Source organism: Anopheles ziemanni, chromosome 3, assembly GCF_943734765.1.
Source record: "Anopheles ziemanni chromosome 3, idAnoZiCoDA_A2_x.2, whole genome shotgun sequence".
Classification (NCBI taxonomy): domain Eukaryota; kingdom Metazoa; phylum Arthropoda; class Insecta; order Diptera; family Culicidae; genus Anopheles; species Anopheles ziemanni.
In genome coordinates this window covers 66,653,833-66,798,011 of record NC_080706.1, presented here as the reverse complement: position 1 = coordinate 66,798,011, position 144,179 = coordinate 66,653,833, and the positions used below count along the sequence as shown (strand labels likewise).

The following is a 144,179-nucleotide window of genomic DNA, read 5'->3' as shown; positions in this document are numbered from 1 at the left end:
ACATCGGACGATGTGCAATTTTGAAGGCGAGCGAAATGAAAATAGCCAACATCAACAGATGGTCCATTAAATTATGGCCAAGAATAGGGACCGCCACCAACCGGACCGATACCTCGCCAGCCAGCGCGTAAACAGAGGGTCGAGCGAGTGGAAGGATTTGATTAATTTGGCTCGCTGATTGAACGCTTTGTGGCCTCAGAGATGGGAAATGCACGTCGGCGTCTTGGAACGTCTGCGTTTTGATTGGCAGCGATGCCAATGCGTCGTACAGAAGAGGTTATAATTAGCATCGCTAATTAATCAGCCAACGGCAGCATAGTTATTTGCTTAAGAAATTTCATAGTCTCGCGATGCCGTGAACGTTGATTGGTTGGCATTCGACTCGTATTTCCTCTGTCGGTACGTATTTGCCTACCGCATTTGGGGTTCGCGAATCGAAAATCGAGCTTTAGCTATTGTTTGGTCAATTTGATCTTGAACTTGGAAAATTGAACCGACAAAGTCAGTCAAATTGAAAGTATACGAAGTCAAATGATTTATCTGAGAGATCATCTGGTGATTTTGTAACGCGTTCTACAGTTGAAAAATTTTCTATTTTAAAAAGGACTGTAATTCGTCGCGATATGGTACGTGTTTTCACCTTAAACATATATGTTGAGACTGTTGAACGTGGCGTTAAATGTCAGCTGATGTCTCTATATACTTTTTCCTTATTTTAATGTATTATTGGATAAAATGTTTCCAATTTTCCAATCGCAGTTTTCTCATTACCAAATCGAACGGCAAAGTATAAAATGTAGTTTAAATCTCTATTCAAGGAATACAATTTTCGATGTCATTTCGAAACAAATATGAATAAAAATGTTCAAAACACTCTGAAGCTGAATTATTTTAATTACTAAGAGTACACCAGCAAAACAAAACGACAAAAGAAAAGAGAACAAGTACAACAAAAGAAATAGGTTTAAAATACAGCAAACGATAATTTAACCCTTTCAGGACCAAGAACTATTCAAGGCTAAAATTGGAAATACAATACAATATTTTGGCTATTTGGGGTGTAAAACAAGAGAATATCACCAGAAAAACCTAGCAGACTGAGTAGTTTTTTTTATACATGATTTTTTAATTCCATCGGAAATGTTTTTCCCTAAAATCATAAAAGTAAAAAAATGACGCGAATAGTGATGTTATCGGAATGTTTTTTATTTGCCTTCCAATACAAACAACATATTAAAAATTCTTAAAAAAAGATCTTAGCCATTTCTATAAAAACATAATAAATTCATCAAGTTTAATAAACTTTCCAAAATACTAAATTGTTGTTGTTGAAAGACAATTGCCGCCTTTGACATAATGTTTTCTTTGATGTTTCGTTTCAAAATTGTCGTTTTGATGATAGTTGCAAAATTGGAAAAATATTTCCCTTGGTTGTGAAAGGGTTAAGTGAAGAACAACGATGATAAAATTCGAAGAAAACAGGTGTCATAGCTAATAGTTATGACATTAAAAATATTGTTGGTCCCTTTTGGATTATAAAATGGAAACTCTAAAATAGTTAATCGTCATTTTTAAAACATTAAAACTTCATGTTATGTATCTGGGCCGTGGTTTTGGGCTTTTCATGTCTAGTCCCTTCCAGAAAACTTTTCCTGTTCAACTAGATTATCAAAAGTAACTCTGCAGGAAGATTTGAAAGCTTTCCGCCCAAATATTTTTAAAACACTAAAATGTCAATTACAATAACTTGCGGGCTAATTAACTTCGGATGTACCATATTGTGTTTGTTTTAGTCTCGTTTGAAGTGAGCACCACAGGTGTTTTAAACTGAATATGTCTCAAAGGATTCATTTTCCACTCCAAAAACCATTAAAAAATGTATCAGTATCGTAACCTTATCCTGCTTAACAAGATTTAAACCCATTTCTCCGAATTACCGTGGTTAGCTTGATTATATTGCTCCAATATCGAACGTTCGAAAGATAACCTCGTGCTCGCTTAAGAATGTTCCACGGTTTCGCCGTAATGGGTTCTAATTAGTGATATGGGTTGGAGTTTTCTTGTGGAAACGATACCCTACGGTAGCTGGAACGATAAAATTTTATCCCCCGAAATGTTTCCTCAAATTGATTTCAGCGCAAGGATAATTTTCTGCTTCTAAGTGGCGCCATCACCGAAGTGAACAATTTTGCAGACGATAATCTTAATTACCTTGCGAACCGATCGATATGTCGGTGCAATTCTTGTGTGTGTGAGGGTGTTTCAATTGAAATTTTGAGAATTCCTACTCCGAGTCACCCTGCTCCACCCGACACATGACCGGCACGTCGGCCAGCCGGGTCGGGTTGTGGCGTGGGTTTCTCCGAACGAACTCCCGCACCAGCGCCTTCCGGTACCGGCGCCACTCGTGCGCACGGACGAACGTTTCGAACAGCTGCTCCCGGGTCGGTACGGTCATTTCGAGCTGCATCCGAATGCGTTGCCAGGTGTTGCCTACATTCTGACGCTTTTCCAGCAGCCAGTCGCGCGGAATCTCCAAACAGTGGAGGCGGGTTCGCGCGACGACCATCCGATGCAGCATGGTTTCGCCGAGGCCGAAAGCCGCCCCGCAGCCGAACGACCCGACGTCCATGAAGCGATGTTGGACCCCGGAATGCTGTGGAAACGGTGTCGAAACAAAATTCGAACAAATTCTCGGTTATTTCTCGGCGGTTTTTATAAAGTTCTCACCACAACGTGTTCGTTCGCGTCATTCGTGGGTATTGGAAGCAGCTGGAATTTCCCGTTCACCTTTGACACCGTCAGACACTGCAGTATCATGCACCGACCGCTCAGGACGAAGTGTGCGAACTGGCGACCATCACCACCGTCATCCACCGGGAGCTTCTGCTGGGGCTCATACTGGACGATCCGACTTAGAATGCAACATTCCCTCTCCTGCAACGAAAGGCAAACCTGAACACCTTGTTGTACAACCCGAAGCATCCCCTTCCTACCTGATCGGGAGACCAATGTTTGAAGTAATCAAACCGTTCAAGAGCTCGCTGAATCTGAGCCCAACGGTCCAACAGCGTCCTCTTCAGAATGCGATCGAAGTCCGCCCGTGCCACACAAAGCAGCTCACAATCGGCTGAAGGTTGACGAACGGTGGCAAACCGAGTGTGAGTGTGTCGGAAATTACCGCGACGAGATTGGCATATATTTTAGCAAAATGCAAATACTGCTTACTTACTCGCTGTTGTGCAGGTCGCGGTCCGGAGTCCGCCGTTTAGCAGCGCTATTTCTCCAAACATTTGTCCTCGAACGCGCGTTCCACAAGGTACGTCGGTGTGGATTTTGTCGATCTAGAATAGTTAGCAGAATCGAAGCGTCTTCAGATGGGCAGCAAAGGAACGTCTTTTGGTTTGACGAAAATCCTCGAAAGATAAACACTCACACTGTTCCACTGCAAGCGGCTCACGGTGACTTCACCGTTCGAGATGAAGTAGACCGCATGAGGTTCGTGGCCTTCTCTCAAGATGACTCTTCCCGGTTCGTAGTATTGAAACGTCGCACAGCCGGCCAAGGCGTCGAGCTGCTCGTCCGTGAACTCCTGCATGCATTCTATCTTCCGGAAGACAACGCCAAGTACACGCCGCCCATCGTCCGTGCGCTCCTCCGGCGAGCTGTTGAGGATTTTCTTTTCCTAATGGATATGCAAGAGTGAGTCCGGTGGGGAATTTCATCTCTTCGTATAGAAAATATTCCCATTTCACGCACGATTATAGTGAGGGTCCCTTTGTGCGTCAGTCGACGGTCGATGACGGCCACGTTACGGTGTACGTTGTTGCCAATTTCCTGGTCCTCGATTTCGGCTATCCAGTACCGGTTGCAGATCACGACGTGGATCAGCCGCTTGAAACGAAACCGGGCCAACCGGCGTCGCTTCAGCTTCTCTTCCTGGAAGAAAATGGGAAAAAGAGTTGAACCGGGGCGTCGAGAAAGAACACTATCCGTTTCACCTACGTCAGCCTTTTTTCTCGTCGCCATCAGGTGCGCTTCAAACCGGACGGAATTGGTTGGGAATGTTTCGAGATCAAAAATGACTGCTTGCTTTGATTGGAACTGGGAAAGAAACGATTCAAGGTGAAACTGCCAAGGAAAGCGTTCCTACGGGAGAAGTAGGCCTAGTTTCAAGAGGATTTTTATCAAGATCGATTAAAAGGTAGGTCATATTGAAGCTTTTTTCTGCCCTGCTATTGTTGTGACAGTTGGTTGAAGAAGTATTTACAAACAAACTTACAGTATGAGGAACATCTTCGCAAAAATCTCTAAAAAACAAAATAAATAATAGGAAATTCTGGTCTCGTGGACAAAAACTGATCTTCTATGTAAAGTCATGGGATATGGATCATTTTTGTCACCATGATTGACGAATTTAAGTGTGTTGCTCTGCATCATGCGTAGCCTTCCTCCAGAACATATTCCGAAAGTCCCAATTGCTTGCTTTGGAGATGAAACATACCAAATTTGCAGTTTTTCCTCACTTTCTTGGCTACTCGTGAGAGGTAAACTAAATTTCAACCAACTGTCAAAAATTCTCCCTCGGTTTTTCTCTCGTTACATGGTGTGCTGCGACCTCTTTCCATTGATCTTGATTTTTAGAATATGTGGTTCAAAAAAAAAACGGCTCTCATACGATGTGATGTAAAATTAACTTTATATCTTAGTGTCAGGCTTTTTTAAAACGCACTGTTTTGTTACTCTTTTCCTTGCTATTCGTATAGCAATAATTTAATTTTTCAATCACTTTTATACTTTCCCCAGGTGCAGCATATTGCAACGTCCAAACGGGAAGTGATGGAACACACTTTTCACATCGCCCCAAAGTACACATACTAAGAATTCAAGGAAAAATCCCTCGTTTCTCTGACACATCGCTCTTTCTTCGCAACGCATCAAGGAAGCTTTTTATTCCTTTTCTCGAATTTCATCTTCCTCGATCCTAAGACGATGGACTCATGACATCCCATTTGCATGATCCTCCGCATGATATCAACGAACACGGGACATGTGGAGATTTTCCCGACATACCTTTGACAAAAGTGAAAAAAAAAATTGGAAACTTTTTCCATACCCCATTCCGCCCCAAAACCCTCAATCTCAACCTTGTCTAGCCCAAAACCCTCGGACAAAAGGGGATGTACCCGGCGAGAAGAAAGCGTACGACACAATGATGTGATATAGTAGCATTTGTAAATATTTGTCATAATCGTAGATAGAGCTTTCCTTTGGTTTTTTTCTCCCAGCGCGCGTTCACAGTGGTTGGCGTTCCAAGCTGGAGGATGAGTTTTGGAATTCCTCTTGGTTGTTTTTTTTTTCTTATACTGCACCCTAGTTAAACAAGAAGCTCCCAGAGATCATAGTCCCATCCTGGCCACAAGGATGCGGATTCCTTTTTGTCCCCTCAATGCAGTTTAGAGGATACTTTCTCGCATAATGATATTTGATTCACTGCGGAGCAGCTAGACGAAAGTCACACACTCTACCGGAGCAGTCAACATTTGGCGCGCGTGTGTGTGTGTATATGGACGTGCGGGAAAAGTTAGTGTAGAAAGTGACATATGATCTTAATTGAATTTTCTCTAACGAACGGAGTTTCCGTCGGGAAATCCGAGTGCAGCTGTTTGTTTGCGACAATGGCGATGCCTCCGCTTCTTGCGAGAAGATGCAAAGAGCGGGGGGGTTCAAGGGTCTTTCGACACCGGATTGTTGTGTGGAAAAAGTGGTTGCATTTTGATTTATTTGCGTCACTCCTGGAAATGTTTAGGAAAAGTTTGGCAGAGCAGTTTTTTTTTGTTATGCCTGAGCGGCGGAAAAATCTCGGAGCATCCTCAAAGCGAATTACGTTTCCACTAATTGAATAGGAAATGCAAATGCGGTCCTTATATACTCATACATTAAATTATTGTCACAGTTTTTGTTTAAACCTAGTTGATTGTTTTCCATTTTTTAAATTAATAACAGTAGTTAAAGCCGTTTAAAATTCACAAAATCAATATTCATCTCTGATGAGATTCAACCAATTCGTCGAAATTTGCATTTTGTTGAAATTTACGTTCAGTTCAACACGCTTGAGTTGAGCTGTACAGAAGTCAGTTCTATAATTTGTATTTAATTAGAATTTCAAACATAATTTGAAATCAATTTTGCATATTTAGAGAGCTTTAGATAAAAAAATTGCGAATGTTTGGAAAGATAACGATACTGCGTTGTTTTACGCAAATAAAAATATGTTTGTTTTTTCATCATTCACACAATGTTCGCAAAGGTGACTTATAATATTTATTCGATATTTATAATTAGTCAAACGCAAACACAATCAAGTAGTGTTATCTTTATAGTTTCATATTTTCTTCACTTACTTAAATCTGTATATTATTTAAAATAGTATAATTTTGGAAGTAATCTTTCCTTGACCATCCGTCATTGCCAAAAAATAAAGATTAGGCAAACTAACAACTTTCCACTGGGATTTTTCTCCTTCTATGGGAGTTAACAAACTGAAGGCCACTTTAAGAAATGACCCATCCAAGTGATGAAGGTCAAATCCCGGGGTCGGGGGTTTTGAGACAGTTGTCATTTTCGTTCTTTCTTTAATGGTTGAGTTATTGTTTTGTCTTTGGAGAAAGGAATCCTCTTGACGAAGGGGAAAAACCTAATCCATCGACCCAACAGTCAACCCTAGCGATTTGCTTACGTGTGGGAATTATCGTTAATGCCTTCCTTTTTTTTGCAAATTTGACCCCGACGGCATCTAGGAAGATAGAAACAGCCAGCATAAGAAACCAAAAGTAATATACCTCGATTTAACCTTTGTACTGAACGTTTCGGCAGTAATTGAAGGATTAATGTTTTCCAACTTTTTTTTTCCAGTGTCATTTTGTGCGGGGTGTATTTTCAGCGAGTTTTGTTACCCTTTTTCCGTCTCACATCCGAATGGACATTTTATTTCACTCCGCTGCGGTAGTGAAAAGACGTAAAATATTAAACATTGACCATTAACCTTGAACGGACTGCCAACGGTGGCGGAGGCGGCTTACGCCTTTCGGCCACACAGTTGTTTTTTTTATTTCCTTTTCGTAACCAATACCTTCGGGGAGGTTGGTTTGACGCTGCCTTCCATTTTATGGCGAGTTGATCTTTAAGGGTCCAAATGGCTTCTGTACTTACTGAATCCCATGACACCCTGCCTTTCGGGCGGGTTTTCTTTTCCAAGAAAAACAGACCAACCGAAAAAGAGAAGGGTTAAAGGACAGTAAAAGATGGATTTGAATATGACTTCCTGATGGAGGCACTCTTGACAGTTTGGAGTTGAGGAACGGCCGAATACCCGTACTCGGAATAAACAGACGAAAAGCTCTTGAAAGCTCGTCACAGACAGGACGTAAAAATAAAATAATGACACTTCAAATAATGTGCACAAAATGAATGATGACGATTTAACAATTGGTCTTTAAGTTATCTCTCAACGCAATAAAACGGTTTGAGGTTAAAGTTTTTATTTTGTTTTAATATCGGTTGTAAAAATAGTGCAATAGTGTCGATCATTGTGAAATAAATTTAGTTTCTCATTTTAAATGTTTTCTATACATTCACTTTTAATGTTTCTTTTGTTTTTAATACTGGCCAGAATGGCTTAAAATTGAAACATTTTTTTTTTCAATAATTTCTCAGTATTATGCTCTCCCATATACAATATTAATTCTTATTTGTTAAACAAAACATTTCATTTGCGTATATTGTCGGCAAGAATAAAAAAACAAATCGTAAACAGAATTATTCCGCTACTGAATAATGTATGAGTGTTCAATTTGCTGTTAGGAAGTGATTTATTGCAACCCAACAGGCTCAACTCGGCGAGCCTGAACTGATGTGGGAAATTACCCACAACAATGAAAACAATTCATTCGATGTAGTTCCACTCCAGAACTACAAGTTGTTTGCTGCAAAAGCAACAAAGTGTTTGGTCACGGTAAAAGCGTTGGCCAAAGTGATGTTTTATGACCTCATTTGTTACGAATCGCGAGCAGGTTGAAGTTGAATAAAAGCACAAAATGCGATGTAGTTGTACAGCGCTTTCGTAACGGCATGGTATTCCATCACATTCGCGGCGATTCGATTCCATTGCACCACGATAACGAGCACGTGCTGTAAATAGAGAAACATCCCGGCAATGTTGCTTTTCAATCTGGCAAACTTTCCGCTCTGTAAGGCCATGCGGAAGACTGTGGGCAAGATTTACTATCCAAAGGTTAGTTTACTATCCATATAATTATCACCTCCCTCGCTACTGATGTCTCGAAGGAAGAAAAATTCAAACGTTGCTTTGTAAAAGACGATGGTGGTCTAGAGAAAGATTGATTTATTGCTCGATCTCGGTGCCGATGCACGATGCAAAGAAGGAAGCAGCAAAATCTGAAGATGATTTATAGTGCGAAACCCGTGACGTATTGCGAAACTATAGAAAAACGACAGCGTAGAGTAGTGAAACCAAGCTGAAAAGTGCTGTTTGTTTATAACAATGTGTTAAAAAGTGAACATGAAACAAGCTGGAAGCGTTTTAAGGATATCGATTGATGTAAAACAAAATCACTTTACCATCACTGTGCTGTTCAGCTGGATTCTGTAAGTCTCCCTCAAATTGAATCTGTCATCAGTGTTCAGTTTCTCTTGGCCAATTATTAAGTATGAATTTCTACCCAAAATTTTTCTCTTTTATTATTTATGCAACGGTAGATATATCTAAAATAGCAAGTGAATACGATAAAAACGAAATCAATGAAATTAAAAAACACTCTAAAACATTCGTTTCAAACAAAAGCTCGGGATTTTCCGACTAAAACGAAGGTTTAATTGGTTTTAATTAAATTTACTTGTTCCTGTTCTTTTACTGATACTTAAAAAACTAACTAACTTAAGACAAAACCACAACTAGATGACTTAGGAATACCTAGGATTCATCCCTTCCAAAAACACATTGTTGTTAGCGTGACACATACCATATAGTATTCAATTTCGTTGAATTAATAATTGATGAACACTGTAATTTTTATGTATGTTGTTAATTTTTTATATATTTTATCATTCTATTTTTTTTCTTTCGAAATGTTTTAAGTACTGAGCGTTATTTGAAGGTATTATTATGAAATATTAAATTTAGGAGAAAATAGTTTAGCATAAATGGAGACGCATGGTGCGTTGTAGCATTCCATAAATGGAGGCGCCTGGTTTGTGGTGGTTAATGCATTCGACCAAAAAGAAAGAAGATGAGACATAAATATGAATCTCTATCAGTTATAGTTGAACATTACCAGCATTATAGTTGAACTTCTGCAAATCTGCAAGAATTGCAAAACGGAACAATCTATAGCATATTCCTGTACATAAATAAACCCGTTCAATATCAAAACAAAGTTACTAAAATTGCTTTTATTTGCTTGGTTTGAGTTTTCGTTTTCTGAAATGAAAAATATTATGGAAAGACAAAAGGATTCAAAATCACAAAGTTTACGGCGTGAAACAAGCAGAAGTGAAATAACGAGAGTGACGTTTTTAAAGCTACCAGACTGACACAAAATGTAAGAAAGAAATCAATGGTTCTTCAAACCGACGATCATACACGCGTGATCAACCAATACCAGTGTGCTCGACACTTTTATGATATGCTTCCGGCTCACGGTCGGAAAAGCATAGCCTACTCTTGCCGACGCCCCTAACAACCATTAGACACCGGTCTAAGTACCCCGGCTAACAAACAACCGGGAAAACCCGCACCCAACTGCTACCTACGCGATAAATCACGTGCGCAAAATTGGGAAGCGATTTGTGTTATTTGCATTTGAATTTACATTTCACTTTCCAGACGGTTTCATTTCCTTTCGCATGATTCGAGGGGTTTCCCCGGCCGTTCTGGTTTCATTCTGCTCAAATAATTCTCTCTTTCTTTCTCTCTCCCTCCACACTGCTTCTTTCCCTTGGTCAACTGAAGCAATTGGAGGGCTACATTACATTACCAGCTTCACCGTTTGGCTTTCTCCCAATGTGTTTGCAGACATGTTTGAAAAGTGTGTGCACGTGATATTTTTTTATCACAGCAATGTTTGTTTTTGCGCTTGGCGCGAAAGAGCTTTATTTTTATTGCCGATTTTTATTTATGCATATCGCTTTCCAATCGGCTTTCAATCAGGGAGAGCAACGGCGTTTGAAAGAGAAGCATAAAATGGAAGAGAAAGAAGAACCCGTGCCAAAGCATTGCTTTCGGGTTCCTATCAAGAATTCAATCGCTGCTAGCAACAGTATGAATGCAGATTTGTGTCCCTTGTTTGCTTCCGTATCGTACCCGGGCTCCGGTGCGATAAGGAAAGTGACTGTTCCGGTTTGGGTCGTAAATCATACAAAACTGGTTTTAGGCAGTGGGCAAACGAGCAGTGTAATAACCATGGGGACGAGGAGAAGGAAAAAGTGAACAAGTTTTACTGTTTTATTGGTTTGGTTAAGCATGACACATTGCTTTAAAATGGTGTGCAATAAAATAATGATTTAGAACTCACCTAATATTTTTCTACGCACAGTTATTCTGGATATTCTAAATGGTGCAGTTTACTTCAACTCTGTAACACTCGGTGTCAGCTTTGTGAAAGCCATTATGTTTCTTTTTGTTATGCATATCACAATTTTATAAAACCTCTGCATAATTTTTTAAAGAAATATACGCATTCATTGACTCACTGTTCTAAAGAAGTTAAATATAAAATAAGTTCAAAAGAATGTGTAAAGACTTAAATTATGGATAAAATTCAGTAATGTAAATTTCACATTTTAATAATGTTTCCATCCGCACATTTACTACACAACCATTTAAAATCGTTGTAATTTTCGTATTTACTCTAACATATGTTACGGTATAAAACATGATTGATTTCGTTTTAAAACCAGTCTTTTCTCGTGCTATTTTCTCTAGACGTTTCGTCAGAATTTTGTAATCTAAGTTACATCAAATGCCTTTAACTCACAACCTAACCAAATATATTTGAAAACTTTTTAAAACGGGATTTTAAATTAAGAAACTCTAGCTTTTATTTTTCTCCGGCATCAAAGCTCTTAGTACGAAAAAGTTACAAATTGGAAGAACCAAGCACGTATTTGTGGATTAGTAAATGCCATTAGGTGCTCTTACAAAAAAGTATAAGAAACTCCCAAGGTTAGTTATTCATTTCATGATACCTCTGTGGGCCATTGAGTAACTGCTAGGAAAAACGAACACGTGTGTAGCATAAACCAACTATCCCCATAAGTAAACGATGACCATCAGCAGCGCAGGGCTTAAAAACCGCTGGCACAAACCAGTACGCGGATGTAATGTCGCAAAGGTATAAGAAGCAATTGTCATTGGCTTCTCGGCAGCGAGGCCACCGAATGCAATAAAAGGGAAATTTAATTCAATTTATAAACGAGCCAAGTCGAGAATGAAATAAAATCTGAAATAAAAAAACTTAAATGAAAAGAACCAAGCAGATGACAAAACCAACGAGTGTATAAAACAATCCGTGAGGAAAAACCGAACCGGCAGAGACCGCAAAACACAAGCACCGGGTACATGGTCCGAACATTGCCACGTGAATTACACCGCATCTTGACGCAGAGAAACGCCGAACGGTTGGTGGACAAAGCGTTTCGGTTTTCCACGGCACCATAAAAACTCATACGCGGCCAGGCGGATATCGTAGCGATTCGAAACCGTCCACCGTCCGAAGTAACAACAATGCCGTGGGTTGGAAAACCATTGGCATCGGTTGCAATTGCCGGAATAGAAAAATGTACCAGGAAGGTGGAGGTAGATGAAAAATAAAATTGTACAATACAGACAATTTACGCTCCATCGGTGCAACAACGGAGACCGCTTGCCAAAGCGTGGCGGAGAACACAATAGAAGAATCGCACAATTTATTCAATCATATTACTCGCTGAACCGGAAGCATGTCGATCAGCGGAACCATTCTGCTCGCAAGGATGGACGGCACTGAACTGGAAAGAAGTCGACGCTACCCTTGCGGACTAGAAAGCGTGAAAAGTCAAAGATGGAAAAGCACACCCAATATCAGCGAGAAGCGAAATGAAATAATTTCACTGTAAGATGTGTAAGTTTACATCGCCAATGAAATGTATAACATAAAAATAAAAATGGTTACAGTACATGAATGGTCTTTCCGGGACATTTATGGCAATATCCGGAGCCAACAAATGCAAATGAAGGTAATGTAATTGAGCATCTGTGTGCTTATTAATCAATTAACTTTTCCCCGTTCGTTCAAACACACCGCTTTTGTGAACCTTGTGAAGAAAATCGAAAACGTTGGCGTACACTGCTTCCCGGCTAGCCTGTAAAAAAGTAAAGACTAAAAAAACAGAGAACGTATTATATTCCGTTATTTGTTCGCCGTGTAGACATTTCTCCTGAACAAACCATAACACAATCAGGCGCAGACTGATCATCGTTCCGAAAATATGGTTGATGGAAGTGAAAACACATGGAAAAAAGTGGTTCACTTGGATAAATAGATTTCATTCCACACAGCGGATCTACCCGGCCACTCGATTTTGGCTCATTTATGCGTGATTGCAAGCGAAAGTGCCAACATTTTTTTCTCATTGCGTTTTTCCATGTACATATTTCAACGAAACATAGGAGCGTTTGAGCAGCTTGCATCGGTAAGTGGTACATGAAATACTATTTTCAAACGAAACACAAATTGAAGTACGTTTAGAAAAATATTTGGTCTTTGTTTAAATCAATAGATCATCATTTTTAATGGTGAGTGATGGTGTTCATTAGAAAAAAGGACTCATGTTAAAATTTGCCTTCGTTTTTCCCTTTCTGAAGCCCTTATTACAAATGTTATTGCTTTAAAAAAATAGTTAACGCACTGCTGCGGGTGTTTGAGTTTTAAAAAAACTTAAACTTTATTTCCTACAACATATGTGCGGGTTAATACCCAACTATCGTGTTCGGATGCTGGATACCAACTGATGATCGGTTCGCGATCTGGATCGTTGGTTCACGGTCTTCTGATTCTAGGTGGTCCGCGTCGCTGCGGGAATCTGCAACTCAGCATAATGCGGGCGGTCCGCGTTGCTATGGGAAGCTGCAACTCAGCATAATGTTGTGGTCCGGGGGCCGCGTCGCGATGATCGAATGTTGACTCACAATGTATGCTCTGGCGATGTCCACAATGTATGCGATGGCGTTGTCCACAATGTATACGCTGGCGTTGTCTTGACTCCTCCCTTCTTAAATGACTTTGTCCTCAAAGTCTTGTTGCTGCGTGGAATGATGTTGGTCTGCTTACGAATGTTTCTCCGCGTTGCGGTTCTTGGTTTATGTTTACTTTTACCATTCTCCTTCTATTGAAAAATAAGCAGATTACGGTTGCGCATATGAATAGTAACATGAAAGTTCCTCCGAATGCATGAATTTTCCATTTGATGGAGTTGTTTTGTAGATTTATACTTTGTAGCGTTTCTCGATGTTGCAACGTAAGATTGTTTAGATATTCTATCGGTGGTCTGTCTTCAATTTCGCTTATGTTGACTTTTATTCCCGCTGTCGAGTAGTATGGTTTACCGGGAATGATGGCTTCGTTGTTTGAATAAATTTCTCCGTTGATGATTATGTTGCAATTTTCAAATTGTATCAAGTATGACCCGTTCAATACTTGGTTTGCATTACTGCAATTTGACGATATTTCTGCGATTGCATCATTAATGAGAATATTGGCGTCATTAATGCGTTTCACCAATCCTTTCGAGTAAATTTTTTCGTATTGACATTCAGCGTCTTCTCGTTTCACGAGTTTTTCTATGCATTTGGTGGGTTGTTGCAGATTTACTTGTTGGCATATGTAGAAATCTTCCTGCTCTTGGCATCTTTCCGTAATTTCGAATACATGCGTTCGATTTCGTATTATGAAATTTTGTTTTACGATAATCCGTCTCTCGTGCTGGATTATGGAGTCAATGTATTCGTATTCGTACATTTGTGTGGTTACTTTGGGGAACTTTAGTATGTAGATAATATGCGTTTGGTTTACAGCAACTTGCGCAGTTGATTGCCCTAGCAATTCCTCTGGAGTACGGTAAGTAATGTTGTTACTCTCTAGGAATTGGGCTATAGAGTTTAGATCATCTAGGGATAGTAGCTTGCTGCTTGGAATCCCGTGTTTCGCGAGTATGATGGCATCTTCAATTACTTCTAATTTTTCTTGTAGCATGTTCATGTTTGATAACAGGATCAGTTGACGAATCTCTGTCTGGTGCGTTTCGTATCGTTGATTTTCAATGTTGATAACCGTGTTGGCGACTTCTGTTACTTGTTGGAGTCGTTCATTTAAACCTTGGTTGATAACTACTTGTTTGTTGTTTTCAGCAATTAGGGAGTTTATCGTTGAGTTAATAATATGTAGGTCGTCGGCGTCTGGATTTCCTGCGATCCATTTCCAAACCTTTCCGATCGTGTCCCATCGTTTTTCTCTGTTTGTAAACGGTCTAATCTTTCTAAAGGTTTCCTGTAGCGTTCTAGCTTTTATATTAATCAAACTTTCAATTGATGCCGTATAGATTCCATTTGGAATTTCTTCTAACGTTTTTTCTACTGCTTCTTCTATGTTTGATAAATCGATTGGATGTATCGTCCTTACATCTTCTTCTTCTTGTTGGCGTAACGACCTCTTGGTCATGCCTGCCCGTTAAGGGCTTACGAGACTTGTTTCCCTGTTGTACGTGGATAGTCAGTCCTCTCGTACAGGGGAGGGTCCGGTCTCGGTTGGGATTCGAACCCACGCCGTCGAAGTGGTGAGCCCCGGCGCTCATGGGCCGATTTTCTAACCGGCGCTACCGCTCGGCTGTCGCGGACCCCCCGTCCTTACATATCCGATTTGAATTTTAGCTTTACTTATTGGTATTATAGCTAAGGGATTATTACTTAGATCATATATGCTTATATCTGCTACAATAAGCTTGATCAACAGGGTTGTAATCACTCTGTAACGATAGTTAAAAGAATTTCAAAGAGTGTATTAATATTTCTTCCTTATTTCCTTAGATTCATTTTATGAATTTTTCGATTATTTGAATCGATTATATAAGTTGGATAATTCTCCTTTACTTTTATTATGTTGAAACGACTTTCGCGTTTATTATTTGTTTTCTTCCTTTCATATACATATTCGCTTTCTTCATAGTCTTTATATTTTTCATCTTTGATTTTTTCATCATTCTTTTTGAATATTTCGAGTATTCTTTCATTTGTAGCTTCTCTTATTCTTGCTCTTTCTTGTGGATCATCTGATCGTTCTCCTACGTACACATTTCTTGGTGTATCCTTTATAAATGAGTGAATAGTATGATTATATTTATAAACGGCTTGTTGCACTAATGTTATGATACTCATTTCTGGATTGAGTTTTTTCGTACATCTTGCTATTTCTCTGATAGTCGAATGGCATCTCTCTACTTGACCATTCGTTTCTGAACGATTAACTGGAGTTTTGAAGATTTTGACTCCTAGATTTAGTATTGATTGTTCGATTACATTCGATACAAAAGTACATTCGTTGTCTATAACAATTTGGGCTGGCAAGTCCCAGTCATATAAAAGTTGTAGTAATACTTCCTTTATGTCAGCGATTGATTTCGATTTTATCGGTCGAATTTTAACGTACTTTGAAAATTTATCGATTGACGTGATAAATAAAAAGTTTGCGTTGTATGCAAATATATCAATATGAATTAACTCTCCTGGATATGTCGGTATTGGTGTTTTTACTGGTATAAATACTTGTGGTTTTCTATCGTATTTTTCGGTTTTGCATATCTCACAATTTTTAACAATATTTTGAATACTTTTTCTCATTCCGGGGAAGTAGAATTTTTTTATGAATTGCAATGAATTTTCCTTAGCGTTTCTGTGTGCAAAATTATGGATATTTTTAATCTCTTCGATTTGTTTTTCTACGTCGCAAAGATCTTCAACTTGTATTTGAGAAAATCTAGCTTTAACTGTTTTTGGATTGTAAAGGTTTTTATAAACTTCTTGGATAATTCCCATTGTTTGTTCATCTGTATGAATTCCATTAATTACGTTTGGATTAATAACTTTTTTGAATTTATCTTTGATAAAATCAGTAGTAAAATTTGGTTCGATGAAAATATGCCTTTTAAATTTCGGGAAAGGGCTTATTAGTTCGGAAGAGGAATTAGTTCCGATTTTAAATATTAGTTGGTTGCGGAAAACATTAATAGGTGCTTCTGTTGAAGGGATATATGAATTATCGTCTTCATCAGCTGAGTGCTGGGTTGGTGTTAGTGAGTTAATTTGTATTCTGGAAAGGGCGTCGGCTACGACGTTCGATCTTCCTGGTTTGTAGCATAACTGGTAATCATGTTCCTCTATGAATGATTTCCATCTTTTCAGCTTTGCGTTGTTGTTCTGCGGTGATAAAGCAAATGTTAGTGGTTGATGATCAGTATGGATATTAATTTTTGCTCCGTATATGAAATTTCTCAGTGTATGTAGTGCCCACACGATGGCAAGCATCTCCTTTTCGTTTGTTGCATAATTTTCCTCAGTTTGGGAAAGAGTTCGGGAAATGAAGGTTATTGGTCTATCTCCGTCGTGGCATTTTTGTGAAAGCACAGCTCCTAGTGCTTTATCTGATGCATCTGTTGTCAGTTCAAATGGCTTCTGGAAATCTGGAAAAACTAAAACATCATTAGAAGATATTATGTCTTTCAAGGTTTGGAATGCGTTCTTTGCATTTTGATCAAATTTAATTGGAACATTTTTTGATTCGTTTTTTGAAATTTGGCGATGGCCATCCTCCCCTCTTAGGAGTTTTGTGATGGGTTTTGCTAAGTGTGCATAGTTTTTAATAAACCTGCGGTAATAACCTGACAGTCCTAAAAATCTTCTCAGTTCTTTAAGGTTCTGTGGTTCTGGGAATTTTTTTATGGCTTCAACTTTTTTTATGTTTGGCTTAAGTCCTTCACTTGAGACAATGAATCCGAGGAATTCTACTTCTGTTTTTAAGAATTCGGATTTGTCTGGCTGTATTTTGAAATTTGCGGCTCGCAATGTGTCTAAGACAATTTTCAAGTTTTGCAGATGTTCTTCAACTGTTTCACTAAATATGATAATGTCATCGATGTAAACGTGACATATTTTTCCTATATGTTCTCTCCAAGTGTCGTCCATGACGCGTTGGAATATGGAAGGTGCATTTTTTAATCCAAAGGGCATGCGTACGAATTCATATTTTCCATTGTTTATCGAAAATGCAGTTTTTTCGATGTCGTTCTCCGACATGGGTACTTGATGAAATCCTGATGCTAAATCAAGGGTAGTGAAAAATTTATTTGAGCCTAAATTGGCTAGAACAGTAGATGGATCCGGAATAGGATATTTATCACTTATTGTTTGAGTATTTAATTTTCTGTAGTCTATGACAAGTCTATATTTTTTTTCATTGGCAGCGTCCAGTTTTTTTGGAACAATCCACACTGGTGCATTGTATGGGGATTTTGAAGGTCTAATAATTCCATCATTTAGTAGTTTTTCAATTTGCCTGTTAACTTCACCTTTAAGTGCTTGGGGATAAGGATAAGTTTTACTGTAGATTGGCGATTCATTTTTTGTCCTTATGGTAGCTTTTACTTGTGAGGTAAAAGGTAATTTAGAATCAGGTGGTTGGAAAAGATCCTGATATTCCTGTAATAGGTTATGTAGCTGTATTTTTTCGTTTTGGTTGAGATGACTATCGCGGATGTTTATTTTATTTACTTCCTGTAGTTCATATTGTTGTAGGGGTATTACATTTGTACCGTCAATGATTAATTCATCATTGGCTGTGTCAATAACTGCTTTGATTTCTTTCAGTGAATCGTGCCCTATTATGGCATCGAATGATTTCAAGTTTTCAAGATGATAAAATTTTAACATTTTATCTGAAAATGGTTGGAATAAACGGGCTTGTGAATAAGCTTCGATTTTTATGTCTCCTGCTACAGAAGATACATAAAATGGTTTATCAATTTTATGGGAAATTTTAGCATGTTTCGGGTGGATATAGTTCTTATTAGAACCGGTATCAATGAGCATTTTTAATGGCTCCGAGGCGTTACCATAAAAAAGAAAGTAAGGCAACGCCGAGTTTAGTCTAAAAAATTAAGTTCTGCGACTTCGACAGTGTCACTGAAGTTGCATCCTTCTTGTTTTTCAATGGTTCGGAGGTATCTCTCGAACGATTGTAATGTGTTGTTATCTATTGTGTTGTTCGCGGGGTTACCGTTTTCGAATTGTTGTGGCGGATTGGCATCCGTTATGTGGTTCACCGTATTTGAGTGTCCTGGCTGTGTTTGGATATTATTGACCCTGGGACGTTTTGGGGGTCGAACATTGTTTGAGTTAGGGCGGTTTCCATAGTTCACTTGTTGTGTTCTGATGGAATGGTCAACTTCCATAGGCTCTGGTGGCGGTTGACGTTGAAAATTGTTAAATGGTTTTTGTTGGTAGTGTTGGTTGTTCTTTTGGGCGAAATTATTAAAATTTCTGTTTCCCGTGAACGGTTTGGGATGGTAAGGCCTTGGTGGCGGAGGTGGATTTGTATATCTTATGGGCGTTGGTGGCGGTAAGGGAATCATATTCCTTGGTGCCGTTGGTGGGATATATGGCCTTGGTTTGGTTAGCATTTTTCTACACTCAATATTTTGAAATGAAATGCAGTAGCTGTACGCTCCTGCAAGGGATGTCGGTTCATAATTTCTAATGAATTTATAAACGTCTCCATCTAGTCCTCTCATGAAAGCATCGATTGCTTTTTTGTTGTACATTTCGATTAGAGCTCTTGAGGCTTCGGGGTGTGTGAATCTTTCGTCAGTGTTTATTTGATTTGCTATAAGCGAGAGCAATCTATTTACTTCGTCGTAGTATACTTCCAATGAGCGGCTCTTCTGCTGCACGCTCATAAGTTGGAAGTCTAATGTTTCCAAATCTCTCTTTTCACCGTAATACGTGACCAATGTTTTTTTGATCAGGTTCCAATTTATGCCTACATTTGAAGCAACGAGTGAATCGTTCGCTTCACCGCGGATTTTTCTGCGAATGAATTTGCAGATCATATGGTATTTGTTTTGGCGTTCAAGTGTGTCTGTACTTTTAGTTTGGTACAGTTTTACCAAGCTATCTACGTCATTCAACCAGCTATTCAGTTCGCTGGGATCCCCAGTGAAATTTGGTAGATCCTTTACCAAATCAGGGATTTTTTCAAAACTTTCGGGATTTACACTTGTTCCATCTGGCTTTGTAAAGTAAAGCGGTGGATCGGAATAATCGATCTGAGCGGGGGCGACATTGCACGCTTCGAGTGCGGCAATGCGGTTAATAATTTGGTCAAGGTCTGGTCTCGACATTTTGAAGGAAAAAGATTGTAATGAATTTATAAGATCCTCCAGGATTTTTTGTTTGTTTTAACACGTTTTTCACTTCACTAGGTAATTTTACTTAATATTTGTTAATCGCGTTTTTGTAATCACTTGATTTTTGTTTCACAATTTTGTGTTTGTTTCACAATTTTTACTTACTGTTTTTTTTTGTTACTTACAGTACCATACGCATCCTGTATCGGGCGATGGTTTTATGATTTATGATGCTCCTCTGACGGGCGTTGTGTTTTACTGCTCCTCTAGCGGGCGTAGTTTAGTTTCTGGAAAACCGGCTGTGAATGACTTCCTTCTCGGTGTAATGGATGGCTCCTTTTTGTCCTGTGTGAGCTGCTAACTGCACAGGTGACTCGGGATCCTTTTTACACGGCTGCACTCGGCGATCAGGAAAGTCTTTTTAAGTTTGGGATTCGGTGGTAACTATCACTCTAGCGTGGTTACTTTCACTTTCACTTGTACTTAATTTCACATAGCGCGGTCCCTATTCGGGCGCCAGTTAACGCACTGCTGCGGGTGTTTGAGTTTTAAAAAAACTTAAACTTTATTTCCTACAACATATGTGCGGGTTAATACCCAACTATCGTGTTCGGATGCTGGATACCAACTGATGATCGGTTCGCGATCTGGATCGTTGGTTCACGGTCTTCTGATTCTAGGTGGTCCGCGTCGCTGCGGGAATCTGCAACTCAGCATAATGCGGGCGGTCCGCGTTGCTATGGGAAGCTGCAACTCAGCATAATGTTGTGGTCCGGGGGCCGCGTCGCGATGATCGAATGTTGACTCACAATGTATGCTCTGGCGATGTCCACAATGTATGCGATGGCGTTGTCCACAATGTATACGCTGGCGTTGTCTTGACTAAATAATATGTAATGTGTATTATAATGTGTTGACACCAAATTTTATTTACAAGATTCTTACATCATTACCAAACATCATGGCTATTTCCAATGCATTGAATATTATAAGTTACAGCGTTGCATTAATATTTTCACTTGGTTCACTTGGATCGACTTCAACCATTTTTTTGCTCTCCCTTGGAAAGAGTATATTACCCTACCTTCCCCTAAGTTGAAATATTTCACGCTTTTCTTGTTTATTCGGTAAACATGAAAGACGGATTTCACAAGATAAAATGAGGTAAAAACCCATTCCATTCGAAATGAGCAATTTTTCTCGTTTACATACATTTATGCTTCCATAAATTCTTCCACGAGGGAGTAAAAATTGGCGTTCGAAGCGTGGGAATTCAGGTGGGGGAAGCTTGAATCCATTCAGATTAAATCATAAACAGACAGAGCGCGAGACTAAATGGTACCAGGTTTTGCTGGTTTGAACAACCCTTTATTAGATTCTTTTTATTCATTTTTTAATTTCTTCATGCTGTGGAAGGCTCTGAAATACTTTGACGCCATTTTTCGCCTGCATGACCAGCGTGGAAGGCGTCGGCTGAGAAGAGATGCAGCGTTAAAACATTTCGCAACGTGCGGTCCATTTGAAGTGATCTACACGTCGTCGGTTTATGATTTACGATAGCGATAACACGGAGGCACACGGAGGGTTTCTACGAACCCCGACGTTTTGTGACGGAACGCATCGTGGCATGGAAAAGAGAAACAAACGTTCTTTTCACTGCAAAAGAACCCAACATTTCGCTTCGGCACGTCGTGAGCGGACAGTAAAAGGAGCATTTTTCAGTAACTGCACACGCCTTTTGCCTAGTCGTTTTATTCGCCGTACTTAACTTTAAGCTTCGGCGCACATGTGTCCGGAGGTTGGTAGGAAGATTATGATCATAAAGATGAAAAGTTTTCTTCAACATTGGGAGAAGAACCTACGAACGTGTTGAAATAATATATCTTTCATACTTTTTCACGAATGAATTTATCTCTTAGTTGATGAAAAGACAACTTTCCAGTAAGTATGCACGAAACAAAAGCTTCTCGGGGTGCTTCTTTCTTATATGCCACCGGTGATACTAGAAAACGCTGAAAACTTCAAATATACGAGAACTGAAAATGTATTATAATGTGTTTAAAAATTATAATCTAATTAGTTTTAGATGACAACAACTCTTACACAGCGCATACTGTTTTGGTTTCAAGTAACAAAATGTATTGATAATCTGCAATACATTTTTGTAGATCAATTTTGATAAAATCTTAGTTTTATAACAATACAAAAAACAGTTAGAAAAGCGTATCATTAAAATGATCAATACGTTATTTCTTCTAATAAATGATATTTAACACGCTCTAAATTTAAAATCAATTTCAAATTCAACAAAACTTTTTTTAATATTTAGATAATTTCAAAAATTTTGCTCATCAGCAAAGAACATAACCCTTCAAAATATATTTAAACTCTTAACCAGATCGCAAAACAAACTTATGTGTGTTTCGAAAACAGAATTAAAGCATAGTAATTATTTGTGGATGAATGTTCTATTACAAGAATTGATTGGAAAGAAATAAACAAGGGAATGATAAACGAAGACAATTGAAAACATTTAATAGGTTTAAAAAGATACATTTCGGATGATTTACTCGAAATGTATCTCGTAATAAATGATAAGTTTTTTATTTTGTAACAACAAATGCATCACACAAAAAGCTTCTCAATTTACCCAGAAAAACAATCATCACCAAAGGGAAAATAGGAGTCAAATTTCGTTTCCATAATTTTCCACCATTGGAAAATAATGCCAGGTTTATTATTATCATATTCTCTCTTGACAGACTGATGTTCTTTTAATGGACGCCTATTCATTCGCAACTGTTCCAAACAACGATGAAATTTACCGGATCACTTTGGAGTTGCAAAATGAAAGGAGCTCATAGGAGTCGACAACTGCCGGTTGGTGAACAAAAAGTTAAGCTGTCCTTTGATTTGAGTCATATTTCATAAGAAGTCCCATTGGGTTTTGTACGAGGTTGGGTTAATTCCATTCAAGAGCCACCTGAAGTTTTCTCCGAAAACCTTTAAGCTTCTACACGTGCTTGTTCTTCAGATCATATTGCCTATTTCGTGAGTGAAATGAAACTGTTAAAGTGCTAATGTTTTGTTGATACAGTGGATGGAGGATCTTAAAAACAAAACACATCAACTAATTGAACAAAGCCCATGTAAATTTGTACAATGCTCAATACATGTTTTAATAAGTAAAGTTCCTCCAAGTGGAATTTCCTCCGCTAGGTCCCCTTCTGTTAATGAAATTCGAATTTCAAAAAATGAATTTCCCTGAATGTGTTAAACATGCAACTTTATCGAATTATTTTCACCTCAGGTGCTTGCATTTTTGCCGTCCAGCCATCATCCCATTTAGCGGCGCCATTATGGGCTAATTTATGTGCATTCTTACCGTTCGATGCTTACCATAAATGGCCGTATTGGTGCACCAATAACGGCGTGGCATAAAATAATCCACAGCAAAAAAAAAACCAAAGACCTCACGTGGCTTGCAATGGAAATGCAATGACGATGACGATGATGACGATGGCTTTTTTTTGTTTGCTTGTTTTGTTTGCATTCCACTCTCTTTTCCATTATCAGGATGCAGTAGCGAAAAGTTGCGGAACGTTTTTTTTCCATTAACGCTTTTCAGACGTTATTTTTCCGAAGCGGTCAACGGTTAATGGAAAAATACTAGCGCCCCCCGCACATTACCATGTTTGGGTTATCTTTAGGTGGGGGAGGGGACGAATTTGTTTTCTCTTTCTTTCTCTTGTGAACATTGTTTTGTGTTTTTTCTTTGTTTTTTCTTGCAACCCGGACTATGAAGGATCAACCGATGGCGTACCGCATCTGGGCGTAAATGGCATTTGCATATTTGTCGTGCATATTATTTTACGAGCTTTCAATAGTTCATTGGACGCAAACAGAGGACAATGGGGAGGTTGATAGAATCGTGTAGAAAAGCATGCCACGATCACAACGTTGTATCGTAAGTTATATCATTTTAAAGTATTTCGTATTGGTGTTTGCTACCATTTCGACATAAGGTCGTGTGTAATGGACCAAGAGTCCTTCAAATGGCTTTTAATAGATTGTTTTATAATGTGATCCTACAAAAACTTTCTTTTAGAAAAACTGGCAATAATAAAACGTAAGAAAAAAAAACAAAACTTGAAGTAATGTAAACAGGCTTTGAAGAATATTATAATATCAACATAAAATTCAACATCCCAATGAAAAGTTTTGAACGAAGAAATGATTATTTCTCATTTGCTGCTTCAAAATACTTACCCTTTGACAGCGGAATCTTATTTGAAATATTCAAATGATAATAAATTTGTTAAATTACAAATGTAACTAAAAGTAAATGAAAGACGTGACACAACCTTCAACATATTTATTCAACGTTATTCAGAAACTATATTCGTGGCTGCTTCTTTTATCCATCAGTTTTGCATAAAACAATTGTAAATAAAATAGCTTGTGAACAGCAAATAAGTACATTGTATCAATTACACCGTACTGGTTAAATTTAAATGTATTTATCCTTGTTAAAATGTTGGGAGTTTTTCCGCTTCTTTTTCCACCGATTGCAAAAAAAAATCATCAAAAACAAAACAAACAAAAAAGGTGACTCCTCTGTAACGAACCTGCGGTTAGTATGATCCTGTACGCATTTTATCAACTCCCGATGTCATCACCAAACCGTGCTGATTATTCTCGGCCAATTTTACCAAACCATTCCCACCGACGTTTCGCCCGAAACGCACGCCAAAATCACGAAATTAAATCACTCACAATTAAACATTTATACACATAAAACCATAATTAACACGCGTGGAATCGTGTGCCGCGTCCGGGAGGCGCTGGTTCGGCGGGACATGATTAAAGGCGTCCCGATATATTTCGGCATCAAATTTAACCCGAAATGAACAAACACACACATACACCCACAGAAAACCCACGCTAAATGCATCAGTGATTGACTGACTGGAATGAAGCTTTGTGGTGATCAGGATTGGTGATTTCCACGCTGGCTTTTGTGTGCCGTAGCTCCGTTTTTTTTCTTCCTTCCAAACAGCAGCTGCAGCATTTGGTATTCAATTTCCGATATCATATCACCGGATCAATACTTAATATCACCATTTCAATACCGGAATCGCCGAAACGCAAGCCTCCCCGGGAAAAAGGGGATCCCCCCGACGGTCGAGATAAAAGTGGTGCTGGTGGGAAAATTCAATTTAAATTAGTGCCAGAGTCATTGATTGCGTCCTATTTGTATGCTAATGTGCATTTGGCTAAATTGTCTGTAAATGAAGTGACGCAGAGCGAAGGGGGTTGGACTGAAAGGGTTGAAATAAAAAGCTTCCCAGGTCAAACATGGTTTCGAACCGTAGGAGAAGTACCGACCGACCAGGGGACGTTTGTGTGAAATTTTAATTTGTATCGAATTTAATTAATCCAAATTTATACATGACCACCACTCGGTTTTGGGGAAGAGGGTAGCAGGTTCCAGTGCACCGAACGGGTGGTTGATTTAGCCTGAACGGATGAATTGCTCGGGTGGGTAAAGTGGCCACAACGGGCTAATGATTGCAATCTAGTGCCACTAAATAGTAGACGGCCGGAAACATGTTCATCGATAATTGGATCCACGGCCTTTGACCGATGTTTCATGTGCCAAAGTACAAAGGGGTGTGTTTGTTTGGTTTTTATTTTAGATTTACATTTTAAACTGTACCGTAACAGGACAAAAACTACCCATAAAGGTGGTAAAGTGATTATCGAACATTGCATATCGTACGGAACAAAAGAATAATTATTTTTATTGGAATTCATAATCAATTTTTCAATCGGTATAAAATAATGCAGAAAAATTTGAACAATACATTTTTCCACATTTATCCTGTAATGCTTTTCATTTCATTAATAATCTCTAATCCACTTCATTGATCCACCTTTGAATGCGCTTTTTGAATTGTTCCATAATAAAATCATTTGCAAAAAATAATGACCATTTCTTTACGCTCTCCAACAAAGCGTAATAACGAAATATGTAAACGCTTTGAATGGAAATGTTTTGCGTTTGACAAACCATTGAATCATAACTGGAAATGCATAAAACAGGTTATCCTGAAAATGAAAAAAAAAAAAACATTTAAACAGACAGATGGATAGTAAAACAAAATAAAAACACACTTAAGAGATTCATTTCTCAGATGCCACTTCCAAAAAAAAAAAATAGAAAATAATTCGATAAAGTGATCTGGATAGTAGTTTTGCAAATTGAGATAGAGCTTTTTGTTGTAATATAACTACAGAAAACAAAGGATTATATCGTGGGCATAGAGGTGGATTGTAATTAAAATTTAGAAAAGTTTGTTCAAAACTCATATTTGGAACTCTATAAAAGAAACAAAGAAAGCCATATAAGATTAAAGGAAAGTGTCTTTCCTTATCTTTACCCGAATCAGGAAACATTTTACTCAATTGGATGCAAAGATAAGGATGAAAACAATTTCAACTATATCGTTTCAATCGTCATGAAGATGTACATCGGTGTATGGATAATCATCTTTAGCCTTTACAAACATAATTATTTAATTTCTCATAGACATAATCGTTGAACCACTTACTGCGAGATGCTTAAAGGATATTTTTAACAAGCTTATCGTGTGAATGAGTTATGTTTGGTAGTTTGCCCCGCTTCCTCAGCGTTTAGTCTGTTATGCATGATCCGTTTAAGCGATAATCGTTCAACCAGATCGTTTTGGACCAGTATCTTTTAGGTCAAAGGGTCCACAAAAGGTAGCCATTTATGAATTTTATCGGAAGCCCTGCAGCGCAGATGCAGTACACTTGAGCCAATTTAGAACCATTACACCTTACAAGATACATTGCAAATAATTCTTGGGTGCTTGTTCATTTGAACATTGGAGGTCATTCTTGGTTGCTAGACTCTTGTTGGATACCCGATCGGATTTAGGGCACCGAACGCTTCGCCTTAACAGATGGTAAGGTTCCTGTAAATCATGATGTGCATACTGTTTGGTCATAAAATGTAGTACTATCTAAATGGAAAAGATTAAACTAATTGCAAGTATGAAAATGCACACCATCCGTATGAGATTTCGGTTCTATTCGATAAAATCATATAACTGTTTTGTTATCTTAGCAATGCTTCGTCCAATTTTGTTTTCGAGCAGTGACCATCTGCTCCTAGAACTGGAAGTAAAATATTGTTTGAGAGCACTGTTTAAATCGTAAATTAAAAAAAACAACAAACAGTAATAGATTCAATTTTAAATCAAAATTGTAAAATTAAAATGAAAACTAGAAAACAACCTAAAATAAAACAAGTCAACTTAAGGATCGAAAAGTTTTAGTATAAATGGTAAACATTTGTTTTTGAAATTTGCAGAAAAATGTCCACTCAAAACTTTCTCAACTTCATACTTTAATCAATAAAAAACGCTTTTTTTAAAAATAGTTATATCCCGGAAATTTTTATTTTTCACTTTCTTCCACTACCGCACCGCTTTTACATCGATCAGTACGAGAGGTTTCGGCTATAAACACGATCCGTTTGCTGCCCCGTGCAAGGAAACAAATCGAACCACTCTCCAGTTTTACTCTCTTCCTCTTCTGTTACTCGTTTTACTTGCTTTACTTACTTGTTTGTTTGTTTGTTTTTTTTTTACATTACCTACTTAACTTTACCTAACAGTGATACGATCGTCAGTTGCGTGATGCACTGCGAAATAAAAAACAGGTAAAAAACATTCACCCTCCCTCGCTTTCTTGAAGGAGGGGGGTTTCGTTTGAAAAATGGGGTTGGGGCCAGAAGTTGAGGGAGCCTCGATTGTGTTGTGGTTAGGGGTGTTTTTTTTGTCATTTGTTTTTTTTTGCTTCGATACATACTCACGCGCAGAGTGGTCAAAAAGTGTGTACTTTTAAACTATTTATTAAACTGGATTTTCTGCCGCTCCAAAGCATAGGAAAATGTTAGTCGGATTTTGCTTTTTTTTTTGTCATTTCTCCGCAATGATTTGGTTTCCTTTAGGTGCGGTCCTCTCAGGTGCGTATTAAAATTTTGATTGGCAAGTGTTCATCTATTTTTTCAAAATTTTGGAGAACCACTTGTTCGTGTTTAATGTATCTTTCATGTATCATTTGATGATGATTGTGTACGAGAATGTGTACGATTGATTTTATTTCTTCCACTTGCCCACTTTACTTGTGTAAGTGCCCGCTCCGCGAACGGCAGATGATATCGTAGTTTTAACGAAACCATTTCATCGTGAAATCATAACACACTTTGTAACGTCCGGTACGTAAAATATTGTGATAGTCTGTTTATTCCTTGTGTTTTTTATCTCCCCGCGGCCAGTAGGCTCGAGGAAACCGGGACGCGCTCGCCGGCCACGAGCATCGCCGTGTGTTTCATATTTAAACTATTTCCCTAATACTTGTTTTGATATAGTTTGTTACCGCAGCGCAACCGTGGAAGCGCTTTCTCTGTCGTTTTAAACGCTATTTCATTACGCCACGTTCTTTTGTTCCCGCAAACGCAAAAATAAGATTCACCTTTCATTACCTTACGCCCTATGATACAAGGTTTGCCCACTCTTCTTTCACCCCCCTTTTTTCCGCTACTACCACTACCGATTGTTTAGTGTTTTTTTTTTGTAGTTTTTTGTTTGTTTATTTTTTGATTACTTTTGTTTTCGTCTAAGGATTATCCTAGGTTTCTCTGGTTCTTATATAGCCTAAGGTTTTTCGCCACGCACGGGTTTTTCTTTTCTTCGATCGGTCGTTACTTCCCGTTCCTTATCTGGTGCTGATAAATAAACTGCGATGCGATACATCCATCCAAAACCGTTCCTTACGCCAATGAAATCGTGGGCAGCGGTTAATCTTCCCAAGTCCCAAGTTTTGTGTAAGGATCGACACACCTTAAGTGAAATGGCAAATAATTAAATATACTAGGATGGGCAAGTTGTTTCTCTATACGATCTATACTTAAACAGAACGGAACAGAACACTTCCAAACCGAACCTTGTAAGTTTGGCGATGAAACGAATGATGGAGTAGCTGCTATTCTATTGGAAAACAAAAATGTCCGGAATTGGTTTTATTTTATTTTCCTATTTTAGTGTTTTGATCATATGCCAAACGAAAGCAATGACTTTGTTCGCAAGACTTTCTGGTGGTCCGCTTCGTTAACTTTACTGCGTAGATGTATCTACTGTTCAAGGATATGATGGAAATGGTTGGAACCGACGTCACGGTCTCGCACCCGAAAACAGGTATTTGTTCGAAATTAATCGTAGACACACACACACACGCAGAGGTCACAACGCATAATAAACGCAAGCGGGCGCAAATACTGTACGGTAGTTTCTCCAGCAATCGTTCTCGGATTACATTATCCTCTCGCATCACGCATCGATCGGAAAACTAATGGAAGGTATTGTGGTGGAGTGTATGTCCATGGCGTGAACGCGTTTTCAATCGTTCCCATTCTGAGTCGTGTATCTGTTCTACTAAGAGATGGCATGCTTGTGTTCGTTTGGATTCGTTTCTAGTGCACGGATTCCGCTTTCCTGTCAGTGCTTTTTTGTTTTACTTTTGACGAAGGTTGGCATTCCACCGAGAAGCTGACGCTTCATTTGGTGCATTTCATTGGATGCGATCGATATGCTGTGACCGCGCTGTCAGTACCAAGTGTAGGAAGTTTACGTTCGTGCGAATGATTAGAAGTGTAGGGCTGCGTTACATTATAAAAAATGATATGAAATGATTTTTCTAACTGAAATCGTGTCGCGTTTCCGATGCAGTGTGTCCCATGCGTTACACTGAAGCACCCATCTCGGTGAAAAACCGAGGTTTACAAACGTATGACACACTTAAGGCGAAAGCAAATGCAAGCACACGATAAGAGATCATCGATCCGAGTGCACCGACGGAAGCACCGTATGCGGGGACAGTGTGCCGGCGTGTTTGCCGGGGGACTGTCTTGTCGTTGGGAAGAAATCGTTCTACTTTGCGTCGTAGCTGCCAAAGGAAGGAAGCTTCGTTCTTCCGTTTGGGCAAGCTGCTCCTTCGTTCAATGGGAGTGTGTAGTACCGTTGCCATCGAGAAATAAATTAAATAAATTACACTGATGTGAACAAGTAGTGGCGATGGCGATGGGGTGTTTGGGTTGGCGTGAACGGGGTGGAATGACGGCTACGGACCGACGTCGCTTGCCGTAGCAGTAGAAATAAGGGACGCGCCAGCACGGATGCCGCCGCCACCGGTTCTGGTGGTGCACAGTGGAATATGTTCCTACAGTTAAACGGTTTAGTAGTAAAATAAGTCTTATCTGTTAGCGTCATTGCCTGTCGCCGTCGCCGTCGACATTGGCCTCCTCCTGCTCCCCCCGGGTCACTGTGCTCGTCGACCGACAGCTGGTGTCAAACTTCCGTGTGCTGCACCACGTTGCTCCACTTGACCTTCTGCTGCTTCGGCTTGGCCGTGGCCCCGCTGCTGGTCGAGATCGAGCCGGTCTGGCTGCCGCTGGCCGAGGAGGAACCACCGGACACGTTGCCCGATGGTGGTGCCGGCTGTTGGATATGGTGGTGATGCTGTGGATGTGGTTGATGATCCTGCTCGTATTCGGAATCGTCGATCTCGCAGAGCTGCGTCGAGAGGTCGCTATTCGAGTGGTTGGAGCTGTTGAGGGTGCGGGAATGGCTTAGCAGAGAGCTACCTTCGTCTGCGTAAAAGAAGAAAAAGTAAAACAAAAAACCATTACATTCGAATAATAAGAACAAATGGAAAGTAAATAATAAAAAAAAAGTCTATCCAATGAATTGGTTTAGACGAGGTCACTTACCGGTTTTTAAAACTAAATCGATATCACTGGGTTCGCGACGGTTACGGCGCGTTTGCGGGAACCCGTACGACTCGACGTCGTCGTCGTCGGACTCGACCAGCTGATGCCGCCCGATCTCGAGCCCGTTCAGCGGCTTCCGGCCCGTCAGTGGCACATTTTCGCCCTCCGTCTCGCTCTGTATGTTATACTTCGGCAAGTAGCTGTTCGGATGACGCAGATAACTATCAGCTGGAGGTGGGGAGAAAAGGAGTAAAGGGAATAAAACATATTAAAATTTTAATTTTATCTTTCCATCGATGTAAAGTTATTTTCATATGAATACTCGTTACTAATCAATATCGTCGTTCAACTTCTCTTGTTCATGAAATATTACGATATGCCTCGTAGTAGATTTACTGTTTTTGTAATAGGATGGAGCATTTAAACCTTAGCAACCTAAGCTTAGTTTGGTTCAGTGCAACATCGGTGAAAAAAGAGGTCGAAGCATACCACTTAGCAATCGTAAAAGCTGCCTCTAGACATTTCGAACGGTTTCACTAAAAAACTCCTCAACGTGAACAAAAATCTCCTCAATTTTATATGGGACGAAGCCTGCTGGCACAAAATTAAGCAATTTTTCACGCTCTCGAGCAGTTTTTCGCGTAGAATTGCTTTTGCGGACTCCTAATTTTATGCTAGACACCTGCTCCTTGAAATGATGGTGTAAAACAGAAAATTAGTTAAAACTCACTAACTGATTGGGGCATTGGATGGAATGTTACACGTGAGAAAGGCCTTCACACTTGGTTGCGGCAATATCATGGCGACCAACATGATCCATATCCCATAACTTCGCACCGAGGCGCACTTTTGGCTGCTCGGAATATTATTTTACGACACTATCCGCGCGGCCATGTGTCGGTACTGAACCACTTTGATCCAGAATTTCGGATTACCTATTTCATGTAACAGATTCTTGCGCAGAACTCCTTCAAAATCAACAATTCCGAACACTTTCCAAATCAATTGTCGAAACAATGGCAGTGCAGAAAAATAGCTTTACATCGACCTCTCTTTTTACTGATCTTGATTCAGTGCTTTGCCCCTCAACGAACAAATCGAGTAAATTGGATCAAAGCCTACTATGGAGAGTCACCGACATATATCATCAGATAATCATCTAAGTATGAACGACGTAAGTGATTGGTAAAAGAGGTAAATAAAACAAATCTAATATTTACAAGTTAATCTACAACGTTTCAAAAGGTTAGTTGTGGGCTTACTTACGTGTATTAACTTTTAAAGGCACTGCAGAGGTGCAATTGAAAGGTACAAGAGGCAAAGAGGTAAATGTTAGTCGATCATTTCGATGTTGATGCTTTTTACGTGAGTGGTTAGTAATCAGAATGGTTCGAAAACAACCACAAAGTTGTAAGATACCTACCTGTATTAAATCTATAATCTTCACTACCACTGTCGAGCGGGTTGAGGCAGGATATGGAGGAGTTCTGCTCGAAACCCAACGAAAGCGGCTGCTCACTCTGGTCGCACTCCGAATCGTCCACAAACTCCGACTCGTTGTCCTCGTTGAGCGTCTCGATGTCACGCGTCGAGTCCACGGGACCCAGGACTGGGGAGGGTAGAGGAAGCAAGGCGATCAGACAGAGGAAAAAGAAAAGGACTTCTTAGGAGATACTTACTCGGCGGAAGGAGACTGTTCTTCGGGTGCGATTCATTGCTTTCGTTGCTGTGGAAGCTGGACGAGTCCGGTACCTCACTGCCCGGAACTTCGGTGATGTTTGGCAGCGGATGGTGCCCGCGTCCGACCCAATCGGAACAGTCCCAGTGGTACGCGGCGGTACTGCCATGGTGCGACGGTGGATCCTCGAAGCTGTGCGGTGGCATCAGCATCGTTGGCGAGTGCTGCGTGTTCAAAAGCCGACCGGGTAGGATGCCTATCTGCGGTGGCTTGAGCTGCATCGGTGACGCTCGGAGGTGATGGTGGGTCGCCGGGTGTGGTTGCTGGTGCAAAAGGGGTTGTAGTTGTTGCTGCTGTTGCTGTTGATGCTGATGATGCTGATGGTGGTGATATGATGGATCCGGTGAGGCGTTCTGCGCGAGTCGCTTCATGTCGTTGTTGAGCTTGTCGTGATTGAACGTCTGCAGTTGGATCTGATCGGTCCACTTCTGCTTGTGCAGCGACTCGGTGTCACTCGAGGTGGTGTTTGCCGTACCACCACCGCCGTTAATGTTAACCATCTGCTGTGTCGAAGGTACGATGCCACCCTTGCGGTACTCGGGAGGAACATTTTCCAGCTCGTCCCCGGCCGACCCGTAGCTGCGCAGCGTATCCAGATTGTTGTACTGCAGCATTGAGGCCGCATTGCAGCTGTACATGTGCTCGGCCGCGTTGTTACTGCTCGGTGTGTACGACACCGGTCGCTGATCGCGCTGAATCTCGAGGTTACTCATCTTCGAGCCTCGCTTATAACCCCCGGCAGTGTCCGAGACCGGGTTCAGCACGATTCCCTTGTTCGCTTCGTTGTTGATCTTTTCGTGACGGTTCGAACGACGTTTCTTTTTGCAGGCGCACACCACACCCCAGATAACGACCACCATCAGAATCGTACCGATGATGCTTGCCGTAATGTAGAACATCTCCGGCGTGACCTTCTTGAGGGCGATCGTCAGGGCGTTCGTGTTGAGCGGATCACCACAGCTGGTACCCGTCATCTCCGGTGGACAGATGCAGCTGAAGCTACCGGCTTCGTTGATGCACGTCGCACCATTACCGCACGGTTGCCGTTCACACTCGTCGATGTCGGTTTCGCAGGTCGTTCCGGTGTACCCGTGGCACATGCAGAGCGGTCCGTCATCACCCTCCTCGCACACTCCACCGTTGCGGCACGGATTCGGGGTACAAAAGCGCCCATAGTCACACCGCTTGCCAGACATCCGTGCCGGACAGTCGCAGGTGTAGTTCCCGAAGCCAATCTTCGAACACTTACCACCGTACAGGCACGGCGAGGAGGAGCACGGGTCGAGGTCTTCCTTGCAGAAAGGACCGGAGAAGCGCGAATGACACAGACACTCAAAGTTACCACCTCCGATGTCCTTGCAGGTGCCTCCATTCCAGCACGGTTGCGTACCGCAGACTCCCAGCGGCACAAGAACCGACACCGCGTCACAACTGAACTCTACGTTCGCGAACCGGCGCAAGCTGGCCACCGTGCTGGCACCGTTCATGTGCAAGGGGACGGGTATTTTCGACAACCGAATGTCATCCATGCAGCCGATGAAACCCTTCTGAACGTCCTCGAACCCAAGCACGGTAGGGTGTTGCTTCACTTCCGCACCGAAGAAGATATCGTCCGACTGCAGGTTGAGTACTCCGTTCACCCCGGGTGCATTGCCCTGCGCTACGTGCTTTCCGTCCACGAACACCTTGGCGCTGTTACCCTCACGCTCGAGTCGCACCTCGTGCCAGAGCCCGTCCGATACGAAGATGCTGGACACACTCACCATTCCCTCGCCCGAGCCCAGATCGAACCGGTACTGGATGACGCCGTTCATAACCTCGAGAATGTTGAAATCCACCTTCCCGGCCGAGTACATGATGTTACCGGTAGGTTGAACCGTGCGCAAGCGCAGACTCAGCACCAGCTGGTCCTCCAGGTTCTTCCGAGCGATCTCCTTCTCGATCCGGTAGTGCGCGTAACTCTTGCCACCGAACGACACCGGGTTCCGCGGCACGTAGCACGTCTCGTCGTTGCACAGCGTAATGTCCCGGTCGCATTTCGGACCGGCGAAACCCTCCCGACACGCGCAATGATAGCCCTGATCGGAGGAGTCGGGAATGCAAGTCTTGTAGCTCGGACACGGCGACTTGGAGCACTCGTTGACCGCATGCTGACACTTCTCCCCGCCGTAACCCTCCTTGCAGCTGCACTCCATACGGTGGGAGTGCCGGGCCGACACGAAGCTCGTCACATCCGTCGACACCGGGTGGATGATCTTCGGATCCAGCACGATCCGATCCTCGCACTCGCCGTGGATGCAAAAGTTTGGCAAACACTTGGACTTCACCACCTCGTCGATCTGCAGCTTGGTGGCGTCCTCGATCTCCTCGAGGTTTTCCTCGATCGACCGTCGGATTTCGTGCGCCGCATAGTACCCACCGGTTTGACTTTTCCGTACCGTGAACAGTACGTCCAGGTCGCGGTTCGTGTTGCGCCGGGTGCGTGAACTAAGATTCTCCTCCTCCGTTGAGGTCACGTTCGCCAGCCCTCCAAGCGAGCGTCGCGAAAGCCGGTGCTGAATCAGGTTCATATCGTCACTCGATGGCTGCACCGAGATGATGATGATGTCTTTTATCTTACACCCGATCGCGTTTCGCACCGAGCGGATGAAACCCTTCCGGTGGCTCAGCACAAACGTCTCCGGGGACACCTTGATGAAGCGTATGACAACCGCGTTCGTGAGCATCTCCTCGTTGATCAGCTCCACCGACACCTTCACGATGGTGAACGAGGAAAACTTTCCATCGGTGACGGTGACGTTGACGCGATAGTCGCCGACGTCGAGCCGCGGGTAGGCGTAGATCACTCCATCGTTGCGCGAGATGTTGAAGAGGTTCGTGGGCGAATAGAGCACGCCGACGGTTGGTGCCAGCCCGTACGTGAGCGTGTCGTACTGGTCCTGATCGGTGGCGTACACCTTCCCGATCACACCGCCTGGGTATTCGTCCATGAACGAATTGATGGCGATGTCGAGCGGTGTGATAACCGGCGGATACTGTGACTCCTCGATCACCTTCACCAGCACCCAGGTGTCGGAGTAGAGTGGCGGGGTGCCATTGTCGAACACCCGCACCTGCAACTGATAGCTATCGCGGATTTTACTACTGAAGCGTGTGGCCGTACGGAGGATACCGTCCTGCTCGATGCGGAACGTACCACCTTCGTTACCCGCCCGGAAGTCGAACGTATATGGGGCCGCATTCTGACCCGTGTCGGCATCGGTCACATCGAACTTCAACAGCGTGTGCCCGATCTGCTTGTCCTCCTGCACGACCGCCGTGTAGTTGGACTGCGTGAACATCGGCGGGTTGTCGTTGGCGTCGGAAATCTCAATGTTTACCAGCACGTACGCCGTCAGCGTCGGAACGCCATGATCGCGAGCCTGCACCTCCAGCACGTAGCTCGAGATCGACTCCCGGTCGAGGGTGCCCGCCACCGAGATGTACCCGGTGTCCTCCTCGATCGCGAACTGTTCCATCCGATCACCCCGCTCGATCGTGTAGCTCACACGTCCATTGTCCTCCGCGTCGAGATCGTTCGCGCGAACCTGCAGTATCCGATCGCCACGCTGAGCGTCCTCACGGATACGGGCGTTGTACGAGTTCTGCGTGAACTGCGGATGGTTGTCGTTACTGTCCGTCACGGAGATGTTCACCGTAGCCAGGTTACTCAACGGTGGCGTTCCACCATCGACAGCCTGTATAGTGAGGAAGTAGTCCCGCGCCCGCTCGTAATCCAACGTGTCCGCCAACGAAAGTATTCCCGTTTTGTTGTTGATCGTAAACTTCCGATGCTCGTTGCCACCGATGATCGAGTACGAGATCTCCGCGTTGATGCCGGTATCCTTGGAGGTGGCGAGCACTTTCAGTATCTCCGACCCGATCGAATTGATCTCCGGTACCGAGGCGAAGTAGTGCTTCGAGGTGAACTCGGGCGGGTTGTCGTTGATGTCCTGCACGTTGATGATGAGCGTGGCCGAGTTCGAAAGAGGCGGATGCCCAAGATCGATCGCCGATACGGACAGATTGTAGAGGGCTTTCAGCTCCCGATCGAGTGGTTTCGCAAGCGTCACAATGCCCGATTCCGGTGCGATACGGAAGTGATCACGGTACGAGTCAAGGAACGCGTACTTGATCTTCCGGTTGATCCCGATATCCGCATCGGTCGCGTGGATCTTCGTCACTAGCGTACCCACTTCGGCGTCCTCCGGAAGCGTCACGCTGTACGGGTTCATGGAGAACTCGGGCGGATTGTCGTTGAGGTCGGTCAGCGCGAGCTCGATCTGCGACGAACACTCCCACCCGGGATGGTCGCGATCCTGCACGTGCGCCATCAGACTGTACCTGGACTGCGTCTCACGGTCGAGCTTGCGTGCCGTTTTCAGGTGACCCGAGTCTTTGTCCAGATTGAAGTCTTCCACCCCGGTGCCGGTGAGGTAGAACCGCAGTCGACTGTTCGCCGGTTCGTCCATATCGTTGGCGAGAACCTGCAGGACGGGCGTGCCGGGTCGAGCACCTTCACTGAGTTCCTCTCGGTAGCGATACTTCAAGCAGTACGGTGGGTTATCGTTCGCATCCAGCACCGTGACCGAGATGTTCGCCGTCGACGTGTACTTGCCGTCGGTAACGATCACCTTCAGCTCGTACTCGGCGATGCTCTCCCGATCGAGTGCCTTCACGACGAACACTTCGCCGGTGTTTTTGATCTGGAACTGCGACAACGAGTCGCCCGAGATGATGTAGTACTCAACGGCCGTCTTCAGGTCGACATCCTTATCCGTGGTAGAGATCTGCAGTACCACCGTCCCCGGAAGGGCGTCCTCGTTTACCGTCGCGCGGTAGTGCGTCTCCTTGAACACCGGCGGACAGTCGTTGTAGTCCTTCAGGCGTATGATCACCGTCGAGCGGGTCGTATGTTTCGGCTGCCCATTGTCCGTGGCAATCACCTGGAACTTGTAGTCCTCCCGCTTCTCCTTGTCCAGGGGTACCAGCGTCGTGATCCAGCCCGTGTACGCATCCACATCGAAGATGTTTACGATGTCCCCAACATCTGGCGACAGGGCGTACCTGATATCCCCGTTGTTACCGCTATCCGCGTCCCGTGCCGTCAGCTTCATGATCGAACTACCTTTCTCGATGTTCTCCGCCAGCGTAAACGAATAAGGATTACTCTCAAAGATCGGTGTGTTATCATTCTCATCCTGCACGTGCAGTACGATCTCCGTTACGGCCGTCAGCGGTGGACTGGAGTCCGTCTCGGCCAGTATCGCGATCAGGTGCGAGTCCCGCGTCTCCCGATCGAGCGTCTTCGCCAACCGCAGCTGACCGGCGTCATTGATCGTGAACTGTGGCTCCTCCAGCTCATCCGAAAGGATACGATAGTGTGCGGTTACGTTGCCGGACAGTCGCAACCGAGTGATGACCGTTCCCGGCAGCGAGCTCTCCGATAGGAACAGCTTACGATCCTTCTTCTCGAAAAGCGGTGGATTCTCAGCCGAACTCATCACGTAGATATCGATCGGGACGTCCGAGTAGAGCGAAGGAGTACCCCCATCGTTTGCGCGTATGAAGAACTGGAACAGCTGGTTTTCTGTGGAGCAACGCAAGGGGGCAGATGAATTTTTGAGTAACAAGTTGCTACAGCCGAAAGTATCGAAATTGAATATTTATTCCACCGTTATAACTAGTTACCAAAATGAATATAACTGTTCAGGAGGTGGTAACAATGTTTCTAGAAATTATCCAATGCTGAAGCTGTAAACAAAACCGTTTGATAGGAATCTGTCAAAATTGAGAGCTGTTGTCAAATAATATTTTTAACTCGTATTACGAAGCAATTCATTTCCAAAATTATGATATCTTTTACACATATTGATTTACATTGAGTGCACAAATGTATTACAATTTCATGTAGCAGGGTTTCCTCTAACTATTCATGGGTTGTGCTATTTGAAACCCAATTAAAATAATTAAATCTGCCCACAACATGAACATAAGAGCTTCAGTATGTTATACCATTTCTAGATTCCGTGGAATATACAGACGGATAGTGAAATACCGTACAAGCGTAATGTCGGTAATAATTTTAATTACTGTATCCAATACAAGTGTTGATCACATTTCACATCTCTGATTATGATTTCTAAGTATGTTTATGATATTATAAAATTCCAACCATGCCATCATGTCACTTTTATAAAACTGATACCCAGATACTGACACAAAGAATTTAAATTCGTCAAACTTACCCCACTGCACGGCACTCTTCTTCAGGTAGAGACCACCGGTGTTCTCGTCCACCCCGAACAGCTCCCGGATGCCGCTGTTGGCCGCATCGAAGATGGAGTACTTCACCACGGCGTTCTGATTGTCGTCCGCGTCGACCGCCCGCACCCGGTAGAACGTCGTGTTGACGGTCAGGTTGCCCTGGATGAGCGTCTTGTACTCGCGATACTGGAACACCGGCTGGTTGTCGTTCTCGTCCCCGATCCGGATGCGGACCGTGCTGAAACCGGCCCGTCCACCGGCGTCCACCGCCATCACCGGCACCTCGTACTGCATTCGCTCCTCCCGGTCGAGCTTTTTCTTCGTGACGATTTCGCCCTTCTCCTTGTCGATCGAGAAGTACTCCTGCATGTCGTCGGAGATGATGGAGTACGCCAGCCGACCGTACTCGCCAAAGTCCTTATCCGTTGCCTTGACCTTGATGTAGGGAGAGAAAATGTGAAGAAATCGATTAGGATGGTGAGAATTGCTAGGAAGCACCGTATTCTTTCCTCCGTTCTACTCGTTAATAAGACGATACTCTCTTCTTTTCCCCTGCTTTCAATACAGAACGCGACAGGAATATAAATGCGACCGCATTACGATAAGATTCGACAACGATACGTTTCTATGGGCTTTAATTTGAATTCATTCAAGCCGAATGAGGCGAGAAACCTTGTTGCTATCAAATTCCTTCATGCTTCCCCAAGTAAACGCTATCGAAACTATTTACATTTAGACTTCCTTTGTAATTTGACAATATTGAGGATAGAACAAACAAAATAGAATATTAACAGTATATTGCCGTTATCCATTTCAAGTTCTTATTAACTCCCAATGACTCATGTTTGAAGAAGGCTAAAGAAAACTCATATTTGAAGCTAAACAGCGTTGCATTGAACTACTTTTTCTAGTTCGTAAGGTTTAAGTTTTATTTCTTCATTAGTGAAAAGCGATGATAGGAGATTTGGCAAAAGTTTCCCTGCAGTTTCCCGATTGTATTTGTAATCACGAGACATTGAAAGAATAAAAAGCACTCGCACACGAAACCTCCGTCGCGGACGAAAAATGCAAATGCATAATAGTTACGGTAGGATGGTAATTGACTTCTTGGTACCGTGGGAAAACCGACGCAAAACGCTTTACCTTCACCGCTATGTTGGAAAAATCTTCGCTCTGCCGTAGAGAAACACAAGAGGAAAAACTCCACCAAGAACCTTTGCTTTCGTGATCGCTAGGAGTGTTGAGTAACATTTTGATACCATGTATTTAGGCGTTTCTTGGGTGGAAAAAATCCCTTTTTGCATCCCATTTCCACCGAGAGCTGGGTCACCTTAGTCTCGCGAAACCCACAATCATCAACGGCAGTACCCCGTTTTCCGACGCTTAGCATAAATCAGCATTTTTCCCCGACGACCTACCTACATCCTGGGTAGTGCCAATCCTGAGCTCACATAACATTCGCAGCTGGCGGAAATGGAACGGAAAGGGCACATACACGCACGCACACGAAAGTAAAAGGACGTGAACGGGTACGACGCCGACGACGTGTGGCTTAATTGCATCCAATTTGCATTTCTATTTTCTTGCAAAGACTTTCCCCGTTGGCCAAGACTTATGTGCAGTTGTACGGTCGAGCGGGTTGCTAGCGCAAGGAGCCCAGCGTTCATCTGGACCGGTATGATTGCTCTGGTTTTTGCGCAAGGTTGCGGGAAACCAGAGAGCGGGTAGAAGGCAACGCCACTAAATGCACACAATTTTGCTAGGCATTGAATACTCTTTTATTGTTGGCTTTCCAAGTGTGTGGGGCGGGCGATAAATTTAGATAAACGGTCTTCTTTTAGAAATAACATTTAAATTCTGTTTTCTATGTTTTCGGTGCTGCGATTAGTTGAGATGATTTACATATACTGAAGTTGTATTGCATACTAGAACTATGTTTCGTCCGTGGAAAAATAATCCTATGGCGAACGCACTTTCAATGCCCTCGTTAAATTGTTTAAAAAGATGTGTGAAAACATTGCGACAAATTAAGGAAAAAATATGTACACAAAACTGAAACGAATAAGATTACTTAGCAATATTTCACCCTTTTACTGACAAAAGCTTCATAGATGTGAATAGTTCTAGTTCTTAAAGTGAATTCGCCCCTGAAAAGAAACAACTCGTTAAAGGTACATTACGAGACTCTGCCTGAATTAACTTCAATTCATGTTTGAAGATACTAGAAGAGAACGTAAAAAAAAGGAACAATGTTTTCATGAGGTACATATTAAAAATTACGCTTTTCATTTTCAACACCATTTTCAGATAAAATACATCTGTGAATAACAGAATCCACCCTTCTTGTCATAAAAGCGCGTGTTAGACCAAAAATGACTTTAGTGGAAACCCCTCGGCAACAGTCAATAATAGCTAGGGCTTTTTAATGTTTTCGCAATCTTGGGAAACATTTTTGTGTTTCTCTTCTCTGGTTTAAATTTTTTTGTAAACAGAATGGAACAATAAAAAGGCAACGATATAAAATAGGGAAAACAGTGCGAATGTGATCAATTTTCCTGTCTTCAAATCCAAGCTATGGTTCTTGTGGTTATCCATTGAATTTGTAAGTTAATAAATTGGTTCCACTGCATGGTAAAACTTGTTAAATATGCAGTTTACTGGAAGCCGAATTCCGTTAAACATTATATAAGATTTTCGAAAAATGACACTCGTTTTCAAAGAAACGACACATCAATCCCCGAACCCAGATGGATGATGAAAGAAGAAAAATTCAGATAGGAATTCTTACCGTTGTGACGAGTCGACCGGCGAGCTGATTCTCGTCCACCTTCGCCTCGTAGTTCAGCAGCTCGAACGTGGGATTGTGCAGATTGGCCGGTAGGATGGTAATTTTCACACGCGTGAAGCTCGTGTAGACGCCATCGGTCGCCGAAACGTTCAGGATCGAGACGTGCTTCTCGGCAAAGTTCTGCATGTTGACCAGCGTGATGATGCCGGTCACCGGATCGATGCCGTACGTCTGCAGCTCGTTGCCCTGGGCGATCGTGTACACGAGCCGATCGTGGTCTATGTAGTCCGGGTCGGAGGCAGACACGACCGTCACAAACTGGCCGCGGGAAGCGTGCTCCGAAAGGACACAAGAGTACGAGGGTTGCTCGAACTTCGGCGGGTTATCGTTCATGTCCATCACTGAAGGAGAAAGAAGATAAAGATAAGAAATAAAAATTAATGTTATTCAAACGGAAAAACAATATTTAAATAGTTCTTACAATCAGCTTCAATCAACTTTCTTAAAACAAGAGTATAATTTCATATACTATTATTTAATGTTTAACCAAGAGGCGTTGATTTATAACAACAATTATGGTTGAAGAATGGAACGTCTGTCTCGACTCGAGGACGGACTGTCTGACTTACCTGAAACCCAAACGTGGGCGGTCGAGCTGAGACTCGGCACACCCTTATCGGATGCGACGACGGTGAAATGGTGATGGCTTAGCGTCTCGTGGTCCAACGATTTCTTCAGATAGATCACGCCGTCGACCGGGTCCATGTGGAAGTGCTCGGAGGTGTTCTTCGAGTCCGTCTGAAGGACATAGTTTATGACCTGGTTGATGCCTGCACAAATGAAAGCGGAGTTAAATGTCGTCCTTTAGTCGGTGAGATTAGGCGTGTGTGGTTTTGAAAAAAGGAGGCTGAATTTTACTGCACAGGTGCGTTGACGAACGTTGAGAAGGATGAGATGATTGCGGTCGTAATGTAAACCCAACCCGACATGCTTAATTAAAACGATAAAAGTGAAACGCATTGTCTGGTTTTCCATAGCGTCGAGAGTAACCCCAGATGCTCTGGCTATACGTAGACTTTCAGTCCTGTGCATTCAATGAAAAGATACAACCAATGGAACTGCCTTATTGCACAGTCCATTTTTTATGATTTACTTCTACCAGAGTTTGGAATGTTTTCCCTCTAAGAGCTCTTCACATGTCCATACTTTTCGCTCGTTTTTTTCCGCACATAAAGCTCCCCGGGGGATGTTATACAGTCCTCCTCCGTAATGGGGTGTGCGTGGTCGAGTGTTCCGAATGGGGGACCGAGTTTGAAGAGACCTTTTCTACGGAACACGTAAAGTGTAACGAACAACTAGACACCTTCTTATTAGAAGCGAACTGGAGGATTGGAGTAGGGTGATGACGTGAATCATCAGAATGAGCGTCACACGACAATAATGATGATAGCGGAGGTTAAATATGGTGACATGTTCTTCACCGTACAAATAACACTGTTGACTTATTATCACATCGAGCAATATTTGAAATACAAAAAAGGGAACATTAAAGGACCAAAGCAAAACTGCTCGGTAGAATTAGATCCATAGGAAACTAGATACCCTTTTCTTTGAGAGTTACAAAAACTGGTGAAAATCATTTCATTTTTTGAGTGTTGCCTAATATAAAATTTAGTGTTTTACAGATAATTTAAATATAAATACAGCATGTACAACGAATAAAAGAACATTGGTTTAATTGGTTTGGCAAATAGTATGAAGAAACTCCGCCAATACTCTAATCGCAATCCTCATTATTGAACACTCTTCATCGTGTTACACACAAAAAAGGAATCTATGAACCGTAATGAACAGAAGAGCCAATAAGAAAACAGTGTAATTGAAGTTAATAACCGGCGACAGACTGTAAGGACGATTACCGGACTTTTAAGCTCCTTCGTTCGTAGACGATCGGACCCGGATATCATAGAGACTGTCACTCATCATCATCGACGTTGTGGTGATGGTAAAAAATTCATTGCCAAGGCTTTCGTCATCGTTGTCCATCACCCGGAGGGACGATTCGCCAATTATCGACAAAAAAGGATGATAGAAATGGAGGGTAGAGAAGGACAGTTTCAACATAGGGTATTGCACGGACGTCGGGAAAGGGACAAGCGCGTAAAAATATTATTCTTTCTCAAGCGTCACAACGGTTATACTCGTGAGGATTACACGGAATAGCGGAACCATGAACAGCGAGACGTTCATTACAGAAATTCCTAACAAAAACTCATTAAGCACCAGCGACGTGAATGTGTTATCTTCACCTCTATGGGTCATTCCGGGAATAAGAATATTGCAACACTGGTCAACTACACATAGGACCTTTTTTACTGATGGACGTGTATCCACGACCCCTTTGATCCTTCAATAGGGTGATAGATCAATCCAGCGAGCCGGGTTAGGACATAAGTATCACTAACAAAAACTGGATTTCTGAGAATTCATTCCTGCCACCTCGCTGTCGGCTAGAGAGTTTAGTTTCGAAATTCAAAAGCAAAGAAATTGGTAATAGAACTGACATGATGGTAGAACAGACTTCCCACGAGTTAATCCTACGCGGAGTTAACCATCGATCTCTTCGGAGTGATGTTATGGCCATGTCTTTTAGCGCTGCCCAACTCACCGGTATCGTTGTCTTTCGCCTGCACCTTCAGGATGGCCGTTCCGAAGGGAGCCCGCTCCGACACGGTGATGTTGTAGCTGTCCTGCTCGATCTCCGGCGGGCAGTCGTTCACGTCCTGCACCAGCACCGACACCGGAACCTCCGCCGATACGCCCGACACGCTGTCGGTGGCTCTAATTAAAAGTTCATAACTCTGCAGTCGCTCGTAGTCCAGCTCGTCCACGACGTAGATGGCACCTGGGTGTTCGTCGTGGTCAACGTTGGCGTAGAAGGATTCACCCGGAAAGCACCAACACGTGTCGGTGGGATTGTATTACATCCGAGAGACCATGAGCACGATGAGCGGAACCAAACGAACACCGGAAGAACAGCCATCGATGTAGTGTGCACCACATTCCGGAACGGAAGGTTGAAAGACAACCATAACACGAAAACCGCAACAGAGAAAGGGGGGAGAAAAGATAAAAGAAAAAGAACATTAAATATTAAGATTAAAAAGTTGTGCAGAGGATTTTCTCATCATTACTGCCACATTTGCAGGCAATCTCCTGGCGGGGAGCATTAACACCAAGTTAGCTTACTTCCATTGGAGGCATGCCACTTTGCAGTCGAAACATAAAACAATTCGAACGGACAGGAGTGACATAGGAAGAGGTTATGAATAAATAAATTTGTGTAAATAAAATTTCCAGTTTAAACATCCATTAATTGAGCCAAATTTTACTATCTCGGGAACGAATGGTGCGCTTAAGCAAATTGTTTCCTGCAGAGGAGCAGCTCAAAAGAAGAAATCACACATAAACAATAAGGACACAAATTCGAGCTAGAGGGTGTTAGTGCTACAGCCAATGCGTTTGTGTACGGAAGAGTAATATTGGTGGGCGCATGTGCTTCATTTTACGACGATCATCATGCAACGGTAATAAAGTATGATCATAAATTATTTAAAAGACGTTAATGTGATGATTTAAACGATTCAAATGAGAAAAAAAATCCATAATACAACACGAACAGTGCACGAGAAATAAAAAAAAAACAGTAAAAAAGGTGTGCGTTCAAAAGATAAAAAGATAGATTGGTTAATTGAATTTATTAATATTAGGACAAGGGAGCAACTTGCGTGTGGTTTGCATGGTATGAATAATATATGTCTCTGTGGATGGAAACCTCCGATATGAACGTAGAACTGAGAATAAACGTTATGCTAAACGGAGATAAAATCCATGCGGAGATAACTTCCTGAACGTTGAATGGCGAAAAGTTTGTTATACCACGAGAAAAAAAGCTAATGAAGTTAAAATAACATTAGGTACAGTTTAACGAAGATGCAAACTTAATTTTTTTTTGCTAAGTAAAACAAAACTATAACAAAAAAATGTCAAACCAAAAAAGTATGTCTTTACTACCTTTCAGCTCTCTGTTACAGTTCCAAATATTGAACACTAATACTTCTCAAATACACTTGCCAAACACATCACGTGTGTGAATCGATTTACCAATCCTAAATTCATAAGCAGAAAATCGTTCAATGAAGCTACGTTGGAGAGTACTGGGCGGAAAATTGGAAAGAAAGTCCTTCCGGTGGTCAGCGGAAACCGCGACATTTCCGAAACAATGGCCGGGGAACATTTTCGGCCTGTTGACGCAAAGCAGAAACCTCTCATTTGTTTCCGAAGCACAGCGAGGTGTTGTGTTATCATTATGGCAAAACGTGTGTGTAGCGTTCCGTGGTTTCGTACGCTTATCCGTTTTTGTCGCCGAACGAATAATGAACCAACCGCAAACGTTTTTCCGCATTCCGGCACGTGATTTTCACTGGTAAGTGTTATTTCGGGGAATGGTTTGGGGAGGTGGCGGAATGGGTTTTGTGTTTTCACGCGTGTGTTCCCGAAGGGGTTTTCGGTGGTTTTCGGTAGATCCTAAATATTCCGATAATCAGCACTTGGTGGAAATTTCACCGAGTCTGTTTCGTACCTCCCGCCTTTCTCCGGGGTGTTTATCATGCGCGGGTGACATAATGCTACTCCGGTTAACATAACCTCGGCTCGTTCAATATTATGTCAGACAAAACATTGGGGTATGTGGCGAATGAGAAGTGATAGACACGACGTGCTGACCACTGGATAGGTTCGTCGACATCATTTAAACTGCATCGCGGCACGTCTGTTTTATTCGAATTTTATGAAATGTTAAACTTGCCAAATGGACTACCTAATTTAACTCAATTTTACAATCTGTATATTTGCTTTTGGAGACGAAATAGCTACTGAAGGTGTTGGATTATATTAGTATAATGTAAATAATATTAATCGTTTATGCGACATAAGTTGGTGTTATCCTAAATTTTACAGAAGTGAATTTGTTTTCCACAATTTGTATTGACAAAATCAAGCTCATTGAAAATAAATTCTTTGACAAAAAAATTTCGAAACAACATGAAAACAAATGTTGTTTTCTGAAAATGCATTTTAGCAAATCTCCTCTGGTTTTGGAGAATTTAAACAAGAAGTAGATAGTACTAAAAAACTTTACGGAAACTTTACGGATAAACACAGCTATACCAATTTTGATCAATTGAAAGTGAATAAAAAACTATTCTACCACGATCAAAGAACAAACATACAATAAACGCCGAGCTGTTTACGCTTTCGGAGCTTACGAATAACGTTTCGATCGATTATTTTATATTGCTGCATGTCATGTGTGTAGTATAAAATCCTTTTCCAACCACGGTTGCTGACCGATAACCCGATACGGGAAGCGGTTTCACAACAGATCCTATAAGTCTCTCGATGGTCCACGCCAACCCAACTTGTATCGTCGAACGGGATCAACTTTTATTCCCAAAACCGTTCAAAATTGTATGAAATCCACTAAATCGGAGGAACACACACTACCTACCGTGGGGAAAGGGTAAAGTTATATTCACTGCCTAGCACGCATAGTTCACACCCTCTCCACACCACCAAAGCTGGCTCGTATAAAAATAAACCGAACCAAAAAGCAGCAGCACGGGGCTTTTATTTCACCCCCGGCTTACGAAGGTACGAATCTCGGGTTCATATAGCTGCGATCCGCTAACGCCACTACTGGTTTATGGAAATGCTGTTATAACGAATTCAGGAAAGGTAACGCGAGCAACGCAATCCCCGGGCCACTACTTTCCCGCACTAGGAGGACATCGGCCGGCTACGTGCTTATCGATGCGCTTTGCGGTATTGGCCGGGGACGCTTGCTTTGAATATTTCAACACTTCATCATGGAGCGTGTGTTGTTGCGTGTTGACCGAAATAATAAAAAAAAAATAGTCCAAAATGAATCTTATGATGCTCGCGCGTAAATATGCTTTTCCTTTCTTTTAGGAGGGTCGAAAAAAAATGTGCATCGCTGGGAAACCCTGGCGTACATGGACACTGCAACGTATACGCCCCGGTCATTGTTGTTTCGCGCACCGGGAAAAGTTCGAACAACGACAGGCTGATAATAGGGATTTTGGACTTTGGGATGAAACGGGAAGAGTAAAAAAATGTCACGCCTCGTGTGTACGATCTGGCGCTGGTAATCAAGCTAGCGTATGCATGCGTGTTCTGCATAAGCCCGTGATGCAGCTATACAGGGTGGAATTCTTTTTTTTTCCTCACATCAACACAGTTCAACGAAAAAACGTGGTGAAAGGTGTACACACGTTCATGTAGAACGGCAAACAGCAAAACCAATTCCAACGAAATATAACACACTAAAAAAAAAACGTGGTCCGTAACGGCGAAGTGTGGAAATAATATCGATAATAAATATGGGCGCAGATAATTCCTGCAATTTTCCATCAACGATACTAGCACAGGATTTGATTAAATATGGTTTTAACGAATGAATTACTTTATCATATATATTTTTTCCTATCGCTGAATGAGTGATAAAAATGATAGATAGGATGACTTTTATTTTATTTTTTTTTTTTGAAGGGGGTTAATGAAAATAATGAATGTAATATTCATATTGGACAGATAAAGAAAACCCCAATAGAAGGTATATAATAGAGTATAAACGTACATAATATAGTTAAAATTATTCAATATAAAATTACCGTCAGTTTAAAAATAAAATAAACTATATAGAATACAGCAATGTAACAAAAAATTAAATAATTGAATTCATTCATCTCAGCCGAGCGTAACAACAAACTGTTATAAAAAAAAAACATTCTCCTCTTTCGCGATTATGTAAATAAACTTACCCTATAAACGCATGAAAAGCTTGCAAATAATTATACTAGCGACTTGTTTGGTTTGTAAATGTGCTAGCAAAAATTAAAAACACAACACGTAACACACGTAAGTATGAAACACACAACTGATCGATTTAAATTTATGCACACAAATTAAACCGAACTAGATGCGCGAGATGTAGCGAGAAAAAGTGCGGCGAAAATGCATTCATTGATGTGATCGACTATCGAACGGTGCTTTGTGAAGCGTTAACGAGCAAGGGAATTATGCAATGCAATGTGAACCTTTTTCGGTGCCGACAAGCATGTTTTAGCCGGTGAGGGTGAACGAGCACAGAAACAACAATGCAAACAACGTAACACAAACAGGAAAAAAAGGATATTGTGTATGAAAATAAAAGGACGAAACAGATACAGGTTTTTTTTGTGAAACGAGATGCAACATTTAAACGATTTCTCTCGTTGTTTCGATACTCACATGGCCCGTTTGTACTGTCCGGTGCTGAACCGACGGGAGGGTTTTTATTTTTGTTATGTTTTGCATGTTTTTGTGTCATTTTTTCGACGAGGGAAGAAAGGTAAAAGAAAGGATTTATTTAATTTAACATGAATGTCGATCGATAAATATGTTGAACGTTTTATTTATGTTTTTTTTTTATTCAGATGGTTCCACCTCGTGGAACTCCAAACGTTTGGAAAATTCAATCACGAGCCAGAGTTTTCAGCGAAGTAATTATTGAAATGTAAAACAAGTCTGTAAACGTAAACACAGTGAAGCGTTTCCTTTAGTAACTGATTGGAGGGGTAAAAAATGACCGGACATGATGTAATGCGACATAAATGTACATCAATGGATGGAAAGCACACGATGGATTGCACACCAACACCTTAAAATTCCAACGAACGCTATATTGACACAACTGTTCTAGCTAATTATTTTTATCATCGTATGTGCAAACTATCAAATATTGAAAGATGTATCAATTTGATTTGCAAGTTGTTTAAAGCTTATTCATATTGTTTGATTATTTATTATTGCGCTTAAATGACCATATGATAACTTCAAGAAACACAAAGCCAAGTATCATCTCAACAAACATCATCGTACAATCTACCATTACGGTTTTGTTTTATCAGATAAAATCAACAGATTTCCTTCGCAAAGCCACGGTTCAAAGCAACATCTTAATGTTAGTTAATTATCAATCTTATCTCCCATTGCTCGCCAAGGAGAAGATAATCGACTGTAAACATAATTAATCGCGTACCTTAAGAACGACCACGTTGTTCGGCTGTACCTGTTAATATTGTTTCTCCTTCAACAACGCAAGTGTCGTGTTAGCACAACCGCACCGAAAGTATCTCCGGGCAGGAATTTGAGATGAAAAAAGGAAATAAATCAACAACAACAACAACAAACCATTCACACCGCTTGGAAAACGATCGCGTCATCATCCGCACCGGTTTGTTTACACACCACACATCGTTAGTCGGAAACGGTGCGCGGCTGGCATTTCGTTAGGTTGTTTGGCTACTAATTGCCCACGGAATGCGATTGCTTTGAAGTAGGCCTACCGCGGAGGGAATTACAACGGAATTCGACGCTGGAACGAGGGTCAAATGCCATAGTTCTATACCGCCATCATGTAAACCGGAGAGCAATTACCGGCACAAATACCAGTGCACCTTTTTATTCGTATTTTAGCGGAAGTTTGATGTGTTTCATTGATCTTTTTAATGAGACCGAGCTGATTATTTTCGTAATGGTTATGAAATGTTTGAAAATTTGACGAGATTATGGCCAACTAAATTTCGCTTTGCATAACAAATGCAATTGATTCCTTTCCCTATTACGTTATAGTATTTTTTTTTATTGCTACTCAATTCAATCACAATTTATGTCATGTGTTGCAACCGTACATCGTTAGTTTGAGTCATTTTATTTCAATGAAGTTTTCCTATTTTGGATTCAAAAAAAAAGTTTTGCATTTAAATATTTTGAATCGTGTTATGTCAAGAATACTTTTTCAAGAGATTCACCAAACTGATGCACATAGTTTCGAAATGAAAACGATAGAATATATTCCATGATCTATAGTGGATTCCATTGACATTTTCAACGGAAAATAATTTTCTAAAACTAAGAAAAACCAACTGTTAATCTTTGCAATGAACATTTCTTTTGGATCAAAACATGGAACTGTAGTAATGCCAAAGAAAAATGATTTAAATTAAAAGACTTAAAAATACTGCTCGACAAACGATGCTGAACAAAATATACCCACCCATTTTCAAAGGTGTTTCGAGCGTTTTACTATATGCTTCAGTTATTTGCTTGCAACGCCTCGTTTTATCAACTTTAACTCACGAATAGCCCCCTCTCGTTTACTGTTAAGAGCTACAAACCTAGTTTTCTTTCCTTCACATCCATTGGTATCAAACGAAATCCTATCGTGCATGCAATAAAACAAAATACCTAATTACAATTCTGTTCCTTTTCCTTCGCGTTTCCCTTTCACTATCTCTTTCCTGTGCCTGATTATACCCCGTCCAACCGTTGGTGGTACCCCCCTTTCCGCCCCGGAATCATTATGCAATGCGGCACACGAATACGATCCCGGGAGGGAAATTCGAGTCGCGGCAGGAAACCGAATCCGATAGCGTGCCGATGGACCACCGGCGTGAGCGCAATCGTGTTCCGAGAGTCGTCGCGCGTAAACTCCTCATAATGACCGGAAGTTCGATACCGGGAAATGAAAACCGCAGTAAAACTATGTCAGTGCCGGCGTGCGCGCCCCATCCGAAGGTTTTACTCGATAGTTCCCCGTCCCGGTGGAAGGTGTTTCACTTCATCTAGGGGTTTTTTTTTGCTTTTTTCCGCGCTCCTTCCAAACCGTACTTGAACAGGAAATTGTTTTCCTGTCGGACGAGTACGTTTTTCCCCCCGCTGCCCAAAACCGGATTCTCACGTAGCGCAAACAGGCCCGAGGTTTGCTGCAGGAGTTGTAATTAGAGAAGTATTTGTCGCGTGCTATCGAGTGACGGTGATGCCAATAAAGATTAAGCACCAAAAAAAACCAGGTGCTCCACTTCATCTTTCATTTCGACTGTCGGTGAGAAAAAATATGGCACTGTTGAGACCAACCACACTTGAAGGTGGAACTCAGGGGAAAATAAATCAAGTTAACAAGCTTTTTCGGGTCTGGTAGAAATTTGCTATAAATATCACTTGGAGAGAAAAGCCAAATTTCTTCAGAAACCAAAATATCCGCACGAATTTAATTCGGGTAGGTGTTAGTATATTTTGTTATCTGTTTTTGAGCATCAAGAAAAAGAAAAAGGAATTTCGGGAATGCATGGAAATACCATCCAATACTCTTAGTGGCGTCAAACAGCTTGCCCTAATTTAAACTACCCAACATCACGGTCGAAAAGAAATGTAACGTCGCGCTATCAGTGTCTGTATAGTGCGCGGGGAAAAACTCCAACAGCTTCAACCGCTCGAAGAATTTCTCTCCCACGGAAAGTTCCGAGCGTCGGCGTCGGGAAGTTACAACGCTTGTCCGGCGAGCGCAACACCGAACGATCGCGACGAAGAATGTAGCAAAACGCTTGATGAAGCAAGTTGATTAAATTTTCGCTAAGCTGTCGCTCGGTGAAATTGAAAATCAGGACTAAAAACCGGATGGAACTTTAAAGACAGCGTCAAGGTTTACCGCGTACCGTGGAGAAAATGTGTCGGAGGAAGGTAAGAAAAAAAAACGGCTCAACAAAACACACCGTAATGGCGGCAAAAGCGATCGATTCAACGCATCCATCGGGTTCTAATCGACGATGAAACGGTACTTTTTGTTTGGAGAGAAACGCTCGGGAAAATGAATAAAAGGAATTGTGCGGGAGGAAAAACTGCATGTGCTTCACTTTTTGCCGTGCGAACGAAAACGAACCGGTGTCCATGTGGTGGTCTGGGTCGGGGAAATTAATTCTCTGGAACTGTTCACCCGCCGCTGGCGCATCGGTTTCCGGACCGACCGGAAACAGATTCAAACACGGGAAGATTTTTCCTTTCGTCTGTTTGAAGAACGTTGTTTTCGGTGTGCTTCGCTTTCGCATATGTAGTACCAGAAGAAAAAACCCATCCCCATTCGAACGGTGAAGGAAAGAATGCTCGTGCAAAAAATACTTTGCCTCGATACTAATTTATCTGATGACAGTCGTTTGGGACAAAACAAAAAAAGAAATTATATTACTGCTCACTGTCGTTTGCTCGGTTCTGTTCCACTTTCAAAAAAACTACCCTGCAAAGAGAGAACAGACCAGTTGTGCTTCGAAACGCCACGCGGTTGGGGCGCGAACCCGCACAGCCGTCGTCGTCTGTACAGCGCAACGTCTCTGCGTGACTTACCTGTGTTGAAATCGACGGCGAACTCCTCCAGCTCGTTGCCCTTCACGATGCTGTAGATCAGCTTCCGGCCGAGCGGGCTCTCCGCCTGGATGGCGACCGACAGTGGCGAGTGGAGCTCGATGTTCTCCGCCACCGTGTCCGAGTAGAACTGCTTGCTGAACACCGGCATCGATTTATCTATCACCTGCGCGTCGGTTCCGGGTGGGTTTTGGTTTTGCACCGTTGCGGAAGAAGGCGGAAAATAGGAAAGAGGGAAAATTAGAACGAAGCGTAAAGAAAATCTGGCACAATCGTATGAGAATTCAACCGAACGGAGCTTAGAGCTTGTTTAAGTTAAATTCAATGATCGGAATCGTACTCGTGGAGCGCACCAATCTTTGAGCGAAAAAAAAGGACCTTATCGAACGGGAAAACGATAGAATGCAATGAAGGCCAGAAGGTGGAGAATTTATTTTTAAGGTATGCAAATACTTCTCGAACCAAATTGCTCCCTTTTTTTTGGCGAAATTCAAATGAAATGCTAATCACCTGGCACTCGGTGGAAAACAAAAACCAATAATAAATTGAAAGCTTGTATTGCGAAAATAAACCAGCAAAAACAAAAATGCCTGATATGTTTTGGCAGCCAATTTCAATCGAAATTGTATTCCTACGTCGGAATCCATGTTTGTTTATAGCAGAATGATTTTTAGAACATTCGGTATATATGTTTTGACTCGACAGAAATCTTATTTCTCATCTGAATAACGTAAATGGTTCTGTTTAGAGCGTTCTGAATGCCATTCTCTACAGAGATCCCCCTTCCGGTAGACACAAATCACGAGTAGAGGATTTCCTCCGAAGCGATTTAGATTCCGGACCAGATATGTACTATGATTAATGATGGTATTCAATCAAAAGATCGGCGTTCAAGTTCAACCTTCCGGCGGACGGTGCTTTTACACCGATAGTGCCTATGCTGTGTTTTGCTCGATCCTGGAAAGACCCTACGACACGAACAACTCCGTTCGGTTCATTCATCCATCATATACTTAGGATCGTCCCATACAGTCAGACAAAAGTGGACGGACCAAGGACTCGGTATACCCAAGTTGATGTTGATGTTGTTGTTCAACCCTGGCCGGTGAGTGTGTGAACAAAGTGTTGCGGAAAAATGATATTTTTCCGCGATGAAAACATGAACACGACGAAAGGGTGAAGATTGCCCTATCACGCACGGTTCGAATAAAGAGGGTAAAAATGGATAACCTCAACAAACCCCGGTGGTTTGTTGAAACCGGCCATCCACTTGTGCTTGTTATTATGGTGTTATTGGTTGAAAAACTTCCTGATTTATAAAGGTCTAGGGTTATTCAATCCCTCTAACGTCGGAGCGGTTTTATGATAGATGAGATGAACGTTGAGAAAAGGAATTTTCGTTTCTCCTTTTTCTGCAGGAAGTAAATAAACGTACCTTAACGTGGACGGTAACATCCGTCGAGCAGGGCGTTATACCTCCATCGTACGCCGATATGAGCAGCTCGTAGTCCCGGTTGTGACCCTCGAGCGTTTGCTTCAGCGTCACTTCGCCCGTCTTGCGATCCACCTTGAACAGCTCCCCATGGCCACGCTTCATCTCGTATCGCACCTCGCCGTTCTCGAAGCTGTCCAAATCGAGGGCGTGTACCTTCGTGATGACCGAGCCGCGCGGATCGTCCACCGACACGACCGCGTAGTACGGTAGGTTCACAAACATCGGACAGTTGTCGTTGATGTCCAGAATCGTCACGTTCACGATGACGTGCGCCACGCGCGGTTTTTCGCGGTCCGGTTGCTGCGAACGTGCCTCCACAATCAACTCGTAGTTGTCGCGCACCTCACGGTCGAACTTTTGACCCGTCGTTTGTATCGCACCGGACGTCAGGCCGATGCGGAACATATCGGTCGGGTTGAGTATGTTGAACTCAATGTGTTCGTTCAGGTTCGAGCCGAGTACGTTCACCACCGCGACCGTGCTGATCTTGGTGCTGTTTTCCATGATAGAACCCTCGTAGATTGGCCGCTGGAAGATGAGTCCGGAGTTCTCGGACGTCTCGACGTTGATGTACACCTGGGCCACTTTGGCGAACTTGCCATCGGAGACGCGCACCGCCAACCGATACGATGGACCGATGCTTTCGACGTCCCGTGTCGTAATGATACCGGACTGAGCATCAATGGCGAACACACCGTCCCGATTACCCTCGATGATGTCGTAGCGCAGGGTGGAGTTCTCCGAGCTATCCTCGTCCGTCGCGTTCACCTGCAGCACGGCTACGTTGGCATAGGTCGGCAGCAGGAGCGTTACGTTGTACTCCTTCTGGGAAAACATCGGTGCGCAGTCGTTCACGTCGGTGATGTTGATGCGCACCTCCGCCGTTAGTTCCGATGTCAAACGAGGTTTGCCGAGATCAGTTACCTAATGCGGAAGATACCAATGTTGACATTTATCACAGCCTGCTTACACTCCAATCTTTTCGACTTACCTTAACGTGAAAACTGAAGAATGGAATCTTCTCGTGATCGAGGAACATGATCGTCTTGATCGCACCGGTGCTCGAGTCAATGTGGAAGTACCTCCTAGGCAGCATGTCCAGGATGTCGTAGTGCAATAGGGCGTTCAGGCCGGAATCGTCATCCTTCGCCTTGATGACGAGCGGCAGCGAAGCGTTTACCATATGGTTGTTGTTTCCGGTGGTACCGGAAAGCGCTCCGTTTCCGTTCGCCTGCGTGAGCATCGGCTCGGAGAGGGTCAACACCAGCGATCCGATCGGAGCGGCCTCCGAGACCTCTCCACGGTACACCTGCTGCTCGAAGTACGGCACGTTGTCGTTCTTGTCGAGCACATTTATGATCACCGAGCAGGTGGCCGATGCCGATGCCATGTTCGTTGCACGCACCGTTAGATTGTAGAACTTGTTGTGCTCGTAGTCTAGTAGATCCTTCGTCGTGATGACGCCCGTTGAGGGGTTGATGAAGAACACATCGTCCACGTTACCGCCGACGATCTGGAACAGCAGCGACGAGGTGCTGCGCGCTTCCAGATGGATAACGAACGTACCGATCGGAAGGTTTTCGTAAATCTCCGCGGCGGGATCCTCCGAGGTGAACCGAGGTGGCGCATTGTCAGCCATGTTGATCATGATATGCACGGGGATCTGCGACGAGAGCGCCGGTTTACCACCGTCGGTCGCTTTCACCTGCAGCATGTACTCCGACAGGGTGCTAATGTCCAGCTGCTTCGCCACACTGATCACACCCATGTTCGAGTCGATGCCAAACACATTCCCGATGTTGCCACTTACGATCGTGTACGTAATCCGCGCGTTATCACCAATGTCCCGATCGATCGCGTACACCTGAACCACTCGCGTTCCAATGGCAGCCGTCTCGTACACCTTACCCTGTACAATCTTCGTCGTAAACTCGGGCGCATGGTCGTTGTGGTCGTGCACGGTTATAACGACCGTGGCGTAGTTCCGCTTCGCTGGCGTACCCTGATCCTTCACGATTACGATGAGGACGTGCTCGGCGAGCGTTTCACGGTCGAGCCGGTGCGCCATCACGATGCTCCCGGTGACGGAGTCCACCCGGAACAGCTTCAGCGAGATGGGATCGCGGGCCGCGTGCAGGCTGTAGAACAGCTTCTTGTCCTCGTCCTCGTCGGTGGCGTGCAGCTGCAGCACCTCCATGCCCTCCTCGATGTTCTCCGAGATATCGACGCGGTAAACGGACTCAGTAAACTCGGGCCGATGGTCGTTGATGTCGATTACCGACACGTACAGCTGCGTGTAGACCGTGTGCACTCCGTCCGAGATGCTGATCGTGATGTTGTACTCACGCTGCCGTTCCCAGTCGAGGTATTTCGCCAGCAGCACGTTACCGTTATCGCGGCCGATGTAGAATTCATTTCGATCATCACCACCTGGTAAAGAAGAGATTTAATTTAAGAGACTCTGGAGACCCCATGAAGAACGCTGTAACACGTTGACTGCCAAGCGTTTTTAGCACCCGGTTTTAGTACAATCTTTTTTCAATAAAATTTTTTAATACCATTTATATAGCCGACGGTTCTCGAAGGCCAAGCAAAGAGTTAGGTTCCCTAAGAACTTGTGTTTGAAATTATTATAGTTTTTATGTTGAATTTTCACTTATTTATGGGTCAAAAACGAATTAGAACTAATTGCTGCTGTCATCCATTTTTGGGTGAGTCTTAAAGAGCTGTTGCTTCTTTCGAGAGTGAAACGTAAAGGGAAAACTTACCAACAATATCGTACCACAGCTGCTCGCCATCGTGATCCGAGGCCTGTATCAGAGTCACCAGGAACCCGGGCACATCGCTCTCCGTCAGCTCGACATGCTGGTCACCCGTCTTGACCACGGGCGGGTTGTGCGACTCCAGCGGCACCCCCACAACCGCCACCACTACGCGAGCCTGCTGCGATCGCTTCGGCACGCCGTGATCTTCCGCCCGCACCAGCAGATCGTACTCGGTGTCCACCTCGAACGTGCGCGCCGCATAGATGACGCCCGTGTCCGGATCGATGCGAAACTTTTTCGCCTTCCCGCGGCCCGGCTTGATCGAGTACGTCACGCGACCATTCTCGCCGATGTCCTGATCCGTGGCGAGAACCTGTGTGCACATTAGCAAAACGGAAAAAAGGGAAGTGAGTGTAAGTGTAACGAATTGGAAGCGATGGGATGATTATTTGTAAAACAACTTTGCCATAGCCATCGCGTGTACGTAAACAAGCATCTCCGTCTAATGGAACATTATTGCGTACGCTGTACGAAACGTTGGCGGTACTTCAAATAACGACACCGAAAGCTTCAATTCAATTTCCATCTAAATATAGCCGCTCCTGCCATGCTCGTTATAACGCTTTCCACGGGGATGCCAGCCATTCCCTTTGAAGTTCCCTTTGGTGTGCAGGAAAACAATTCAGCGAAATTGCAATTCTAATTTGTAGCGTTCTTGTGCTCTTCTTTTATTCTGGTTGTTTTCGAGCTCGACACCTACGTTCAAAGTGGTCGTTTCCGTTTGGCGAATTCTTATGTCTTGGAACTTCTTTCGCCGCCGGGACATGTGTTTTACTTTATTTTATTGCTTTCTATGTAGCAACAACTAATATTTATACATTCTATACACCAACTTTATGTACTTAGTGTAAGGGTCTGGTGTGTAAACGCGATTCCGTTCAACTCGATATCCCTTCCTGATCCTGATGTGACTCTGTTCCCACACACGTTGCAAATAGAACTGCAAGATAGATCATCGGTACGGTTTCACGAAGAACGCAAAAATATATTCCACCATTCCGCGTCGTTCAACGTCTGTAAAGTGTTTTTGTGTCGTGCTGTTTCTATCCCTAACGTATGGACTGCTACACTCCTTTCACTTCGTTACGCCAGGTCCTCGAAGTGTTTGCTACGGAACGAAACTTCCGCCAGTCATTCGTCATCTTTCCGGTTGTCGTTACGTCGTTCGTTCCATGTCGGTTGTCGCACACTGACGGACACTGACATTCGACGCGCCTCGAGGATGGTAGTGAGTTGACTTTCTCCATCTCCCCCACCGCTCTTCTTCACCTTCCAGTACCAAAGGGGCTCTGTTTGCCTCAAGTGACAACATATCAGGCGCCATAGAAATACGCTATTGGCGTTTGTGTACATGCACATTCCTCGACAGGACTGGAAGCGTCTGGAGTGGAAAGTGAAGTAACACATCCTTTTCACCTCACAGCTCAGACTCACCCCCATCTTTGGCGGTTCAGGCGGAATGGTATCGCGAAACGCGCGGTTCTGGCTGGTGACAAGAAAAAGGGGATCCTTTTATATCTTTGTCACAGCAAAACACTAACTCATTTCCCCGTTGAAGCATATTTTTTCGGTACTTCCGGGGTTGTGTACGGCGTGTAATACCGCAAACAACGCGGAAGGGCAAATTTCGCCTCCGTTCGAGAGCTCTGTGCAACGAGCCTAAATTGCACTGTGTAGAAGAAGGAGGCAAAAATGAAACTAAAAATGATAAAAATGATTACTCCAACAGAATTTGCAAGCTAATAGAACCGATCAATTTCTTAAATGAAAATGCTCAGTAAAAAATCACGTTGATGTATTTCTTGAATTAAAAAAAAAAACCAAAAAACAATTATTTCTGACAACGATCCCGCTGTGCGAGAAAAGGGGCAATATTTTACGCTTATTCCGACCATTTTTTTCTGTCTTCAGCGGTACATAAAATCATAAGTGACACCATTCCATTCCTTGCACCGTTTTTGGCGGCGAACGGCAGCGAAAGCATGGCCAGCTCACAAATGCGCGGAACCATTTTCCGTGGCATCATTTTGTGTGAACTTCCGTCTCCATTACCGCATTCTTGCCGGGTGGGAAATTCCATACATCGTTCCGTTGTCAGTCGGTCGGCGGACGAAAAGCAGCAAATGGTGTCTGTTCCACCATGAAATGAAGAAAGCATTCCTCACTATGCGGGAGATGGGAAAAAAGGGTCAACACACGCTCCAGACGCCATCCATTTTCCGTGTCCCACTTTCTAGCCATCGGTCCATACATATATGAAAAAATAAACAGGGATACTCTTCAAGTATTGTTTTATATGCTTGATAAGCCTTGTTTATATTTAAGCAAATGAAATTGGACCCATGCTTAGGGAACTTTAAAAACGGTGTATCAAGTACAGTAAAAACCGAATCATTGTTTCTAAATAAACAGTACATTTTTAGTACTGTTGCATCTCCTCGATATTATTTTTATTGCAAAATTTATTTGGAAAGAAATGGCTTAAAAATGATGTGACATGCTTCTGGACTGTGACACACGGTCACAAGAAAAAAGCCCTCTCTAAGCCTATTTTTATTAACGATGGCTGATTTCTAAGTCTTTATCCTTAATAAAAAGAACCGACCGATCTTGCTGTTAGCAAACGCAGGGGGACTAGATTTCGGTGGCGCTAGCGCTTAAGCTAGGTCAAAAGTTAACATTTGGTTACGGTCCGGAGATGTCACATTATTATGTGCCGTGATGTCCCGGGATACCAGGCGCCTCCTTTGCGTACCGTATTCAATTTAAAAAAAACACAACAAGCGTGGAAAAACGTTGGCGTTTTGGTAGTCGTTTCTTTTCACGTTGTTTACGTTTGTCGTCCGAAGCCCGGAAGAATGTCATTTTTATCCCAAATTTATTGGGTCCTTTTTACTGACAAATCCCCGTTTTGATTGACGCTGATGTAGGCACAAAAATGGGACGAGAAGAATAGGAGTAAAGCATCCGGAAAAATAAAACTCCCGGAAATGAAGGGAACAAAAAAGGTAACAATGGTTAGGAGAAGAAAAAAAAAACGGAAGTTTTCCAAGCTTCAACTGGAAAGTCCTTTTTCTAGGATTTGTCCGTCCCTTTTGCCATTTTCATCTGGAACAAGGTTACTTTTTATGAGTAATTTGCGTAATATTCAAATTGACTGTGATTTTTAAGTGCATGAATTCTACTGTATCAACCGTTCTATAATACATAAGTTCATTCGTGATCATATGTGTAACTAAAAGTGAATCTTTAAATAATAGTTGGCCCAAATAATGTACATTAAACGAAAGACCTGTAACTAAGCTGCAAATAATTTGGGTCGTTATAAAATATTAAATAAAGTCGAGCATAAAAGTAAGATCCAGACAAAAACATTGCCCGAAGAAAATAATAGTTCTGTCTTAAATAGACTTAAGCTTCAATTGGATAGTAATTCAAAGACAAAAGCAAATATAAACATATATTTTAAATGTATCAGCAAACGTGCTTAACGACAACTCCGTCATAAAAGTATTAACAATATACAATTCAAGCCATATAAACGATCATTTAAAATTTAAAATTAAACAAACGTTTATGGGTTTATCTTCGGCTTTCGAAAATTTCGTTACCCAAAGCAATGTAAAAAGAGTTAAACAAATCCGTTCTTCACTAAGATGACTTACAATGTCCATTGTCGTGTGACTCATTGCGACATTTCAATGGTAATCACCCTAAGAACAAACCCTAATCCTCTAAAACGTCTTAAGCCAACGCCAAATCCATGCTTAAGAAAATGGAAAATTCCAACCCTCAAAAAGAACAAAAAAAAAAAACAAAATCCCAACCACAAACAATTCGGTTTGTTGGGGTATTTTAAGTTTGGTTTCTTTGGTATTTTTTCTTTCCATTAATGGTGTCTTTTGTGAGAGGGTTAATTTTCTTCGGGCAGGTGCATGGGTTCTTTTCCGAAGCGGCATAGGGGTGGAGAAAATTTCAACCTGAATCGCTCCGGAAAAGGCAAACATTTTTGCTCCGTCTGTCAAACTTCCGGCAAAAACCTTCAAGTGCAGCATAAACCGAAAACCAATCAACTCTCGATAACCGGGTCCAACACAAGACATGGCACCACGAAAGGACACCTATTTCACTTGGACGAAAAACCGTTCCGTTTCCGTGGTTGCGATACGATACCGGCACTTTACGAAGCGTAACCGTATCCGGGTACGGGATCACACATTGTGTCCGGTTTCCAATGTCCCCGCCGACCGATGGTGCGTTGGAAAACTGCCCCAAAAAAGGGAAAGCACCAACCGCACGCAATCGCCCAAGAAACCTGTCATGTTTCAAGGATAAGGGACGGAAAAAATGAAAGAAATGCCTTTCGGCTTTGTAACCACAACCGAGTAATGCTAGGGAAGCAACGATACGGATTCTTAACCTGACACTGATGGGATATAAAATCGTGTGGTTGATCATGTTTTGGTGTGCAAAGCCAAAGAGTTCTAGCTTCTCGGAATTGGTCGATCCGGGAGGGGGTACTCAATGGAGCCATCGTGATTGCGTTCACCACCATTCACTTCCGTGCGAGTGACCATCTTGTAATGGGGTTGAGTTCCTCCCCCCGCATCTTTTGCGGAGAAGTACTTTCCCCAACGTCGCACACTAAACAAGTGGGGACGATATTCCATTCCACCGAAACGAAAGTTTTGTTCCGAAAAGGTTGCAATCTGTTCCAGCCTGTTGAACCCCAACGAGGGAACCTGCTCGAGATTTCTCGTCTTCGAACGTCCGATCGAATACGTGGAATGGAATCGACTGGCAGGGGAGTGGCAGGAAAGATATTCCAAACGTCTTTGAAACTAATAAGCGGGTAGCCACCATTCGCTGAGAGAGTTATAAAAATTACAAAATTTTATCTTGTTTTGCTAACGAAAATTACTGCAATAAAAAGCAATTGTTCCGCAAAAGTATAACATCAGCCAAATCCAAGCTATAGGAAAATTTATGAATTAATTTGACGACTTTACTTTACGGTCACATTGCGTCACACGGTTGATACTTATTTATGAAGCAACTATCAAAAACGAATAAACGACTACTTATGCGACCAAATATTATAATATAACGGTAATAAGCAGAAATAAAATATTGATATAATAGTCTTGTGGTTAAAGATTACAACCGTTTTACGATGTTTTGACGTGATACGTAGTGAAGAAAGGGTGAAACGCTACGTAAATGAACATTAAAGCGCGCAAAGATACTAAAAGCGGAGATAAACAATAAAGTAATAGGTATAAACATCGATGAACGAACACAAGATCGTAAATATATGGAATGTGTTGGGACACTCGTCTAACAGAGAAGTAAATAACATAGTGCGTGTGTGCTTGTTTTGATGTTTAATCCCGCAAAGCAATCGCTACAGGAAACTAATAGCCTGATGATCCACAAGTAGAAAGAAGTATATTTAACCAATAGTAATAAACTTTTTGTGGAAATGTAAAAATATGTGCAGAATGAAAAAGCCAGTATGAACAAGCGAAGCTAATCAAAGCTTTATGTCCCCAAAATTAAGCCATTCTACGGCGAAATGTAACCTGAGGTAAATCATCGTCGCTGTAATATAACGGTGCATATTTAGTTGAGCCAACTTCTAGCGTCACAAATATAACAATATAACATGACTACTTTAGAAAACGAACCGAGCAAAGAACAGAACGTAAGAAAAAACAACAACAGACCCAAATTACACGGACATGGTTTCCGTAAGAATCGATATTGGTGTCTAATCAGATAAGAGGATAAGCTAAATGATGAAGATTTTCATCGACCGGGACCGGGTCCATGTAATGTGGGCCATTAAAACAAAAAGAGAAACGGACAGCGAGCGAGCGAGCGAGAAAGACAGCGAGAGGAAGACGAAAGCGATATCGTCATCGCCGTGATTATCATTACCCGAAAGACGACTTGCAGATCGTTGAAGTTTTTCTCCGGAAACGACTCCCAGGTGGCCGCGTCGTCGAGCCCGACGTCCGGATCGGACAGCATTGGTTCCGGTAGCTCCAGTTCCGGCGGCTCGAAGCCACTGCTGGCGTAATCGTTCTGTGCGCGTGCAAGTGTGTTTAATTTGACACGGTGGTGCGCGTCGACGAGGTGCCGGGGAAGTGAGCGATGATTGTTGGCGAGCGAATGGGATTTTTCGCAAACGAGAGAAACAACAGCGTTGTAAAATATGGGGGTGGGGGAAAAAATAGGACGAAGAATAGAGAGTCGACCGGCAACAGGATGAAAATAGTTTAATTTGATTAAGCAATCAAACACAAACACAGCATCCCATTAGGAGATTGAAAAGGACCGAGAAAAAGGATAGCGAACGAAATGAAAACACAGACAAAAACAGGACATCGAAGTACATTTGCGTCGTTTCGGAGTGTGTACCAGCCGGATTGAAGATGTGATTGAGTTTGTTGTTTGCAGTAACACAGGTGTGTGGCGAGTGTTGTGGTGCCGTGGCGGTGTGGTTCAGAAGCACGCGGGCGGTAGTAAAATTCCGTAAAGTAATAAATTTCACAGCAGAAAAAGGGAAAGAGAGAAAGAGAGAAAATAATCGTTTAAGTAAACCTGCTTGAGCCACCACGCTGGGCTGATTGTTCACCGTGTGGTTAACGAGATCGTGCAATGAAACGGACATTTAAAAAGAACTCCAATGATGATGTGTGTGATGTGCAAAGGCGGAAAACGATACTGAAACATAATGCAAATTAATGCACGAAGCCCGAAAGAATACTTTTTCGATGATGAATGGAGGTGTTCTTGACGCGATTCACAGAAAAAGTAGTTAAAAATGTTTATGTGGCATACAGATAAGTGTGAATTTGATGTGATTGTATTATAAGAGTGCAAACAATGGTGATAAGATTAGTTCCATTAAAATGAAATTAAAATAGAATCAAAACATTCAACCCCTTTGTCGACATTGGACGGTGCTTTTTCCGTAGTACCCTTGCAACAATGTTGCCTTCAACGTTAAACAACACATGGTGTAACGCTGTAAATCCGTTAACACTAGCTTCCCGAGTAAGCGTGGGGATCGCCGTAACGAATGGGACAATTGCATAGTAATTTAGCCGACGATTCGCAGGCGTACTTTAAACTCGTTGCCACCCTCGTCGAACAACGGTGTGCAGCAATTGGAATCGCTTGCTGGAACTTCATCCGCACCTGTGTAGCACTTAATGTGAAGTGATTTGAGCCAACAGTTTATCGATCACCCCTTTTTCGTCCTCTCGTTCGTTCTCGAATAGTTCCTGCCTTTTCCCGGGACATTTGTAATTAATTTTCCCTGAATCGTACGACCATTAATGGCGGGCGGCATCGAGTGTATGGAGTTGTACCGGGCAGAAAGGAGCACCAGAACCATTAAGGGACGACAGAACGTGGGCAAACAAATTACTGCGTGTGGCGAAAAGGTGGGTGTACCACCATCTCGTCATAACAAACTACTTCCGTGGCGCATCATCCACCAACCAAGTGACCTCCCATCGGGCCGACAGGTCGAGATTCCATTATTCACAGATCATAATCATCGTCAAAAAGCAATCGTGATGCGATCCGATGGCCCGTCTGTGGTGGTAACCCGTTCGCAAGGACACGTTGCGTCTGGCCGGTGTCATTGTAACCGTGATTATCACCGCCATTGTCAGCATCGACAACGGATTCGATCATCGGACGGGGGGGGCGGTTGGCCGTGCTGGTGGAAGTTGGTGGTGCGGTACGATACGCAAAAACGGCACAACATCCAGACCATTCAGTCTCTCAACCCACGTCCTTCAGACTGTCGTTATTTAAGGGGGTGGAAGAGGCGGGATAGAGAAGCGCAGTTGCATTAGCGGACTGTCTTTCCAGATACAACACACTGTCGGTGGATGTGACAAGCCGGTAGATGACTAGACAAGGGCTTTCGATATCATCCACTGGTTGGTTAGTTGATAAGTGACTTAGTTTAACTGTGTACTAGATTTATTAAAACTATTAAATTTAATTCAAAGTATAGATGATTTAGCTTTAAGGTTGAAAAGATGAAACGATAAAAATTAAAAAAAAAAAACAAACTTCATTTACTTCTAAGAAAAACAATTCCAATATTGGTATACTGAAGCTGCCAATGACATTAACACAAATTATTTTAGTGAACAATTTTATGACTTACACCTTCGTGCAAGAATATTAGCAAAACCTGTTTTAGGTAAATCTTGGTTCATTATTTATTATTTTCAAATCTTTATTTTCATTTCACCATCAGTATTTCCAGCAGTGTTAAACTGTATTTAGTTAACGTTTTACATAAGTAAAAATAACTTTTCACGGATAAAATTATTTTATTCTACGTTTATTTTTTGATATTATTTTTTATTTTATTTCATGGTTATTATTTTATTTTATTATTTATTATATTATTTTAAATAAAATCACCGGTAATTTCCATTTCTATTTTTCATTTAACTGTTTTAATTTAAACTAGAAATCTTTATGTTTTTGCATGATCGAATTGTTTGACGTCAATAAATAAATCAAAAAAATATCTGTCCCTGAAAACAATCAACTGTTGATAGTGACGTTATTCACTACTATTGCCAACTAATCCAATGAATAATTGAATAACAGATTGCAAATCAGTTGGAGCAAGCGGTAAATTTATCGAGCATAACTAGCCAACAAATTCACACGCAGGAAAATTCAGCAAATAAATCAGGGCCAACACGAGGTCTTCGGTAAGCCAGCAGCCCCGCACGGACAAGGCCTATGTGAGCTAGTATCCTGCGGCGGAGAATCAATTCGAAAACCACCAAACGCAACCGAACGGTAACCGCGAACGCTACATAATTTCGGTGTCGGCCATAGCGGGACACAACGAGGGTCCGGAAAAAGGTAGAGAAGGAGGCAAAAATAACGGCCCGAAATGATTGTTTAGCGTTAAGCTAGTGATAATCTATTCCTGTCACTGGTGTCATACGCCATCGGCGGCAAAGGGCGCCGCAGGCAACAGTTTGTTTCCGGGCCAATCCAGCAAAAATACGCGCATGGATCGCTTGTACGCTATTTTGGGATGAGTCCATTTTAAATTTATAACGAATAATTGATGTTTGAATAATGTAAGTCCGCCCGGTTTGGCGCGTGGACTACAAAACGAGTAGACCCGCATTAACCATAAAGCTCATTATCAAACACAACACTGCGAGGCACACTTACGTATGTGCGTGAGTGTGGGTCCGTAGTTTTTAAATAGCATTTCACCACCTCCATTTGCACACGATTCCTAGAGCAGTGTCGTATTTTACGGCATATGAAAACACTGCAGGGGAAATGGCTATGATAATGGGTGCGCCTGTAACGCTACCTCTCTTACACCATTCCATTCCTTCTCTCTCTTTCTCGGACTTTCCACCTCACCAAGGTGGCTCCTCTCAGACCCACATAGGGGACGAAATTGGCAAACGGGATGAATTATTCAACGATACCGTAGTAACCGGGCAGGCTGGCAGCCCTACAATGTTGCTGTTGTTTATCCGTCAGTTTTTCGAGTCCCCTACAGCATCAGTTATGTGTACGTGTGTGTGCGTTAGTGGAAAGTTACCGTATCGGAGGCGAAAGCGAAAAGAAAATATTACCCACGGGAACATTGTGCCTCGGAAGGTGTGGACGCGCTGCTCTGTGTGAGCATTTTGCATAATTTAGCAGCATTTTGTAATTAACGGCCAACACACGGGAGACTCGGTGCGGGTGCGGGAGGAAAAGAAACGTGGTCGAAGGAGTGGAAGGAGACTAGGCGAGAAAACAGGTATCAGGTGGGTGGTTTGAAGTGTTCTCCAAACCACGGGAGGGCACCGGGGCGGGGAAAACAGTGAATGTGGGTGAACCGCACATTAAGCTTGGTTGATTTATTTTGATTGGGCGAACGACCGAGAAGAATGACGGCATTAATCTTCTCCCATCATATGGTAGGCTTTTTGAAGTATATTCTCCATTTCATTCAAAAGCTAACTACGAAGGAGAAGGGTTTTGTGGGAGAAAACAAACACCTTATCTCTCGAAAATCGTTCGTTAATCCATTATGAAAGGTCAACGTTGGCAAATCGATTTAAAACAAAAGGATAGTGCTCCCTGGCGAAGCAAAGAAAATCCCATTACTATAATTATACGCCCTCGGACAGTAAAGAAGCATACGTTCCGCGAGAGGCCAAACTGGAAGGGGCTGAAGGGGAGACCGGTTACGGTTCGCTCGACCGGAAAATTACTCTCTTATCATAATTACAACTATTGCCGCTACCAACAATTTCCGGCAGCATCAATCGCCCCCCTCGTGACCACCGATGGTTGTGTTCGTGCGATGGAGGCGCCCGGTCGTTGGTGACGTAAACACCAAAAATCAAGAGCCCGTGTCAAAGCACAATCGGGCTCGGTTTTTTTTCTCTTTCTCTCGTGCGAACCTTGCTCTTCCATGCTTCTTGGCTCCCATCTTTCGCACGGAGAAGAATTGAAATTCAACTGTCGTGCCAGATCGTACCGCCGTACCGGGTGACCGGGTCGCTTTATCATTCAATTAATCAAACCAGAAAGAGTTTCGTCCGTCCAGACACTCCATCTTCTTCACACCACACAACCACTGGCGGCCGTGTAACGAAGTTCCCACCACCGGGACTGAAACACAAGAAAACCGAGCGAGGAAACACAACTAAACCGGGGGTCCATTTTAGGGGGTGGCTTGTACTTGCGAAGGAAATTGTCATCAGGAAAAGTTCGAAGTGGAAGAAAAAAAAGGTCAATAAAACACGAACAGAAGCATACTTCAAGGGAACGAACAGCATCAATAACATTCGGCGATAAATCATTGCGCGCTCGGTGGTGATGCTATGCGATGTTGTGTTCGTTGGTGCACATCGTTTCATCGCTCATTACTTAATGAAGAACGCGCGGGGACAAGGGAACGGGTGGTAACCGTGTAGTTGTCTGGATGGAGGAATGTAAGGGGAAGGAATTAATTACCCAAGTTGATTGAATTACTCATCATCGAGTTGGAAGGAAAATGGTACCAGGAGGGGTGGAGAAATGAACAACATTTATGTGACATAAGTGCGATTACGGTTGTCGGAAACAAGGGATAATGTTTGGAGTTAAACATATCCTTCAAAGGACATAAAAGGAGTCTGTAGGACTTACCTAAAAAACAAGAGGAATAAACTTACTCCAAACAAAAATTGTCAAAAATAAAATTGGTGTCCTTTTAGGCTTTTCCACAAATAAATCCAAACCACTAGGAGAACCAACCTGTGGACAGGTGGATGAACAAATATTCTATTCTATTCCGACCCAAATCGCTTTTAAATCCAACGTCAGACGTAAACTACTCTCGCATAAACTAGCGAGTGCCATGTTCATCCCCCCTGGAACGGTATCAACGCGTCACGATCAAGCCGTGTGTTCGAAATCTGTGTGGCCGAACGGAGCGCATGACCACCGCTCCCGGTATCGTGCAGCCACGGTCAGGCTTTCCCCGGGAAAGGCTCCGGAAAATCAGAACTCATGTCTATCCATTCGTCTTTCGCATGCAGCGTGGTGCATGCGCAAGGGAAAATTCGGTCGCAACCGGGAGCTGTCACAATGGTTTCGAATTCGTAACTCCTGCGGCTTCCAATGCTTCGCGGAAAAAAGGATGGGAAATGGGACTGGTGGGGGGGGGGGGGGGGGGATTGGCACCGGAAAAGCATACCACACCGCTTTTTCGACACCGAATGACACCGACGGAAAAGGTCCGGGATCGACGGATTCGGGACCGGGTCTCGTCGAGAGCCGTGCCACCCATCAAATTGTGCCCTAGAATATATGCCGCAGTGTTACCTTTTGATGGCGAACTGGCACGGCGGATGCCGTGGCTTTCGGTGCTGATCACGTCCGAAAAGCAGGGAGCTAGCGAAACCCCCTGGATGTTGTTATGTTCGCCCAAATGAGATTTTAATGAGCGAAGCATGCTGAGCTGCCGGTCGCTGGACAAACACATCGCCCCGAGCTACGCTGATCCGGGGCCCTTGATATAGGCGAGGGATTTACAGTCGGTCAGAAGTTCCCGAATTCCAGGAACTTGGTGCCGATGAAGGCGAGTTATTACTTAAGGTAGGCGAAACGAAACCGAAGCACGGCAGGAAAGAACTAAAAATACGCATCGTGGGAGCGCATAATTGGCTCAACGAAAGTTAAAGACAAGAGGAGTTCGTTCGTCAAGGAAAGTCCCAAAACCCCCGGGAGGTGTTACCAGGAATACTATTTTATGATTGAATCCGAAACACCTAACTCCCGAACTCAAGCTGCGACGCGACCGGGGGTCGATTTTCAACCACGAACTTCCAGCGATACTTTGGCCCGAGCCACCCTCGCGAAAAGGATTAACGCTTTATAAACCTAATCCCACATGCCCCTCCGTTGCTGGCAGTCGCTTTTCGACGCTTCTCTCGCAGGGAGGTTTCGAAAATTCACGGTGTGCCAACATCAGCTGGCGTGGAGAGATTTGGTTGGATTGAGGCAGCAAAAACTGTCTTTTAGCCTACACGCCATGTTTTAGAGAGGCTTTAAAGTCGTAGCGGTAGTACTCTTTCAACCCCCACGAGCATCAAACTTTGATCCTTTTCAATCGTTAGATAAAGAGTCGGCTGAAAGCGTACTCCACATTGGAGCTTATGAAAATGAATGTGAAAGAAAACCAACGATTGACGAAGAATGAAAATACTCCAACGCTTCGGAAACGTCGTCATATGCAAAGTCAGATGGCATCACTGCATGCTTCAGTGGAAGATAGGCGCGTGTACAGGCGGCCTTTGCGTGGGAAATGATACGTGGAAAACGATTGAACCGTGGGTGAAAAGGGCACGATTAAAAGAGGAGAATGAAAAAACGAACACATTAAAATGCACTCCAGCCAACGTTCGCGCGGATGAAACAAATAAAATCATCTCGAAACCAAGCGAAACCGGATGACAGCGATGATTAATAGATGGTGACGCTTTACGCTGGGTTTGCACGGCGCCATGTATGTGTATGTAGGTCATGCAACGATCAGTGAATAGGGTGTTTCCCGGAGCATGCCAAAGTACAACTTCGGTTGCTATGTGTGGATGAGGAGGAACGAAACAGGAGGCGGTGTCCTTGCCGATATTTATTCAATAATCCACCAACAACATGTTCCCGAAAATAAGGTATGCTTTTCATGCGCGATAATGGCGTGGGAGGGGGGTGAGAGACACGATGGGTTTATCTCATGCAACGAATTTCAAAGTAAAGAAGATACATAAATGGTGGGGCTTTTACAGACGGTTTGGTTAAAAAAAACATAATCTCTTCAGCACCTACCTGGAACAGAGGTTGATCAATTTTCGCGTTCGCCGGGATCTGCACTTTGTACATTTTCTGATCGAACTCTGGCGCATGGTCGTTGATGTCCTCCACCTGCACGACGACGCGCGTCGTCGACGAAAGCTGCGGTGCGCCGCTATCCATCACCAGGACCTGTAATTAAAATGATACAACGGAGGCAAACGTCAGCACATCACGCAAAATCCCCGGACCGCCTTTTTGGACCCCCCCGTCCGTCCGCATGATGCCGGCGGGAGGCAAATTAATTTTCCACCGAAATGATTAATGAGCAACGGACCCACACCCCCCGCACCCGTTGTTGTCCCCGTTGGAAGGTTCGATCGCAACCATTCTTCCATTAACCGGCCCGAGATTGTGCCCGCCCGAATGGTTCGTCAACAGGATTTTCTCGACTCCCGCTGCCCCGTCCTCGTGGTTTAAATAACAAAAAAAAAGGAGCACGGAAGGCATTTTTTGAGTGATGGTGGATTATTTTCAACTTTATGCTCGTTCTTGCTACATCGAGTTGCGCTTCATACGCACCTTTGTTCATTACTAAAATTATTACCCACAGGACTCGGGATCGGGACTGCTCCAAACTACCGACAATGGATCGATCTCGTTCGAAGAACAAAGAGATCATTAAAAAGTCGTTCGCAACCGGGCGTAAGGCTATGCTTTTATAATGTTCTGGTAGGATTTTTCTCAAACTGGAATTATATCAATAAGCTTAAGAACACAATAGAAAAACTGCAGTTTAAAAAGGGAAAATCACACTGAATCATACATATTCATAGTGCAAACACAACGTAGATAAGCACAAATTGTACCGGAAAAAAGTGTATGCCCTATTAAACTGTGTGTGTTTTAGCTCTTCAAAACTGCTCATCCTGTTATTTTTGTTGATCGAAAACATTCACAAAACACCGCTCATCACGTTGCCCGCTTACTCTGAAGTGAAACTTACCTCCAAAATATGTTCCGGTTGGTTTTCACGGTCCAGTTTCCGAGCGGTGGTTGTTATTAATCCTAGAAAAATGGAAGGGTGAGGTATATCAATTAAAACACATTTTGTGAATAGTTTTGCGACTACAACGCAGTGCGAACAGGTTCCAGGAAACACAACTAACTGAGCAACTAACCAACACATTTGTTTCCAAGAAGAGAAAACACATAGCTACGATAATTTATCGCGGGTAAGTATCGTAAGGTTAAATTATAAAATTTTGAGTAAATGTTAAGTTAATCAGTTCCTGTTTATTACATACATAAAGTTGCTAACAAATAGCAAAATAATGTCAAATGAAACCATGGGAAGATCCGAAGGCGATGTTATTCTGTACAAAAGTGAAGTACTAGTATTTTATGATATCGTCCATTAGAAGTGTTATTATTGTGAACCATGATTTGAAGTGAATGTATCGTTTCTCGAAATTGATCCCTGGTAAAGCCCTGAAGGGAAACGGTAAAGTCTTCATCGATTACGGTCAATCTATTTTAAATTACTCTCACAACTATCAGTCAAGCTGCAAACTAACACATTACAAATCCGTTAAGGTTAGGAATAATATTATCAATCTCTATTCATGGCACCGACGATATCATTCACTTCTTTGATAATTATGTGAAAATAATTGAGTTTTAAAAGTACATTGTTGTGCTGAATGGCTTCGGAAGTCGTTCGTTTACAATGGAACGTTTATTCATTCGACGAGAGCTGGGCTGCTGGATGATGGTAATTAAAACTGCTAGGCGAGTGCACTATACGGACGGGCAAACTCCTTCGGATGCATTTTTTGCTCGTTAGAGACAGGTTCGATCCTGTTACACCTTGGATGCACACAAACACCACCACCATCACTTACCACTCGAGCTGTTGATGGCAAAGTAACCCTCCGGGTTGCCGGACGTAATGCGATAGGAAATCTGTTGGTACAGATCAATGTCCCGGTCTTCGGCCACCAGCTGCAGCACCTTCACGCCCGCCGGGCTGCTCTCCGGCACCGACGGGTAGTAGACGGCATCTTGCGTCAGCGGGACGTTGTCGTTTTCGTTCAGCACCTCGATGAACACCTGGCGGAAGGGAAAAAAGGGAACGGCGAGATAAGAAGTTCCATCAACCGAAGAACACTTCACAACTCACCTGAACGCAGGAGTGCAGGGGCACGACGGCCTGATCCTGGGCGCAGACCGTCAACCAGTAGCTCGGCTTTGTCTCCAGATCCAGCGAGGCGAGGGTGCGTATGGTTCCTGGAAGAAAAGGTGAGAGACAAATACATCGTTAAATATGTTCGTGCTCTGCTGCCTTGTGAGCTAGTTTAAAGAGCAAAGTTTTTCTACTATCCTGTTTCTAATGGAAAGGAAAAGTCAATCGAGGGGCGGATAGAAAATTGCATTATGAAAACAGTCTTTACTATTTAAAGGAGTTTTATCGACTTAAGCTAACGCAAAGAGAAATGTACCAACCATAGTATGAGTCAGTACATTTGATTATCTAACGACAGTAAATAAAGTGCTCAGTAAGTAAAACAGTTGCTAAATTTAAAACAGAATAAGAAAAGAAACTTTTTCCGTTGCGTATTTAGCACACGTTTTTAAGTACAATCTTTTTGAATAAAATTTGTTTATAACATTTGTCAAACCGTCAGTTTTCGAAGGCTAAGCAAAGACTGTGCTTCTCAAAGAACTTGTTTTTAATATTACTATAGTTTTTATGTTGCGTTTTCATTTATGTATAGGTCAAAAACTTTTTAGAACTAATTCCTACTGTCACCCACTTTTGAGTGAGGTGGCTTCCAACGTGTTAAAAAAGGTTTCCAATCATCATGTTTTCCAGGAACGCAACGACCATTGAGAAATAATAATTTTACTCATCGTTTGCGTTATTTTCCACAGAAAAGATATCGAAAACCAAACCCACAAAAACTTGGGTAATGACCATGGCCACTGAAAAACAATCATTAAATCCCATTCGCGCGTTTTTAACCGCAGGATGTTGGGAGGAGATACAAAACCGGCGGCATATAAACGAATTTCATCGTCCTTATCATTTGCTTCTGTTTAGGTTCCATCGCTGTTGCGCTGTGTTTGGTCGACTGTGCTTATATTTACCTTTCGGCCCAACGGCCGGTGGCAGATCCTCGCTTTTTTTGTTCTTTTTAAATCACAAAACCTTACACCTGCCGGGGTTTTCTCATCACGCCGTAAGACCATAGGCGTCTATATTGTTCGTTTTTATTTGTCTCCCAGGACATTGTAAGTCATCGCCAGACACGCGCGAAACAGAAACAGTACGGTTTTAGCAACGAGAGGGAGGTCAACAAAAAAAAAAAAAACAAAAACAAATGCAAGCAAGCATAATCTTTTGTGTTTATCCTTGTCCCCGCGGATCCATCTGAGCGGAGATAAAAAAAACCCCAGAACAGTGACTCGACCAATCGCCTTAGCTCGGTCTCGGAAAACTTTCGGTCAGAAGATGAATGTCATGCACGTTGACAATGATCTCCCATCTGGGGCGTTGGGATTTTGGCGAAGGACGGGGAAAAAAACACCGGGCCTGGACCGGCCGGCATCGGTATATGCCGGATGGATTAGTGTGATTACAATGAGTGCCGGGTGCCATCTTGCGGAACTGAACTGCGGTAGGTGGAAGTGGAACAATGGATGAAAAACGAAACACCACGAGGCAACGATAATCATGATAATAAGTGGAAGCCGTCACTGGCTGACGATTGGAAATACGTTTTTCTTGGCTTCACACCAACGAGACTGGACGAGATAATGCTAGACGTCGGAATGGAACCGATGGTCAGTGATTGAAGGATGGTAGCAAAATTGCCAGTCGATAAAAGTTGATGACAATGAAAAAAAAGACACAGTTTCGATTCCTCGGTGAAGCAGAAATAAACGTCGCTAAATGAGGCGCAAACTGGAAAAATGTCCCAAGATGGAATCATGACCTCGCAAAGCGATGGAAAATCAAAGACGAGATTTGATAGTGACAGAAGGTTTCAGATATGAATGGAAGACGGATCGATAGCCACGGGAATCTACCTTTAATCGTTAGCTGTCGGAGGTGTTAGTTTATTGTCTACGACAGTGAAGTCAAATTCGTTCGACCTCGCGAGTCACATTTCCATCCAAAGTAGGTTTGCGGGCCTAAACGTATAACTGATTGGATCGAAGAAAATATGTCAGCGTGGTTTTATCTTAACAAACAATTATGATTAAGTCTTCCCCCTTTTATTTATATTATATTACTTCTTGTAAAATTTAAAATTTCGAGTACAAGAGAAGGTTCCTTCATCAATCGTTTTCCAAATTTTAACGTATTCCAATCAAGTTTATTTAAATATATGTTGCAGTTCAATACTGTTATACTTTTTGATACAGATTTTAGAAAAGTGAAGGTGAATTAATACTACAGCTAACTTATTGTTCTACATCTATTATTTTATTTAGAAGTTAGTTCATTTGTTCATGTTTGTTTTATTGAACACTGTTTATTCACTTGTCTCGAACAATCTGTGTAAATCTTTTGCTCTCTGTAAAAATCTTGCTTGCCTTGTCTTGTCGGCGTGATATGGATCAATGTTGTAAGTCACTTTCTTATAGAAATTGTTCAAATTGACGTTCGTTTAGTTCTTTTGGAATTCGCAGTTCAAACGGAATCCAATACTCAAGTATCCGAACTTTCGTTGTATTGTTTCAAACCGTGATGTATTGTTTCGTGGGCTGCATGTTTGACATGCCTGGTCTGTGAGACAGTTTATTAAAATTCTAACAAAATAGTTCAAATAAATAACTATTCAACAATACATTTAACTAAGCAAACCACCGAGCGTCAATTTTCCAACAAACTGTTGTTGGGTGTAACAGAGCTGGGATAGTCACCACAAAAGATGACAGACACAAATTAGTTCCTACTCCCCCAGAAAGAGCCTCCGGCGCGGAACTAGCGAACGTGAGTTGAAAGTTGTTCGATGCAAACTTTATCGGAAACCGCACGGTACCAAAGTTCGGTACCATCGCTTCAGGGAATTTCGGGCTTCGGGGAAGCTATCGACATCGATCCATTTTGGAATACCCTCGAGTGGTCTCTTCAAACTTGGAATTTCGAACTCCAAGCACGGAGTCTATGGGAAGAGAAGGAGCGACAGCAAAGTGAGATGCCTTCCAGATGCCATCCACCACTTCGCCACTCTCGAACGCCGGGGCAAATGAAATCAATTAAAAATGAAAACCATGCCACACGGGAGATGTTCGGCATTTTGGGATGCGCGTTCATTACCATTCCATCCGTCAAACCGAGAAACACGCCGCACTTCAGAGACGGCCCCTCGTGGAGCGTGTGTGTGTGGGGGGGGCTAACCTATTGGGAAAAACGGGGCTGCTGGAATTTCCAAAACATATCATGCCTTCGGCCGTATCTTTCACACCTAATTGAATTAGGGCGAGTTTTCCGTTTGATGCGTATTTTATGGCACTTTCAGCGATTCGATCGTGCGCATTTCGTAATGCACAAACCGAGAGCATTCCCAAATACCGCCTCTGTCTGTCCGGCGTGGATATCCGAGCGTGAATGATCCAATGGAATTGGCCAATCACGCAAACACATACAGGGTCGATCAGGGCAGGGAAAACGGCTGTAAATTGCCCATTAGCCCCAAGGAGGAATTGCCTCGATGTTTTTCCTTCTAATTTCTTTACCGCTACGTACCCCTTTTTCTCACTGGAACAACCAACCAACCTTCCAATCGATAACGAAGAATCTGGCCCGAAGTGGAGCTAGCGGGAACGATGGAAACCAGAGACGGGTTTTTTTCCACTTCCGGGTACCGGGAGTAAATAAATTGGGCATATTCGTTCTTCATCAAACGAACCGCCAGCCAACCGTTTTTTTCCACTCGCGGGAAACACAAGCAAGAATAAAAAAGACCGTTGCGATGAGTTTTACTTACTGCCCTCTATCTAAACAAATCGAGGGAAGGAGAAAAAACAGCGAGCGTGATAAATTTACGCTGGCTTAGATTTCTTTCCACTACTAAAACCATCTACAGCATAGAGAAGGCAATAAAACGTGTTAATTACCGGGATTGAAGGAAGGGGGCCGAGGGTTGAAAATAATGTTACAACATTTTCGAAATTTGGGGAAGAAAAGTCGGAACCGTCAGACATCATTAGCAGCATTTTAACTGACTCGTAAATTGGGAAAGTGTGCGAAACGAAATGATCGTTGGGGAGAAGAATTGAATTACAGCTTAAATCTAAACAGAAAACTGTTAAGCTGCGACTTTATTATTTGCAGACGAGTATCACATAGTTGTTAGACAATAAACGCAACCAACACAACCGACAATCCGGACATGGAAAATAAAGGACTTTGTAGAGCGCTTAAATCTATCCATCGCACGTTTCCACCATCATCATATGCTCGACGTTTCCAAAGCAAAGGCCATATCATACAAGCAGAAAACATTCCACGCCTCTCCCGTCAAAACAATAAAAACATCCTTAATACACATAGCCATCTTCTGCACCAGTTCCGACGACACTGTGCTACACTTCCTGCGACGTTTTTCCGTTCGGCGCAGTCCGCTGCACACGTGCCGGGGTGCCGAAACAAAACGGTGGCACCACAATTGCATCCTTGTTCGCACAAAAGCAAAAAGAAACCCACGAGACACAAACACGCAAACACATCCCCCAGTGGTAACAATGGCAACAATAACCTATCATTCGTTTAATTGCAGTCTCATGGGAGTGAAAAAGATCCCTTGCAAGCGAGAGTAAAAAAAGGGATATCTTGGGGCGAAAATGTAAAGCATAACGCTACACAGTCGCCTCCACCCGGAGGAAAACGTGGTGGATAAAAATGGTCGACTTAAATAAAAGTTTCCACTTCCACGACGACGACTAAGGCGTGCATCCTCCCAAGCGGCTATACAACACTTTTCAAGCGTTATTTTTTCTCTTTGACGTGCATCGGGTGTATCAAGCCAGCGCGCCGTCATGCATTCACCCCGTGACACATTTATATGGTGTGCATCGTCGTTTTCTTATCCACTTTTCACCTCGTCCCCCCGGGCTGGGGGTTCGGTTAAGCGAATGCAAATGATAGTAAAAACCATCATGACGGAAGAAACGTCATCCGTTCCAACGGAGGAAAAAATGACGACTTAACTGGAGGAGAGAAGTGATACAATAGAACAAACCGAAGCAGCCGCCGGAAAACTAAACAATCTGCCATCTGACCCGGTGGGACTTGCATGCAAACACGAGGAAAATGATTCTCGCCTCTCCCAACGAGGATGTGTTCGGTTCGTTGATACACATACTTTGCTTCCGGAATTCGTATGATAGAGAACTATTTTTGGCCAACGAAGCAATGCATAAAATACAATGAATAACGTTAAAAAACAAATGAAAAAGTATCGTGTACATTCATTATGATTAGGTTACGAGAAAACTGATGAGAGTTTATCATACAATTATTCAATATATTTAATGAGGTACGCTAAAACTTCTTAACACGTTGACTACCAAGCGTTTATATCACATTTTTTTAAGAACAATCTTTTTTAATAAAATTTGTTAATGATATTTATTAAGCCGACAGTTTTCGAAGGCCAAGAGCAAAAACTTCCCAAGTTCCCAAACAATAATTTTTTATATTACTGTTACAAACAAAAGTAAAAAATTAACAAATTTTAGGAAGTCTCAACATTGGTTGGGAAGCAATCAAAACTTCGTTTTTTTATTACACAATTTGTTTGTAACTGAAAGACCCGTAGCCTGTTTCCGCTCTTTTATATACATTTTTCCAGCCACAAAGTTCCTCATCTTTGGCAGGTGCTTGTTAGAGCGAGTCCGGGTTCGCAGTTCCCGAATGTCTCTAACAATTACTATAGTTTTTATGTTGCATTTTCACTTATTTTTGGGTCAAAACTTTTAAGAACTAATTGCCGCTGTCATGCAGTTTTGGGTGACGTGCGTTTTTGACACACTTTTTAGTACAATCGTTTTTAATAATATTTGTCTTTGACATTAAGTAAACCGACGGTTTTTTTAAGGTTAAGCAAAGACTTTGCTTCCCAAAGAATAGATGTTAAATATTACTTTAATTTTTAAGTTGCATTTTCATTTGTCTATGGGCAAAAACGTTTTAGAACTAATGATAGCTGGCTATCAAAAATGATAGCCATTGTAGTCAACGTGTTGAAGAACCATGTTACTGATTGGCATTAGTTAATAAAATGATACCTGGTAGTAATCATAATCAACTCAATCAAAACAATGACTTCATCGTACGAAAACATTTTCAGGAATCACATTACTCTCTCGTGATCACGTTCGTTACAAATCGCAACACTCTTCCCGCTGTGACAGACGGAAGTTCGAGACGGTGGCTTCATTTCTCCGATTGTTTTCCCACGAGCTCGGCGTACGGCGGGCCCGGAAAACCCGGTTGCGAAGGCCGAGTTCACGGCGAACGGATGTGCGCTTCCGGGCGAGCGGAAAGAAGGTGCCACCACGAATGACTGACTCCTACCGACGATTGGATGCATCACGATTGCCGTCGCACGGAAGCAAGTAACATCCTCACAGTCACAGCGTTTGCAACGTGCGGCGTCTTTCGAGGAACGGAACACACATCCCACTCCGGCGCGAGTTTCCGCGGCAGCGAAGTTGGTGGTTCCTTGTTGAACAATTTATTATCGTCCGGCCCCGCTTGCGTTTACAGCTGGACGGCGCTGAAGGATGTCCGATGTGGATGCCGTACATGGATGGCAACTATTCCAGACCGTTGTCCAACACCAACCCCAACCCTACCCCCCTTTGGTAGCGGACTGAAGTTCTTGCAAGGCGACCACTAACCAGAATGCGTCTTGCGAAGGTGTACCTTTGAAATTCTAACAAACAAGCACTGCACTGTGAAGACTGCGATAAATTTAATTAAAATTTTGTCTAGCAAATCTTCGTGAATGAACGTGGCCGATGGGCTGGGTACGTGAGGGAGCTATCGCTCACGGATCGTCGTGGGACTCAAGCAGAATAGTGTCCAGGACCCAAAGAGGAAACATTCGTTCACGTCTTAGCAGCCTACCCAGAGCCACCTAGGCCTGAACTCCGGGGAAGATTCCTCGAACAAGATAGACGAGAAAGGGCTGAAGGCTAATCGAAGCGGGACAAGCGCTTTCCATTGCTCAATGAGTCACCCACTTCAAGGACTTACCCACGTTCGTGATTCACACGGAGTTCGACAAGCACAGGAACAACTCCCGGAATAAACTTACTCATTCAACCACGTACGTACGTTTGCCAGATGAGCAGATGCTGTGAGCAACTCCTTTCGCTGGTTCCAACGCATCAGAAGAGCGCAACATTGTTTAACTACTGCGTGCTACCGAACCATCCAAGCTCCCATCCTTCCGTTCATTTCAAATCAAAACTGCAAGCCGCTTGAAGAGCGCACCACCCAAAAGAGGCAATTTGCTCGATAAAGTGTAAATATTTGCTTGTGCGTCTTGTCCATGCAAATTAGATGCAATTTGCTTGTGCGATGCCAATCGACCAACGCTACCGAGGGCGCGTCAGAAGAGCGCGTTTCGAAATGTATTCAATAGAACATTCAAGACGTGTATTAGGATTGGGTACACACTGAATGGCAACAAGTAACACAGCTTTACTTAGGACTTGGGAATTCTCACAAAAACCACAACTGATCAAAATGCTAGTTATTCTATAAAACAACTTATCACAGAAAAACTCAACGACTTGTAAGAGAAATAAATAAAACATGTAAATCTGAGTGAAACGAAAATTAAATGAATTCACTTTGGTTCAAACAATGTAAAAATAAACCCACGTCCAATTGGCGGTGAATTTTAATTGGTTTTTAAAATTTACAACGAAACATTACGATGTCAGCATTTTGACCGCATTTTTCCCCCTTCTGTTTTCATGCGAACCTTTTCCATCGAAAAACACGCACGCTTTACGATTTAAATTGAATAAAATGGTTTGAATATTGTTCGTCGAACACTTCAAGCAAAAATAGCTCAATTGCGCGAAATATGCAACCATATATTTCGTGCGCGAAATATGCAACCAAAGCTTCCAAAGGGGGGAGAGTGCAGCACACTAGCCACTCTCGATGTGTATAAGTGCTTTCGATCTCAATGGGAGTTGGTGAACGGGGTTTGCAGCAGTATAATTAGTTCAGTTGCATTCGGGAATGTTAAAAAAGTTTTTCAAGTACCCACTGGACGGGTTTAAAATCGATGCAATCAGCCACTCACAGGTCAGTGACTCCGGTGCTCCTAACAGTTGATTCTTGAACTTGCTTGGAGAGGGACTATAATTGGTATGGTGCAATCGATTCATTTGAGGTAGCCTCTGCAGTTCTTGACCACATAGAGGAAATTTTAAAGTATCTCAGAGAATCGGTGAAGAGTACGTGAATGTTGTTAAAGTAAAGTGCGGGAATAAGTTTGTATCAGTCAAGTACTTAGAAATAGTAACTCTGGGAAAAACCTCTGGGAACAAAACAGGAATGTACAAAATCTTAGTGCTCATGCTTCAACAACGAAATTCTACGAAGAATATTACATCCGGCAATCCGATTCCTGAAAGCCTCTTCACGGAACGAATCCAACGCCTTCGCTTTAGTATTGTCAAAAGGCTTATGCTAAATCTTAAATGGATGACCCGATGGAATCAAAGTGGGTGGATTCCTGATACGGCCCGGACCAAAAGGAACGAAACATCCGACGACGGTATCACTCATCCGTAAGCCTTATTCGTATGTAAACGGTGCCATTTTCGCGTGAAATCTGCCTTAGCGACCAAAAAACTCGACCCACCCGAGTTCAGAGACGGTTGGGCCAGAGATAATGTCAGAGGGATTTGGCGACCAGAATAGGAGACCAAACGGTGGGATGAGATCTGGAAAGGCTGGGATGTCATTACTACAACGAACGGTTTACAGTTTTCGCTGTTGGGAATAATCCTTCCGTAGATAGGGATCCTCTACACATGCGAATTGTGGATAACCCAACCGGGACGCTAGGATACATCCCTTATTTGCAGGCGACGGAGCGGCCTCCGAATTCATTTCCCTTCTGGTGAGTGTTGCCTTCGGGAATGACCTACTTTCCCCGGTGGAGGCGTGTTACACCACGCATCGTGGATACACAGCAGCCGAAAATACACTCCAATGAAACCCAGCCTAGGCGCAAGGCTTATTCCATCATGCACTGATAAATGTGCAGAGACAAGCGGAGTGCAGACGTTGCTAAATTTTGCCCTTCCAACCGATCGGGGACGCTTTTTTTTTCTTTGAAAATTAATTCAATGGTCGCCGTACGCCGTATTCCTTCTACGTTGATGCACAGATACGGTGGCCCGCCGATTCGTGAAAGGTGGGGAGAGGATTTGTTCCGGCTAGCGAGATGTAATAGAAAGCGCTTGGCTACCGGATGATGCCAACGGAATGCGGCGAGCCATGGAAGCCTTACGAAACACGGTCCCCGAGCTGACACGTACAGGCCAAGGCCGGGTGACTGCTGATGTTGCAGCGTTACGGATTAATCCGCAAGCAGGAATTATCATAAACGTCACTCATTCTGGCGCGCTTACGCCCGAGGAACGAAACAGATGTGAACCTTTTCATGTGGGCATGGCAACTTCCGGAACTGTTCTTATTGCATGTCTTTGGGAGAGGAAAAGTGAAGAAAGACGTTGAATAACTGTAATGAATCAGATTTATTTAACACGTTCCGTACCGGGTCACCCAAATATGGGTGACAGCAGTTTTAGTACAAATAAGATTTTGACCCATGAATAAATGAAAATGCAACATAAAAATTATTGTAATATTTTATATAAATTTTTGGGAAGCTAAGTTTTTGATTGGCCTTCGAAAACAATCGGTTTAACAAAAGTTATGAACAAATAGTAATTTGAAAAATTGTACTAAAAATTGTGCTAAAACGCTTGGTACGGAACGTGTTAACACGCTGACTGATACGTTGTTTTAGTACAGCTTTTTAGTACACCGAGTTTGGTAAAAATTTAGTAATTAAATTTATTGAACGGGTTTCAAAAACTAAGCAAAAACTAGGCTTCCCAAACAAGGTACATGTTGGTAATTTTTAAAGGCGTTTTAAATGATTGCAACTTTCACTTAACAGCAACTGTCAAACACTCATTTCACTCATGTGAAACCCAACTTAGCACGTCTAAACGCGAAATAAACAAACAATTTGAGTTGCGCAACTAAAATTTCACTTAACGTAGCCGGGCTGTAAATTTCTTTCACAGCAATGAAAGTTTCTTGACAGCTCGTGCAACTGACAGATTTCGTAGGCGTCAGCAGTATAAAACCATTTAAAATGATCGTTAAACGAAATAATCAAAGTCGTTTTATGCGATTTAAGTTCACTTTCATGATTCACAACGCTAAATGAGTATTATTATTAATTTTAGAGATGAAATAATACAGCTCATTTACAATTCTACATAGTTTGTTTACCGACTCATAATTGCCGGTTGACAGTTAGCGTTAATTTGTTTCGAGTCGTGTAAACGCGTGATGCGTTCGGAAACTTTCAGTCCACTGAAATGACGACGACTGAAAGTTTCTCTTGCATGAAAGTTGCTGTCATTTATCTGCAGCTTTATAGTCTACGGCTATATACAGGGACTTTCAGATGATATCATAACAGTAGCAGCATTTATTCCAACTGCATCAGTTGGTTTTATAACGCAATCATGTTTATTATAACTGTGTCAATTGAAATCAGAATCGTAGCAGTTGATATTATACAGTTGGTATGTCAAGTCGAGCGATATACGCAACTAGCAAATATAAACGTATATCGTACGAATGAGACTCCAAGGTAGTTCAACATATCAGGTTAGTTCGCTTGAAACGCTTTAATTTCATTAGAAAACGAAAGGAATTTATAAACAAGCAGAGCTGATTGATTTTCATGTTGACTGCATGTCATTTTTTTACTTATTTTTGTGAGCAATTTCGTTGTAATGAAATCGAAGAGTTTCATTCGTTATGAATCCTCCTGATATGTAGATCAACTTTGGGCTGTCATAAGCGACGGCTAGACACAGCGGGAATCGCACGAATATTCCCGCCTTCCAGCGGGAATCCCGCTGGACGACGGGAAACTCCATATGAAAAAAACTGATTTCGTTCCCGCTATGTTTAGAAAATGCGAAACTACGACCTGGCGAGAACGGACGCAGGTGCTTAATTGAAACGTTTCATGAAAAGTTTCATTCGCTTGCTACAACAACGTCGGTATATTCAACGTATATGGATGCGGCCGATGTTGTTGGAGAGAAACCAAAATGCGAGTAGTTCTTCTTCTTCTTCTTGGCGTAACGACCTTGTTGGTCATGCCTGCCCTGTAAAGGGCTTACGAGACTTTTTACCCTATGTGTACGTGGATAGTCAGTCCTCTCGTACAGGGGAGGGTCCGGTCTCGGTTGGGATTCGAACCCACGCCGTCGAGGTGGTGAGCCCCGGCGCTCATGGGCCGATTTTCTAACCGGCGCTACCGCTCGGCTGTCGCGGACCCCCGCTATGCGAGTAGTCTTCTACGCAAAATTTTGAAGGAGGAACTCGACAACACCATTCTTCTTCTTCTTCTTGGCGTAACGACCTCTTGGTCATGCCTGCCTGTTAAGGGCTTTCGAGACTTGTTTCCCTGTTGTACGTGGATAGTCAGTCCTCTCGTCCAGGGGACAGTCCGGTCTCAGTTGGGATTCGAACCCACGCCGTCGTGGTGGTGAGCCCTGGCGCTCATGGGCCGAATTTCTAACCGGCGCTACCGCTCGGCTGTCGCGGACCCCCGACAACACCATTCATAAACTTTATATTTGATAATGATTCACAATTCCACTTTTACCTGCCGCCAATTTAAATCACACAAACAAACTAAAACGTAAACAAAGCTTCACTTTGACAGATCGGACGAATAAGATCGTTCCCGCTGGATATTCTGTCGAATCTGGGCTACTTTTTCCCGTTCCCGCCACCGGGAATTCCAGCTACGTTTAAACAGCGGTATACGTGCGATACACGTTTACACTCCCTAGTTTTGTACTTCGCCCAAGCTGCTGTCCCAGGAGGGTTATAATATCAGCTGCTACGATTCTGATTTCAATTGACGCAGTTATAATAAACATGATTGCGTTTTGAAATCAACTGATGCAGTTGGAACATCATGTGCTGCAGTTAGAATAAATGCTGCTACTGTTATGATATCATCTGGAAATCCCTGTAAGTCTTCTACTATATTTGTGTAGAGGACTGATGAGCATTGCTGCTGTCACCCACAAAATGGGCGACGTCTATGTGTTCGGAAGTTCTAAAGAAATCTTGCGATTTCAAAGCATAATTTTTCTTCACTATACAATTTCTCCAAACTTGTACTAACGTGTAATCACTGAATATTTAAGTGGTTTCGCGATTGTACAAGTTCTTTGAAACATGAAAACCCTAAGCAAGCTACAGATTTCACCCAATCTGACCGCACTTGGCCCACTTTAAAGAACTTTTACGTCGCAATGTTTCCGTTTCAGAATTCGGTGGTCAGTGTGACGTCAAGCGTCTAACGGGGGCGGTTACTAGTTGTTCCCCAAAGTTACTGCAGTCATGCCGGAGATCCTTCTCTAACGCACGCCAAAAGCTGTACTGCATTTTAAAACTGCTCCTGTGGGTTTGTTTTGAGCTTTTTCCCTTCCATTGTTTCCACGGCCAGCAACGAAAACCGTGGAGCCAGCAACAAAGGAAAAGGGCTTAAGTGCTTAGCGCGCGCTGCTGCAACATGCACGGCAGGTTCGCAAAAACCAAACTGTGAATGAAGTACGGTGAAAACTTGTTGCACCCACACCCCAGTGCTGTAAGCCGCAGCTAGCTTTCCCGGGCGATATCAAACCCGATGATAGGTGTCAGCAGTTGGTGGTCGCCTGGAGATTAAAACTTTATCACAGAGGATTTTTCCGATCCACTGGAACCAATTTGCTGCTCGCTTCCGGACCAGTGGGATGACTACCTTCACACTTCACGATTCGTGTTCGGTTGGTGTCGAGATATACTATAGGGCATTCGACGATGTGTTTCAGAATGCATAATTTTGGATCAAAGAAATTGGAGCATTTTTTAAGATTTTAAAACATAAATTTAATTGTTTCTTGTTACAAAGAACTAAACATATTTTTGTTGATCAAAATCAATTGTAAACAAATAGTTCGAGCTGTATCTCAAAATTAGGTTTCATTTTTTATGTTTATTTCATTGAATGAATGTTTCAAAGGTAAAAAATACCAAAAGGTAACCAGCAAATCACGCCCATCAATGTATCGCCGACCCTCACAGCGTCACAGGTACTTCAATATTGTCCGCCTCTTACGCTAACAAGGGTAGACAGATGTTTATCTGCTTTCCGTAAGAGCACACACTTCCTTGCTTCTTTTCCCAGAAAACGTGCAGCATGCACTTCGGAGCGCGTTCAGCGGGAAAGTGTGCATGAGTTTTCCCCCGCGAAGTACCGAACGTCTAGTCCAATCTTGGCAGTTCGATCGACATTTCCATTTTATGATCCCTTGCAAGAGTGCACCCATGTGTGGGTTTTTCGTTATATGTTTTATAAATAGTCTCTTTTTCCCAACGGTTACCATCGCAACACACCTTGACGCTGTTTACTCACTTTGGGTGCACTTCCCCTCCTCTATTTTCATCCTAATGAGGACATATGGCGGCCAATGTGAGCCATGCCGTACTTTTTCGTTTCTGAAGAGAACGATACGATCGTTACCACTTTTTTTGATCCTCCTTCAAGGCCATCTTCCAAGAAAAAGTCCCATAAAAGTGCATAACCGCGTAACGGTTGGAGAAAGTGAAGAAAGAAAGCAGAAACGATCCACCCGGTTTCGGCCCGGAGGAATCCGACCGAGCCCGAGGAGATTTTGAAATATTTATAAAATGCCCACCCGTCCATATATCCTAACCATCATGCGATGCGATGCCGACCAGACACGTGACGTTTTATGACCCTAATGGAATGCCCGTTGGAAGCCCCGAACGGCAGCGCAGAAAATCAATAAATCAATGAATCTGTTTAACCTTTCTAACTCCGAGGGGGGGAAAATTTATGGGACGATTTTTTACGGCATTTAACGAGACATACGCGTCAGTTGTATGGTCTTTTACGTACGGTATAATCGACATGGTATGACGAAAGCGTATGGAATGAAAGGAGGTATTCTTCTTTTTTCGAAAACAAAGACTAATAGCATTGAAGACGTCAAATAAATCCTACATATTTATTATACTTTATCCAAATAAAACATTGTTAAGCGAATTTTACAAAAAATGAAACTAAAACAGTATGAACTTTAAGTTACCAGAATTGTTAACAAGTCTCAAACTCATTTAAAACTGAAAAAATGCACAAAAAAGAAAGCTAACATGATAAACGGCCACCAGGATATAAATTGGCTGAAATAACGTTAAAATATTACCCTAATACTAACGCAAACCCTACGAACTAAATAGTACTCTTCGTGTTGTCTCATAATTCATACCCCGAGAGAAGGATTGGAACTTCTAAACCTCTTAAAGAAAATCATATTCGATGAGACACTTCGTCAACAACCGAAACACTTCCCGGCAATCAAATCATGACTCCCCGTAACCCATTCTTGGTGGTTGTTTTTTTATTTCTTGCTAGTGATAAAATAACCCACCCATCACCCAAGCGGACGTCGCTCGTCAATCGTAAATCTTCGTCAGTGCTGAAGTGCAAATGGACAGTGGCGGGCGGCCATCAACCAACCGGTGGTTGAAAAGTTACACACCCATAAATCATTTAATTCTCCCACTCGCGGTAATATTTTCGATCATTACGTTCTTTGTGTTTTTTTCCTTTTTGGTGTAAGTTTTTCATTTGTGTCACATTAAAGTGATAGAATGTGTCCAATCAAGCATTAAGTCAATCTTCTAACAAAGCAATCTTCGAAACATAAAACAATTACTTACATACGATGCTATTTAGCAGGGCCCGTCTTTTAAAAAGCTTAAACTCACAAAATCTACTCGATTTATATCATCGCACCCATGAGAAAATAAAGTTATGGAGGAAGAATCTGGACCAGTTTAAACCATGCCTTCACTGCTTTTCTTTCCACCAACAAAAAATAAAATGCAAATGCAATTTCGGAACACATTATATATGCATACGACAGTTATTAATCAATGTCAAAAAACGAGTCGCCAAGCACAAACAAAAGACAAATTTGGGAAAGGGTTACTTTGCGGGTCGTTTAACAATGATGAAGATGGTTTTCTGTGTCTTTTTTCCTGCAAACTAGCCAAATCTTTTGAATGCCTTGGTGTGTAAAAAAAACTTTTAAAAAATTTATTGTTACATGTTAGACTTGATAACCAAACGAAGTTTTTTCCGTTCTTACACAATTAAAAAATTATTTTTTTACATTCAAAGTTTTTTGGTATCCATTAATATGCTTTGTTTTTTTTTGGCATCTTCACGGCGATTCTTCTGGTGGTGTTTGTTTATAAATGTGTTTGTTTTATCCATTGTTACTTCCATGGATTACTCTATCACAATAAATCAGCCGTGTGAGTAAAGGAAAATGTAACAGAAAAGAAAGAACACGAATGGAATAACTTGCAGGCAAGGACTTTAGCGGATATGCAGGAAAAAAGTAGCGAAAACAAATGTGCTGCGATTTGATAGTTAAACCCTGCTTTCAGTAGGTTTTTATCTTCAGCTGAAAAACTTTTGCACCGTGCGTTTCGCTTCAGTCAAGTTTTCTTACGCTCCTTCTTTTTTAAAGCATTTTTATCCAGCACTTTTTCAAGGTAAGCGTCTCCCACCACGCTTAGGTCACTTTTCAGACAGAACATAAACTTTAACCTAGAAGACACACTTCTTGGATGCTATAAATTTCTCCAGCAAGACTTATTTGCCTACAACAGCTATCGTAGAAACTTTATTTTCGGTTTTTAAAGCTAAGATTGTGGCATGACGTAGTTTGACCTAACTGTTTTTGTCTTCTCTTTAACTTCAGGGGCAGTCACGTTGTCAGCTGTGTAGTATTTGTGTAGTTTAATGTTATAGATAAAATGTGTCTTTGATTTATCTGTTACTTGATAGGTTCCACTTTTGTTAAACTTTCTATCATTGATTTTAAACTGCACATAACAATGAGTGCTTTATTAACTTCCGCCAAAATAACATTTTTCTTCGCTCAAATTATCATTCTCAAAATGAACTACGACTGAAACAGACTGACTCAAACAATAATAAACTCTAGCAAATAACTAATCAAGATAATCGCGAGGGAGTTAGAGACGACATTGGACCGGTGAACGTCGAAAGTATCCGAAATCATACCAAAACAAGCCAAACAACTAACGAAGAACTGACATTCATGGGCAGGATTTACAGTGGGTAAACCCCATAGCCTCGGTACCTTCTACCATCTCTTAACTTTGGCCCATAAATTGAAGATGCGGAGGTAGTCGCTAGAGTGGTCACACTTCAAGAAAGCTGTAATTACAACAGCGACACACAAATGCCAACACATAGTTAGCAAACCCCAGCTGGATGGCGAACACGAAGTTGCAACCACAAAGAGATGTTACAATGTTGGCTCGAACGGGAAATAAGATAGGAAACCCCTGCAGCGTGAAGAAAGGAGTCAGCTGCATCTTGTGCCACTGGCAAAGAAATGAAAGTTCGCATTCTCAGTCTCTTCTTATTTGGGCTTCGTTTCCCACAAGGTCGTCGTTGCGTTCTTTGAGCTCATTCTGGCCGTAATTGTTGTCATGACAGACACACGATAACGGGCGATTCGACACAACGGGGACATTGTTGCGGGCGACTCGTTGAGTAAAGTTCAGGCGGATGAAAGCCGGTGCAGTGTAGCAATTAGTTTTTTTTTTCTCTGCACTTGAAGCATAATTATTGTTCCCAGTGGAAAGAAAGGAAGTACGTGACGTTGATGAGAGGAATGGACCTTGCAAGACTTAAGATGTTGGGATTAAGTTTTTTTTCAGTTTGGTAAACTCCTGAATCCACGGAACAATCTGGCAAGGTCGAAGATTAATGCATCTCGGGAAAGTCTTTTTTAACTAAAATTATTAAACTCTTCAAAAATACTAAGGGTAAAAAATACCCTTCTACTGGAACGCTTAACCATTCGTAACTCTAAAAATAAATGCAAACAACGTCTTCCAAAAACAGCTTATTAAAGAGTCTTAGTTTTACATTTTTATTTCTCTTGCACCCACCAGCTTTTGGGATCAAAAACAAACAGAACTACATCTGTTTACGTTAACAACTTTCCAGCAAACCAGAAGCAAGGTCAGTGAAGGTAGATAACCGCGTGGAATGTTAAAACTTTTCCCAAAAAGCATCAAAGTTCTGACAAACATAATAAAATGGCATGATTTCAACAAAGCAAATATTTCAAAATATACAATATGACATAATAATATTCTTTGTTAAAGTAATATGCTTTAAACTGTTCAGCTTAAGATTAGCTATAAATAAAAAAAGTAATTTACTGGAATGTTAAAACATTTCTCTAAAAGCATCAAAGTTCTGACAAACATAATAAAATGGCATGATTTCAACAAATCAAAATATATAATATGACATAATAAAGTTCATAATACTGATGAACGGTCATGAAAATAATATACTTTAAACTGTTCAGCTTAAGATTAACTATAAATGAAAAATATAATTTACTACAGAATTACGTACAAAATGAAAAATCACAAAGACCATCCATTCTAAACCAAACTAGTACTAATTATATTCCACTCTTGAAAAAGGTAAAAAGGTAAAGGATTCTAACTATCGATCGCATTTGTGATATTTTTCTGCCTGCAACTGCTCTTATCCTTGAAGTATGAACACCCATTTTTTCAAGCACTTTATGTACGATACGAGAAAGGCCGAGTCCTCGAAGCCGGTCGGGGATGCGGCAGCAATTTGCCTCGGGGTAGTGAACAGATAACCCAACTTGAAATTAGACCATCCGTACGTGATTGGAGTGAAACGAGCCAAGGAAACTGTCCCGTTCTACCGGATGCGAGGCTTGTATCGTCCTTCGCTCGGGTGGCCAGAGTAATATGTTAAGAACTGAGGGTATATTGTGAACAACATGGCCCAGCAACACGTTCCTTCACAGCAATGTGTGGCGGTGGTCATGGTTTGAAAAGACTTCCATTTGCCTGTTTTGTTTTTTGTTTTTTTTTCACAACTTTCCCTCCCATTTCACTTTTGCCAGAAGTTCTTCTCGACCAAGTCAAAGTCAACCAGCTAACGGTAACGGTTCTGCTAATGGAGCTGTTTATTAGCCAGTAGCCTGAAATCCAGCGTAAGTGTAAACGTATGTACCGCCCAACGGTGGTTGAATGTAGAGTAAATAAAACTTCCACCATCATCTCCTCCACCAAATTACCACCACCCCAATTTCTTCGGAAAGGTCCCGCCATTCCACTTTTCCCTCAAGTACTAATAACCGTTACGAAGCCGTACACACACACACATAATCATTTGCACACAAGGACTCTGACAAGGATTTTTGTGAACACCTGCCCTGGAGCGACTGAAAACGGGAAAATTTTCTTCGCTTCGCTGGGGCGGAGGGAAAACCGGTGGGAGAGTGGGCGGAAATCCGTACCTTGGAGTGCTAGTCGGAGGCTAATTTCGCGGATACCCATTACCCGGGCTCCTGGAACGGCTGGCTTCCGGTTCTCTGCCGAGCACTTACGTCGTTGCACGACAGAAAAATCGGATAAGCTCCCGGGCAGGGAGCGGGCAAGCCGGCCCGTTCTTCCAATGACGGCCATACAGCAAGTGGAAATAATGCCAAGGTCACTGGCCGCGGGCGGTCCATTGAAGGAAGGCGGAAAAAACCAGCCCACACACACACACAGAAGCGCGGATCAATGTAGGCGAAACGTGTAAGGTAATTGTGTAAGAAACTTTTCTTAGCTTCTCACACCGCTCCCAAACGGTTCCATCCGTCCTTCCGGTGGTTGTGTTCTCCTTAGCATCGCTTTGTTTTGCTGAAAAATCTCTGCACCATTAGGCGAAATAATGTTGCCGCTTCCTGCGTTTTAGATTGCCCTCCAGTTCCACTCGTTTGTGAAAACGTTGGGGAAAAAAAGTTTGGTGTGAGTACATTTTTCCTGCTCCTGCTCCCGAACTACCTGTACCGGCCTTGGGAATGAGAGGGTAGGTGTTGGTTGTTAACGGCATGGTAGCGAAAGTGAGGGCAAAAATAAAACCACCTCTATACCTTTTCTTCACCCCTAGCACGGTCGGATGGTAATCAAATCGAAAAGTTTACCACATCACGAATGAAAATGGTATTGCAAGAAAGAAAAGAAAAAGGAGAAAGTACAACCAACTGCATACGAACAAACTTTGCACTGCGTGTTGTCTGTTTCTTTTATTTTCATACACGCCACCGAAAGTTAAGTAAATTCAACTTCTGTTCGGTGGAAAATCAGTGTATTTCTGAGAAGATAAAAAAACGAGCTCGAAACGAAGACACCTGCAGGAAAAATTCGAAAGCAGTTAATTGTGTATTCCTACGAGGGCCATAGAATTGCTCGAGTTGTCCAATTTCAATATTTTAGGTCGGCAGAAAAGCTGCACACGGTGGTGGTTTTGTAGATGCTTTGCTGTACCAAAAATAAAAAAAAAGCGAGCTATAAATTGAACTTTATAATGGCGCTCTACTACCAAGCTTCGAGCATCATTAGTTTCGAACCGAATTATCTTCGGTTCATTAAGCATCATTCTGTTCGTGAAGTTCTAGCGGCGAAGTGGGAGCGCCGTTTTCCTATGCATTTATTCATATTCGCTGCCCCTTCCCTTTGCCGGTTTGGTTTCACTCGCCCGCCGCGCTGGAGAATTTATGCGAAGACTTTTCGCAAAACCTCCGGCACAGACTAGCTATCGATTATATCACAATTTGAATATCGATGAAGATGTCTCTGCTTGCGATGAATCTCGGAAGCGGAGGGTTTCGCCTTACCTGTTCTACGCTATTTGAACATCTTCAAATCCAGATATATAAGCAATAAAGCAAGCAACTGCTACTTCACTTTAAACAGCGATACTGAAGGAAAAGTAGCGATAAAATGTTAAACTCTACAAAAACCGTATAACACTGGTAAATCCGTAACAAGTTCAATGAAAGCGAATTGAGCGTCAGCAAGTATTAAAATGAGCCATAAAAAATATTGAAGTAAGGTGAAAATAAGGTGTAAGGAAGTAAGGTGAAAGACTTATATGCTCGATGGTCAAGAGATTAACAGGTGTACTACTGTACGTGACCTTGCTGCCATATTTGACGCTAGTTTGACATTTCGTGAGCACTATGAGCATATTATTAGTAAGGCCAACAAATCGTTAGGTTTTGTTTTAAGGAACTCTACGGAAATCTATGACCCTGTGTGCCTTAAATCTTTATATGCGGCGCTGGTACGATCAATACTAGAATTTAATGTTGTTTTGTGGGCTCCCTACTACGACGTTTGGAACCAGAGGATAGAGTCAATTAAACGTAAATTTACTCGCGTCGCCTTACGTAGGCTTCCTTGGTGGACTAGCGGCCCTCTGCCTGATTACCAGACTCGTTGCTTGCTTCTCGGTCTGCAGCCCCTTGAACATAGGAGAGGTGTGGCTCAAGCCATGTTTATGTTCAAATTGCTGACTGGTGAAATAGATGCACCATATATTTTGAGTCAATGTCCTGTTCGTGTTCCTGTGTATTCCACGCGTAATAATGAGTTCCTATATGTGAATCCAACTACAACGAGGTACGCTGAAAATGCTCCGATACGCGCAATGTGTCGTTCTGTGAATAAGTTTAGCAATATAATAGACTTTAACCGAACCTCTGTTACTGTTAAGGAATCACTTGTTCAATGTTGGCGTAGTAATTAGTTATAAATGTTAAGTGAAGATTGTTTTGTATACTGTATTAAAACTGATGATTCATTGGGTAATTCACCTGTTGAATCTTGAATAAAGAACCTAATAATAATAATAATAATAATAATAATAAAATCAAACTTAATTTATGAATGTTTGAAAATTTAATAAAATCTATGGATAAGCCATAAGAAATATTGAAATAAGATGAAAATCAAACTTCATTTACGAACGTTTGCAAATCTAATAAAACGTCAGCGCCAAATTGAAATGAAATTATATTTTTTAATCTACATGATTTAAGATGGTAGATAAATTCAACTTTGTCTATTGAATTTGGTAAAGGATGTATTCATTCTGGCATCAAAGATATTTAAGCCACTCGGATTGTATGATGCTGAATTCCTACACGGAATTCAATTGCATTATTTTTTGTTTAGTTTTTTGACAGTGGAAGGAAAAATTGCGAAAACAAAACAACCTGTTACCTGTGGCTGCCTTTAGGGAAAATCATCATCGATCTTGTTTCAGCCCGGCAGAAGACAAATCGACCCGCCAGGCAAAAGAACGGCGAGTGATTTTTTTCCCCTGTTCCCACGATGGATGTCATGCCAAGCTCGCATTAACATCAACTTGCCTTTAATCCGCATCTACTCAACCTATCATCGCAATTGGATTGCGGCTATGTAACCACGCACCCACCTGTGAGTGTGTCTGTGTTTGTGCAATATTTGTTCATTTCACTAACAAATGGGGTTTCCCGCCCCACACTTTTTGGACGCTCCCTAAAATCAGGCATCGGAAGAAAACGAACCAATTCAACTTCGTTAGCTCTGTAGGGGGAAGTGTGGAACAGGGTAGAAGGGTGGAAACGAAACCCCCGCACGAAAGGACAATCAAGCCACAAACGTTTTGCGGACGAGTGTACGTCGTAATCCGGCAAATGTTTGTCTGACGAGAAAGCGCCCGTTTTTCCCTGCCAAGGTGCCGCTCCTATGCTTTATTTCGTGACTAACCTGTTGTTGTAATTTGATTCGATCGCATTTATATTAATCTTGCACGTAGCCTCACAGAGGGGGACGGGGAATGGGGCTGTTTGCAGAGGGTGGCAGGTGGATTTTCACAAAAGGAAACAGAAACGGGCCCGAAATGGCACTGCAACGGATTTCGATGGAGACGCCTGGTGCTTGGTGCGGAAAAACACGTGTCTCGGGAAAACGATGTCTTTTCCTAGCGATGTCTGCCGCGTTTCCTCTTCCTTTCCTTCCCAAAATCTCCCACCCAAACAGGGGTTGCTTCCGTTTGAGTTACAGTAAACGTTCGAAGGGGAATGCAACAAGATAGAGTCCTGATTTGGTAACGCTATCAGATGACCTACATACCTACACCCCACCTCGGCTAAGTCCCTTCTCGTAGCACAGCCGAATTTTCGATCCAGCAACAGTTAACGCGAACTACAGCTGCTTTTATTTGTTGTTATTTTTACCCACCACGCAGACACGGGCTTGGGAAAATTCCAAATCCTCGTGACGTTTGGCTTTCGTCGTAGGTTGTTAGATCCGTGTAGTGTTTGTTTTACGGTAATCTAATCCTGAGGCAGAGACATCGGGTTGTACGAGATCTAAAATGGTTTCCCATTACTGATGTATGGCAGGTTGTGGTTAGTAAACCCGTAACAAAATGCGATGACATGCGGAATACGACGTATAGTTTTATTGTGAACGTATTCGTGACAAACTGAATGAAAAACCAACGAACAACCATTAAAGGATGTAAATTATAGATTTATGAGTTAACGAAAAAGAATTTCCAAGTAAAAATTAAAACCATAAAAACACACATGCGTAACTTAAATTGAAGTTTAAATTAAAAAATCTAAACATGATTGTGAACAAAATAAATAATTCAAAATTCTATGGTGATAGAAAGTGTGTAACATCACGTCAAAAATTTTGGAAAAATAGTTTTACAATAAATCACAGACAATACATCCCATACATTAAGTAAATGGAACCTGTTTCCCTCTACTGGATTGTGAACGTATTCGTGACAATGGTTACTGAATAAAAAACCCAACGAACAATGAATAAAGGATGAAAATTATAGATTTATGAGATAACGAAAAAGAATTTCCAAATAAAAATTAAAACCACAAAAACACACATGAGTTTCATTAATTGAAGTTTAAATGAAAAAATTTAAACATGATTATGAACAAAATAAATAATTCGAAACTCTATGGTGATAGAAAGTGTGTAACATCACGTTTAGATTTTTGGAAAAATAGTTTTACAATAAATCACAGAAAATTAAGTAAATGAAATGAAAAATCTGCCTTTCTTTATTGCTTGAAATAATATGAAACATACCATAATAAAAATAGACATCGATATCAATACTTTTTTTAAATTTATCCCTTTTATGACTGCTTCTTTTTGCAGTCTCTATTCAGCTAATTTATTGTTTCTTTCGCCTATGATTCAAAATTAATCCATCAGATCATCTAATTTATAGGTTTTCCCAAAAGCTACAATACTAAGATGGCACACAGGATCAATGTTTCCAACCAGCCCATTTATTGCACCAGAAAGCTATCATTATTTAATCCACCTCGCGACGAGCACCCCGGGGGAAAACAGTTGGCCGACCAACGAGAGATCCAGCTGCTGCACCGAATGCAGTGTCACTTCCGCCGCCAACCGTCAGTGGCGCTATTATCTATTATTGCATGGCTATTATCCTTCTGCGATGGTTCCGGCACTGGCGGGAAACTCTTTTCCTTCTCCTCGCCCTGCCCTAACGCTTTCCCATGAGGGAATTGCAGAAAAATATCCCAAAACGCCGGCAAACGCCCATCCTATTTTAATGGGAAAAACAGAGCGTAAGGGTGATTGAACGGAAGACAATGGAGGGGCGGAGGGGAATGGTACAAGCTGGCCCAAGCAATCCCTAAGGGGGGCACGACATTCCGACATGCACGAGAATTTTTCCCGTGACCAAGAAACAACGACGACCGCGACCAGAACACCGGGAGGAAAAACCCTGGTGGATATAATTTACGACCACCATCAGTAGTAGTGGTGGTAGTAGTAGTCTTTACGGCATGCCCAGCCGAGCCCATGGCATGCTATCCAGCAGATCTCCTATCCGCCGGCAATGGTCAGCTCACGTATGGTTAGTAAAAATGCAATATACGAGGCTACCGCAGTCGTCGCCATGGCGCTTCGGGAGTCCATTTGTGGCACAGTTAGACCGAGCAATGATGGGCCTAGCTGGTTTTTTTCTCGTGCCACACAAAAAAAGGGCTGAACGAAGGTACCGAGCAGCAAGAAGTACCCGGATCATAATGGAACACACACTGGACTATCTCAACTAGGAAAATATTTTTGGAAAAGCAATTTGAACGGGAGAAAAACAAAACTCTTCCGTGTCTAGTGTGAGTATAAATATGATGTCGACCCCGCACACTGGACTCTTGGCGTCCGCTCGGCACCAACCAACCGACCGAAGGAAAAAGTAAATAAATTATGAAATAATGATTGTAATTACCATGCTAGATAATGAGGCTAGTGATAAAGAGCAGAAAATAAGCTGATTCAAACCCAACGACTTCCCGTACGGCCAACGTACACCCCGTACGGTACGGTGCAAAATGCGCTGCACCGCTTTTGACCCGGTTGAAGCAAAACGAGGTGCACGAACGAGCAAATGGAAAAGCTGGCCCGGACCCCCCTTACAAGCTTAGCGCTGGACGAGAAGTGAGAGAAACTAATTCTATTAAATTGTCATACTTGTGTGCCATGCGATATGACATTTCTTCACGACTGCTTATTTCCACGAGGGACCACTTTGTCATCATTTTGCTGGACTTTTTTTAAAAAATAAACCTACACCAGTAGGTTGAGGTGAAGTTACTTTACAGTAACATTTTGTGAAGCGAAAATTACTTCCAGAACCAGATGATGATTCCCTTCGTAACTGGTGACATGATGTGAAAGTCAAATACGAATGTAAAATGGTAGCATCGTAGCTCGGAAATAAGTGAAGTTAGAAATTCCAATTTTCCCATGTCGTGTTCGGCATAGGTTTCGGAAGCCGGGGTGTATCGATCTACCCGTTACGGGTTGTTTCCATCTGCACTAGAAAATTGCAACACTCACTGATTTTTTTCTCCAGGCGACATGAATTATTCATCAATGTCCACGCCAGGGGGTAAGACAAATTTCCATTTTGTGCACGTCAGAAATAGCCATGCGTCCGAAACTCCATTATGTGGGGTTATTCAAATGGTTTTGCACAGAATGACGAAAAAGTCAATTTTGTAAATATTTTTGCACAACAACATCTGTACAGAAAACCGGGAACGGTACAACGAAAATATTTGCTACATACATTTGATGCCTTCCATCGGTTCTATGCAATAGCTGGGAGGGTCGATAGAGCAGATAGTTCATATATATTCATAGGGCTTCTGCTTGACCTAACCTCCCGGTGCCTAATCAGTGCTGACAGATACGTGGAAATTGATGGCTTTCTAAGACTTTGATAATCGAAAATATTTCACCTTACGCACGGCACACTGCAGAAGACAACCTGAACGCCCAGCGGGCAGCAGTGGATGGAGGGGGGGGGGGGTTGCCGGATACCCACACGAACAGCTTATGCATATCCTGCGCGTTTAAAGCAGCTGTTTAAAACAGTGAAACACAATTTTGCCCCCGGGGGCAGCACAGAAGCACGCGGGCGAAAGGAAAACCATCTGCAAAACTGCTGAACGAAGCGTATTAACTTTACGCAAGATTAGATATGCAAACTGCTGATGAACAATCTGGCCCCGGTGGCTATTTTAGGGTAATTTTGGCCGAATAGCAAAATCGATAAGCACTCCCGGGTGGATCGTGGCATAGATGAAGTTTTGTGTTTTTTTTGGTATGTTTCTTCAAACTACAGTTTAACATTATTACACCACAAATGTCCTTTGCATAGTAGAATGTCTGTGGCAGATAGCCAACACGGAATCGTGGCATTCTCCATCAAGAAACGGAGTAGGATTTAATCTGGGTAATGGAGCCTTCTTCGGGGATTTTCATAAACCGATAAGAACTTATGAGAAATAATACAGCTCAAGAAATATATTGTGCTATCGAATGTATTGATCAACGTCAAATAAAGCTAAACAACATTGACGACGATCAAACTGAGAAGAACGTGTATTAAAATAAACTTAATTTAACCTACTAAAATAGTAAACGTTTAGACAAAATAATAATAACACAATGAAAAATAAACTATGGAAAACATGATCTAATTAGTAAGTTTAATTGGGAAACGAATTTGTGACAAACCTGATCATCGATTTGTTATTATATATTTTTTTATATATTCATTTTTTTCTACTACGATGCTACGATGGAATGGTTAAGGATAACTGGTTTAAAAGAACGACGTATCCCGAAATTGGACAATCAAATTTAACCTAAAATTCTCTTTAGAAGAGCTTTACTTAATATAATTACTCTTTGCATTCACTATTATACGGTTCAATTTATTTATATCCTCCTTCCCTATACTCCTTCTTTTCTTTTACTCCTGTTGAGTGTTAATAACTATTTTTATGATTCCCATTTTATGACTTTTGGCTTAATCATTTCGTGGTTTATTTTTTCGATTTTTCCTCATTGCAATCGGGAAAGAAAATAAGCCTGCAAAATGTTGTTTTTCGATTAAGTTATCGTGGATGTGATAAGCTGGTGTTGTTAGAAGTCGACTTCTAACTTATTTAAAAACTCATAGTAAAAAAAATTACAAGAGTTTTACAACGACGCACGCAATGTCAAATAAAAGCTGTAAAACTCTGACTAGCGAGAGTAATTGAAGCTGGCGGCCACGGCGGAACTGATTTGCATTTGATTCGATAAATCCACCCAAATTGAATCACAAAACTTTCACCCGTGTGACAGCGTGTCCGCATTCCACAACATTTTGCGGTTACTCTAAGAATAGAAAATTAAGTTGAGCCAAAACGCCTTGCTCCCTTGCAGGCCTTCGAGTTAAAAGTGAGTGCCGCGAGCAAAAAGGTCCATTTCGTGAACCCTACTGGAAGAGTATATTTGAGATGGAGGGAGTAAAAAAAGTGGCAGAGACGCAATGCACAACCCGTGCGAAAGTTTGTGGAACGAAGGAAAAAACAAGCTCCGAACAACAAATATATTATATTTCCCTTAGAAACTTTAACGTACCGCAACCACATGAGCTTGTCAAGCGAGAAATGGAACCTGTCACCTACGCTACGCTCTTCGCTAACTATTTCCTGAAATCCTAAACTCGATTTATAGCACCATTCTTCCGGAACGAATTCTATAACTAAATTAAAACATGTTTTCCCCCCAACCTGTCCAATTGGTGTAAAATTTTTGAGCCTCTCAGTTTAAAAATAAAGTATCCTTGACAATGAAATCATGAAAAATGTACAATATTGTGTCTCATAACAGAAAATCGGCCCATAAGCGCCGGGGCTCACCACCTCGACGGCGTGGGTTCGAATCCCAACCGAGACCGGACCCTCCCCTGTACGAGAGGACTGACTATCCACGTACAACAGGGAAACAAGTCTCGTAAGCCCTTAACGGGCAGGCATGACCAAGAGGTCGTTACGCCAAGAAGAAGAAGAAGAAGAAGAACAAAACAGTAGAAACACAGATCCAAAGGAATGCAAATGGAGAAAAAATAAAACAGACCTAGGCCCAACAAACAGTTCCATGATTTAAATCAAACAAATCGAATGACCAGAGGTATTAACTTTTCTTAACTATAGGCTGAAATTGTAAATATCTTAAGAAGATCAAAGAACAAAGAACTTGGAGTTTGATCAAAGAGCTCAAAGATGGGATGCAAGCCCCGAATGATAACGAAGCTGTTTGAAACTGTGATGATTCCAAGAACATGTAAAGTTCGTCTTTGTTCGTTGGAAATTATGTTTTCCAATCAAAACACGTGGCTCCTACAAAATCGAACAATTTCTAGAAGTATTTAAACAGCAGACTTCCCAGAAGAACTCACCTTCATTATCGATGGTAAAGATGCCCAAACCGTCGCCTCCTTTAATCGAGTAGGTGACTCGCGAGTCCGGCCCGGGAAGGTCGGCATCCTTCGCCACGACGTGCATCACCTGCGCGCCGGGCGGTTTATTTTCCGCAATCGAGCCCACCAACACGTAGTCCTCGAACTGCGGTGCGAACCGGTTCTCGTTCACGTCAATCACCTCCACGATGACGGCCGTTTCCGACGACAGCGAGGGCGTCCCGCGGTCGATGGCCTTCACGATCAGGCTGTGCACCTGGCGCTCCTCGAAGTCGAGCATCTTCGCCGTCCGGATCGTACCGGACTGCTTGTCGATCCGGAACGAACCCTCGCCGTCGCCGTTCTCGCCAAAGCTGTACAGGATCTCGCTGCTCGGACCGCTGTCGAGGTCGATTGCGGAAACCACAGTCACCACCGTGCCCCGCGGGACATCCTCCCGGATGCGCACCGTGAGATCCTGCACGCTAAACTCGGGCGCGTTGTCGTTGATGTCGTCCACGGTGACGCGCACCAGTGCGTCCGAGTAGAGGGCGGGCGTGTTTTGGTCACCTCCACCGTCTGTGGCACGAATTTTCAGCTCGTACACCTCCTGCCGCTCGCGGTCGAGTGGGGCAACCACCATCAAGACACCCGTTTCGGCGTCCACTCGAAAGTCTTTCGTGTCCGTCACGAGACTGTACGTGACCTTTGCATTCTGCCCGAGGTCGGCGTCGGTTGCATTGACGCGGAAAATCACCGTCCCATTCAAGGCGTTCTCCGTGACGCGGAAGCTTGCGAGTGACTTTTCAAACCGCGGCACATTGTCGTTCTCGTCCAGAATTGTAATGGGCAGGATTTTCGAGATCGATTTCTGAGGCTTCCCAAGATCGTACACGGTGATGTTGAGCAGGTACTCGTCCTGCCGTTCCCGATCGAGGTATCCGATGATCTTCAGCTCCCCGTTATCGGGATCGAGCCGAAAAACGGAATCGTCATCACCGCCGGAAATGCCGAACACAAGTTTCCCATTGTAGCCAAGGTCGCGATCGCGCGCCTTTATCCACGTGATCGTCGTGCCCAGCGGCATCGATTCGTTAATTTTCACCTCCAGCGGCAGATCGACAAACTCCGGCGCGTGTACGTTCTCCCCGTATCGGCTCGGCATCATGGCAAAGTCGTCCGACGCGCCACCACCCCCATTGCCGGCATCCCGCCCGGGCATGTTGTTCCGCTCGGCCGCCGCCATAATCTCCGTCAGTCGCTGCGCCACTCCCGTCTCGCGGCACTCGAACGTGGCGCCGTCCTCAGCCTTCAGGTTCGCGCCCAGGTTACGCTTGTTGCGCACCAGATTGATCTGTATCCGAGCCGTGTCGGCGAAGTGCGTCCCATCCGTGGCCGTCACATTAAGTTCACGCTGCTCCACGCCCACGTCGTTCAGGTCGCAGCCGACGGAAATAATCCCCGTGACCGCGTCGAGGTTGAAGCACCCGTCCTCGAAGCCGGATAGCAACCGGTACGTCACCACGCTGCCGTAGTCGAAGTCGAGCGCCGAAAGCGTGAAGATCTCCGTCCCGATCGGTGTGTACCGCGGTATCCGCCCGAGGCAGTCGATCCGCTCGAACTGCGGCCGGTTGTCGTTGACGTCGCGCAGCTTTATAACGAGCTGCATCTCCGTCTGGCGTCGGTACGGCAACCCCCAGTCGCTGGCACGCACCCGCAGCACGTACTCCCGCCGCATGCTCTCGTAGTCCAGCAGCTTGGAGGTGCGCACCGAGCCGGAAAAGTGATCGATATCGAACGGGACGTCGTTCAGGTTGGCGATGCTGTACGAGATGTACGCGTTCTCGCCAAGATCCTTGTCGCGTGCCGTCACCTTCGTCACGATCGTGCCGGCCGGTTCGTTCTCGTCGACGTAGATCGTCAGGTTGGACGTCTCGAAGATCGGATCGTTGTCGTTCGTGTCCTGCACGTTGATCTTCACCTTCGCCGACGACTGCTTGCGCGTGCCCGGATTCCCCTGGTCGATCGCCGACACCGTGAGCGTGTAGAACGCCTTCTGCTCCGCATCGAGCGGCACCGCCGTGTACAGCATGCCCGTCTCCGGGTTCACGCGGAACTCGCCACCCTCGTTGCCGCCCACGATCTCCAGGAATACCTTCGCGTTCTTGCCCTCGTCCCGGTCGGTCACCTTGAGCCGGATGACGGGCGTGTTCGGTGGAGACGTTTCCGGCACCGACACCTCGTAGATCTCTCGATTGAAGACCGGCGCGTTGTCGTTGATGTCGGCCAGCCGGACCGGCGTCACAATGTACGCCTGCTTGGGTGGAATGCCCCGGTCGACGGCTCGCAGCGTCAGGTTGTAGCCAGCCGGGGCCGTCTCCCGGTCGAGCAGCCGGTGCACCTCAATCACATACTCGCCCGGCCGGTTGGTCGGCTTGATGCGGAAGTGCCCATCCGGGTCGCCGTCCACGATGTCCAGGCTCTTGATCTGCCCGTGCACACCCTTGTCCTTGTCCGTTACCAGCACGATGCCGAAAATGTTTGTGTTCGAGTTTTCCAGGATGTCCGGCAGTGCCCGGATCTTAAACTCCGGAGCGAAAAGGTTCACCTGGGAGGAAGACAAAATAACAGAGATTAGTAATGGTTGAGATTAGATAGTAGACTCGATAAATGTCAAATTGAAAACCCTCATAGTTAATACTGTACATGAAAAAGTGAAACAAAAGAAGATGTTAAATCAGATCAACTGAATCTAGAGTTGTGTAATTCAGATTCAGATTTATGAATCCGAACGATTCTTTGCGTTTTAGAAATTCATGATTCGTTTAATAGGAGATTCATGAATCCCATAGATTTATCAACTGATAAAAACTTATGAGCAAAAAATGGGGAAAGGTATCTCTTTTTTTTTTTTTTGTCGCATCATCCACACGAATGGAAGAATCATTGAGATTTGTGAAAGATTCATGAAGATTCATTAAGCTTCCGAAAGATTCAGAAACGTTTCAAGATTCGAATCCTAAAATAATCATGAATCCAACTGAATGAATCTTAGTTGTGTGATTCATATTCAGATTCGTGAATCCGAACGATTGTTTGCGTTTGAGAGATTCATGAATCTTTGAATAAGAGATTCATTAATCCTAAAGTGTCATCAGCGGATGAAAAGTGATGAGCAAAACATGGGTAGAGGCCAATGAAAGTCTCATAAAGATTCGTGAAAGATCCATGAAAGTTTTTTACGAAGATTCATTAGGGTTTCGATTCGAATCCTACAAGATTCACGAATCCATCTGAATGAATATTAGAGTAGGGATTCATATGAATGAATCTTGGCAAAAGATTTATAAGGCACAACACTAACTGAATTACATCGAAAATCTGATGGCTTCCAGGAATATCGATGGGAATGAATTCAACGAATGTGGATCAATATAACAGAAAGCGATGTTTATGTGCTTCGTACAGATCACTCGTTCTAATTGGAAATGTGTTTCCACAGAAGCCATTCAAAAGTATTGAACAAACCAATGATGCAAGCAAACATTCATCGGTGAATCAATGACAAAACAACGATGATATTGAAATAAACAATATTGACAAATCGTACCTAACCACCTAACCTTAATGCGTTCTCCGAAGCGTCCTTTTCCCGTTACATCAAACCGTGCGTAAAATCAATATATTATGCAATTTCGCTCAGCATCCCGAACCGACACCGTTGTTGTGCTGTTTTATGAATAAATATTGTTTGTCATATCAAAAAACCTACCACAAAACGCCTGACACCCGACCCGTCATCTCATCTATGGTTCACATATGAGACAGCCAGAGACAAAACCACATCAAACCGAAACGTAACCACCTCCCATCTCTCCCTACCCCCAAGCAGGTACGGTGGATGCGGACGGAACAAACAAAAAATGCAAACTTCAATCTGCTCTCCTCCACTTCTCTAGCGTTCACTCCGAGCACCAAGTTCGACGTTGGGTGGAATGAAAAATTCATAAAAATCTCTGACCACCGGCCCACAGTTCGGCTCACGGAAGTAGAAAACAAGGGACCAGAAGTCCTTTACCCGTGCCGGTTGAATGTTGTGTTGAAAAAGGATGGGAATTTTTGATCATTCGTCCGAACCTTTCCGGGTGGACAGAGGAAAAAGCTAGTTTTACGTTCCTTCAGGACAACTGCCAGGTTTTTTGGCAGTTTGGGCGACAAATTTTGGTTAGATGAAACAGTGGTTTTGTTCAAGATTTAGACGTTCCACAACTGATTTTTTATTCTGCACTTTTCATATGCAAACTTATCATGCAATGCAGAACAAACATTATTTATCATATCTTTATGTTGCTCAAGCTGTAAACAATCTGTCCTTGCTAGATAATATTTACCTTTTGTATCGCGAAAGGTGGAAAATGAACAACTTAAAAAGGTAATAACATCGAAAACAGATGTTAACACTTGAACGAAATTTTTAAAAGTTTTGTTCGAACGTTAAAGTTCTTAAACAAAGTTCAAAACTTTGGACCACCTTTGGGCAGCAAGAAAAGGAACCGATGGACCATGAAAGATACGAGGTGCCAAAGTTGTCCAGCAGCATAGTGGTGCACTCGAGCAACTCGTTGCGACCTCCCACCAGACCATCGTAAAGTGTATGGTATTCCCCGGATGCCAACATGCAGAAATAGTCCACTCCCCCTCCCCGAAGCACCCGATAGTAATTTTCCTGCAGTAAGGGCACCGTCGTTGGGCCACGAAAACAAACGGTCAGTCTTATGAGCGTGGACGATAATCGAGCTGGGGACATTAATATTGAAATTCCTTTCATCTTTAGCCCACCCCGGACCGCTGGGACACCAAGCGAAGGGCAGGGCAAAGCGTAAAAAAAAGTAAATAAACTGGACATATTTCAGCAACCCGAACATTCAACTAAAAGCTTACCAAGGGGAGGTGGCTGGTGGAGTGTCGGAAGACAGCGGAAAAAAGGTTTCAACCGTGGATGGAACGCATGCCAAAAGAGCAAACGAGAGTGAGTCGCTCTAAATGAGAAATTGGCATGACCCATTTCATAAAGGTTCGCCCTTTTTTCCCAGCAGGAATGTGCCGTCCACCACTAATGTACGGAGTGGCATACATATATAAAATGCACCCAACCTTTATACACGGAGCAAATAAATATGAAAAGTAAAATTAAACGAAAAGGATATTCACGAAAGGACACTTGTTAGAGGCATTGAAATTTTCTAAGCCAAGACCATACCAATATTAACTTATTTAAATATTAAAGAATTTGATAAAAAGATAATCTAAATAGTTTAAAGATTAAAAATAAATTTAAAAACAAATGCAAGCAACCAATAACCTTGTATCAAAGAACGGTTATCGTAAAGAACAGAAACACAAACCATTGCATATTCCAGTTAAATGCAAATCGGCCAAGCACTGGCAGGCAATATTTCATATTCCCACGCGAAAAATGCGCGTGTGCCATATATATTTGTTCATTTTAATGATTTCACCCAGTTTGCCATCGCTTTCGCTTACACAACAAACGAACGGCTCGGCACTGGAACCAGCCCCTAGGGGGGAAGAGGTCGTTAAAAACTACACATTGGGGTTGGGTGGATAAAAAAAAAGTGTTTCACTAAATAAATTAACTGCCACAATTCTTCCAGTACAGGGTGTCCACTCAGATTATGATTTCAAATTCCCGGTTTTTTCCGGGTTTTCCAGGTTTTTTCCCAGCTTTTCCCGGTTTTTTCTAGTTTATGCAGGTTCACTACATTTCGATTGCTTATAGTAGATAAACTTGGCTGTTATATGTCTCTATGGTTTTTTAGGTAGGTCAAAACTGCATGTAAGTTATGTGTTAAAGAATACTTTAAGGAAATAACTTCAAAATTTTCAAAAACAAAAACTATTGAAAAACCGAAGGAAAACAGGGACAACACATACGGTTTGGGATTATAGAGCATCGTAAACTGAACTTTCATTGCAACAACACACATTGCTTGAGCGTACATATTTTAAAAGAAAATCCTTATAAAAATGTTAAAGAACAACTTCATTAATGACATAAATAACAAATTAATTTTTAATTCGGCTCAAAATTAGAAACGAAAAATGTTTTTCCTTCGCTCATAGAATTTGCTTAATCATAACATTTTTCAACAAAAGAAGGGAGATGTAGCATACCTGTTGTACATCTTCTAATATTTCTATCAAAAGACACGTTCATAAACACGTCGATACAAATGATTCACGTTATCAAAATTTTATGCAAACACACCAACAACTCAAATGAGCTACATTTCACCAAGAATAAAAACTGATCAGCACACTCGTCTAGCGACTGCCGCAATACAATGAGATCCCATACCAAAACAACCAATACACCAGCTAGAGAGTGGTTAACAGTTAAAGGTAAAACAAAAACCTTTATCCATATCAAACCATTGCTGACAAATAGAATGAAACATACATAATTATTTCCGTATATCTGCAAGCATATAAATCGATCAGATCACATCCGAAAGGTACATCCATAGTGACACATTCATAACAAGTGAAGCAAGAGATTGCACCGCGTGCGATCGTCCCGAAACAAGCAACCTTATAAACTCAACAGGATAAAGGATCTCATCAGGAAATATTGGTAGAAGGACAGGAGTTTGCAATCGAAATTTCAAAGGACGGATTTGAACGCTGTGAATATTTTCGTACAATATCATAGGAAGCGATTAGCTTTTCAGCTAGTAGATTTACTAGATTTAAAGTAACTGTTTTGGCTACTATCTGAAGCATATACAAAGACATTTGGTTGCATTGCTATTTCATAGCGAGTGTTTAAACAGATGATCAATGCATTTACAATTTCAACTGGAAATCCCCGTTACCATGTTACCAATGTTAACCCTCGATGCGTTTGTCTTTCGTACACATTGCTTCCCTGGCGACAAAATCATCATGCTTTCTCGCTTTGCCTCTACGCCGGCACTACTGGAAGAAACGAAAACGCAATATGGATACATTGGACCTTCAAACAGCTGACAACAAATGTCGCCCTTAACAATTGAAATGTAGTGACAATTTTAAAGGAAAATATAATTACGCTACGAGAATAAAATATGTAAATCTCAAAAAAATATTATATGAAAAATATTCCCGGTTTTTTCGGCGAAATTCCCGGTTTTCCCGGTTTTTTCCCGGTAAAATTGAATTCAAGGTTGATTCCCGGTTTTCCCGGTTTTCCCGGTTGAGTGGCCACCCTGCCAGTAGCTCCTCGCCCGACGGAACGACCATTCGAACCGCAGCGAAAGGTCAATAAAATGGCGAGAAATATAGCGAATTGCTTGCCAATAAAAACGCAAAGCATCAGATTGATCCTAATTTAGTATTCCCGCTACGGTAATAAATAAGCCGAACTTTATTTATTAACACACACCGGAATGGAAGCCGGGCGTAGGATCGGTATCCGACAGCGTCGTCGAATGACAATTGAATTGAGAGCAGATGTATGAAAAATGGAAATGGAAGGGAAAATAAACCAATTTCAACGAAAGCCGATTTTAACGACGCCCTGCTCTTGGGTGAGGAAGGTGTTTCCGGGCGGCTTGGAAAATGGAAATTAAATTGAAACTAACGTCCTTTGCTTACTCATTTGAAGGTGGATGTGACCCTTTGCAACCCATTAATAAATTAAGAGATTCTCCCTATCGTTTCCTTGTTAGACTTCACATTATTTGTTATTTTCTGTTGTTTGTCACCACGAAATGGAAATTAGTCTAAGGAAAGGTTTATTGCAGGAAAAAGTTTTATTCATCAAATAAAGGATGTCCAGGAAAAGTAGTGTGATTAAGAACTACACTTTACAGTAAAACATAGTTTTCATCATATAAACTAACTTATCTGATGGACAAAAATAAAAATAAGATTTGTAAATGCTAATATTGATTCAAGTGTAAGTAGGGGTTCCTGGGGTTTGATGGAGAAAAATAAAAAAAAAGATTTGTAAATGCTAATATTGATTCAAGTGTTAGTAGGGGTTCCTGGAGTAATACGCACCCCTTAAGAAAAACTATTAAGTTTTCAATGGTTCATCAAGGTTCAAACTAGTAACATGTTGAGAAATTTTTGCCTGTTTTGTTAACAAAAATCATGAGTTTTTCCATTTCTACAAAGTTCTATTTTTGATAGATCTGTATCTGGTTGAGGCAAAACGAACCTCTGCTGGGGCAAAATGAACCCTAGCAAAGGGGCAAAATCCACCTCTCCTAAAACAGTCAAATAAGGATCAATGAAAAAGTTCATAAATTTTCCTGTGAATTAACTGTAAGTAAGTGAAATTTAAGGAAACAATGCTTTTATTAATCAACATCTTTATTTTGTGTTATGAAAAATTTGTTTTAAGTTGTTTACGATCAAATTTGATTTGGTTTTACTCGACCTACGTGGTGCATTTTGCATCTATTCATCATTGAACATATGTTTGATTAAAATACGAGTAAATCTGCAGACTTATCGAGATGTTTATATGTAGTTTGAGCTCTTATGCAAATTAGCAGGACTATGTATATCATGTAAAAAAACAACGATTTTTTCACTATTTATTCCTTAGTGGAGTGGTCAGCAAAACTACAACAGAGCATGTTCGAACCGGTGAAGTTCTTATTTTGGTTTTATTTCACATTTCAGTTGATGTAGAGCTATTGAACTCAAAAGAGGACCATATTTTAGTTCACCAAAAATCAACATACGTTTTTCATAAGAAACCGGAAAAGGTGCGATTCGACTCAGAGGTGCATATTACCCCAGACACCCCTGAATAATATGGTGATCAGAATGTTTTTCTAAATGTATTGTCTGAAAGACCATGAAATAAAAAACAAGTTCTTCTTTAGCTTACCTGCAAGACTTTAATTTTGACGCGCGCCTTGCTCGCCTGGTTTCTCGTCGATCCGATGCCTCGATCGTTGGCCACAACCATCAGCTCGTGCAGCGCACTGTCCGTGAACCGAAGCGGACGCGTCAGCGTGATCACCCCCGTCGTCGGGTGCACCGCGAACTGCTCCGTCTCGTCCAGGATGCTGTAGTAAATCTCGCCGTTCAGTCCAAGGTCCGCGTCCTCGGCCACCACGTGCAGGATGCTCTTGTGCAGCGGCGTATCCTCCGTGATGGCGACCGAGTACTCGGTGGGATAGAACAGCGGGCTGAGATCGTTGGCATCCAGTACCCGCACGTCGATCACCGTGTCGGCCTCGAGCGAGATGCGACTCTTCCCCTCACGACGCGTCCCGGTTGCCTTCACCTCCAACCGATAGCTGTCGCCCTTCTCCCGGTTCAGCACGATGTTGTTCGTGCGCAGCCGGATGGCCAGGAAGACGAAGTCACCCACCGCGCGCTCCTCCGCCTTGAAGAACTTGTCCTTGTCGCCCGACACTATCTTGTACTTCACCTCCAGATCCGGCGTCACGTGGATGCCCATCCGGTCCTCGTTCGGTGGCTGCACGGCGTACGTCTTGATGACGCTGTTCTCCGGTATCGACACGTTGTACACCGCGTGCGCGAAGTGGAAGTTATACTTCGATCCAGTGTCCGTCGCCGCAGCCGAATGCCGTTTGGCTGTGGATCGTTCGATTCGGGGAGCACCGACCGGTAGCGCCTCGCCATCCTCCGGATGTATCCAGAGGTCGCTGGACGCACCGACACTACTCCCACCGGCTCTCGCCAGCTGTGTGGTGACGCTCGTGACGTCATTTTGTTTGTTGCCGAAGAAAATTCCAGCGGCTTTAGAAGAATACAGAGCACCACCGCCTTGCGGGGCGGTACGGCCGACGTAGGGAGCGGGGTCGCCTAGAGCGCGCGCTATCACTTCCACCAGCGTCAGCAGGAGAAGTGCAAATAACCGCGCTCGTGGCACTCCGCCCACGCCCGGGATCATCTTCGGCTAACCGTTAACTCATCTTCGGATGTCAGCACAACATCTTGAATGGAGAAGAGAAAAAAGGAAAGAACAAACATCAGTAAAGCTCATACAAGATTTTCGGATTCCTGGAACTTTGGATACCATTTAATTAGCAAGAATATTTCCCGAGTAGCATCGAGGTGAGCAATTGAACCAAGTCAGCATCTAGCAATTACGGTCGGCGCCAGCTATACGCAATTGAAATAGCTGGTGGGCTTTTTATGGGATCCAGCCGCGTCATGAGTGATACACCCAACCGTGACAGCACATTCCGCAACATCCCACGCGCGTATTTGATTGACAAATTTATGAATGAATGAAACTGTTATCAGCTACACCAACCACCCTAACGCCCGAACGATTCGTCTGATACGACATTCTTCTCTTCAAGGGATGTGTTTACCTCCTTTATGTAATCAAAAAGCTTATCAAAGATACCGAGAGATTGCTGATTTTCTAAGAAAAGTACTTTAGTACCCAACAATAGATACCAACAGTTTCCAAGAACTCCATTATTAGAACAACCGAAATAAACAATCATGCACAGGTGCATTTTGATTAAACCTTCGAGTATTGAGGCGTAAACATCCTACAAAATGTTTTCTTTTACATTTCTCTTGCAGCATGAGATAAATATAAATGGGAGAAATTTAACATAAAAATATCGTTAATAGGTGATGAATCCAAGAAGGTTTAAGTTATTGGATATGTTTTTATTATATTTTAATATTCGAAATGTTATATTTTAATATTCCTTTCAAGAACAGGGTGCGAGACGTATGTTTGCAATTTATTTTTTCGAAAATTATTTCTGATGCTTGCTAAACAATATCAATGTAAATCTGGCCACAGGTAATTGTGTAAAGTATCAGAAAAACTAGCTAGAGATTAATAAACGAAACAATGTTGACCTAAGAGAGCATTCGGTCCTTTTATCTCGCGCCAAATTTAGGAAACATAAAAAATATTGTAAATCGAACAATTTGAGAGAATAAAGTTTATTTATGAACAAAAATTTGTCACACACCCTGTAAAAAGGAAATGTATACTTTAATATTGTTAATATCCAATCCATAATACATTTCATTGGGTTCCCTAAGCAAACTGCTCAAATATCCCAATCGTAAGGACTTTTCCCCTTTTTCTGCTCTGTCAAAGACCACTCGAATATTATTGATGATACGTCTGCGAAGTATTTCAAAGCCTTTAATATTCATGACCAATATAATGCACGAGATAACATGCTGTCGACGGGAACATTAGAGAAATTACCCACGGGCTATTATTACCGTGAATGAACCAATCAAGATCTCCGCACCGAAATATATATAGCCACAAAGCTCCCGCTCGCTGCCGTTGAGCATGAACAACAAACATAAATTTTCTTTCCGCCAAACCAAAGTGTGAAATCAATTTCACTAACTAAGACGACGCTGGACCAGATAAAAGGGAAAGAAAACAACCAAGCAAGCGAAAGTGGACATGCCTCAAACAAACCTACGCCGTTCCATCGGAAGTTCCACAATCAATAGGATCTTCCTGGAACGGGGGACGCCTACAAGCGTAAGCATAAATTATGCTCCCCCTTTGGGCTTCCAGAAAAAAGGGTGGGAGAGCGGGAAAATGGCACCACCAAATTCTGAACAACAAACACCCACAATGTTATCAGGAAGCGAGAAAGCAGACAGGAACCTTTTTCTCCCTGCGTTGTCCTTGTGTATGTATTTATTCCCAGTCAGCAGCATCGTGTGTCCCGATTGTGTTCCGTTACGCGAGAAGATGGATACTTATCTTATCCTTATTTTATTTTCTAGTGCCCGGTGGGGGCGGGAGGGAAGTGTCGTCGAAGGTAGCAGGAAAGGAAGGAAAGCAAAAAGCACCACCACGAACCTCTCGGTCAGCGGTCCGTGAAAGTGTCCAGTTAGCAAAAAGCATCCCGCTCCACCATCGATGATGAGCACCGATGACAACACACCGTACGACATTGAACAAGCATAATGGAATGACAGCCAAGGAATAAAGAAAAAAAAGGTGGCATCTACGGGAGGAAAAGATTGGAACGGGTAACTTCGACCGATTTTATTATCACAAATATATTTCTTTATTATGTTATCCTTCCCGTAATCGTATATATTCTCCACCGTGTGACACACATTTTGTCCGGAGGAAAAAAACCTTCGAAGGCATATCGAATGAAAGTATCGGACTTGAGAAAGGGAAAGGACAACGAACTAAAGTGGAGCAACAGAAATTTGAAAAATTTCACAGCGTTTTCTGTTCTGCCCGCTTCCAGCTTGAACTTTTTCTATTTTGTTCATTTTGTGACACGCGGGAAAGATCCCTTCTATCGTATTAAACCGGACCCTGAATGTTGGACGATACATGTTTGTAACGGTCCCAAACCGGAACACGAAACGGACACGTCGAAGCACAAAACACGAACGACGGATGGAAAACTCACCCCGAACCATGGGAAGGACATTAGGAAATGGTCATTTTTGGTGTCTTTTTTGTTCCGCAAAACCGAACAAAAATGAAAGATGCTGAAGAGGAGAGTGGGTGAGAGCAAAAATTGCAATCAATTCGATTTGTTCCCTGTGCTTTTTTATATGTTCCACACTAGGATCGATATTTTTCGACTGTGAGGAGAAACTTTTCATCAGCCTTTCGAAAACGAGCGTAGAATTCCACTCGTCAATGTCACATTTTTTGTTTCTGATAAGGAAAAAAACACACTGAAAGACAATGGCAAACAGAACGCAACGAAATAAACCTAAATCGAACAAATAACACCACCACCCGCCTCCTCCTGCTCCTCTTACCCCTCCGGCCAAGGGAGGAAACATAACAATGGTAAAGTTTTCAAAAATATGTTGCACTTCTCCGCCGACCTGCTCGACATGGTCGATGAAGTGTTCGTGTTTGCGACGGAGCTGAATGGTTTCTGCTTGCAGTGGCAGTTTGCCAGTCCCAATAGCCATCATCCCGGAGGCAAATATCGGTTTCCAGCCGAAACGCAGAGAAACCCGGCCCCCCCCCCCCCCCCACATCGGGTGGAAAACAATTGCAACAATCTAACATCAACGCCGGTTGAGACAAATCGATCGGCTTGCGATGGGGAGCTAGAGCCGGAGCGGACGGAATGGATGATGATAAATTGTCGCTTTCAGGAACAGATTTTTATTTTTCCCCCTCGTCTCAAAACCTCCCAAACCTCCCCGGTTCATCCGACAGCAGACGCGTCCCAGCCCATCATCTTAGGCTGCGATTTGTCGTCTGCTGTGTTGCAACTTTCTTCCACAATGTGCGCCGCATCAGCCGGAATCCGCGGGGAGCACAGCATCGTTGGATTCGTGTTTCACTGCTCCAGTTGTCCCACTTCCTTCTCACAACGGGACGAATGGCACGTTCCGTCGAGCCGGACTCGAACAGCCACCCAGCGAGATTGGATATCGAAGATTGTGGCGTTTTCTTTAGTTTTATGTGTGTGTGTGTGTGTGTGTGTGTTTTTTTTTCCTTTTTTGACGCTAAAGTTGTACTTCAGTGGTAAACAGCACCCTGTGCGTGTCAGACACTTGGGTTCGTGAAATTGTTACCCGCTAAAGAGGCGTACAAAGGAATGAAAAAAAAAACAAACGCCAAACGGAGGATGACGGCAGGCAAGAAGTTTTCTACGACTGTTTAAAACTTGCCGGAAACAAGCAATAAGTTTCTTGTCCAATTTTCAATGAGAAGTAAAAACAAACCAGCGAAGGATAATAAAAAGCCAAATTGTGAAAGAAAGTTGAAGCAAACAAAAATATAACTTTGAAAGATAGAATTTAATAAACGATATTTTGATTTAAAAAAAACAAAAGGAGAATACTGCAGTTTATCTAAAGCCATCTCACTCTAGCAGATGATGCTTTGAGTTGCGGCTAAAAATACGATAATGTTTGATATGGTTAACCAAACGGCTAAGAATACGATAGTATTTGGTAAAAGAAACATGTTGCTCTAGTAGGAAGACAGAAAATAACAGATCCTCCTTTAAAGTAAGACATGAAAAGTAAAAAAACCAGCGAAGGATAATAAATGCCGAATTGTGAAAGAAAGTTGAGAAAGAACAATAATTGGAAGCAAACAAAAATATAATTTTAAAAGATAGAATGTAATAAACGATACTTTGATAAAAAAAAACAAATGGAGAATATTGCATATTACCAAAAACTATCACACTCTAGTAGTCGGTAGTTTGAAGTGAGTTATACAATATTGTTTGGCAATAAAAAAAACATGTTGCTCTAGTAGAAAAACAGAAAATAACAGTTCTTCCTTTAAAGTAAGACACAACAACTGCAGGAAATAAAAAAGTACTCAAAGATGATTGAAGAAGTGTGTAATAAAGTGATTCACTGATTGGCCATTCTTCATCTAGCTGCCCTATTTCATCGTAGCATTTTCGATCGAAAATAACTCCCATCTAGCACACGACCGCAGATTATCAATTGGTTTTTCACGGAGATTCATTTTTGGTCGGAAAGAAAAGCCATCAGAAAATGGACGCTTGCTTGGAAGAAAAGACGACAGAGGGGAAAAAAAGGATGATTCCGCGGAGGACGTGTACGATGACAGATTTCCAGATAAAATTGGTTGACCATTTATCATCGACATTGGGAAGGGGAGGCGAAATGGGTCTAAGAGCGAAACCAGCGAACCATTATTACTCCACCGGGGATGATACGCTCGGGCGGGAAGAAGAAAAGCCGGTCGCCCATTTTGAGGGCAGTTCGGGAAAAATCTTTGTCGGAAAATAAACGGGGTGTTTGTGCCGTCTGAAGCAACCACACTCAGAGGTCCCACCGGACAAAAGGAGTCTTTCGGGAAAGTGCTACCCCGGGAAGCGAACACAATAAGCCAGTGGATTTCCTTCGGCCTCGTGGGTGTTCCACTCGGGAATCGATATGGAACTAATAGCTACTCACAGACCATGCAACATTCAATCAATCGTCACACGTGATGACTTTAAATCTTCTGTGAGCTGACATTCAATTTCCTACACGCTTGAGCTGGCGTCCGGCTTTGGAAACAGATGGTTATTGGGAAGCACCCAACTGACATTATGGTGGTCAACGTGTAAGCCTTACATGTGAAGGCTCGGTCCAGCCGAACGGAACCATATTTAACGTGGATGAATGGCTTTATGTTTGTTACCATTCTTTTCACCCTTAAAGGCTTAATATCGCACTGAAATAGCATATCGTGCTAATGTATCGAATGAATTGAACCTTATTACTGTGAATAATCGATCGGCGATTGGACATGTCACTCAATTAAAGACAGCTGTTATTAGACAAAACGTATGTTTTAGAAGAGAGGACTACCAAATAACTGATATTAAATTGTTGATAGTCGAACATCTTGCTGGAATACATAACCCAAAGTGCATTAAATCAAAGGCCCTGATAGTGAAATAACATTTATTTTACAAAGAACTAACTATGTATTTGCTAAATAGTACTTGAACTCATGTAAAAAACTTAATGTGAAAAAAAATTTTAAAATTGGAAAGTCTTAAGCACCCAAGCGAAACTATTTTACAAAAGATGAAAACTAACACTGACAAGAATAGAAGATAAGTAATTGAAAGAAATCTTTTAATTTGAGTACTTTCTATGAAAAGTTCTCAAAAAGTTGTTTTCCTTTCTTTATACTTTCAAAATAAAATTGAAGGACTGAACGTTCAACAATAAACATGTTGTAGAGAAGTACCGAAAGTTTTAAAATGGAAAAATGAGAGCCATAAATTTGAGTTGTTTCGAATAATGTTAAAATACATAGAAGAACGCTAGACCTGTTAATGCCTTTCTCCGGTTCTCCAAATGCTTTCTCGAATGCTACAAAAATCAGCTTTTTTCCAAATGTATTCCTCGTAACCTAAGGTGCCGTTACCTCCGGTGTCCGACGCGATTCAATGGCCCACTTTTGCGACGCCTCCAGACGAGATGAGGCGATAGAAAAAAAACCCAGAATGATCAACTTGAAAAAACGCTCGAGCCTTGGAGGTTGGACTTGGCTGTTGTTTGATAAATACACTTTTCACCTGGCAGCAAAAGCTCGTTCCGAATGGAGCCGACCAGCACAAACACAAACTGATGCACACTTGGGAACACTACAATGATATCTTTATGCTGCAGCAAATAGAAGATTCAAACATTGAGCACTTTTGAGTGAGAAAAAAAACTATAAGTAAGCGAGAGAAAAACCCAAAACCTATCGTACGCACTGGATACTTTTTCTTTGCTTATGTGCTCTGTATAACACAGGTGAAAACGGAAAACGTAAGACGAGAGATTTTTTTTCGGCCTTAATTTTGTTTTCAACACTTTCGAAGGCTCTTTTGAATCGACAAAAACCTCCCTCACTTCGCAACGATTTCTCTTCCTTAAGCCCTTTTTCCTGCCACTTTGCACGTTCACTAATCAACCAGCGAATCGATTGCCTTCAAACAACACTTCCTATCAGCACAAGAGCGAAGCGACGAACGAAACCTCGCGTACGATTTAATTAAACTTTAAACCCCTTAACATTCAGACCGATTTTAAATGGCTAGCTTGTCGCCGGAAACGAACATCTGTTTCGGGAAGGGAAGGCACAGACGGGTTTTTTTTCGTTGTAAACAAAACGCGCAGGGGTCACTCGCAGCAGCATTTGAGGGACCATTTATGCTGCTCACCCTTCATGGAACCGAAAACTATGCTGCGTTAAACGGGCGAACAACAGCAGGCCATGCCGCACCAACACAACCGATCGGCCGAGGGCAACATAATCCGGTTTCGAGCATAAATTCTTCCTATACGGATAGACATACATACACACACGCAGAACACGGCAAAGATCGTGTGCGCGGATCGATCACACCGGCACAAACACAAACATAAACATCGATCTTCGACTCGCCAAACGGCGGTGGTAAACGGGGCACGATCGGCCACTGGAAGCTGCTGCTGCGAGATGTTTGATGTTGCAGCATCAATTATTTTTTTGCCAGCGTTGCAGCTGCAGAGACATTTTCTCGCGGCATACCGCTTCCCGCACACCAACAAACAAACAACCTACGAAAGGCACAAACACACACACATACAGCTCAATATTCACCTAGGCGATATTTCATTTGGAATCGATTCACAAAAGCCTGCCTTTCTTCCTACGGGATTACATTGCTTCATTCCGGTCACGCACTGTAAATTTATGGCTTTCGGTTGCAGGTTTAATTAAAAACACCATGTGTTGACGTGATGAACCCACCTATAAACCGATGGAACATCTGGTAGATCGACGCAAGAAAAATACACAACCAACATTAACTAACCGAAACCCCGAATGAAACTAACCAATCATTCACCGGAGCACATTTGCTTGCTTTTCAAATCATGCAAGTAGAACAGAAGGTAAAAACAACCTTAAAACAGGCATATCAATCCACCAGAAAGAAGCACAAAGGAACCGCGATCGGTGAGTAAGAAACGCGCACAAGAAAGAACGCGAACCGCGACGTCTGACTTCCGAGAGCTCGGGTCGGTTTGAGACTGAAGGCGGAATCGCGAACCGTGCGCCGCTCGAGCCGCTCAGGGATGGTGGAAAAAAAACAACCCCATTCGCCATCTCGTTCTTTCCACCACCGAAAAGAGGGTGAAAACGCACTTCTTGAGATGTTGCTGTAGTTGTACGGGTGTGTGTGTTTGTGTACGCAATGTGCAGTCTCTGATGCTGCTGCTGCTGTATGCGTTCGTCGCTTGCACACAGGCGGGTCGATTGAAAGCAAGGAAGGGAAAGAAAAAAGGTTGCCGAAGCATAATAAACCCCCGTTGGGCTCTGGAATGGGATTTGTAGCCCCGTCCGACCCTTCCCTTTCACACGTGGGCCGGGAAACATTGGTAGGTACACCACCTTCGCGTTTCGCAGATCCGCGTAAAAGTCGAACCGGTCGGCGCAGTTCGGTTCATCGTAGGTCAGCAGAAATTATCAACATTCGATGCTCAGGGCCTCTTTTTGGGTTTTGCTTTTTGCCATCGGTTTCGAATGAAAGATGGGTTAACGTTATATTTGGCTCGTTCGAGCGCTGTTGAGTTCAACAAAATAAAATTCATAATTCTTTCCCAACGATCAACTCATAAATGGAACCTTTACGGGTTGCATGTACAACTGTTAAAAAATTAAAAACCATTATTACTATCTATTAAACAGTAAGCAAAAAAATACAATTTTTTTGTTGATAAAAGATAGGTTTGCTACACGATTAACTAAAAATTAACTCATCAAAACATATAGCGCAGCTTTGATTACCAAAAATATGCAAATAACTGATCCTTTAGCTTGACATTAAAAAATGTTTTACTCTTTCTGCAAATGTATATAACGCTTATTCAGTTATCCAATTACTCCGTATCATCTGGTTGTTACTTTGAGAACAATGCTCCAAAATTGGAGATTTTCTTCGAGGAACTTGGTATGCGGAGTAAACATTTCAAAATTCAAACTGTATAAAGTTTACCAGGAGAATGGTTGGTGACCAGACAATGTCAGCACGACGTGCTCAACTATGAGCGGGCCATAAAAGATGGAGAAGTAGTCTAAATACTCTTAGTACAAATAGTATCACAGAACTTAGCAAGGATAATCAACAAATCAACTTAAAACACAATTTAATAGACATTGACCACACAACACGAGTAACAAAGCCCAATTTACTAAACTGGAGAAAATACGGTTTCAAAATTTACTGAAACTGACGTAATTTTGGTCCGATTTAAAAGGTCCATAAAACATGTCCATGCTATAAAAGGAAACTATATAATAAAAAAACATTCCAAGTCCACATTGAAAGTGACAGGAGCTGTGAAAAATGACTCAATGAAGAATATTTAAACACTTCAAACCCAAACCAGCCAAAGCTTAGCTGCCGAAAAAAAACCTGTCGTCCATATCTTAAGTGATAGTTTGTTTTCTAATTTCTATGATCCTTGTAACAAAATGGTTGTTGCATCTGAATATTTTCGACGGACCTTTCTCTCTCTTTTCTTCTCCTTCTGTTCCCATCAGGAACTGAGGTTCAGTGAATCACCGCGGTTCGCCGGTGTTTAATTGCCTTCGGTAAGCGTTTGAGATAGCGGGGGTTGTTCACCGATTTCTTCACCGTTTCGCTCCCTCCTAACGCTCCACTCGGTTGCGACACCGGATTTACATTGACTCAAGGTGGCGTCTGGCATTGAGTGTTGTTTAGAAGCGAACGTGAAGGAAATATTCGGAGCATCGCGAGATAAGATAAACTGAATCAAAAATACCATGCCTTGTGCGCCGCGAGCTGATGCCGGCAGGCAGTGAGGGTCCAGTAAAACACACAGATAAGCACGCGTGCTCCTTCCCGACCGAAAACCCGACGTCGAAAAAGAGGAACCAAAAATCAACATACAAGATTAGGATGCAACTCGCTCCAGCTGTAATGACGAGGTTGTTCGGGAGTTAGCTCTAGACGGGAGTAAAGGCAGACGAAGTAAGCAACATGCCATTGAGGCCATGCTGATCGACGGCGGGGCAATGAAACCGTAAAAACTTGCCACATTTTCGAAGTACCCTGCTTCCAGTGGACGCGAGTGCTTGAGTGGTGATGTATTTGTGCCGACGAATGCAGTGCTCAGGATTAAAGAGGTTCATAGAATTCAAAGATCTATTCCACGATGGCCAACGGCGTCTGGAAAATGAATGTGTCTGCATACGATCATCACGTCACTTTTTAAAAGTGACAAAACAATATTAAAAAAAAAAGTGTTTAAAAAATGCAGTGAAAATTCTGAATGAAAGATAAAAGTGATTAAACATGAATAAAAATGAGCATATATTATAAAAGTATTGAAGAAACTTGATCGTCATCACAAATTAAAAGGTGTTTCTGCAGTTCTGCAATTTCAGAAGCTTTGTACGAAATTTTCCTCATATCTTAAGAAGCACAAAGAAATATGTTTTCAAAGATAATATAACAAGCATGCTAAAGTAGACATTGTTTTGCAAACTTAATATCGACCTACTTTTCCTAACACGGTAAAAGGGAATATAGTATAGACGAAAAAATCTTTTCCATTACAGTTCACCCTATAGTCCTATGAGAACCGAGGATGAGAGCGAGGATTCAAAGTTTCTTAACTGCCAACTTAACAAACAGTTTTCAAATATCACGTGAAAGCTGTTACAAAACTACTAGTAGATGCATTTACTGACTGATTTCAAAACAAATATTCTTTCTAAATGAAAAATAATAGTGGTCATCCCATCCTTTCAAAGACAAGACAAAATGAAAATTAAAAATGTTTCAAAAAAATTGTATTAAAATTTCTAAGTGAAAAATAAAAGAGATTGAAAATGAATATAAATGAACATGTATAATAAAAGTAAATAGATTTACGAAATTTGATCTTTATCAAAAATTAAAAGATATTTCTGCAATTCGTCAATTCCAGATGTTAAGTAAGAAATTTTCCTCATAGCTTATGAAGCAGAAACATATATTTCTTCAAAGATAATGTAACAAGCAAGCTAAAGTAGACATTGTTTTGCCAACTTAATATCCAACAACTTTTCCCAACGCGATAACAGGGAATGGAGTATAGACGAAAAAATCTTTTCCATTGCAATCCGTCCCATTCCCTTTTTTTAGTCCCATCAGAATCAGCGGGGATTGAAAGTTTCTTAACTGCCACAAACAGTTTTCAAATACCACGTGGAAGCGGTTACAAAACTCGATGCATTTTCTGACTCCTGCAATCCGCAACGGCCAGCGGTTTCAATGCGATTTCGTACAATATTGCACCATCGTCAGTCAACACACACACACACATAGGCAAACAAGATCGCATCAGAAAAATAAACACCAGCACGATAAGGTAGTCAAGAGTGGACGGCGCTGAGAACCGCGGAAACCTCCTTCTTCCAGGACTTGAATGCATCCTCCCGGGGGGATGGGGGGAGTGAAAAACATGCTTCCCGCAATTTTACAAAACGAACCCCCGGTGGCGGTGTCGGAAAACATCTGGTTCCCGCTGGAAACAGAGGCGAAAATGAAACCGGGCAAAGTGTGGGCTCCGGGCCAAATGCAGATTTTAGAATCCTCGCCTAGAAAGTCAGCGCAAGTTTTCACAAAACCCGACACCGGGGCGAAGCTGGAAAGAGGGACCTTCAACGGGGCAAAATATAAATTGATCGCAACGTCCTCCCCATGATTCGATGCAGAAATGTGGCTTTGAGGAAATGTGTTAAGCAGAAGAAAAAAAAATAGAAAAAACACACACCGAGCAAGCGCAAAAAGTTTCGTACGAGCGAACGACAACAACAAAAAAAGCACGGAAACATGCTAATGCACTTCCTATCACTGCGTCCCGGCCCTTTCGCTTCCATTTCCCACACAACCTCGAGCCCGTTTGCGGAAGAAGTGATGCAAATATTTCCCTACCAGCGCCCGGAGAGAGTGTTGGTCAAGAATGTTGAAGAAGCTTCTACGCTCGATGTCGGGAAAAGGAAAACCGTGCGAGTACTACTAAGTGGAAACACGGATTACCCCCGTCTGCGTTGGGTGGACGATCGGGGAAGCGAACGGGGGGGACGAATGGCTGTGCCGTACGATTGGAGTTACCCTTCCCTTCACCCCGACACACTTTCCGCGGCTCTCGGACGATCAGCGAGCAAATTGTATTTATGGAAGAAATGCACGAACGTACCAACGGTGCAGTCGGTACGCTTTTACCCAGCATTTCCGACACGTAGCACGGGTGGGAGGGGGGAAATTTGGTCAACTGGCAGGCACGGTTGGAAATGGGTTTTTGGTGGCGATGGAAAAAAGCCCCAACATGCATCTCCATCGGTTTTCCAAGAGGCGACAGGGAAACGAAATAGTACTTTTTTTGTGATTGCGAGGTGGAAAACACATAACTTGAAATTATTCGACCTTGCACATGCATAAAGAAAGTAGAAAACACAGTTCTAAACATTTCATCACATCAATAATGTGAGGGAAAACGATAATGCATGTGCAATAAGAACTTTCTGCTTTACTAGTGACGTTCACTACAACTTTGGTTTATTTTGTGGAGTTGAAATAATAAATGTTGGAGTTGCAACGCCCTTTTAACACCTTCTGAATCTCGCACTCTTTAATTTTTACATTCATTCTCATGGTTATTTATGTTAAAAAATGATAGTTGTAGACAAGAGGCGGTAAGTGAAATTTAGTTTCATTAAAAAGGGACTTTGGAATTCCTCAGTCAATACTTATGGGAGTTCCAAAATAAATAAAATAGTTGCTAACACTCAAATACACATTTTTATTGTAATCTTTAGGCGAGATTCATTCATATGAATTTTTCATCTAAGATTCATTCAGATTGACTGATTAATCTTTTGGGATTCTAATCTTCATGAATCTTTCCTGGATCTTTCATTCATTTAACTTTTTTTTGGTCTTTATTTTACGGTTCGTCTAACATTTAAAAATCTTTGCGATTCATGAATCTCTCAAGGAAAGATTCATGAATCGCTAAAACGATGCAAAGAATCATTCGGATTCATGAATCTGACTCAGAATTACACAATTCTCCACATTTTAGCTTAATTTTGTTTATTTTAAAATCAGCCACAAAATGAAAACATACAAAAAAAAAATCACAACAACATGAAACTTCTACCTAAATTATACCTGAAACAATGCAAAATTTCAAAGTCGTTGTAGTTAACATAGCAATGAAAAGATATAACTTATTAAATCGCATATAAAAAGTAGATATTTATATTGCCTTTACTATTTACAAAATTCAGGCATATACCTTTCAATGGAAAAACATAACTGCACTCTCACAACTGCATACAGTTTGCTCTTCATTCTCAATCCCCTACATTGGCGAGGGTTACCAGGGGCCTTTTTAAGAGAAAAACGAGCAAGGATATTCTTTTGCCACTTATCTTTCAGCTTGTTGATGCTGCAGCTGATATTTATTTTTCTTTTCGAGAATAAAATAGCGATCCCGCATGTACACTCATTAGACGCCCGAAGTCTTACATCGTGTGAAGCGATCCCTAGGGGGAGCATATACCAACGTTGCCAGTGACTATTCACCGTTCACCGGGAGACGGTGCTACCGTCACCGGGAGTTCGTCACCTCATTGCGGCAGTTTGGAACGGTGAGAACGAGTTGTTCTCTCGGGAGTTATCACCGTTGCACGGGAATGTCAAGCGGAAATGCAAACTGCACCGTTAAGAGGGTTATGTTTTGTTCCCTATTCTTCAATAATCCTTCCTTCGAGGGTGTGGATTCTCGTTTAAAAGGATTTTATTTTGGTTTTCAGTAAAAAGGTGTACGAAGAGAAAATGTTGAGCATTACACATTCATTACCCGCTTCACACTTTAGCGCATGACCCAGTTAATCAAACAAACACATAAGTGTCACTAGAAAAGGGATTCATTTATTTTAAGCCTGTAAGAGAAATAACCAGAGAAGTTGTGAAAGAAAAAGTGCAATGTGTGGCCAGATTTATAAAATCAACCAAAAACAAAAAAAGTCCCAATGCAAACTTTATGACTCACGGTGAGATCTGCAGTGGGCATCACCGTTATGCGACATGGTTTTATTTCGCCGTACTGTTCCCCCTCAAAAAAAGAGATCAAGCAGCCTGCTGCCAGCTGATTCATCTTTTTGGCATTTTGTGACGTGTTTATTAGACCGCAGCGAGCAGGTTTCCGGAGATCAGCATGGGTAGCAGAATGGGCGCGGTAAAATCACGATGCAAAACCCCTCCGAGCGAGCGACCGACGGTTGAGAACGATGATCCTTGTGATGGTAGCAAAAGCCGGGGAAAATGCAATACAGAAGAGCCACCACCTTATACGGGCACACCATCCATCAGCATTAGGAAACCCGGGAACATGCCGTGTGCAGCGTTGGGCGCAGTGAATGCAGCTGACACCACCGCATCTCGAATGCAGCTTACAGCCCATTGCACTCCGACTGCGGTGACCGTGTACGGTGTGTGCACAGCTTCACATTTTTCCGCAATATGCACCGGGTGCGGTAGCAGATGGAGAAAAGTTCTCTTCCAGCTCAGCCGTTTCGAGGCGGAAGCTTCTTTTTGGGGGTGCTTTTCCGCTTTCCAATTGGTTCAGTCACAGTACCAACTTTTATTCAGTTATTTACTTTCTTTTTGGTAACTCATACCGCCCGGTAAACCATCGATGTTGGAATTGAAAAGTGTATCTGTTACCAGATGTGAAATGCAATGATACGTACAAGAAAGGCAGCTTTAACACAGGCTCAAAAACACATATTTTAGTATACTTTAAATGACACACGAGACAGTAAATAGCAATGAGAGAAATTGAGTAACCGATATTCTATTTGACATAAAACAGGCTTTCGATCCATATAATGGAATGTTACAATATGTAGAGAGAACATTTCAAAAGCATAGAGGATATCTTCAATTGGTTGAGAGAACTTTGCAATCATATAAGGGAATGTGTCAGACAACTAGGGCAATAGAGCAAATCACCCGGACTGTCTGACACTAACTTCACAAAACTCATCGTTTTTATGCGAAGGAATGATATAACTTTGGATAATAAAATATTTGAAAATCGTATAAGTTGTTTGGGTTCGAATCCCAACCGAGACCGGACCCGAGACGGCGTGGGTTCGAATCCCAACCGAGACCGGACCCTCCCCTGTACGAGAGGACTGACTATCCACGTACAACAGGGAAACAAGTCTCGTAAGCCCTTAACGGGCAGGCATGACTAAGAGGTCGTTACGCCAAGAAGAAGATAAGTTGTTTATCCCCTATGCTAAATGTTCCCTCTATCTATTGAAACATTCCATTATATGAATCGAAACCCTGTAAAACACAACATTAGACGTCAACTTTTCTAAGCGTTAAAAACATTCGTTGAAATATTGCTTTTCAATGTTTTTTCTTTGATGTTTTCTTTTTTATTTTGTTTCCGTTTTTTTGTTTTTGGTATTGCAGGATTTAATTTCAAAGTGATGTCGCCACGATAATAATATTTAATTTGGCAACTCCTTCCTTATCAAAACGATCAATTGTATGATCCTTGAAGGATGGTTTATTTCTCATCAAGTTCCCACTCCTTCCTAATGGAAACAGTTAAAACAAAGGTTTGTTTACAAATTAAGCACGCCCTACGAGCATCATTTGAATTTGCGTCCAAAAAAGCACGCACTGCCAATCGATGCGGGTTCGCAGATGCACAAACCCCTAGCGCCACTCCATTTGCAGACGAAAGCTTAATTGAACGGAAAAGCTACAGCTTGTGGTTTTTCTTTCGCTCCGTCGCTCATGTCGGCCTGTTTCATTTTTTCTCTTTTGTTAAACGAACCTGTTTCTACCATAAGGGAAATGGTTTCCGGAGAAAAGGGCACCTCACGACGACGGCCAGGCTGGAAAGCTGCACCCAACCCACCCACAGGCCCGACGAAGATACAGACGAACGCCGTGGCCAGAAGCGAACAATTCCATCACTTTGCACTTGAGCATGATAAATGCTCCGCAGGGAATGTGCATACACACATGGCAATGGATGACGGTGAAGCGAAAGCAACAAAAAAAACTTCGAACAAACACAACCGCTTAAACCACGAGGAAATGTTCCGCCGGTTGGCATTCCAGATTTTCCTGCTGCACGGGAAGACTGTTTCTCATCGTGTGCGCCTAGGTTCGGACATACTTTAAACTGTTCGCCATCGGCATGGATTTGTTTGGTATGTGGGCGTTTGTTCGAGTGTTCACAGTACGGGTTGGGGAAGAAAATGACGGCAACAGCGGAATGGAAACCTTATCTTAAGCAATTTGTTAGGGAAACAAACAATAATACATTGAACTGTTTTAAAGAAAAGATAAAAGACTTACTAAAAGTTAAAGTAGTCGATTATTATGCTCTGCAACCTTGAAAAAAGCATTTCATATAAAAGCGGGTTAGATGAAGCAACTTGTACAAACTCTCTTATTTTAATCTTTTCCTCGCCAATACCACGAGAGGGTTAAAATAGTTCCCCAGCGATTCCCACCGACTGCACCAATTTATTCCATCATGTGGTCCCACCAAGTCATGATCTCACCATCCGCAATCATTAGCTGAGCGGACGATAGGACGAATGTCTCCGACCTGCCCCTTGTATTTGCGTAGACGCTGGTGTTTGCATTGAATTGAATAAGTCCACGAAAGTAATGCTTGAGCAAATTATTTGCTTAATTGAATTGACATGAGGTCAGTGAACAAGATTGGATCTTGGATGTCTATTCTGTGCAAATTGAACGTAACATTGGCTGATGGATCTTGTATGAGTACAATCGACTGCTATAGGACCAGAGCAAATAACTTCATTCATCAATTAATTTTAAAACCTTGAGGAAAAGCTGAGAATTGGTTATTTATAGAAAATTAACGATTTGTAGTAGACAAAAGTAGTTCAAATTCAATATAGATGAATAGATGATTCTAGATCGAGTGCATTAAAAACAAATTCTGCGTTTGTCAATAATATTGTTGATAGGCAATATTTAAAAAGTCTTTACAACAATAAAAAGATTGGCAATAAATAGATTTTTACTAACTAAACCAAACGAACTCAACTGTACTCCGTTTAATTCCTGTGCCCCTTCGTTGAAGTATAATTATCTAAACTTTATTTCTACCTGGGAAAATATCATTCAGGGGAAATCTAAATTGATATCCCGGATGAATTACCCTTCGCAAAGCGTCTCCCATAAATTGCTCAAATGGTATGCATAAAATCACCCGTTAAGCTGGTTATTGCTTCTATCCTATTTACCGGCTAAGCCTACCCACCAGCCAGGTGATAAACGGGGGGGGGTGGCTTTGAATGAATTAAAAAAGGCGGGGAAAATGGAAGCTGCACGACAATTCGCGGCAACGGTATGCAACGGTGAGAGATAAAAAAGAGTTACATAAACATATTTTAAACTCCCATAAAAACCATTACAACTTTCTCTATAAAGATAAAAATATTGCTACCTGCCGCGGGTGCACCGGGGCATACCGGGGCGAGTGGGGGGTGCGGGTGTCGCCGGTCGCAAATGCTATTCGCGGCGCAATTTAAATATGCGAGAATATTCGCCGACCACCTGCTTGCCTTCACGAGAACTCTATTTTATGCAGCAAAGATAGCGACGTTCCCGTACAAAAGCGAAAGGTACCGCCCGGAAGGGTCTCGGAGCTGGAATAAAACTGAAGTATAATAAAATGGTAATTGTGTTTGTTCATTGCTTTGATCGCCTCAAGGCGTCCTACCGACGGCGAACTCAGAATGAATATGTACGCGTCTTAACTATTATTAAAATAAACAAATATCAACATGATGCAATAATATTGCGATTTAATTTCAACAAGACTAAAAATAAAACCGCACGAATGAAATAACACATTTATGACTAAAGGGACTTCAGCAAGAATATTTATACTTGTATAATATTATAATCAATAACTAAAGCTCGTTTTATGCATCTGGTAACTCTGCAGTGTTGACTTTTCATTTATAAAATGTAAAAGAACACTCAATGGTGGTATTTGACTCGGGTTCTTCAAACTTTAGGTTTTCTTTTGCACTTGCTTTACATCGCTCTACTTAATCGAGGCATCAAAGGACGAGCAATCCGTCACGGTTGATCGTAAAATGTAGCAGCAAATCCCATCCCTTGTCTATAAATTTTCCATTCCGAGCAGCTGCTGGCCACCGGCGAAAGCGGCACCGCCTGCATTTGATGATACTTCATTAGCTTTCTTCACGCTTTCGATGGCCTTAAGCTGCCTATTAAAAGTCCTCACACGTGACGAGACCGGGACGAGTTTTAGGGCGTACAACTCGGTTCGGTGTAGAACATCGGCCCAGCGTGAAGGTAAAAGCTTCTGGATACACTTCCCATAAAAGATACCCCCGGACTGCAATGTGTGTTCCTCAACGTTGAAAGCCGCCGGAGTGCTCTGAGTTGGGTAGTCAGTCTCTGTTCTTTTTTATCTTTCGAAGACAAAGGTAACGAAATCAGTCAACGTAGCCGGAGGTTCTACTCAAGAAACTCAACCACGTTCGACACTGAGCAAAGTTATTGCCGCCTATTGAGCCAGAGGTTAGGGGCAAAGGAGCAACCTATAAACTTGCCCACTAGCCCTTTTTCTACATCCTTCTGGTTTTATGCGTAAAAAACTAGCCTAATCGTTGCGCAAAAAACACACACAGACACGCACGCAAAAAAAAAGCTCGAGCCTTAACGCCCATGATCGTAAAAGTCGAGTTCTAAAATCGAATTATATTCCCTCCAGGTTCATCGGGCGGTAACGTTGGTAAGACGTGATTAGCTCCCGTTTCAAGCCAAACGTTCGAGTTTAATCGAACTAAGAGCTGCAAAATCAGTTTGGAGTGCAAAGTTGGGCTATAGCTTCGTTCAAAGTTAACGTTCAACCCCTTTGCTTACTTTTTACGCTTTATGTCCTGCAGATGAACAAGTCCAGACGTAATTCGGAACAGAAGTTTGGGGAGTTTTATTTCCACCGTTTCATGTTCACGACTTCAAATGTTCTGACCTTATCGTTAGGCTCGACCAACGTTGCATAAATCGTATATCAGTCGTATTTCAAGAAGCACTTTTGGGATTTTTTTTAATATACTCGTATTTACACTAGTCTTTAGTTCAGATTGCCAACGAATTAATAAAAAAGCATCAATGACTTCAAAACAACATGTAAGACCACATAATAAAAGCATTATCTTACCGAGCGATCAGAGTCTCTAAATTTTGGTTTGGAAGCCTGTCAATTATCCGCTTGAAATATCTGCAAATAAATAAAACATACGGATGAAGATCATAATGCAATGAAGCTGTGTGCTTTGTAGTTAACAAATCTTGATTTGGCCGAGAAACAATGACGATAAAAATACTAAATATATTATGGCTAGACGTGATGAGTACAACAGCTACTGCGCCCTAGCCTAAATCACCTGCCATGACAGATAAAATCAAAGTTGTTTTTTTCCGTTACCTAGTTAGTATCCGCACCTTCGTTATCGTTCCATCGTAAGATTGAAACAAAGGCTGATCTGCTGCACATCCTTATCGGAAAAGTCGTTAGTCGAAGCGCGGGGGAAAAAATGTTTGAAGACGTTCACCTGAGGGGCTGATACGGTGGCAAGGAGAAATTATAGTAGAAGTTGATGGTGAAGGTGAAAATGCAAATTAAATCTCATCAATCGCTGAAGACTAACGAGGCGATTCCGTGATTACTCCAGAGTACAAAGCGAGGAGCGCCACGCTGCGCGAAATGAAGTACGTGCTGGTGAAGAAGAGGTCTGTCATAATCAAGCACCGTATTCTGTCTTAAGAGAATTCAAATTACCACCTCTTCCGAAGGATCGCGCTGGATCCGGTGCAGCGCAGTTCCTTGACTGGCAGTAGGAATATAACGCCATTTTGCCATTAGCATGATAATTCAGTGGCACGGCTTGATTTGGGTAAGGTTTATCGGGAAGCTTGAAGATTTACCAGTCAAGTCTAGGAGGATGCTCGGATAGTACGAATTCCAAGAAAAACCTGAGGTGGATTCAAACAGTCACAATGTATTGCCAACTGGACTAAATCTTGAGTAAGGTAAAGATAGATAAGCTTACAAAATTTAAACAAAAATAAAATACCCAATGCATGAATGGAACAAAGACCATATTTTTGTATATGAAAACAAAACAAGTTATTGAATAGTTAAAAGTTCAGGTATTTTTATTATAGTATAACGGACGTTGCCGTACTGTTAAAAAGTTCAGGGATATCAATTGAAAATTATGAGCACGATTAATTTTTAGAATATTTATTCACAGCACAAACTTCATTTGAATAAAATAAAACAAAGTTTAACTTTTTTTAAAGTATAATAAATCACAATACCAAAGCATCCAAGATTCGTTCCATTTAATTCATACAAAAGAAAAACATATCAAAGAGGCAGCTTTAGTTTGAACTTTTCACGAACGAAGAAGTTCGAAAGCGAACGAAAACAATCGCGAAGCGAAATTCTGATGGCACAAAAGGCTACCGAAACTTTGGTTGAAGAATGAGCATCAATCATACTTTTTCACACCTCGTTTCAGGTGGCTTTTTGTCCGTCTCGCGTAGACTCTTTGCCCCGAGAGCCATTCCTATTCAATTCGAACAATAAAAGGTTCGCAAAAACCACTTACAAATCAAGGTTTCCGCTCAGATGAAATGCTCCGTGTCTTTAAAATTTCCATTCTCTATTGTGAAAGTATAAAAATCGAATCGGTGTGATTAAAAAGCTCACTCCCTGTCAGATACATGCAAAATTATTTTACAGAATAATATAAAAAAACGCCACAGCCATTTCAATACCTGAAATGACATAAATTAAATTAAAGAAACGCAAATGTTTAATATTGAATGAAAAAGAAAACACTACACAAAAACAATGCAATAATCAAGCAAATACTCAAAACCATTTTCAAGAGATGTCTGATAAGCTGCATGGTTTCTTGTACGTCCTTGTCTCCAATAATTTGTTCCCTGCCGGTCAACGCAGTGACCGGTTTGCAAATTTGGAACGTGAAGCGTAGGAAAATTACGCGGAAATGAGCATCAAATTACTTACAATTTTATCGTTCATTTTTGCGCTTCTGTTGGACGCAGTTGTGCTGAGTGCCAGGGTGAATGGGACGCCTCAAGAAAAACGGGCGGATGCTTATAAAAAGGAGCAGCTTCCGGCTGAACCCGTGACCGGCACAGAAATTGTCTAGTTTTACACTTCACAACACTCTCGCTGAAGGACTGAATTAATCATCCTCTTCAGCGTTTTGGCATCAGATGGTCTAAGGGGGCGCTTGAGAAGAATTATGTAGGGATATATTTCAAAACGACACAAGGTTGCATCAAATTAAAAAAAAAGAAATTAATATGGAATGAAAAAATGGAACGATTTGAATTTGTGCAATAACAAAACGAAAAAAAAGTCATTTGGAACATAACCCCATAATTGTGAGCAAATTAAACATACAACCGCTGGAGACTAAATCAGGTTTATGTAAAGCAATGAATTATGGCAAAATTTGAAAAACACCCCGAAAGTTAACACTGTCTTCCGATCTCAACACAAACGAACCATTTAATCAATGAAACGAATTTTCAGCAACCACTTTTCCGCTTTTCTCAATCACGCCCAGTTATCCTTTTTCCGCCCTATTTTACGGACTGGCACGGTTCCGAATGATGTGGCCAAAGTCTCCAATCTCATGGTTTTGAGTTTTACTGTCGTTCCCCTTACCCTCCCAGCAGCTCAACCCCATCGACTCGATAGCAACGACATGCTGGTGGCTTTAAAGAATGCGTTTTTCATTCAACAGAGCTCGAGACTGTACCAGGATCACAGCTCGTTCATGCCAACGGAAGCGGAAGCGAAACAACTCAATAATCGAATCTGCTCACCCAACCAAAACCCCAATCCATGAGGCGGAGAGGGCGGAGTGCTAAGATGCTTAGGATGGAGTTTTTCCGACTCGTTTTAGCTCGACGCAGCGTTTACACCCAAACCGAACGCTCCAATCGGAGAAATGGGGCTGATGGTTATCCAAAAAATCAATACTGGCGTTATAAATAAAGCTTAAATATAATAAATTCAAGCTCAGGACTCGCTATTTCGCAGCTGGAGCAAGATAGAGTTTTGTTACTGTTTTTTTCTTCTTGTATGCAAAGGTTATTTTGAGCTTAGCGAGCACAATTTTCGCCACAGTTCGCAGCATGCCTGAAGCGATGTTGGCACTTTCGCTGGTTCCATGTTTATGACCGGGAAGGGTACTCGGGAATGATCGTCGCTCGCGGATTATCGAATTATGTTAAAAACCACCACCTAGCGAGCAAATTTTACCGAGCAACTAGGGAACTGGGTGCCGCTTCAAGCAGATAAATGTCGCGGAACAGATTGTCTTGCTGCGCACCATTAGGGTGGTCTAGTCGAGTGGGAGGACTGGCATAAAATTAATCAACCCGCGAATTATTAAATTACTCTTTCCCTCGGTGGGCGAAGGGAAAGGATTAAAGAACATAACGTAAACAGAGCAGATAAGAAATTATTGAAAAGTAAGCTTATAAAAAACCTACATGAGGTAAAATATAAAACTATCGTAAACCAACCAAAAATAAAATTGGACAAAAAGTAAATCACATGCTTTATATATTTGCCATTACTTAAATTAACAGTAGAATACAAACTTAAAGTGGATATATAGAGAGCGCGGAGACGAAAATCGTATAAAGCTCAACATTGCAGCCGGTTGCGAAAGACTATTTTAGTTCATCCAAAGAAAAACCCAACCAAAGATAGCAATAAAAGTTTTCTCTTTCGGAAGAGGCATTCCTGCCTTGCCTTTTGGTAATATTAATTTCAACCAATCGATTTCGGGAATTTCTATCGAACCGTTCTCGTCACATCATAGTGCTATTCGATACAGACTTGGGTCTGATGAGGTTTAAAAATGGCTTGACGATAAGATTGTCTGATCCAGATCGTTCGGTTTCACCATGGTGGGGCATGTGACGAGCCGAACCTGAAGGAACGAAATCGAAAGGAAGAGGCGCTAATGCCACATCAAATTTCAACCCACCAACTCACGGTGGAAGATTTACGCCGATTCTAATAAAGATCCAATTAGTATTTTGGTTCTATTCGGCATTCGCGCTAGCTTGGGCTCATCGCGCTGGCGGTCGTAAATAAACAAACGCCGAAGAACCGTAGAAAATGCAATCGATGGGAAAAGCGTGAGGAAATCAAAGTTGAAAAACGAAATAGTCAATAACGAAACTTTTCTCAGGGGAATATAAATTCTTCGAGAAGATTCGAGATTTAAGTGGAATTGAGAGCCAAGAAGACACTAAAATTATTTGAAATGTTATAATTTTTTCAAAGTAGCTCTTCTAAGGTTGCTCAATAGTTATGTCAATTCATTGGTTTATTAATTTCGAGAAACTCATTGAAAGTACAATTTATCAAAAAAAAATGAAAAGAATAATTCTATGAAGAATGATAAAATCGGACAATGGCAAAGTGTATAAAGCACATTAATAAAGAATAATAAAATCAGCTCTGCGGGGATCATGAAATTACCTAAATTTTATCAAACAAACCCAATAGAAAAGAAATGAAACATGAGACCATTATTTTATTTAGGAGCTGGTGCTAGATTAGGTTCTTTTCTCTCGAAAGAGCCATACTCCCAGATTCTAGGAAATCTATATATATTTTCCGAACCCTCTCGTGGAAGAAGCTCAGAGCGTACTTATGGAATATAAGAGGAATATAAGAGATAAGAACAAAAACCCACCAGTAAATCACCGGAATGCAGAGATTTAGAAACTTATCCGTAGATATATGAAATCATGAAAAATATGTATGTCTAAAGAAATCACTTGAAACGATCCGATCAATGTAAAATGTGTATGTCATTTTTAGATATCAATGTTAACACGCATATAACTATTTTCGGAAAATGTTGAAACCATCATTGTTAACCCACTGAAGATGGGTTTCTTCTAACACATGCTTCACCGTTCTCTGATCCATTAGTTTTCCCAGAAAATATGATCCCAGAATATTGAAAGTAAACCCACTTTTTCCGTCGTGTCACGTACGGCGGCAGCCAGTTCACCTCCACCATGGTAAAGATTAACCGTCGGCCATAATTCGATGAAGTGCCGCTTCGTGACTGCTCGTTAACGAAAACAAAACGAGCCAGGGCCCGAGCCGGTGCCATTTGATCCTGCCTGTGTTCCGGCAAGCACATGGAACATTGGTTGCCTTGGATGGGAGATTGTAAAAGAAGCCCCACCTTCACCTTGCGCTAGCAGACAGGAAAATTTTTCCATGCTACCAAAAACGTTGGCCGTAAACAATTCGAACGAATGGATAAGGATATTGTGCATTTTAGCTTCGCTGGAGTGCGATATGGATCCCAGGATGAAAAAAACACAGGGGTAAGGATGAGCAGCGCTATAATAAACAACATGATCTTATCAGCCGCTCATAAAAACGAGACGAAAGTCTCTTATTTGGTAGCGCAAACACTGCCTTGCAAACAACCCTTTCAAGTGTTTTTCGGGCGGGAAAGGTAAATATTTTAATAGCGTTATGAATTGGGGTCGGAGGTAACAAGGTTTGGCGAAAAAATATCGTGATTAGTCCGGTATTCTTGTTTGGTGATTAGTCAAGTGTTTCAGTGGTTCAAAGAAAAATGTGAAGGAACCACTCCACGTAGTTAACATTTTCTATGTCTTAAATGGTTGCAATGGACAAAGAATGTATAAGAAAAAAGAAAAATTAGAATGTATAAGAAAAAAGTAAATAAGATTTTTGATCTATGGAACGAATTTAAATTCTTATCCGTATTTTACTACCATAAACATATGTCCTAATCACGTTTAGATTATTTAAAAAAATCAAAGCCAGTAATAGAAGACAAGGGTAAAGTGTTCAAATTGGTGACAAATACATTATATTTGAACATAAAAATTCAAGATGAAAACGATTTCTAATTTCTATCGAAACAAAACCAACTTCAAAAATAAAACAGTAAGTTCAAACTTGAATGAAGCGTGAATGAACGTTTGTTGAGTTGCCGCGCGTGATTATAAAACTGTTGATGTCGCTTATCGTAAGCCTTTAGCATCAATCAACTTTCTAGCAAGCGTGTTCTTACTCCATTTGATTAAATTAGTAATTCCTAACGTCCGCAAACCAAGGAAACAGGAAGAATTTTTTGAATAATTACCAACTTGGTGAGGGTGCCAAAGTATGCCTTCCAACCGGTTCCCAGTTAGAATGTCACGCATTCGGACCCTTTACTGCCAGATTGGTGGGTCATTTAACGTTTTATACATTCATCTGTTTGCAGCAGAAAATGGCCCCCGTCGAACTAACTTCCGGACGGCATGGGAACTTCAGTTTCCTGATGAAAGATGGATGGACCTCGGAAGGAGGCAGTATCGCTGGAGCAACCACAGGTCCGAAGGAAGGGTAATTTACATACGACAATAACACTTGTAGTTTTATTTCTTTGTATGCTCAAATACACGGTCCCCGGGTTGTCCGGTGCCTCCTACACCTTGCCGGAACGCGCTACATCTCCATCTGACATCTGAATGGTGAACTTTTCACCGACGTTTTCGTGGCCGTTGTTGTAACGCCATCAACGTGGTCTATGGTAAACAGAACCACTCCTCCCAACCTCCCGCTATCATCCGTCCGAAAGCTCTGTTCACTTATGGCATAATGTAAAATACCCAACGATAGAGTCACTCCCGGTCCGGTTCCATCTCAAGGACGTCAAAGTACTGATACCGAGCAGCGTGCGGCGGGTCTTTGCCTTTCTAAACCCATGCCCGGGCGAATGGGTTCGCTCGGGGTAACACATTGTTCCGGGGAAATGATGCTCTACGATTCCCATATCCTACAAAGTCACGGCAGCAGCACGGCGGGTGTGTGTATGGTAATAGTTTCGCTCTGCTTTTCGAAAAGTCGTTAAAAAATTATGCAAATTTCATTTGCCGGCAAGTGGCTTCCGTTTTACTTCACGATGTGCTTTTCATCGTCCGTTCGGTGTGGGACGTTCGTCTATTGTGGGCTGCTTTAAGGGGTATTTTTCTGTTTTATAAAAATGCCTGTTAGTGCCAGTGATGTTAAGCAAAAAAGTAAGTAAACTTGAAAGCCTTTTTATAAATAAAATTGCGACTTTCAAAACACGTCCATTTTAACTTTGTATGGATGGAAATGAAAAATGTTTTGTTCTAACACTGCACGCAGAGAAAAACAATTACAAATGGTGAACCGAAAGCTGATAAGCACGATAGCGTAGTTGCATGATTCATTAACTGTGGAAAATTATAAATCATCGTACAACAAACCATGGACGAGATAAGTACACCCTGTAAGGATATTAAGCTCATCGTACATCGTTGGCGGACGGCATTGAAAAGTTTTCGCTCCGCATTCGCAGTCGCCCACTTGTTCCGGTAGGAATAATGAAATTACGCTACATTACCTTCCCCCCACTCCCTCCCCAGTGGAAAACGGCACTCGGCAGATTTTCCCGCCCCTAGTGATTACATTTTAAAACATATTTCGACGGTTGCCCTACATCTCAGCGTTCAGCGAATTCCCACAAAACTACATAACACAACGCTAAAAACCATCACGGGTCAAACAATCTGCGGCCCCAGGGCTAAGCTGTCGGTCGTGTTCGGTAGCTTTTTTTCCTATTATTTTTAAATATTCTCCATCCTCGCGGCTGCCCCGCAGCGAAGCGTGGAAAATGGAAATACGGTTGAAATATTCTGAATGATGAGCAGTCGGTCTTCCTTTCCTTGCATCGCTCGATTTTTGCTGCCCAAGTTATGATGAAGGCGGAAAAACGAACTCCACGCTGCGTACGATGCGAGGAAATGGATGTTTCAGTGAAAGAACATATTAACTTAGTCAGTAAGCTTGAAACGAAAAAATGCGTATTGAAAAATGGTAAATTTTGGAAGTTACAAAAATGAAATAAAAACATAAACAGAAAAACAAGATAACTTAATAAGTAGAAAATTGCATTATACCAACTAAACAAAATTTATCTCACATGCGTTAAACGAACACCAGCATATTAAATCCTAGCATTGGAGGAAACGAATGAACTAGTGAAAAAAATCCCGTATTTCGACCTACATTCAATTCGAATTCACAATCTGAATTCCTCCGAAAGGTCAGATGATTAAGATCGTTGAGGGTTTAAGGTTACCAGGTGGATGGGCGACTGTCAAAGCCACGTTGAAAGGAATGAAAAAGGCATCAACTTAACCGCCCAGCAGGCAGCGGTTGCGGGCCACGCCGTGACGAGGAGCGAATGGGATTAGCGGAAGACAGTGGTCGTGCATAAAAAGGTCGGAAAAGTGAACAAATAAAAAAAAAAGCGGAAGCTGTACTCGGGCAAGTGCACGGGCAGAGGCTCTATCCGTTCGGATGAAGACATTGACACACCAATACCAGCTCACCATGGACCATGGTAAAATCTTCCCCAAGGGTCCATCTTGGTATTTTTCTTGGTTCTGATGCTTGAAAACGACGGCATGGAATTTACACCCTTGAGATGCCAGCATTTCGATTTAAATATTTTATACATTTATATTCGCTCCTTCCGCCCGGAGATCGTCGTTATTGCTGCAATTGAGAAAAAAAGAAACAGGGTCGACGAACGGGCGTGTTTGGGCGAAGTAAGGTAGGGGAATTAAATAACATCAAAACAAAATCCGCAACGTTTGGTCTAATCTTCATCAGAATAAACATCATCATTTTGTAGTCGATAGGAAGGAAAAAGTGTTCCGGAATGAATGAAGGCGAGATAAAAGGATATGGGCCTGAGGGCAAATCTTATCGAAATTTCCTTCAAAGCTCGGTATAGCATTCGATTGCTGTTTAAGGAAAGTCGTATATCTCATTTGTTCTGCAGCATATTTTGTTGTCGCTCGTTTTGTATTGAAATTATGAATAACTGGATGTTTGAAGGACAGAGTAGAAGATTGAACTAAGGTCGTCTACCGAATATCATCATACAAGCAAAAACCTAACGCCGTGCTTGGAAATCTAACTGATGAATGACTGAAAAAGCAAACTAAACAATATTTGAAGACGCAATCAGATTAAATTTAACGATTCATTGAATTTATAAAATAATTAATGAAACCATTCAAATAAGCAAACAGAAGAATAAACAAAAAAATGCAAAATATTCCATCTATACAACAGCAACTTTTGTTGGAGGGGGTGCTTTTTTAGATATCTTCCCATGATTGGAACGCAATATACCCTCGGCAACTTTCTGATGTAGTGCGAAGTGTTACTACTTTTTACGTCTTTTCAATCATTTTTCATCAGCTGATGCTGAACCTGATGCTGCCTTCCAGAGCTGTCAATTGATCATTTAGTTCTAGCAGGCACCATCGTCTATCGCTGAAGTCGCTCTTATATATTCCAATATTTTCTTCTGTCGTCAATCGGTTTCCGTTACGCTCGTAGTATTTTTTTCCCGCTAGAAAATGCGAGAAAACTGGTGTCGGAAAGCGTGTACATGAAGCAGAACGCCATCAGACCGGATGGTGGTCGTTGCTTGCATCGTAGAACTAGCGTCGAGTTCATGACGCAGATTGAACGAGACTGCGCTAGCGAGGACCCCCACATGACGGATAGAGGAGCTTGAGTGATGATTTTCTGATTTTTTCGCCCAGTTTCCGGTTCTTTGCGTCATATCGGACGGAGCCGATCTACGGTAAAGTCACGCTTCTTTTTTCACAACTAACAACCCGTTTCTGAAGCATGGTTTTTTTCTGCCTCTCGCTATTGAACCAGTAGCTTGCATTTCCGGAGTCCTTGCAAGAGCCGATGTTAAGGCATGGCTTAAAACAGGCGAGGCTCTTCACAAGTTTGTACCACTTGGCAAGATAGTCCGCCCAGAAGTCAAGAGCTGTCAGCAAACATCAGCCATCATAGATGAAAAGTGCATCTGACAGCTCAATGTAGCAATAACATCGGTGTCTTTTAGCTTCAGCGCGCGTGATGAAAGCGACCCGCTATGTGTCTTCAGAGACTCGGAGAGCATTTTTGAATTGTCAATTCTCCGAAATTGTGTGAAAAGCCTTCTGATAAGAGCTCTGCACCTCATAAAAGGAGGTAACAAAAACTAATGTGAAATATGTGATGATTCAAGAATAAGAATTTTTACAGGATTCGTAAGAAGCAATCCAAAACGTGAAAAGAAGAAAAAACAAAACTAAGAACCAGTAACAGAGAGTAAAAGTAAAGCACAGAATAGCTTAAAGAACTAATTAAAGAAGAAGACACTAAGTGCGCCTTGTTTGTTTCATTTAAGGTAAACAAACTACATACAATCATCGACCCAAACATGATATTCGTTCTTTGTATCGGTTTCTCCTATGCTGTAATCATCATTATGATCAAACAGCATATCTTTTGCTTCCCCAGAAGCCACTTCCGAATAAAAATTGGTAGAAACCAAAAGCCTCCAGTCCTTACTAACTTCCTGGTGACAGTTTCAAAACCATTCGTGACAATTTCAGATGCTGACATCGTAACGAAATAAACAACTCCAACGAGTTCAAAGAATCAGAAGCAAATTTAATCGACAGCACAGTATGTGGACCCATTTCAGAATTGTCAATGAGACAAATTGAACCAGGCCAGCCTGAACTACGTACCTTTGTACGACAGAGTAAGATTGATTAGGTTCTGGCGAAAAAACAAACGGCACAAATTGAAAACATCAGTCGAAACAACATCTATTGAAATTTCTAGGAACGATGCTTTCTAAAACGAGAAGTTGATTGAGATTCTAAAAACATGGCTCTACGATACTCTCCACCAGTCGTAATTAATATGGGACGCCAGTCGCCATTGAGTTCAAAAAAACGTTTGCAAAGGGGTTCTCATTCATCGATTAAATCACAACCACAGTCGCACGTTGTTTGTAATCAAGCAACGATGATAGTGACTCCCAGGGATCCATGGTCGTTATCACACTTTGAAAAGTAAACAAATCTTCCATATGTCCAATCGCCCAACGGCGACGATAGCGATACGGACGGCGAGAGGTCAACCCGAACGTTACGCGTTCACTGTGTAACTGTTCGATTCGCTGTCTGCTTCTATCTACATACATTTCCTGTTCAGTTTTGCAAAGAATGTTTCAATTTGTTACTTATTGGCTACACGCTCGAGGCCGTCCTTTACCTCGGACCAGTACTCAATCAGTAGCGAAGTTGACGGGCATGTTTACAAGCCCTCGTGATAACCTATTTAACGTAATGTCTACGCACAAAGCACTGCTGTAGCCTCGGAGCCGTAGCACTCAAGGCATGCTGCGTATATTACATTAACCGGACCGCGGCAAGAGTTGGCCAACAACCCGGAATCGACCGGAAATGAGACAAACCACGTGTCGCTCGTGGACTATTTTTGGACGGATGCACCGTGTCGTGTGCTACGGTTAAATGAAATTGGTCGTTCGTCCCCCGAGGATATGGTCGTTTTTCGAAACTGTCACCGCGATTGACAAATGCGATAGGACGCAAGGCGATCGCACGATCGATCGGGCCTCGACCCGCGGGCAGGATTTTCTGAATGAAATGCGAATGTGGAATCACGCGGCAATCGATTCCGAACCGCTGTCCGCAAGCGTCAATCGCCAGTTGACCGTGTTATTTATAGGTTCACACGTTCACAGCGCGAGCCCCGGAGCCATCAATGAATTCGAACCCTCATCAATCATCATTCCTTATCACTTAAGTGCAGCCTCGGATGGGTGCGCGGAATGAGTTCGATCCGATATTTGTGAAAGTTAATTGCTCCACATTCTGGATAGGTTTCTATTCAATTTTCTTATGCACTAAAGATAAAAGGAGTCGGAATAAAAGTCTCTCTTGTTTATCAATTGGCAACTATCCTCAATGTGTTTTCCTTACTTTCATGTTTTAGTTATGTTGTCTTCGAAAGACCTACATTTATTTGCTTTAACACGTTGACTGCCAACCGTTTTTCGCCCACTTTTTAGTACAATCATTTTTAACACGTTGCCAAGCAAAAATTTAGCTTCCCAAATAATTTATTTTTAATATAACTATAATTGTTATGTTGTATTTTTATTTATTCATGGGTCAAAAACTATTTAGAACTAGTTACTGCTGTCACCCATATGTGGGTGACGCGGTACGGAACGTGTTAGTAAAATTTGATTATAACATTTATAAAACCAACGATTTTTGAAGGCTTACCAAAAACTTACCTGCCCAAAGAATTGATATTAAATATTACTATAATTTGTATTTTGAATTTCAATTTATTTATGGGTCAAAAACTTATTAGAACTGATTTCTACTGTCACCCACTTTTGGGTGACATGGCAGTCAACGTGTTAACCAGATGCAATTTTCATCATAAATTCGTTTTTGTTAATATTCCTTTTTATTGTCATTTAAAAAGACATAGAAAGTCAAAAGAATACAATGACAAGAATAGCAGTGAATAAAAAAATGACAAACTTATACATATTGACATCTTATTATATTAATCAAAACAACCTTTCGAAACACTCCAGCGTAAATGACAAACATCTGCTTATCATAAACCGTGCCATCGCTTCTTTCAAAGAAAATACGGTGACTCCCTGCGAGCAACTCATACGTCGTCATCAAGAAAGTATGACGCAATGGCATGAAAATGTGAACCACTTTGGCACCGTCCCGCGAGACAACAGCGGCACTCCCTTTATCAAGCCGCAGTAGTCGAAAGATAAAACAATTAGCCCTCCCCACACTTCCCCCCACTTCACCACGGCACCGACACAATCCGCAAAGATAATTATCAAAAGACCCACCCAAGCAAACCATGACGACATTCGCCGCTTATTTCAATTTATCAAAGATTTCACTTCCGGTAACACGAAAAGTTAGGGTCAATCCGGGCGCGTCTACTAGCTCGACAACGTGGCTGCTCTTCCCCTTTCGCCGTGGGTGGGTGAGTGGGAGGGAAAAATCTTCCCCCAACAAACGCCCCAGGAAAGACACTGGAGCACATTATTTGTCCATCAGGAGAGTTCATTACGATGGGACAAGGGCGGGAGGGGGAGAGCGTAGAAGATGTTTAATCATCATCTTTAGTGATGGTTGGAGAAGGTGGGGCGGAAATCGGGTGCTTTACCGCTTCCTTCCATCGAGGGAATGATAGCGCTTGATGGTCGTTTCCTTAGAAGTTAGGCATTAAGTGAATGCGTTCCCTGAACTCGTTATGTTTATTCATCTCGCTTGTTAAATTGATTATCAAGAGGTTAATTTTACTAACAGTTCCTACGATCAAACAAAATGTACAACACTAGTTAGAAAAATATGAATAATTTATGCTTAAGCTACGTTGAAATGGGAAAATCGTTTTAGACGGCGGGCCTTGGCATTTAAGGGTTGCGATAGAACTTTTCTTTCTTCAGCGAACGCTATTGTGCTGTGAAACAAAACCTCGACGGCAATGTCCCGCGGAAGAACACTCCCGACATAACTCATTCCGGATTAATGGTGCAATTGCTGCCCCAACCACCCTTCCTACCCACGGAATCCATATAAAACTCCACCCAAAAAACCGCAAAGCCATTCGTTTGTTGCCAATAACCGCCAGAGAGAACACACTTCGCCTTAATAGTGTGAAGACAACTGTGGCAGGGTGACGGGGGACGCTTTTCTCATTAGAGTATGGCATGCGGAGGGAATGGTAAGGGAAGCGCGGGGCAAGGTGGGACGTCCGTGCAGAAAACCGCAGCGAACGGTAAAAGTGATGATAAATTTTCAGCAAATGAAATCATTATTCAAGATGGAATGATATAATGCCTGCTGGAGGGTTGGCGGCCGGTCTGCCTGAACTCTCGAGCGGGTTCTTGCAAGAAAACGTTCCGTTTTCCTTTTATCACTTCTTCTATTATCTTTCTTTTGCTTCTTTTAGCCTCTATGAACCTTTCAAAATAGTCACTTTCATCGTTATTTTCACACCTTGCAAGTGTAGGAATTGTTTTTAGCAAATCTTTGATTTGATAAAATACTAGCACTTCTTTACTCAAAAGCAGGAGCTCATGAAATATTATCCCAGTTTAGTAAGATAAGATGTAAGATAAGAAAAAAGATAAAATAGGAACACGAAAACATCAATACGTTGGAAGCAATAAAAATACTTCGAAGAAGAAGATAAATAAGAATAACAATAATAAAAGGAAGAAGAAATAAAAAGAGAGAAAGAAAAGGAGAAAAATACTGGTACCTACATAAAAATTCGTTTCGTATGTAGCTTCACAGATGCTTCACTGGAAGATCTTCCCTCAGTCCATCAAACGTTGCTTACCTGAAATGGATGAAAAAGATTTAAGGTTGTAGTAAAGGTGATAATAAAAAAATACTCAAAGTGGTATTCCAGTTTTGTTTCCTTAAAATTAAAAAAAAAAACCTAAAAAAATGAAAACGATACAAAAATTTGACCTACAATGCTAAAATATCGAAGTGCTCAAGGAAAACAAATACACATTTCAAGCATTGTTTATCGCATTTCCAATCCCTTCTTTTCGTTGAAAGCTGTTAATCTATTTCAGTGACAATGTTTTTCGTTTTCCGATGAAAAAACTTATCTTAAAAAAAGAATTATCAGCTACTAGAATCCTTGATTAGATAAATGTAGACACAATCCAGATATAAAACCCACGAAAAATAGATCAAACTAGATTTAGCAAATGCCTCCCTGCTTTAAATTTCTCACAGCAAAGGGTGTTCACCCGTTGCAACAAAAAAAACATGCAGAATAAATAAAAAAGCACAAAATGAGCATACATCTTTATGAAAAATGCAAATCCCTGCAAGGGCCGTAACGGATGTATAGTATAAACAAGACCCACTACTGGCAACGACGACGATTCTCGTTGGAATTTATGTTGCACTACAGCAGTTCCAGAATTGCCCCGATGTACAACCGAGAAAAGGGAAATACCGTCAGGTTGGTATTTTCCCTCCGCCGGTGCACCGAAGTAAAATACATCCTGACGTCAAACCGATACTGGTAAATTTCTTCTTCTGTGGCTGCCTTTCTTATTTCGCTACCGGCACCCTCTAACGTGCTGCATCTTAGCGCTACTTTCCTTAACCAAACGGTTATAACGCAGGAAAAAATGCAACGGTTCAAGCAAGAGAGTCTTACGTACTGTGCATGCAAATGTGTTCCCCAAAAACCTCAAACCAAGCGCCAGTCGTGGGT

The 144,179-nt window shown here is 42.2% G+C and overlaps 2 protein-coding genes across 2 annotated transcripts; both read right to left on the bottom strand.

Moving 5' to 3' along the window:
- Nucleotides 1-2,284: 2,284 nt before the first annotated feature.
- Nucleotides 2,285-4,029, bottom strand: LOC131285302 (uncharacterized). Its single transcript, XM_058314157.1, is given in 7 exon segments — nt 2,285-2,704; nt 2,737-2,937; nt 2,997-3,130; nt 3,233-3,344; nt 3,437-3,685; nt 3,760-3,939; nt 4,006-4,029. Coding segments are annotated over 7 exon segments (1,320 nt in total).
- Nucleotides 4,030-29,945: 25,916 nt separating this feature from the next.
- Nucleotides 29,946-110,232, bottom strand: LOC131285301 (fat-like cadherin-related tumor suppressor homolog). Its single transcript, XM_058314156.1, has 21 exons — nt 109,198-110,232; nt 100,293-102,900; nt 72,365-72,471; nt 72,087-72,294; nt 71,189-71,250; nt 70,219-70,374; nt 62,776-62,922; nt 56,779-57,148; nt 55,002-56,440; nt 53,951-54,934; nt 52,498-52,681; nt 48,571-48,594; nt 43,868-44,104; nt 41,829-42,029; nt 41,200-41,600; nt 38,393-38,846; nt 32,047-37,734; nt 31,791-31,976; nt 31,634-31,654; nt 30,368-30,595; nt 29,946-30,247 (listed from the first exon to the last, which is right to left on the bottom strand). Exons 1-21 carry the CDS (start codon nt 110,230-110,232, stop codon nt 29,946-29,948), a joined length of 15,042 nt encoding a protein of 5,013 aa, XP_058170139.1.
- Between the last annotated feature and the right edge of the window lie 33,947 nt (nt 110,233-144,179).

Excerpts from the sequence above, each read along its gene's own strand:
- LOC131285301 (XM_058314156.1), bottom strand. The coding sequence starts at position 110,232 with ATGATCCCGGGCGTGGGCGGAGTGCCACGAGCGCGGTTATTTGCACTT. Across the intron at positions 52,682-53,950 it reads ATGTTACCGTCCACGTTAAG|GTGATAGATAAATCGATGCC; the intron begins GTACGTTTATTT and ends ACCGACGCGCAG. Across the intron at positions 31,977-32,046 it reads GAACAGTCTCCTTCCGCCGA|TCCTGGGTCCCGTGGACTCG; the intron begins GTAAGTATCTCC and ends TACCCTCCCCAG.